Raw genomic sequence first — 136220 nt, 5'->3', positions numbered from 1 at the left:
TCAATGTCCATCTTTTACCATTTTCCTCAAAAGATGAATGCTTTCCATGTCGTTTCAACCATTTTCTCAAGGGCCTCTCCAGATATGCTGAGCTAGGGTCACCCGTAAGGGAGCAGAACTGTTGTGGTGTTGGCTGAGGATGATGGTGACAGTAGCCCAAGACATCTGGAAGGTGCCGGGCTTCGGGGGGAAAAGCTGCAGCAACGTCTGCTTAGAAGTCACCTTTGTGTAGTATTTCAATGGGATGTAACTCACGTTGGTGGGTACGGAATTACGGAAGTTCTAGGAACAGAGTGCCACTTTTTTCTAGAGCTCAAGTTGGTCAAGTTGAGCTCTTGGTTTATTTCAGTTTGATCAATGGGCCCAGGAAAGGCCATGCTTGCATTTATCTTTGCGGGGGCTGCCTACAAACCTACTTAATTTTTGGCAAAGGCTGGACTTAAGAACCTTTCTTTCTTCTTTTTGGGAAAGCTTTCACAACCCCGCCCCCCTTCTCCCCATCCTTCTTGTGGCTTCTCTCCCCTGTCCCAACAGCTCTCCTGCATGGGCATATCTCTCAGCTTGTGGGTGTCTTGTTTGAGTTTTAGGATTTGGGTTGCCTTGCTTTCTCTTCCCCCCATCCCCCTCTTGGTGACGGGCTTCAGGAAGGATCAAAAATGCCTCCCTTCCATTCAGATTTGGAACCAACTCATGAAGCCCGTCTACAGCAGAGTTTCTCCACCTTGGCAACTTGAAGATATGTGAACTTCAACTCCCAGAATTCCGCAGCCAGCATGGCAGCCTTAAGATGTATGGACGCATCTCCCAGAATTCCCTAACCAGCATGGTGACCTTAAGATGTGTAGACTTCAACTCCCAGAATTCCCCAGCCTGCATGGCAACCTTAAAATACGTGGATTTCATCTCTTAGAATTCTGGGAGTTGAAGTCCACACATCTTAATATTGCCAAAGCTGAGAAACTCAGCTCCCCACAAACTCTGCCTGTTGGTGCGAATCATTCCAGCACTCAGGTACAATTCTTGGGTTTTTCCATTTCCTTCTAAGGGAGATTTGTTTGGTTTCTCTTCTGTTGGTTTCCATGGCTGTGGAGATCCTGTTTTGATGCTTTTCCAACTGTCCACCTGATATTTTTCCCCTTGGTGCTTCCCTACCAAAGCTTCTTCTGTGGATTTGGTTTTGAGAGCTTTGATTTGATGTCCACCACAGTGACATCCAGCCTATTTTTGTGTGCCTGCCTGCTTTTTCTTTCTTTAAACAATTTCTTTATGTATTTATGGCATCCTGGTTGTCTTTGTGTGTGTGTGTGTGTGTGTGTGTGTTTGGGTTTAATATTCTCGATTTCCCTGTTTCGTCCCTGTAGCAGATGTTGTTCAGTCTCATGGTGGCGTCTTGGTGGAAAACGCATCCCCGTCTGCTCCCGTTTCCACTCCCCAATTCAGGGCCTTCCGGAGAGCAAGTGAAGTGAGCACTGTCAGCCAGGTGTCGGGGATGGCAGACAGTTACACTGCTTCCAACATAGCCAACAGTAAGTGTGAGTCTACCCTGTGCTTCGTTCCCTCAACCTGTGAAGATCAGCTGATACCTCCTACTGCTTCTCGTTGCTCCTACCATGAAGTTCTCCAAGCCTGGAAATAAACCTTTTCAAGATGTTGCAGAAGAAGGGAAGGTCGGAGGAGTGGTTAGCACCCAAAATGAATGCCGTGTCCCTCACAATCAAAAAAGCCAACTCCTTACAGATCCAGAGTTTGTACTGCAGTGTTTCTCCAGTTTGGCAACTCTTAAGATGTGTGGACTTCAACTCTGGGAATTGAAGTCCACACATCTTAAGAGTTGCCGAGCTTGAGAAATATGGCTGTATTGCAATAAATCCAAAGTTAAAATGTCCATTTTTTGTTCCTAAGGTTCAGAGAACGTCATTCCAACTCATTGCCCCGTTGACCTTCAGAGTTTTTCAACTCTTACTTTCTTACCCTCCCATAATTCCTGAAACCCCAAAGAACAAGGGCGCAACCCTTGTTAGGAAGTCTTAACTGTCAAAAATTGCTCCCCTTTTCAACTTCCTCTCTTGGTTCATCAGCTCAAGATCACAAATTCCCAACTCCGAAGCCAAAGGAACGGTTGGCTTTTATCTCACCCAATATATGGTTAAACACATTCTACACCCCAGTGTATTATTAGAGGTCAAAAAAATCTGTGGTGCATTTTTTTTTGCATGGTTCCCTGTCTGTTTTAACAAACGTGTGTGTTTTATTTTTGTGTTGTCTTTCTCCGTCTCTCTCTTTCTCTTTGGAAATGTGATTCCTTTTAGAGAAAAAACACCATCTCAGCCACTCCAGAGGGTTTAGCCTTCTGGCTCTCCTAGCGCTCCCCCACAAACCCCACATCCAGTCCTTCCCCCAGAGGACTGGGCGGCACAAGCTCGAAAGATCCCCGAATCCTTTAGGACGAAGGTTTGAGAGCTCCCTCCACAGGGAAATGGAGACCGTTCATCTGATTCCAGAGCTTGACGTCCATGAAGGTATTCTGGAGAGCGAGGAGAACGGGATCGAAACGGAGCAATTGCTTATCTCTTCTTTCGCTGTCTCCAGAACCCAAAAATCATCTTCAAAAGGAGTTCTTTCTCAAATCTTGCTCTGTTTAACAAGCCACTCTTTTTACTCTCGCTCTGATTAACCGACATGCTACTAACAGCCCGTCACAAAGAGTCAAGCTCATTCAGATTCATCTTAACGTTCTACGCTGCACGTGTCCTCTGATTATCTTGTCCTCTTGAGCTGTTTCTTGGGAAGGAAAGGCTGGTTCTTGACTGCCCTACTTTTGGGGAATTCCTTAAATACTTCGTGAGCCTGAAAAAGCAGAAATCTTTTTGCAGAATTTGGCCTGGAAGCTCTCACTTTGCTTTCCCAACTGTCAGTTTAACATTGAGAATCTGGTCGAAATGTGGTCCCACTCCATATTTGAGTGGCTATGTGTATTATCATCTCAGATGTGGATTTTTCCTGGAATTAAGAGAAGGAATTGGATGAAGTTCAGCAAAGTCATTCCTTCTGAGATGGAGGCTACATAAATTTGATTTATAAATAAATCAAGCTAGTTTACTTTTCCGGACACAAAGTCTAGGAATTCTCCTTATGGGCTAGTCTTTGACACTTTCCATTGAAATTTCCAAGAATGAAGAACAGGTGGGGACTTTCTCATCCAGACCAGCCTCTTTTTGCCCTTTCTTTGAGGCCCAAATTTTGGCTACTCTTGTCGTAGATTCAGAAATAGGTTCCTCAAAGGGTGTTCTCAAAAAATCAAATCACAAGGCATGCCAATCTGGTGACTCTCCCAAGGTGGCAAGGCAGCTCCTCCTGGACCTTCCATGGTCCGAGAAGAGCCGTGGCCAAACACTTCGTAGGATTGACGTGGCCAGACCAGGAGAGTTTTCTCACCCTTTTCCTGGAGGGTCTGTGGTTTTGGGCATTGAGGCAGATGAAATGAAATGATGGGATACTTTGCAGAAACCTAACGGGATCTCTCTCTGCTCTCAGTTGCGGCGAAGTGGTGGGGAACCAAAAGGATCGACTATGCTCTCTACTGCCCGGATGCACTGACCGCCTTTCCGACAGTCGCCTTACCACACCTCTTTCACGCCAGTTACTGGGAATCCACAGACGTGGTCTCTTTTCTCCTCAGACAGGTGAGAGGGTCCTGCCAAGACCCTTATCATCCCTTTTTGACTGCCAGCTGACAGACCATTGCCCATGCTGGGCTTAGTGTGGAGCGTGGACCCCACTGGCCATTTGCAAACCAGAGTTTACGTCTTTGTGGGTCGTGCCAACGTGGCCTGTTCATCAGGCGTGGCGTGATGGCGAGGACAATCTCCGTTTTGCCTTGCAGGTGATGCGCCACGAGAACGGCAGCGTTCTTGAAGTGAATGGGAAAGAGGTCTCCGTCTTCACGCCTTCCAAACCCAGGGAGAAATGGCTCCGCAAACGGACTCACGTCAAGCTACGGGTGGGTTGCGTTCGTCACCCCCAGCTGCCAGTGCCCCAAACCGGGAAGGTGGGACAGAGAAGGATGAAACAGCCCCAAATTGCAACTTTGAAAGCAGGATGACGATGATAACGTTGATTCAGCTAGAAGGAATAATAGCAGTAATAGTTGGCTGATTGTGCGATGAAGAATAATAATAACAATAAGAAACAGTTTGAAAATGAAGACCACAATCAAGTGTATAAGAAAAAGGTTATAAGATGGAATTTAGCTGGCAACATGCAGTATCTGTTGTGAAATCCAATATTTGTCAGTGCAGTGAAGGGTGGGGGGCTGACAGCTACCTCGAGAGTTGAATTAAAAAGTAAATTTAAATCAATGCATCCACTCAGCCAGGCAGAAGAATGCTCCCTGCTTCAGTTAAATAAAGCTCTGTGCATAAAAATGATTAATGGCTGTCCAGACTCATTGATCACCCTACGTCAACTAAGCAACAAGACATGTCAAGAGTTATGTATGAGTGGAAGATGTTGAAAACACAAAATAAAAAATAAATGTTAAAATTGTGCTTCTGCCGTGTCCTTCAGTGTGGGAATTGATGCTCCCAAATCTGACATTTGCTCCTTCTGTTCTTTTGGCAGAATGTCACAGCCAATCACCGAATCAACGATGCCGTAGCCAATGAGGAAGGGCCCCAGGTGTTGAATGGGAGATTCATGTATGGCCCGTTGGACATGGTCACGCTCACAGGGGAGAAGGCGAGTTGCTGATCTGCTCCCACGAAGCTCGAAAAGGTGGCAGATGTAGAACCAAAGGGCACTTGGTCCTATAGGAACTCATGCCCCAACTGTAATTGCTCCTGTAGAATTCTAGAACGAAAGGATTGGTGTGGGTTGTAGAGGTCCTCCAGTCCAACCTCCTGGTAGGTCTACCTATCTTAAGATGCCAAGATTGAGAAACATTGATCCAGAGCTCTCAATCTCGATCATGGCTGTCGGGGGAATTCTGGGAGTTGAAGTCCACCTATCTTAGAGCTGCCAAAGTTGAAAACTATTCTAGAGCTCTTGATCAACCAGAATAGAAATTAGAGCTAAGTAGAGCCATATCAGCAAGATCAGTAAGCAGCCTTATGCCAGATATACCCAAAAGTAAAGTGAGGTGTGGACTTCAACTCCCAGAAATCACCAGCTGGGGAATTCTGGGAGTTGAAGTCTACCTATCTTAAAGCTGCCAAGGTAGAGAAACATTAATCTAGACCCCTTGATCATCCAAAATGGAAATTGGAGCTAAGTAGAGCCACATTAGAAAGATGGACGAGCAGCCTCACGCTGGATTAACCCAAAAGAAAGTGAAACGAGTTCTACTTCATGGGGGCACTTCATGTTTTCTCCCTCTTCTCAGTATAAACTCGTAATGAACGCAGTGGATTCACCCAAGAGAAAATAGTCTGTATGACAGTGGGATTCAAACTTGGAGGGTCCAGATTCCAGACTTCTACTTTGCGCTTCAGGTGGACATTCACATCATGACCCAGCCCCCCTCAGGAGAATGGGTTTACTTCGATACGGAGATCACCAACAGCAGTGGCCGGGTTTCTTACACGATTCCGGAGCAGAGGCGGCTGGGGATCGGAGTCTATCCTGTCAAAATGGTGGTGAGGTATGTTCTTGTGCAGGAACATTTGCTGTGGAATGGTAGAACAGTGGAACAGTAGGAACAATGGGCACAGCCTGAAAATCACAGAGGTGGCAACTGAAATTACGTGATTGTGGATTAGCTTGGTGGTGTCTTCCGCCTTAATGCAAGGTTGGGAGCGATTCCCCTTTGAAGGCAGGTGCATATGACAGCTTAAATAAGGAAAGAAAATAATCTATTCTGCAACGGTTGTAAGCATGAAGCCATGGTCCTAAGTCACGTTTTCCAGTGCCGTCGTAACTTCGAACGGTCACCAAATGAACTGTTGTAAGTTGAGAACTACCCGTATATGAAGTCAAGATTCCCTCTCCATTTCCTTCTCCTTAGGGGTGATCACACAAATGCCGATAGCTACATAACCGTTTTACCCCGGGGGACCGAATTTGTGGCCTTCAGCATCGATGGCTCCTTCGCAGCCAGCGTCTCCATCATGGGCAGCGACCCCAAAGTCAGGGCTGGAGCAGTTGATGTTGTACGGTACGGAGGGCTCAGCGGTGGGGAGAGTTGGTGCCAGGAAATTGTCCTGAAGAATGGGATTTCATGCTGTTGCTTTCATGTTGGAAGCTCCAAGGCACTTCCAGGTTGAACGGATTAGCCAGTGATATCACCATTTCCTGAGGGATGCCCAGTTGGGGCCTCCTTGCATGTCCCTATAGCGAGCCCACCGAAGTGGTACCTATTTATCTACTTCTGTTTGCATGCTTTCAAACTGCTAGGTGGGCAGGAGCTGGAGCGAATGACGGGAGCTCACTCCATCACACAACGGCAGGCGGGTCTCGAACGCTTGCTGGTTTTCAACTCATTGTTCTAACCACATGAGCCGCCGTGCTCCTTATGGGATACTATGAGTAGGAACACTTTTTTCCAGTTGAAAACAAGAGGCCCTTTTCTGTCTTTATGTTCTCGCTGTCTCTCTCCACTCATCCGTCTTCCTCGCTTTTCCCTCTTTAGGCACTGGCAAGAGCTAGGCTACCTCATTGTCTACGTCACAGGCCGGCCCGACATGCAAAAGCAGAGAGTGGTCGCCTGGTTAGCACAACACAACTTCCCCCACGGGATTGTCTCCTTCTGCGACGGTCTGGTTCATGATCCCTTGCGGCACAAGGCCAACTTCCTGAAGTCTCTAGTCACGGAGGTAAGCCGCATTCACAACAGGTTAAAGCAGTCGCGGTCAGCTGGGCTGAGTCCTGTGAAACACGCCTTTGAGAATCCAAGACCATCTAAAATGTCCAGTGCTTGGCACGGGAGGCCCTGATTAGCCTGGTCTGTGGGCATTTGTTTAGCGATGACTTCAGTATAGACCTGTATTTAGGGCTGTTCTGGTTGGAAGCTCAGCCCTTGGCAGGAAAAGCACAACGAAAAGGAGGTTGTGTTCCTGCTGATCCATGCCTGGTCCTCTCTGCAAGAACTTAATTAGCTATTGATTTGCATTGGAGGCGGGGAGGTGGGTGAGTTCACAGCCATCACGTTTCAACTTTGTAGGATGCTGAGAACATGAGAAGGAGGAGGCCACCAGATTTTTCTATTTTTCACTTCTTATACATCTAAACCACCTAACAATGAATGTTCCCAGCATGGGCAGACATTCCTTAGCCAGCAGTAGCACCTAGACTTATATACCGCTTCATGGCGTATTCACACCCTCTCTGAGCAGTTTACAGAGTCAACCTATTGTCCCCAAACAGTCTGGCTCCTCATTTCACCTACCTTGGAAGGATGGAAGGTTGAGTCAACCTTGAGCCAGTCAGGATCGAGCTGCTAGATGTCAGCAGAGTTAGCCTGCAAGATTGCATTCTAACCACTGTGACACCACGGCTCCTGACTCAACCATATGTCTCCCCCTCCTCGGCTCTTGGGCTGATTGCCTTTTCTCCTTATTCTAGTTGGACATGAAGATCCACGCGGCCTATGGATCTACCAAGGATGTCTCCGTCTACACCTCCATCAACCTGTCCCCTCCACAGATCTACATTGTCGGGCGGTCTACCAAAAAGTTACAGAACCAATGCCAAGTAAGATCCTTTTACTGTAACGGATCTAGCCCACTGTCCACTGTCCCTAAATCTCAGGGAAGCAGCTTGTAGAAGAAAGGGGTTTTTTGATCCTAAGCTAAGGGCAAATCCTCTCACAGACTAAGGAGTTTTTGATCTCTTTTGTCCCGTAGTTCATCACGGAAGGCTATGCGTCCCATCTGGCCCAGCTGGAGTACACCCATCGTTCCCGAACTGCCAAGAACACTACTCGAATGCCTCTCCGGAAGGGCAGCTTTGGACTTCCGGGCCAAACTGAATTCCTGCGCAAGAGGAACCATCTCTTGCGCACCATCTCCTCCCAGCCCACCACATCGGCTGGCCAGAGTGCCAGTTACCGTCCAGAACGGACACAAAGCCAGTCCGAAAGTGAGCGGGAAAGGGACCGAGAGCGCAGCCAACGGAGCATGAGTCTTGCCACAGGCTGCTGGGGCCGAAGCACGCTCCCGAGGCTGGAACCGGGCAACCTGGGTCAGAAGTAGAAGGCGTCCAAGGCGCGATGATGGCCAGCTGCACTTGCCCAGGTGGCAGAAGCAGGGGCCACGACAAGGCCAGCAACATGGGGCTCGTGGGCAAATATGGTGCTACTCATTGCCGGTGGGGCGGCAGTGACCTGGCCAGGAGCAACCGAGCGGTTTGGGTTTCCTTTCCCCCACAAAACATGCAGGCCTGGACAGTGGCAAGGAGTTGGATACGTGGAGCGCATCAGGACGGGCCGAGAACAGGAGCCACCACCTGCCACCGAGACTTCAAGCGGCCTCATCTTCAAGATCCACAGTTTTCCTGCTCTTATCCAGGGTTAGAGATTGTAAATATGTGCCTGTTCAGCTTCTTCTTAGCCATCCGTCAAAGACGAGAACACACTGTCAAGGAAAACCCACTGGTACATTGGGACCAGCAGCAGAAGAAGACAAGGTTGTGGGTAGGAAGACCATGCATTCACGTAGGCCGGTCCTGGGACCTAGACACGAGGAAGGGAACGCCGCTGACTGTCACTGCTTTACAACCGCAATGCCAGTTGATTGGTTCTGGAGTCTGGAAGGACTCGGGATTCACAAGCAGAAGCCAAAGCTCCAGGCCAAGTCAAATTGACAGCTTCCACTTGGTGGACGGTGGTGCCGGGTGTCATGTGCACACAACTGGATTGGTGATTTATCAAGGCTGGTTCTAATTAAAGGATATTTTTTTTAGGAAAAAAAAGTTTGGAAGCTGATGGATTGCACTAATTCAGGAAAAAAAATACAAGAGCATAGCAGGCACAAGATTCTGCCCCTTCAGATGGGTGGGAGTGCAATTTGGGCATGATCTTCATCCGGTACCTGCAGTACGATTCGAAGCACCTGGCACGTGCAATATTTGCTCAGCCTAAAACCGAAAATAAAAAGAAGCTACGTCCAAATTCTTCCCAGCCCTTGTCAGATTGTTGTTATTATTTATTCATTTCCCCCTGCCCTTAGACTGGAGTCGTCCTCGTTTTTCCAACATTATATTACTGGCTTTCGGTGGAGGTTGTAAACTCATTTAAAAAAAACAAAACCGTGGGTGTATTGCAACTGTACACCCCTTCGTTTTTAGGTTTTGCACTGAGAAACTTTTAGGAAGAAGGTCTGTTTCCCCCCCCCCTTCAAGCGATTCCTTCCGGATTTATTGCGCATGACATTAAATGTTGTTAAACCACGGCACAACTGTCTGCTCCTCCAGACACGCAACACGGCAGGCGGAATGAAGGGAGAGAATTCTCACCCATTTCACCCTTTCAATATTTCAGGGGATTTTTTTTAAAAAAAAAGTTCATTAGCCATTTCAGCCACCTTGTAGTTGTCAACTTGACAAGGGAAATTAGCAGAGGAAAAAGGTGCGTCTCCTGCCTGATGCTGAAAAAGAGCGGAAGTGGATTTTGATACAGGCAGTCCTCGACTTAGAACGCTCATTTAGTGACCATTACAACATCACGGAAAAGAGGGGACCTATGACTGCTTTTCACACTTACGACCGTTGCAAGCATCCCCATGGTCATGTGATGCAAAATTTGGCCACTTGGCAAGTGGTTCATATTTATGACGGGCGCAGGGTCATGTGGTCCCCTTTTGCAACCTTTTGGTGAGCAGTGTCAGTGGGGGAAGCCAGATTCACTTAACAACCGTGTTCCCAGCTTCACAACTGCAGTGATTCACTTAACAACTGCACCAAGAAAGGTCGCAAAAGGGGGCAAAACTCACTTAACAAAGGTCTCGCTTAGCAACGGAAATTTGGGACTCAGTCGTGGTCGTAAGTTAAGGACTACCTGTATTTCCTCTGGCTTTTCTACTCATTTAAAGGTAAAGGTTCCCCCGCACATGCGTGCTAGTCGTTTCCAACTCTAGGGGCCGGTGCTCATCTCCGTTTCAAAGCCGAAGAGCCAGCGCTTGTCCGAGGACGTCTCCGTGGTCATGTGGCCGGCATGACTAGACGCCAAAGGCGCACGGAACGCTGTTACCTTCCCACCGTAGCGGTCCCTATTTTTCTACTTGCATTTTTACGTGCTTTCGAACTGCTAGGTTGGCAGAAGCTGGGACGAGTAACAGGCGCTCACTCTGTTACGCGGCACTCGGGATTCGACCTGCCAAACTGCCGACCTTCTGATCGACAAGCTCAGCATCCTAACCCACTGAGCCACCGCATCTACTCATTTACCTGGCTTTAAAGATGTTTTAAAGCTTTTGACATCGGGGGTGGGGGAGATTTTGTCTCTGAGGAAGGGCCAGGCTGTTCACCCTCTTTGTGTCGCCACTCTTTGCAATCCAGATTTTCTAGCTGCTGCCAAGGGGCCTTTGAGCATATCCTAAAGCCTGATCTTCATCACTGGGAGATCAGCCTTGTCTTACTGGCCTGCAATGCTGCTAGTTTTTTATATTTACTCAAATATCTCCTCTTTCGCCTCCGGTCACTTGTATCACTCTTATCTTGCAGGCACGTCTTTGTCTATCTTTCCTTCCTTTCCCCCTAGACTGACGGGTGTCCAAACTTCTCAGACTTCTGCACTGTGAAAGCCGGCCTTTTTCCAACCCTCGGTGGTTTGCCTGGATATTTTTTAAAAATCAACGAACATTCACCCAATGCTCTTTTTTATATACCCCCCTTTAAAATTATGTGCACTTCTCCGGCATCTGTTTCTCTCCCCTTGAAAAATGCCGGAGTAAAATTCACTGTATGGAGTAAAATTCTCAAGTGGTTTAGGAAACCATATTGCATGATCCTAAGCCAACTGCGAAGGGGACTGGCAGGTTTTTATTACTATAGGGATTTCTCTCTCTCTCTCTCTCTCTGATTGAGCCTAGTTCTTAGGGACGGATGTTGAAAAACAGGAGTGGAAGAGGTGTCCCAACGGATTGCGTTTCTGCTGTCTCGTCTGATCGTTGTGTCTCCGTCTGTCGTGCAAAAGGGCACCACAAAAATTGCCGAGAGAACCAGAGTTTGGGACTTCCTCCCTTCCTTCTCTGCTCTACACAGTCCTTGAGCCAAGACACAACCCGACGTGTACATTGGCAAATTCCAAAGGGGGAAACACAAGTGTCTCGTGTCTCTGTGTGCATTTGCAAAATGTGTAAAGAAAAAGTCAGTGTAAGTCAGTGTTTTTGCAAGCTTGGCAATTTAAACGCGAGTGGACCTCAACATGCTGACCGGGAATTCTGGGAGTTGAGGTCTGCCCAGGTTGGCTGGGAAATTCTGGGCACTGAAAGTCCACAGGTCTTAAAGTGGCCAAGGTTGGACACCCCTGATCTTAAAGGAGGAGGGTATAACTCAGTTTTATTTTGCTCTTAGTCATCTGCCTGGAGCCGACCTGATCCAAAATGAGAGACCTGGCAATTCCCACCCGTCACCCCCTTAAGTCCCAGGATAGCAAAAAGGTAGATTCTAAAGGTAGCAGGCAAATGGGAATGTCTTGATGGAAAGAAAGCCTACTTCTTTTCAGTCGGGGCAGATTTTCAAACAGGGAAAAATTTCAGTTTGAAGAATCGCATCCTACAGTACAGAGAAGCTGAGGGATGTCAGTTAGGTTTCTGCCAGATTTAGCCGAAGTTGCTGCCTCTCCCTTCAATGACTTTGCCATCCCTGGGGTTGTTCCTATTAGCCCTCTACCTGTTCCAATGTCATTTTAAACCTGTCCAGATGGCACCAGAAAAGGAGAAATCTTAACTGGGAAGGATACAACTGGGATGGGGATAAAATTATCCCCAGTGGAAATGTGCAATTGGGATGTTTTGAGGGTCTAGCTTAGCCTGTTCCATCTTTTCTGTTTCGATCCTGCATTTCTTTGTGCGTGATACTGTCGGGCGCTTTGCTGTGGTCGTGCGTGACTCCCATCTTCTCCCCTGCCACCTGACTGTGCTTTGTATCCAGTTATTAGTTGTATGTGAACCTCTTAATTAAAAGAACTGGGAAGGTTTGCTCACCGTCTTCGTTTCTTTGCAAGGCACGCCGGGAACCGGATCAGAAACGCCCCAGGGCCAGTTTTAACCAGGGTCCCATTTCCCTTGACGGGCATCGCTGGGTTCAACTTTCCCAGGATTTATTTTTTTTTGCACATATAGTCTCCCTTTCCTTAGCCAATCAGAAATAATCAGGGTGGGTTTCAAACAAGGGAAGTCTCTTTTAAGCACCTGCTATGCCTCAAAGCTCAAATTAACTCACTGCAGTATCTGGGAAACTTGATAATGATGCAGAGATAAAAGGATAGTGTTTTGCAGCTTCTGCTATAAATCACTGAGGCAAAGCAGGAGAACAAACTGGTTTTAGTTATTTTATTATTCATGGGTAAAATAATTTTGCTGGTGATGGTGCAGGCCTTTCTTAATTTGGGAAACCACCCCTTCTTCCAGTGTATCACCAGGTGGTTTATCCATCCTTATCCAGAATTTAAACTGGCCTGAAAATTTGAGAAACACACCCACTTCTGAGCTGCATTCCTTCTCTAACTGAACAGAGGACAAAACCACAAAACCACTAAGGTCATTTAGAAGATTGGTTTTAATTAGTTAAATTAGCTACATCAGCATCCTGTTATAAGCATTTCCAGTTGGACAGATGACACAACATTGGTCGCTTCAACCATTTCAATTTTTCCTTCAGCTTGGTACTTGCAAGTTTTGAAAAGAAACAATGCATGCAAAGGATACAACCCAGCCAATATTAAATTTGCCTTTAGCAGTGCTTTGGAAACCAGCACGTTTTCAGTGCCTTTAGCTTTGCAGGACTGGGTGCTCTGCAGAATTTTAAACACACGCTTTACAATAATTTTTCTCTCCCACACTTCTGTATGATTTTCTTTTGGGCTGAACTCAGCCTAGGTGGCGTTTTTCCCCCAAGAATGGATTAATAATTAACTGGTTGTAATGGGAATGGGGTTTACATAAGCCAGCTCAGCAGCTGCTTGATTGCCAAAGGATGCTAAGAGGTTGGCCAGTGTGTGGTTCCACTGGCCTTGTGGGTCAGGGCAACCCAGGCCGTACTTGTAGGGCGATTAGCCCAGGCAGGAGGAATTAAGAAAGAGAGAAAGAAATCTCTTGCCCTCAAGGAAAGTTATGTACACATTGCACAAAGCGACTGCCCACGGACGAATGATTGACAAGGCTTTGAACACTCTCCAGCCAAAGGAGGAGGAGGAGGAGGATGGAAGGAAAAGGAGAATGAAAAGAAGAGAAGAAAGATGAAGAGAAGGAGAAAGAGAAGACGAGAAGGATGGAAGGAAGAAGGAAAGCAGGGAGGGGAAAGGAGGCGGAGCATAGGAAGAGGAGAAAGAGGATGGAAGGAGAAGGAGAGAAATTAAATTCAGCCAGTAGCAACCAATGCCAGAATTAAGCTAGCAGCCCAGGCAGAGAGCAGGTTTTGCCAGAATCTTCTGCTACAAGCTTCGGAAGCGACGACGCCGTTCTTTGCCTTTATCACTGGCAGGAGCTGAGGTCAAATCACGCATCGGGGCTGAGCAACTGGCAACCTTCCAGACATTCCCTGACGTCCAACCAACTGGGGAAGACCGGCTTTCTCCCGGCCCTGCCCACAGCAGGAATCCAGAATCGGCCCTCTGCAAACCCCCCAAACTGGCCTTCACCCTCCCCGACTGGCTGGGAAGCCACGGCACCCTTGAAAAAGCCGAGCTCCTCCTGGCTGGAAAGAGAGGAGCTGAGGCAGCTGGAGATCCGGGCCAGGAGGCCTCGTTCCAGACCCCCCCCCCCAGGGAGCTCTTGTGCCTCCTTGACCAAGGGGGTGGGTGGCGGACCTGAAGGAGAGCTGCAGGCCTGCGCACTGCCCTCCCTTCTCTGGCCGGATCAGGAGGCGAGGAGTCATCCTCCCTCCTGCTAATGAGCTGGTGCAGTGCCCCGGTCTCTGGACTGCATTGCTGGCAAGGCTGATAATTGTTCTAAGCGCCAACGGGAAGTTGTTTCTTTTGTCAGGTCGTCAGATACGGACGAGGAGATCGGCAGCCTCTTTAAGCTGCAAGGAATCGCTCAGGAGGGGACCTTTGGCACGGGAGGGGGGAGAGCAGTCAGGGACCCCCCCCCTCCACCCCAAACCACCAACAGCAGCCCTGAACTCATCCGTCTCTGCTGCTGCTTCCAACTCTCCCTTTCCCCCCCACACCCCTGAAACTAAGCTCCCCTAACCTCAAGAGGATGGGAAGCTGAGAAGAGCAGTTGAAGTGACTCCTGGGAAAATCAAGGGGGCCCCTGGAGCAGAAGGGGAGGGGGAGACACACACCCCCCACAAGGCTTGTGCGCCACGGCCTTAGAATAGATCCTGCCCTCTGGCACCCGGACATGCCTCGTTTGGGGCGAAACGTTTGCAAACAGCCAAGGAGACCATCTCTGCCGTTTCAGAAATCCGTCCTGCTACTGCTGCAGCATGCCCATCCTCATCTGAAACGAAAGACCATCTCCCCGGGTGGATTGCTGCAAAAGGAGACGGGATACAGGTTAGGGAGGGGGGGCTTGTCTTAGAAAAAGGCAAAGTCCTCTTTAGCTGCCCCCCCCATCCCAACCTGCCAGGATCCCCGAAGACGGAAAAATCCCGAAGGTGGATTGGTTGCCTTGAAGCTATTAGGTTTCCAGGGCTGATGAAAATAAAGGGGGGGGTTGGATTGACGTCTGTCAATCAGCAAGGTCTCACCCCATGCTTTAGGAAGTTCTGAGGGGAGATCGACAGTCGGGGTGTCAAAGGCAAGGGGATTTTCTTTGCTTTTCCTTGAAGACGTTTCGCTTCTCATCCAAGAAGCTTCCTCAGTTCTGACTGAAGCTTTTCTTCTTCCTTCCGCCAGAACTGAAGAAGCTTCTCGGCTGAGAAGTGAAAAGGGCTGTGAAATACGAACTTCTGAAGAAAAGCCACAGCCCGCTTTTAGTTATGAAGTCAAGGGCCCTCATCCTGTCCAAGCAGGCCAGCTGCATCCAAGCTTGTTGGGACAGCAGAAAGCCACTAACCTTGTTTATTTCTTTATGCCTTTCTTTCGTGACAATCTCCTCCAGGACCTCTCCATCACCTTTAATAAGCCTGCAAGAGAATCACCACTGAGCTCCCCAAGCAACAGATCTTATCCATAAAAATGTGGAAAGCAGCTGACCCTTAAAAAGAGGTCGAGTTAACTATTGCCGCGAGGGGTTTATTCGCTTAGCAACCGTGGGGGGGGGGAGAAAAAAAGTCGTAAAAATCAAGAACAACTTTGTGAACAAGTGCCTCTTTTGGCAGCAGAAATTCTGGTGGCAATTGTGGTCGTAAGTCAAGGACTCGCCTATATGCCCTTCTACTGTGGTTGAAAGCTTTCAGAAAAGCAGGAAGAAATCGATTCGTATTTAGCAAATGCTAAAGGCAACGCCCTCCTGTCAAGCAAATATTTGAGGATCCGGGTGCTGCGTTTGTAATACGGAAGACTGTTCTGGGTATTAATAATGGAGATGCCAACTTCACAGATCTGCATCTTTGAGAGATGGCTTGTGCCCAGACCCTAGCAGCAAAATCAAATCAGCAGCGGGCAACCTCTTGCAGAGACAGCAAACGAGGCAAAATGGGGGGGGGGGGGAGAAACACACCCCAATGTTAAAAAAAGTAAAATAATGGCATGCCATGCAAACCGCTTTCCGTTGGAAGTTGCAAATACGCCCAGGGAAAGAGGGGTTCTATGGATTTTGTGAAATTATTACAGGGAAGGAACCCCCCAATTCAACCCAGCCCCACGGCTCCCTACCTCATTCGGCCTGTTTCAGGGTCGAGGACCTTCCGTATAACGCTCTGCCGGGCATCCCATTCCTCTTTGGTCATTGGCTTCATGGCCTGGATGCGGAATTTCTGTTCGTCCGTCAGGGCTGAAAGAGAAAAATGGGGGAGGCTGACAAACTCTTCAATCGTTCCCGTAATGATCGACTCTAGGAGAGGCTCTGCCTTTTACCCCACTGGGAGAGAAAGGCCCTGGGGGTTTTTTTGGTCCTCACCGGGGGGGGGGGGGGATAAATAAATCCCCTATTCATCACGAACAAGCACTGTGAGAAAAGAGGAGGTGAGGAGAAAGCAACTGACATGGAAATTCTGAAATTCCAACTGTGGTCCTAAGTCAAGGGGAACTGTTTTATGTTATTATAGCCTCTCCATTGCTCCTCCAACCTGATCTTGGGAGAATTTTGTTTCCCCACACACACACACACACAAGGCTTGCTTTAGCTGAGTTTCTGTGCTATAAAGGCCAGCCTTACCAGGCCCAGAATCCGATCCAGCCTCCTTCTGCCATTGCTCCAGCGAAGGGCCGGGAGCCTCCTCCTTCTTACTTCCCTCCTCTTTCCCCCTCTCCCTTTTGGCTTTCTTCTTCTTCTTCTTCTTCTTTTTCTCTCTTCGTTTTTTCCGCTTCTTGTCTTTCCCTTTGGAAGCCTTTTTCTTCCTCGGCTTTTTCTTCTCGGATTTGGGCTTTCCGTTGTGGGACTCGTCCGAGGAGGCACTGGAAGAGGAGGCCGATCCAGAAGAGGAGGAGGAGGAAGAGGAGGAAGAGGAGGTCTCAGAGGAGGAGGAGGAGGAGCTGGCCTTCTTTGTCCTTTTCTTCTTCACTTTCTTCTTCTTTTTCACTGGAAGCCAGAATGGAACGGAAGATAAGCAGGGGCTCCAGAGGACAATCATCCCCAGCCTGGCTGGGAATTCGAGAGAGGCGGTCCCACCGCCTTCATTTATTATCCTGTCACAGCAGAACCGCACATGATCATCACCAAGGGGGAGAGGAATTGATCCTCTTGGCTGGTCCTACCCAGACCCAACCTGTCATGGAGACTGTGTCCGAACGGAGTGAGCTGGGTAACTAACTACTTACAATAGTTTGGGGCTTTTCTGCAACCCTAAAAATGAGGTAATCGCTATCAACCTGCTTTTTAAAACAGTGTTTCCCAACCTCAGCCCCTTTAAGATGGGTGGACTTCAATTCCCAGAATTCCCCCCTTTTAAGGCTGCCTTAAATGGGTGCCTGCGAACAGCGAGAACTGACATTCGGCCCATTGCATTTACCCCCACTCTACCCGAGAGACCGAGCTTCCTGTTTAAAATGTTAACATCTTCAAGTTACTAGTCCTGGTGGAACTCCCAGGAAGTTTTAAAGAAGGGAAAAGCCGGCTTGGCTTACCAAGCCAAAGCCAAGGAAGACAACCACCCCCTCTGAATGGCCAAGGCTGAGGAGAGGTCCCCATCCTTCCATCTTTCAACAATGTTCATTTGGAAGCCACAACTACGCATTTGTTAAACCACAGGTGTTTTTTTTCCCCTCACCATCTTTGGAAGAGGATAAACTCATTCTGAATTCCTGGGGTTCAGATTCTTTTTTGCTTGCTGGGGACCAACTCCTCCTGTCTCGGGAATCTTTGCTGTTCTTCCTCCTTTTCTTATCTTCCTCCTTGTCTCGCTGCCGGCTCCGGGAATCACTTCGACTCCTTCTGCGTTTTTTAGCTTGGCTGTGAGCCATCATGCTCTTGGTCTTGTTTCAGACAGATGAATTTTTTTTTAACATCCACAGCAGAATAACCCTCTCGGAATGCCTTATTTGTAAAAAAAAATACAATATATGAAATAAAAATAAAATATGAAACTTGTAAAATATATATATATATATAACAAACACCTACTCTGTTATTCATCTCCAACTAAAACTTGCCTCTATTTTTTGTTAAATGGAATTCTTATCTGTAGATCTTTAATCTTTTTTTTTAAAGCCATTTTTCAGTTTCACTTAATCACAGTATTAATTTGCATTTCTTTTTACAGGTGCTTTGTGGCCAGGCATTCCACAGGATAACTGTATTTTATCTTAATTGCATATAGTGTATATAAAGTATTTAGGTGGCACAACGGGCTTTTTTGCAAGTGTACGCTACAGATTACACGAGCAAAGCCCCTGTTATCGTTCTGGAAGGATAACACACATTATTTTTCCTTTAAACTGGTAAAGATTCAAAGGGAGAAGCAGACGGAAGGAAGGACATCAACTGAACGGACGCAGAAACAATAGAATCGATGTAATTTTTATTCCTTTAGGTTTTATTCCTTTGGAATGGTGACTTTATTCTTAAGAGAGATTGCTCCCTAATGTTCTTCCAGCTATCTGTACTCAAAATCTTTATAATGTATTTAATAATCTTCCTTTTCTACTCAATAAGGTGAGGGTCTTTCTGAGTCTTGAGTACTGGCCCTTTAAGAAAAGCCTCGCTTTCCTAGCTGTTGTTTAACCGTTTCTGGCCAATCCGCGGGCACCTCTGCCTTTATAATCCCGCCTCCGCCAACTCGCCGGAGCGGCCGCTTGGAGCGCATGCGCGCTAAGGACGAACCTGCTCCGTTTTTATGGATCCGAATTCGCCCCGTCGTCCTAGACTTACCGAGTCAGGTAAACGCCCCGCCGGTGGGGTGCAGGAGGCCCGGCACGGCGTGAGGCGCAGAGCCCTCGTTAAGGCGGCTTCTCCGCACCATCCGCGGATTCGGAAAGCGAACGCAGCCGCCCCCCCCCCTCGCCCCAACGGCGGCCGTTCTCTAAACTGTGACGGCGACTTCCGGTTGGTACATTCGTACATAAGTCCGGCGGGGAAATTGGAGGCTGCGCACTTTGGTTCCCACCTCGGTTAATGCATGTGAGCCGAAGAGTTTCTTGCCAGTTAAGAGATATTATTGATTAAACGTATTGATTGTATTGATTTCTATGCCGCGCATCTCCTCTTCGCACACGGTTTTGTGGGGTTTTAATTAAAACAAGGGATTTTTTTTACTTGTTCCCTTCCAAGATTCCTGAAGCTGTTGGCTTTCTTGTTACCGGATGTTATAAATAGGAGATTTTGCATTCCAGTTGGAGGCTGTTATAACTGAGAAGGAAAGGTAGTTATTTAAAAAAGGAAGCATTCAAAATAGTATTTTTAAGCTCCTGATTTAAAAAAGGGTATTTAGCTGTTATACTGGAGAGATACCAACTAAATAGGATTGATGGGGGAGGGGTGAATTTGAAGATGAAGAGACTCTAATAGAGGTTGGCGTATAAAAGCAGGGAACACCTCACCCACCCTCACACTGATGACGTTGCCTAGTTGGGCAATGAAACGTTGTAAGAAAACGAATCTCGGAGAGCACCAAGGACTTCACAGTCCTCCTCCTCCCACATTGCCTTCTAGCACTGATGATGTTGCCTAGTTGGGCAATGAAACGTCTGCAAGGAAATAGCCAAGCACTCAGGACTGCACAGAGACTATTAAAAGTCGGATTTTGAAAATTTATTAAAATCCAGACGCAGAGTCCTCCTCTTCCTCTGTGGTTTTCTTATGTTAGCGAGCACACGTCTGTGGTCCCAGGTGGGCTGTCCTCCAAAATCCTAGTGAACCCATCCCCAAATCCGTCTGCTTCAATGAGGTCAGGCTCTCTGTTGCACATGGGACAAAGCCGGTTGCGGACAGCCGATGATCGCATCCAGATAATCAGGTTCCTGCGTTCGCCAGAGTCAATGGGCAGTGCCCCGTGGAGCTGCCCTCCGCGATGGAACAATCCACAGAACAGCACGTGTTCAACCTCCAGGTAATTTGGCACAGGCTTGGCATCCTTGAAAAGAGCGGACAGATCAGGTTACGAGCTGCTTCAGCAGTTGTGGTCTTCAAATCAAGGCAGCTCTCAGAAAATATTCATTTGTGCTATATCTACATCTGCAATTTACTACTACAAGCTATGGAAGTTAGTGGTTAAGGCACCCAGCTAAAATCAGGAGATGGGGGAGTTCTAGTCCTCTCGTAGACATGAAAGCTGGCTGAATGACCTTGGGCCAGTTGCTAGGAGACAGTGAGTTCTAGTGCTGCCTTAGGCATGAAAGCTGGCTGGGTGATTTTGGGACAGCCACTCTCTCTCAACCCTACCCACCTCACAGGGTTGTTGTGGGGGAAGTAGGAGAAAGAAGGAGCATTAGATATGTTTGCTGCCTTGAGTTATTTCTAATAATAATAAAGGTGAGATAAATAAAATAACCAAAAGTTATAATCACTGTACACACAGGTGATCTACAGCTTTAATAACTCAAAGGATGGGTAAAAATAAGTTCCACCGCAGGGTAAAATCTGCTTGCATAAAGAAGGTCTACAGCAGAGTTGAGAAAAGTTTGGCTAACTTTTTATATAAAGCCACCCAGTCTCAAACCCATCATGTGGTAGTTAGTTGCCCATAATGATGTAAAAGATTACAGTCAACTGCATGAAGTTTTAAAAGTGGCACCTGTCTAAATTCTGCGAAGTAAAGGCTGCCTTCGCTGAAGTCTTTCCCCAGGCAGACGTTGAGAGTCACTTCTGCGTTGTCGTAATGAATGTGCAGGTCCAAATCTTCACGCAGTGCGTATTTCACAACAAAAGCTTTGTGGCTGTCCAAGAAGCTCCCTCCACAGTCCGGGTAAAGCAGTGCTGTCAGCGGTTGCAAATATTTCTCTCGCAGAGGTGTAAGAAATGTTTCGTCCAGTCCAAGTTCATTCAAAAGCACCTGCCATACATGTGAATGAAAAAGAGACAGAAAATAAAAGGGGGGGGGGGAAGATGACGAATATTCTAGCAGAAGATTTGGGTCAATTTCTTTCATGGGTTTTGTTTTTTCTAGTACGCCAAATATCAATGTAGCATCGATAACTGTTTTGTATTTAAGTGAGCCAGGATAGAATACAAATAACCCTGTTTTCTCTAATGTGAGAAAATGCATTTAACAAAACTTAATTCCCACATCATTCCACATTTTTGCCATCTATAGGATGTGAAGCTCACCCCATAGTTATTCATAGAATTGGGTCTTCCCTTAGGCAACTCGGACTGTTCAAAATGTTCGAGTTCCTCAACGAAAGCTTCGCAGAATTCCTTGGTGAATATTGGTAACCGGTAGATTCTCTTATCTGAAGTAGAGAAGAAAATAACCAGGGAAGAAATTCACTTTTTTACTGCCTATTAACGAGTAAGCATATTTTCCAGGTGATAAAATAAGTTAGTCTGGGGTTTTTATTTATTTATAGTAAAGCTTAGAAGTCTGTGGGCAGAAGGCCATAATTCAGGATTTTTAATTTATTTGCATATAACATAATGAATTTCCCCAGTTGAAAGGAACTTCCATCAGCATGGGTGAGAAAGATTCATCTGTGCATGAGAATTGGAACCTTGGCTCTGGGCCACAGGCCCAAAGAGGAGTAAGCTCAGCCTGCCAGAGGCATAGCCTGTTTGCAGCCCACTGATAAATGAACATCTATTATTACCTGATAAAGATTCTACATGGCGCAGGAGACCTTGGAGATCAGCATTTTGGGATTTGCAGTACTTGACGGTTTCTAAAAATTCTGGATTAAAAAATGATTCCTAGCATAGCAGATAGGGATAAGGAGGGAACAAGAAAAAGATAATTGAACAGAAAAACCCTAACTTCTGATTAACTTGCCTTTCGCTTTTATCAGATTTTGGGGGTTGCTGCCAATGCTCTTAACTCTAGGGACTGGGAGCAGGTTGCAAGGCTAGGTAAATTATCCCTCTACCTCAATTGCAGATAAAGGATTTGATATTATCAACCACGTCTACATTATGCAATTTCCTCTTTGTCAGAAACGGCTGTGAAGCCTCAGGTTAGTCTCACTTTCTTTCATAATTTGCATAACAGGAAAAGTCTCCTCCCCTTTCCTCCTGGTCCTCTGAGCATAAACAGATGTGCAAACACAAGGAAGCACATCCTTTACCTGTAAAATATATAGCTGTGGGTGCTTTGGTCTGTAATTCTGAGAGATGATTGCTTTTCTTTCTCTGGATTGATGATCCAATTCCTTTCTCCTCTGCACTTCTTTTTCAACCTGCAGTAATTCACAATCTGATTGTTTATAAACTGTTAATTAAGATACTTAAACAGATGCAAGGGAGGTTTCTGCCTTGGTTTTCTTGTTTACAGAAAAAGCGAGGGATCTCATAAAATTCAAAAAGTGCTGGACCAGAAACCCGGTATCTAGTACACATAATTTTAGTACACATAAATCTGTGGGCGATGGGTGACTTTTGATCAGTCTTTCGCACCACCCAACCCCCCCCCCCAGGAACCTTGTGCGGAAAATAAAGAGACAAGGAAGCATTTCGTACACTGCCTTGAACTGTACAAAAAGGGGCAGGCTACCACTTTAGAATCATAACCAGTGTGCAGTTGCATGCCATTGTGCCCACAGTAAAAGATGACAAAGGTTATCTTTCAAGCTAATATAGGGCAATAATACTATGGAATAATTCACAATTGTATGATTCCTCAAAATAATGTAATAAGACTGAAATTCCACAATGGTGTGATTCTTCCAGCTGATATATATATATGTGTGTGTCTATAGATACACACTTAAGCTAGTGTGATTCTATCAGCTAATATAGAGCAGTAATCACTCAATAGAAATTTGGGAGTCGATTGTAGTTGTAAGTCGAGGACTGTGTGTGTGTGTGTGTGTGTGTGTGTGTGTGTGTGATTTTTTTCTCTCTAATCAGGCTAGTGAGATTCTTCAGCTGAAAAAGGGCAAAATCAATGCAACAAAAGCCCGGAAGGGGCGACGGGTCTTCCTGCCCAGCCTCGCCCGACCAGACCTCTCGAAGGACGGCCGCGAAGTCCTCTTCGCTCCTGCAGCCGCGCTGCCTCAAGACCTGCGGAGGAAAGAACGGGGCTCAGCAGGGCGCGGACGATGGGGACTGTAGTCCAGCCCTCCCCCCCCCACCACTGCGGGCGAGGGTTCCGCCGCCGCCGCCGGGCTCACCGGCCCGTACTCCCTGCGCAGCTGCTCCGGGTCGCCCTGGTAGCGCAGGTGGAGGCCGTAGCGTTCCACGAAGAGGTTGTCGGTGAGGAAACAGGCGCAGGCCAAGAAGCGACCCCGGCCCGGGCCGCACGCGCCGCGCTCCATGTTGCCGGCCGGACCCGCCGGCGGACGGAACGCGGTTGCCCGGGCAACGGGTCCGTCGCTCAAAGCGTCCCGGCCGCCAGCCAGCGCCAGGGAGCGTCTGCAAATTACCCAGCGGCGCCTAAAGCGGAGGAAGCCGGGTCCGGAGCATCTCTTGCAGCTCTGGAGTCCGCAGATGAGCGGAACGGCCCGGAGGAAAGAAGGGGAGCCCCTTTGGGCCGGGGCTAAGCCAGTTTCGCGGCCCCAAGGGAGCAACCCATCGGTTGTTGTTGTTTTTTTGTTTTTTTTTTGCAAGTCAGCCTGGGAAAATCTGCAGCTTTATTGCTAGCAAGAAGGCGGTTGCCATTGCTTTTTTTCTTCTTCTTCCTAACAGGGCTCCTTTGCTCATAAGCAAGAAGGCTGGCTTTCTCAATAGGGTCTTTTGCATACTGATGTGGGGAGAAAGGACAACAGTGCAACTGAAATGCATTGGTCCAGTTGGGCAAGGGTCTTTTTTTGTCCAGGAATTGCAGGGGAATCCAACTCTACTCACCTTAAAGTTGCCAACTTTGAGAGACAAAAACATTGGTTTGCTTCAATCTGGGTTGAGGATTAAGCACCAGTTACCTGGGCTGACCCACCAACTGTGGCTTATAAGCCACTGGCAGTGACTACCTCCAAGATGCTAAGCCAAAAATCAGTTGCGACTTATGGGTGAATCCAGGTTGTAGTCTGCTAGCAGTTTTTCTTTTGTGCATCTCCCCCAAACAGTGAGATAAACAATGGCTGCTCAGCCAAGGGAGAAAAATCCATCTGAATCCTGGAATAGATGGGTGGAAGGGAAGATAATTTGGAGCATTTCAGAGTCGGGCAGAAGAGGGGGACGAGGGAGCAAATCCCCACTCTGCACATGGCCTTGAGTTGTGCAAAATAATACCGAGACCCTCCCCGTGAGTTCAGGGAAAGAGCAAAAAGCTTCCCTCTCTCTGAACTGAACTGGTTTTCCTCGGTGGGCTGAGCAGGCATATTTCTGGAGGCTGCAGGTATAACAGAGTAATAGAATTGGAAGGGACCTTGGAGGTCTTCTAGTCTAACCCACTGCTGAACTGCTTTGTTATAGCATTTCAGACAAATGGTTGTCCAATCTCTTCTTTAAAAACCTCCAGTATTGAAGTGCCAACAGCTTCTGAAGGCAAACTGTCCCATGGATTAAGTGTTCTAGCTGTCAGCTCTATGAACTGACACTTTTAATTCATACTCTTAACTGTTCTGTCATCTATGTCAAATGTCAACTCCCCCCCCACAACCTCCGTGCCCCAAAGTAGGTACCAGATGTACCCAGAGCATCCCATCCTGATGCAAACAGCAGGAAAGAGCCCTCCCCGGCAGCTTTGCAAAGCAAGGGGCACTTGCGCATCATCCCTTAAGCGAAAGCAAAACCAGCAGTGCACAGCTGCAGTTCCTGGATAAAAGGACGGCGCTTCCCAGCTGCAGCCCAGCGGTCTCCAGCTCCCCTGGCCTGCGAAGCCAGGCCCTTGCCCGGCTGGACTCTTCTTTGCAACATGGATTCTGCCTTGCAAGTGGCCGAGGAGGAGGAGGAGGAGGAGGAGGAGGAGGTAGTCGGCGAAGGCTCCTACAGCCCCACCAGCAAGTTTGAGGATATTTTCCGCCTCCTCTCCGAAGGCTGCTTCCCGGCCAGCTTCTGCTCCATCAAACGGAAGAATCTGAAACGCTACGCCCAGAAGTTCATTGTGGAAGGTGAAAAGGGGGGGGAGGAGAGGATGGGGGTTTTTTTTGGGGGGGGGGAGGGAGGCAAGTCTGCAGCTGCAGCAGCCCGAGGCTGGCAAGGAGGCATCGGGACATGGACAGGGTTGGGGGGGGGGGAGATTAGCTTGATTGGCAGCAGGGAAAGATGGGGGAGGGGGAGGGTGCAGAAAAAACCAAAGCTGCTTCTGCATCCCTTCCACCGAGAGATCTTGCAGGCTTTAGACTGATTGGAGATGCTTTGGGTTTTAATCCTAATTTAAGAAATTGGAAGGGTGGCATCACAGAGCAAGTAAGTCATTCCAAGCAAGGTGCTTTTTTTTGTTAAAGATGTTAGGTTCAGTACATTTAAAACTGAATCTCCTCCCATCCTCCTTTTACTTCCTCTTCTCCTCCTTCCATCTTCCTCTTCCTTCCCTTTCGCCTTTTCCTTCTTCTCCTTCCATCCTCCTCTTTTTTCTTTTCCTTCTTCCTCTTTTCCTTCACCTTCCATCCTCCTCCTCCTGCTCCTCCCCCCTTTTCTCCTTCCTCTTCTCCTCCTCCTTCCATCCTTCTCCTCCTCCTCCTCCTTCCCTCTTTCAATCCCATCATCCTTGGTCCTTTGGTCCTGCCAGTTGGATCAGCAGCATTTCAAGGACATCTTGTGGAAGGATTTAATGCACACACACCCCAAAAAAAACATTGAGAGGGGAGATTGACACGTGCAGAAATACAGGCGCACCTTGCATTAGAAATGGTAACCTACCATGGTGCCCATTTTTCCCAGCCTCTTTTTCCATCTCGTATTTTTTTCCTTGTTCCTTTTCTCTTGTGCAGGCGGTTGCCTCTATTATGTGGGCCCCAAAAAGGAAGAAAAGCGGGAAGTGGTGGTTGACCTCGAACGGCGAAGGCAGGTCTTCTTGGAAAGCCACTTCACGGAGCTGGGGAATCATCTGGGCCAGAAGAAGACGGTCCACCGGATTCAGAGCCGATACTATTGGCTGGGTATTGTCAAGGATGTGGTAGACTGGGTAAATGTTTGGGGGCGGGGAGGAATTGCTCGTTTTAGGCAGAGAAAATGATTGCTTGGAGCATTGGGATTCATTCCCAGAGATCCAAAGGAAGGGATTATTTGCAATGATAGAGGTAGTCCTTGATTTACGACCACAATCTTTGCAGCCACGGTTCTTAAGTGAATTTCTCTGGAGGTTAAGCAAATGACATGCTCATTAACCAAATCCAGCTTCCCCATTGACTTTGGGGTCAAAAGCTGGCTGGGAAGTTTGCAAGCGGCGGTCATGTGACCCTGGAGGTCGCAAATGGTGACCCCAAGACCCTGCAACTGTCATAAATACACGCCAGTTGGCAACCGCCCAAATTCTGGTCACACCATGGGGATGCTGCAGCGGTCCTTAAGCGCAAGGACTGGTTATATAAGTCACCTTTCCCAGGGCCCTTGTCATTTCAAACCGTCACTAAGCAAGTGGCTTCTTCGTCTTTTTTTTTTTGGTCTGCCCGTCTTCCTCCAGATCAAGCTGTGTGAAACCTGCCAGAACGCAGAGCATAGCAAGAGCCTCACCAAAAAAATCCAGCCGGTTAAAGTGGAACTGCCTTGGGAGGTTGTAGGGCTGGATGTTTATGGTACGTGCATAGCTTATTCCAATTTGTATGACTCTTTTTTTTCCTTCCTAGTGTTTTCCCACAAGTGCAGGATTTGGGGTTGTTTTTTTCCCCAGACGAAACAAGTGTGGATCCATTTAGTTGCAATAGAAATTGATCGACTGGCGTGTCACCTGAGCATGCCTCTGTGGGCTGACTGGCCCAAACTCGTCCTGCTGGCTGTAAAGCCTAAGGCGCGACTAGAACCATCTCCAGATGATTGACGCAAGGTCATCCAGGTGGCAATTGTGCCTAAGGCTTGACTAGAACTTACCATCTCCTAGTGCAGGGGTAAGCAACCTCGGCTCTTTTATGACTCATGGACTTCAACTCCAGGAATTCTGGGAGTTGAAGTCCATGAGTCATAAAAGAGCCGAGGTGCCTACCCCTGTCCTAGTGATTTCCCCAAGGCCATCCAGGTGCTTTCATGCCTAGGGTGGACTAGAACTCACCATTTCCTGTTAAATTGGCCCAAAAGTCACCCTACCTACTTTCATGCCCAGGGCAAAACTCACCCTCTCCTAATGATTGACCCCGACTGCTTTCATGCCTAAGACGAGACTAGAACTCACAGCCTCCTCCTTTCTAGACTTCTTTTAAACAAGTGCTAGCTTTTATTTGGCAACCCGATCAGCTTCTCCTCCTCCTCCTCCTCCTCCTCCATCTTGCTGCTGAGTCCCCTTTTCTCCAGCGTAACTACCTCGTTTTATCTTGCACACCTTCACCTAAATCTCAGTGAGGTCCCCTCAACGACTGACTCTCTTTGGCATGTTCTCCAGGCCCATTCCCGGAGTCCAGACAAGGCCACAGTCACATCCTTGCCGTGACGGATTATTATACGAAGTGGGTGGAGGCTCTCCCTTTGATGAAGAGAGATGCTTTTTCGGTGGCCAAAGGCTTGGCTTCCTTGTATTACAGGTGGGCCGACCTCTTCTGCTATTGTGGGATTTAAGGTGGTCGCTGCTATAGGGCCAACCCCTAAAACTAGGAATTTGTAGCTACAGCAAAAAGTGGATTGGAAGGCCACGTTGTCTTACCAGATGCCCTGCTCCACGCCTTTCGTGGACATGGCAATATAATCTCAGCCTACAAATCTACTTATGAGTATTCCTCGTGTGATTTCTTCAACAGGTTTGGGGCATCCAGGAATATCTTATGCAACCTGAGCTGGGGCTTCTGCGAAGAGGTGAGTCAGAATTTTCATCCCCTGGAGCAGTGTCTCCCAACTTCAGGAACTTTTTAAGATGTATGGACTTCAACGTCCAGAATTCCCCATTTTAAGTCACGCTGGCTGCAGTATTCTGGGAGCTGAAATCCACACATCTTAAGCTCGCCATGCTGGCTGGGGAATTCTGGGAGTTGAAGTCCACACATCTTAAAGTTGGGGAATTCTGGGCACTGAAGTCCACACGCTTAAAGTTTTGTGGTTGAGAAACATTGCCCTAGGGCAGGGGTAGGCAACCTTGGCTCTTTTATGACTTGTGGACGTCAACTCCCAGAATTCCTGAGCCAGTCATGCTGAGGGGAAAGGGAGAGGTTTCCATATCTGAGCCATGCTGGCTCAAGGAATTCTGGGAGTTGAAGTACACCAGTCATAAAAGAGCCAAGATTGCCTACCCCTGCCCTAGGGCCTAGAGGCTGGGCTCCTGTTACCGGCTAAGCAGCAGTATGTGCCTCCATGCTTCCTTTGGGAAACTTACCATCAAGCTATTGAAAGATCTATTTTTAATCGTGTTGGCTTCTACATATATTCTGCACAGTTGCTTGTTCTCCTCCGTGGGCAGGGCCTATGCAGTCCATGCAAAAAAAGGGAGAAAATTCCGTAGCTGTTTCTAACTTCAACTATTGGCACCTTTGGAGTCCGGAGGCCCAAAGTTTCATGCAGTTGTGCATTTTCAGGTGGTCAAACTCTTATTAGAGAGATGGAACATTACTCAAAGCCTCACCCCGGCCAGCTGCACGAACCTGGACTGGCGCACCAATGACCTGCTGAAGTCCTCCATTTACAACGTTGTGAACGAGAAGCCGGATGGGTGGGACGAGGCCCTGGAGCCGCTTCTGTTTGAGCTCCGCACGTCCGGCAGCCCCATGACCAAACACTCTCCTTTCTTCCTCCTCTACAACAGATACGCCTGCCTGTCCTCCGAGGTAAAGGAGAGCAAATTCAGGGGGTTGTGTGGCTTGAAAAGGGGCGCGTGTGTGCGTGTATGTGTTGAGCCACACCACATCATCACCAGCAAGGATCCTCCTTGATTTTTCCAAGGTGGCAAACGAACTTGGGGAGGTCAAAGCCAGCATCCTTCAGAAGGGATTGGCAAATGCAAATTCGGCCTTTGCGGTTGGTGACTTGGCAGTAGCCCCCCTCATCTGAAATGGTGGAGGGTTTCCTGCCTGTGTAACACCTCTGGGGATTCTCTTTTAACAGCTACCTTAAAAAAATGCTGTAAAATCGGCTCCGGTCATGTCATTGCCTCGACGTACGACTGTAAGAACTTAACGCCTATCAACCCGATCCCAATTACAGTCGTAAGTCGAGGACTGTCTTCCGCTGATAATATCCTTCTCTGTAGGAATATCGGAGGAAGTTCCGTGTGTTTTTAAGCATGAGGCCGTCTTCCCGACCTGGCAAGAGAAAACCTTTTTTTTCTCCTTTGCAGGTAATCGCCAACATGACGGCTACTTACAAAGGGGAGCCGAAAAGCCTCAAGAGAAAAGGGAAACCGCTGCCCTCTCTCACCTACAAAATGGAGGGCGGCCTTTTGGGGAGAAATGGGGAGCCCCCCCTGAAAAAATTGAAAAGGAGCCAGTTTGTCTCGTTCCAGATCGAGACGGTCTTGAGGCCGGAGCAGAGCTTATCAAGCGTGAAGAAAACAGGATGATGGATCAAGAGATTGTGCCTGCTGTAGGCATTCACTCCGGTCGTGTACATATCCATGCATAACGTAGTCCTGGACTTACAGCCATCCTGTTTAGTGACCGTTTGGAGTTACAACGGCACTGGGGGAAAAAGGGACTTATCCTTTTCCACGCTTTTGACTCATGCAGCATCCCCGCGGCCACCTGGTCAAAATTCAGACGTTTGGCAACTGACTCGTATTTATGACCGTGTCTCGGGTTTCTCTTGTGACCTTCTGACGAGCAAAGAAGCCAGGTTCACATAACAACTGTGGTCCTAACTTAACAACCGCAGTGATTCACATAACAATTGTGGCAAGAAAGGTCATAAAGCAGAGCAGTTTTGGTCGTAAGTCGAGGACCCCCTGTATCTAATAAGACCAACAGAGACATATAGATATATAAGAGATGGGAGCAATATGGTTTAATTGAAATTCTCCCCTTTGTGGAAGAGTCCTGCATAAAGGCTCTAAATTTTGCGGGTGGCATGGGGATTTTTTTTATTTATTTTAATTAACAAGTGTTGGGTGAGGTCAGAGTGATGGGTTTTGACCCAAGAAAGCACCCTTCAAAACCTCACATCCTTTGCAAGCACACCCTAGGACTTTGGGCCTGTCTCAAGACAGCAGTATTCCCTTCTGTAAAATGAGCTTGTGTATTTTCTCCATCAAACACACACACACACACACCACACACACAGGATGTCTGCTCAGCCCTGTGCAGGCGTTATTATGATTATCCAGTTTATTTGCTGTCCATCTCGTAGTTTGAAGCGACTCTGAGCAGCGAAGCCGTCAAAGTTGTGCAAAGGATTTCTTGAAAATGAAAGAAAGTATGTGAAAAAGTTTGTCTTAGGTTTCTTAATGGAAATTCTGAGAAGGCAGCAGGCCATTTGTGATTTGAGGTGTCTATTTTTTGCAAGCCCCGTGCACTGTATTAATGGAGGAAGGGTCACTGATAGCCACAAGCAATATCAGGGGTTAATTCCTTTCTCCAGCTAATCACAAAGATGGCTGCATCTTCGTTTTATCCTTAGGGGAATGTGGACGACAGGACTGCAATGCCAACACTGCTAGTCTGAACACAAAGTCTGGGCACTGGGGTGATGTGTGTATCTTCGCATTTGTGTGTGCAAAAGAGGCAGATCTACCAACACGCAGGCTGATGAGCAGTGGGGTTGGGTCCAAATTGCCTCTCTGAATGTGTAAATAATCATGTAATAAATTTAGACTGATGCACTGAAGCAGCTTGCTTGTCCAAGTGTCTGACCCAAGTTCTCTGCGTGATGTGTTCCCACATAAGTCAAAATAGCTCCGAGCAGCTGAAACGGCTTCGTAAAAATGGTTGTGAGTCCTGGCCTGCACAAATCCAGTTCCGTGCCCATACCTGAGGCCTTGAGTGTGTGTGTGTGTGTGTGTGTGTGTGTGTGAGTGTGTGAAGAGTCCCATCTCCTGGTGGGGGCTAACCGCCTGTGGTGGTGACATCCTCTTCAGCTGCTGTTTATTTGAAGTTTTGTATTTATGATGGCAATTTGCTTTGAATTTGTTTTACAATTGCTCTCCACTCAGAGTGCCTTGCTCATATGGTAGGCACACGGAAGGAAGGAAGGAAGGAAGGAAGGAAGGAAGGAAGGAAGGAAGGAATTTTCCCTCACTCCCTTCCTACCATCTATTGGCCCTCTGGATTTGGGCAGGGAGGCCAAAGGAGCCCCGCTTCCCACAGTCTATGAAACTCACTGCCACAAGATAAGTCAGCTGTGAGGATGCAAGGACCTCGCAGTGGCGCTGGAGGGCTGAAGAGGACAGCAGCTCACAAAGAGTAACTTCAGTAGTTTGGAAGGCAGCCCTTGGAGGCTGCCATGCAACACAGACACACCCCTGCACACCGCTGGCTTGGAAAACCGCCTTTTCCTGCACTTCTGCTCCCGGCCCCATCACGCATTATGGGTTTTGCAATCCATGCAAAGCCCTGGGAAGGGCCAGGCTGCACCCACCAGCCCTGCTTGTCTTCCTTCCCCTCCCGAGGAAGCGGATGCTTTTTGCTTTTTCCCCCGCGGGATGAGAGAGAGAGAGAGAGAGGGAGTTGCGTTATTTATTTATTCATTTTTGTTTCCTCCGCTTCTCCCTCTGGCAAAGGGAGGAGCACCTTCAGCATCTTTCTCCAGCTGCAAAGGCAGGCAGGTAGGCAGGCAGGCGTGGGCGGGGCCTCGCGAGGAGGCGGGATCCATCGGAGACCCCGCCCCTTCCGACCTTGTCCCGGGCGCCGCTCAGCCTCCGCCGGCAAAGGAGATTAGCGGGTCTTGCGCTCGTCTGCAGGTAAAGAGGGTCGGGTTGGGGGGGTTTGCATGCACACGTGCACCCGCAGACCCGTGCAGGCTGGCTTCCCTCCCTGGAAGGATGCAGAGAGGCAGCTGAGGCTTTCCACGCCTTTTTTTTAATTTAACCCAACCCTGCGGGAAGGTGAGTCTTTCTCCTCTCTGCAAAACACCTGTCCATTTAATTTAATTTCCCCCCCCTTTCTTCCATGCTCGGTTTGCCTGATGCAGACGCCAGGCGGGGCAAATCCTTGCTCGCAAAGGCAGACAAGCCTTTGGGAATCGCCCCGCATTTGAAGCCCCGGGGTTTGCAGAAAGAGAAATTCAGACCCTTAACTGGGATCTGCCCACCTTTTCTTGCTGGCTTGCTTGAGGTTGGCCAATCCTTTGCTGCCCCCAAGCTGTGGCTGCAGATACTGGTCCTGATGGGAGCTGCTGGACAGTCCCTGGCGTTGGCTGGGCCTACCTTGCAGGGATCTCCGGAGGATTTAAAGAAAAAGAAAACAAAAAAGATTTGGGAGGCATTAGAGGCACCCAGCAGCTCTCCCACCCATCTTGCCAGTCTCCAGAATTATCCTGAATTTTGCAAAGGAGACCTGTGGGTAAAAAATAATAATGATTTCTTTTCTATTCGGGTTAGCTTTTGATGTGGAAAGGATGCAACTCAAAGCCGAATGAGATGAAGGCAAGTCTTGACTAGAAGGGAGGTTGGGAATGGGGGCTTTTGAGAGATCCAAGGATTTGTGTTGTTTTTTTTTTGGTCCTGCCGTTTCACCAAAATGACTGAGTCACACCGGGAAATAAATTGAGATCTGAGTAACTTCCTTTGCAGCCTGTTTCGTCCTCATCTTTCATCCGCTGCAGCAGATTGATGAGGCTGAGCCAGTCAGCCTGGATGCTTTATCAGGAAATTAGGAAGCTTGCCTTCCCTGTTTTGATCAAACAAATCTCTCCCTTCCCATCAAAGTCAATCTCTCCCTTTCATTTAAGGGCAGATGCAACATCTCCACTGCGGAACTCTCCGACAACTGCCTGGCAAAGGAATAAAAACATTAAAATGTTTTATTTTTTGGCAAGGAGCGTATTTTTAGGTCAAAGCAAGGCAAGGTATGACATAAGGTCAATAAATTAGATTTTACTGTGCTAGCGGAAAGTTAATTTTTGCACTGCTTTTTCCTCCTCTTTAAATGACTTGGCAGATTCTGGCAAGGAGCTTTGGGGCTTATTATGCCATTAAGCACATTTAATTGGGTTGCAATGAAACTTCCCCAAATTATGTTTCGATGAGTTCCCTTTTTTGTCCCCCGTTCAGGATTTCAGAGCCTTTACACAGAATCTTTTCTTGGCCCTGAAGTTGTAAATGATGATCAAAGTTGAGCCAATGTTTCTGCAGACGATAAGGTAGGGGAAAAGGACAAAGGAAATATAAAAAGATAGGCCAGCAATTTTATAGAGTGTTTTTTTTTTAAAAAAAGAATTTATCTTTATCTTTTAGGCTCAATTTGGAATGTCTCCATTCTGGTTTGTTTGATATAAGTATAAAAATCTGAGCATCTCCAATGGTTTTTCCCTGATCGGGGAGTTTTTCACCCCGTTATCTGAATTAAATACAGGGTAAGATTTATAGGCCATTGCAGTTTTAAATGTGGACATTTTCAGATTGGCTTTTGATCTGGGAAGGATAAAACTAAAATCCAAACCAGATGAAGGCAAGTTTGAGAGGGGGGTTGAAAAATCCCTTATAAAACCTGGATGCTTTTAAATCCATTTATTTATAGCATCTGTTAAAGCAATGTGCGCTCTCTCTCTCTCTCTCTCTCTCTCTCTCTCTCTCTCTCTCTCTCTCTCTCTCTCTCTCTCTCTCTCTCTCTCTCTCTTTTCCAAAGCTTGTGTTTAACCTCAAAAGATTAAAACCAAAGAGGTTTTTTAATTGTCCTTCCTGTTCAATTCTTTCTGCTTCCTACCCCTTCCAGAAGGGCCCATCATCCTTAGCCGTGGCAGATAGGGTCTGGAGTCCTTTTTGAGAGTCCCAATCCTCCCAGCTTGATGTGATTCCATCCTTTGGATCATCTGGTACTTTTCCTGAAGGCTTCAGATTAAATAAATAGGAATATACACAGGTTCATTCAGGGATTTGGTTTTGATTTGAATGAAAGGTGAACAATTTTTTTAAAAAAAACAGCCCAGAAGGATCAACTTTCCCTGTTTCCATAGCAACAGCCAAGCGGCCTAGCAGTCCTTGGTTACAGGGACCACCCATCCTTTATTATTAAGGGCAGTCCGTTATTTCACAAAGCTGATTTATTTTTCCCCAAACCATATTTTTTGTTTTGGATTTTTCTTTGTCATGTGAAGTTATGAAGATAAATAATTAGCATTTTTTGGTCCTTATGCACAGACTTTTGGATTTGTCTGCATTTCTAGGTTTGTCCTTTATTTTTTTTCCCCAAGAAAATACAGTCATTGAATTGCTGGTCTTCCTTAAAAATCCTCATCTTTATTTATCGAAAGAGATGATGAGAGGTGAGGTCTGTCCCTGGATGCTTGTTTAAAATTGAAAGCAACCGAACAGTTGAGGAATATTCATTGTTTTAAACCATCAGCTTGTCGTAAGGCTAATTCAGTTGGTTGTTCCACTTACTGTTTTGTACGGCCATGTAGCCTAATTTGCAAAGTTAGTTTATTATGGTTGATTCCAGAAAATATCAATAACAAATAAAATCCTGTTTATATCCATAGACCAGCATAAGAGGGTGGGGTGCAGCCATGAAAAAGAAGAATAAAGGGGAGAGAGAGAGAGAGAGAGAGAGAACTCAAACATCTAAAAATGATGCTTAAAAGCTAGAAGGCATAAAAGATATATTAAAAAGGGAGAATTTAAAAGAAGTGGTAGGAAGATCAGGTGAGACTAGAGCAGGGGTAGGCAACCTTGGCTTTTTTATGACTCATGGACTTCAACTCCCAGGAATTCTGGGAGTTGAAGTCCATGAGTCATAAAAGAGCCGAGGTTGCCTACCCCTGGACTAGAGAAACAAAAGTTTCTGGAAGATTATACAGTTAGTCCTCTACTTACAACCAGAATTATGGTTGTACGTTGTGCTGATCATTAAGTGGGTCATCAGGTGATTGTGCCTGATTTTATACAGTGGTTGCTAAGCAAACATGGTGGCCATTCAGCAAATCCATTGCACCCAATGAGTGGTTCAACTGGTTTGGAAGTAGCTCTGGGGAAGTCTGCTGTAACTCTGAACGGTCGTAAGTCGGGGACTGCCTGTACCAAGTTACACGGTGAATTTGGTGAATTTGATCTAGATGAAGCCAGCCACGGTTCGGTGCCCAGCTATCTCTTCCTTTTTCCTTGGTTGTGCAAAGCAAGCCCAGCAACTGCAACTTAGCTAAATCACAGTTAAGAAGTCATGTGTGAATACGCTGTCCTGTTCTCTCTTCTCTTGTAGGAAAGACTGAGCAGTGATGTTGGCGTTAACCCTGGCCTAGGAGCTCCGTGTTTCTCCCTTCCCTTCTGTTTTATGATTCCTATCTCTCTACCTCATTCTGGAACCAGTTTAAAATGCGTGCTTGGACAGCTGTGGCCAGCACCCTCACCTTCATAGGGACGGATGTGACGTTGACCACCCTGTTGTACGAACACAACCGCCACAGCAGGACCATCCTTCAGGACCTCAAGCACTTCAACATCTTTGACTCCATGCTGGATATTTGGGGCTCTTGCCTGTATCGCAGTTGCCTGCTCTTGGGGGCCTCCATTGGGGTGGCCAAAAACACCAGTTATGGTCCCAAACGGTTGAAAGGCTCCCGGATCTTTATCATCTTGGTCTGTTTGGCGATTGGAATTTATGCCCTGGTCAAGTTGCTTCTTTATTCTGAAGTGAGAAAGACCATCAAGGATCCTTGGTTTTGGGGTTTGTTCACCTGGACCTACATCTCGCTGGTGGCCACTTTCTCCTTCTGGCAGCTGCTCTCCTCTGTGACCCCTGCCAGGGATACCTTGGGGATTAATTCAGAATCCAGGGCTGAAGCAGAAGACGTTGGAGACCCCAGTTCTCCTGGGGTTCGGGGAAAGAAAGAGGAGGCCTCAGCTGCCACCATTTGTAAACTCCTGTCCTACACCAAGCCAGATATTCACTTCCTTGTGGTGGCCTTTTTCTTCCTCTTACTGGCTGCTTTAGGTGAATAATTTCGTTATAAAAATAGAACAACTTGAACACTCCTAATTACCTTTGTGTTTGTGTTTGAAAGGCTAATGACCCTGTGGTTTTGTGACATTAGGGGTGGTGTAGCTGTTGGTTAAAATAAAGTTTACTGAATGTTTGATGGTTTTGTGGGAAAGATCAATATCAAACGGGAAGTTAATGTAACCTAGAATAATTGAAATTGGTTTATTCAAAGCGTGGACCCTTTGGTCATTCTTAATCTCTAGATGAGTTGAGTGGCCACTTCTCTTGTGATCTGCAACATCTGGTAGATCATAGCTTGTTCATCTCTACTTAGCACCATCAACTAATTCCCAACTTTTTCAAATCTTTTGGGACTTGGGAAAGAAAGTGCTCTGAAGTTGACCGCCAAATCCTTCTGCTTTTCACTTTTATTCTGATTTTTTTGCTTCTCAACAGGAGAGACCTTCCTTCCATACTACACTGGCCAGGCCATTGATGGGATAGTCATCCAGAAGTCCATGGACCAGTTTTCCAAGGCAGTGGTGATCATGGCGTTTCTAGCCATAGGAAGGTAGCTTCATTAGACCATTGGTGTGTTTACTGTCTTACAGTGTGAAGGTTGGAATGTATGGTTGTTGCGTGACGGATCTTGCAATGGTTCCGGGCTGTCATGTAGATTGTCTCTTACAGGGGAACCTCCAAGAAATTGCAAGTTCTGGAATTGGGGAAAGAACACAAGTTAAAATGAGTGGGATTGTGTGCAATAATCTTTTCTGCTCTTTCCATGGTGTGTGTGTGTGTGTGTGTGTGTGTGTGTGTGAGAGAGAGAGAGAGAGAGAGTGAGTGAGAGTGTGTGAGTGAATGAGTGAAACCTTGCAGGGAGGGAAGGGCATCGTGTGACTAGTCCAGGCTGGGAGAAGTTCTGAAATTCCTCAAACTGAATGCTCTCTTGGTTTTAAAATTACATTTGAGTGTAATGTTGGGAGCAAAATCTGAGTTGAATCTTACGAGTGTCTCTCTCAAGCATTTCTTTCTTGATAGCGTACAGGTAATCCTGGGCTTAGGGGGTGTTGCGTTGTTGGTCTCTTGTCAGTCCTATAACATCTCTTATCTGCAATCAGCTCATTTACCGCAGGTATCCGAGGCGGCCTCTTCACCCTGGTGTTTGCTAGATTGAATATTAGGCTCCGTAACAGACTGTTTCGATCGCTAGTGGTGCAGGAAATGAGTTTTTTTGACGAAAACCTGACTGGTGAGTTTCTCTACATTTTGGGTCAGGAGTGGGGATCCCCTGACCCTGCAAATGTTGGTCAAGTACAGTATCACTAATCAGGCTGTTGGGAATTGTAGTTCAGGGGAATCTGTAGGCTGGTAGATTGAACACCTTTAGTCTAGACCAGTGTTTCTTAATCTTGGCAACTTTGAGACATGTGGACTTCAACTCCCAGAATTCCCCAGAGCTTAAAAGTTTCCGAAGCTTGAGAAGATTGACTTCGTTGGAAAATCAGAGTGCTAATACTTCTTCAGTGCCATTTTCCATAGATCGTATTCTCTTGTGATGTTTTCTTTTCCGTCGATCCTTTGTCTTCTGTCCTCTTTCGCAGGTGACATCATTTCCCGACTGACATCCGACACAACCATTGTGAGCGATCTTGTCTCCCAGAACATCAACATCTTTTTGCGCAACCTGGTCAAAGCCACCGGGGTTATTGTTTTCATGTTTAGCCTCTCATGGCAGCTCTCCTTGGTGACCTTCATGGGCTTCCCTATAATCATGCTGATGTCAGATTTTTATGGGAAATACTATAAGGTTAGTTTTATGGAAGTCTTAGAATATTCCTTTAATCATTGGCAACGTTTGGGGGAAGAACTCTTAAACCATGTGTTGCTAGTTATGGTCTGGTCAATGATCACATATTGTTCAAATGCTTTCAGGCTAATGTTGAATTTTGGTCAGGCTCCCCAAACTATGAAAGATGCTCAGAGTTGCTTCTAAGCAGTTTCCGTTAATGTCCCTCACCTGCAGACAGAATCTTGCCAAACTAAAGGAACTACTTGCATAGCTAAAGATAGATTCTGAGAACTTCTAGGGAGGTGTCATCTTAACTCTCTTCCTCCCAATCAAACTCTAAACTTCGCTGTCTCTTGCTCCTCTGGAATGCAGCCCCTCCTTTCTCGGAATCCAGACAATTTTCCACCCCAGTTTTCTTCTCAAAGCCACATCTGGCCCTGGATACTGACTGAAACATACATGCACATAGCTGTATTTCTATTTGGCATCTGGAACGCCATGTGAGCTCCCAGATTTGAGGGCAGCTTGGAGTACTGTTGAAGTAGGACGTTTTTAGCGGTGACTCTTCTTCTTTCTATTTACCAAGTAGAAGCTCTCTAAAGACGTCCAGAACGCATTGGCCAAAGCGAACAACACCGCCGAAGAAACCATCTCCGCCATGAGGACAGTCCGAAGCTTTGCCAACGAGGAGGCCGAGGCTGACGTCTATTGGGAGAAATTGCAGCAAGTCTACAAGCTTAACAAAAAAGAGGCGATGGCTTACACCTACTACGTGTGGTCAAATGGAGTAGGTTGAAATGTGTCCTCTCTTCTATTCTCTCTTCAACAGAAATAACTTAAAGAGGGCTTTATTATTATTATTATTATTATTATTATTATTATTATTATTATTATTATTATTATTATTATTATTATTTTCTGTCCTTTCTTCAATTCTGATTTGGGCACACAGCAAGGGGAAGGGCTTCTCAGATGTATGCCAAAAGGTATGGTTCTCTTAGGCCAAGAGTAAATATGAGCACGTTTGTTATGCCAAGTATTTTTCCAGAGCTGAGTCCACGTCAGCAGCTGCCTAAAGTCTCACGTGTCCTTGCTAACTTAGTAAAGTGCCGATAGAAAAGAATATTTGGAAGTTCAGGGTTGAACTGTGGGGTCCTCGGTGTTCCCTGAGTTTGATGGTTTTGCACACTTCATGACCAAGCTAGGTGCTGCTGATAGGAAAGGGTTTTGTGTGTCTGAAGGAGTAGACCAGCCTTGCCCAATTTGGTTGTCCTCATGAGTTAAACCGGAGTTCAGCTCCAAAGTTCTTGGTGATAACACAGTTCAGCTGTTTTGTCTTTGATTCCAGCTCACCCTACTCATCGTTCAAGTGAGCATCTTATACTATGGAGGCCATCTGGTGATCACAGAGCAAATGACAAGTGGCAACTTGATATCCTTCATTATTTATGAATTCGTCTTAGGAGACTGCATGGAGGTCAGTGACGCTTTTTAAACCGTCTCTGTATTGTCTGCAAGGAGTCACCATTTGTGATCTCAGCTGAATGTCTTTCACTGTTTTCCCATATGTATGAGCTGGGTTTTTGTAAATATGAAGACTGTCCACGGTTGAAGTTGTCTTAAAATGTCTTTTACGGAAGCTTTCAACCAAATCTGTCCTTCGCAAACACCTTGGCCATTTTTTCTATTAAAAATTAGAGGTGTCTGTGGGCTTACCTTTTTTATGGGTTACCCGTCGGCAGCCTACAATTTAGATTTCTTCAAGGCAGAAATACAAAATGGCCCTTATCCAGAACTGCATTTTCTCAGACATATTTCTTTTCCAGCGCAGAACAATGTGCCTCTTACAACCCCAATGGCACAGTAAGATTTTTGTTGAAGTGAAAACACCTAGCATTTTTTTTCTTCCTCTCTTTTAGTCCATTGGTTCAGTTTACAGCGGCCTCATGCAGGGCGTGGGAGCCGCTGAAAAGGTATTTGAGTTCATAGACCGGCAGCCCACGATGTTAAATGACGGGACTTTGGCTCCTAGCCAACTGGAAGGAAAAGTGGAATTCAGGAATGTCACTTTTGCTTACCGCACTCGTCCTTCGTCCCAGGTTTTACAGGTAAATTTCCCGTATTTATATATTTTTGGTGTGATCCATATAGGCTGTTCAAGTTTCTCATTCTGGCACTTTGTGAATTTTAGCAGTAGGAAGCGGTGAATTTTAGCTGTAGGAGGACAGTGTAACAAAATGCTTTGAATGTTAACATATGCAGAAATCCCAGTTCTTACTACATGTTTGGTCCTCATGAAGGTCACACACAAACTTCAGGTGCTCTTTTCATTCTGTCATTGGGTATAGTTTGAATGGCTTTTGGCTCTTCAACACAACATGCTGCCTACGTGTCCCTTGGGGATTAGTGTGTTATGCGTCCTCTGTGCTTTATTTAATAAACTAAGCTTAAACCATAGCTGCAGAATGTAAAACAGGCCTGCCGCTTTAAGTAGAGAGCGGAGATTTTCATTTGTTGTTGTTGTTAGTTGCGAAGTCGTGTCCGACCCATCGCGACCCTATGGACAACGTTTCTCCAGGCCTTCCTGTCCTCTACCATCTTCTGGAGTCCATTTAAGCTCATGCCTCCTGCTTCAGTGACTCCATCCAGCCACCTCATTCTCTGTCGTCCCCTTCTTCTATTGCCCTCCATCTTTCCCAGCATGAGGCTCTTCTCCAGTGAGTCCTTCCTTCTCATTAGATGGCCAAAGTATTTGAGTTTTAGCTTCAGAATCTGGCCTTCTAAAGAGCAGTCAGGGTTGATCTCCTCTAGGACTGACCGGTTTGATCGCCTTGCAGTCCAAGGGACTCGCAGGAGTCTTCTCCAGCACCATACTTCAAAGGCCTCAATTCTTTGGCGCTCAGCCTTTCTTATGGTCCAGCTTTCACTGCCATACATTGCAACTGGGAAGACCATAGCCTTGACTATACGCACTTTTGTTGACAGGGTGATGTCTCTGCTTTTTAGTATGCTGTCTAGATTTGTCATGGCTTTCCTCCCCAGATTTTCATTAGTCCAGAATTTCTGCTTTCTTCAAGTGCAAAAAATTCCAGATCTAAAGAAGAAGGATGAAAAGAATAAGTGCTGAAACTTACTGCCTGTGGTTCTAAAACCAGAGTTTCCCCATATTATTTCTTTGGAGTTTTGGTGGGGCTAAAGAACACCTTTCCAAGTGATTTCAAGCTCTAGGCATACACCTGCCTTGGAAAGGTAACCCCAAAACATGCCAAGTCATGGATGAGATATGATGATGATCTGTTGGTCTTGTAGGATGTCTCCTTCACTCTCCATCCTGGGAAAGTAACCGCGCTGGTGGGCCCTTCAGGCAGCGGAAAGAGTTCCTGTGTCAACATCATGGAGAACTTCTACCCTCTTCAACAGGGCCAGGTTCTTCTGGATGGACAACCTATCAATCTGTATCAACACAAGTATCTTCACTCGGTGGTATGAATCGCCAATAGCTGGCGGCCTAGATTGGCTGGGTATGACAAGATTCGTTTCCAGGAAGGACACCTTAGCCCTTCAAGTTGTGGAGATAGGTTTGCAAGTAGTTGTGATAAAATCATCAAGGACGAATTAGGCTTCTAACTGTCTGAAGGACTCACTCACCCCCGTAGCTCACAGCTACCAAGTTCCATTGGTTAGATAAAACCCAACTGTCGTTTTCTTTCAACTGAAAAATGTGTAAAGTTTGAAGAGTTCATCTTGGATCCCCAAAATGGAGAGAATTGGTTCCTTGAGTGATGGCTCGACAAGCCAACCCACCCCATTGTAGCAGCAGTTGGTGGGAAAGGCAAGGGGAATAGATTCAAGAGAAGATAACTCCAGAGGAGTCCTAAGGGTGGTTATAATAGAAGTCTTTCTGATAGTCAGCCAATTTCTTCACCGGGTCTTCTCCATCTCTTTATCCCTCCCCCCCCCTCCCAAACTCTCATTTTCTCCCTAGATCTCTCTGGTGAGCCAAGAGCCGGTCTTGTTTGCCCGATCTATTGCGAAAAACATCTCTTACGGTTTGGACTCAGCCCCCTACGAATTAGTCATTCAAGCTGCCCAAAATGCCAATGCTCACACCTTTATTATGGAATTGCAAGACGGCTATCACACAGGTAGGGCTTGACACCACAAATCCGCCTTGCAGCAAATGAATCAACCCCGAAATCAGGGCCTTTAGCGCCCCCTTAAGAGGCAAATTATTATTTATTTATTTATTGTTGAAGTCAGGTTGACATTGGCTGACAGGATGGCTTATAAAGAAATCCAGCAGAGTCTACTATTCTGGGGTTTTGTGGGGGGGTTTTTTTGTCTTTGTTTCCTTCCTCCTGCAGAAGCTGGGGAGAAGGGCACCCAACTGTCCGGTGGTCAGAAGCAGAGAGTGGCGATCGCAAGAGCTTTAATCAGAAACCCGCCAATCCTGATTTTGGATGAAGCTACAAGTGCTTTAGATGCAGAGAGTGAACACGCGGTGAGGAAGATGGGTTTCCTGTTCAGACTTCCTGAGCCTTCAGCAGAATTTGTTGTTAGCTAAGATGTCAGAGAACGAGGTCTTTTGCGAACGAAAAGAGATTCTATCTCTTAAGTCAGCGTTTCTGAACCTTGGCAACTTTGAGGCAGGCGGATTTCAACTCCCAGAATTCCTCAGCCAGCCATGCCTTAGTTACCAAATGTTCAGAAATACTGCTCTAAATGTCACATTGCCGACTTCACAGAGAGAAATCAAAATAAAAACCAATATATGAGCCAAATATTAGATTTACCCAAGAGACACATTTTGGGGGGGGGTCTTCAAAAAACATTGAAAACAGGCTGGGTTTATACAATACAAGCCTCCTTCAAATTATCAGAATTAAACCCAACCAAATTTGAGCCTAACAGACGATCACAGCTCCTAACTTGATTAAACATGTTTTGAACATAGCTATATTATTAACAAGGACTTGTGGGGTTTTATTGAAACCTGCTCCGTTCTTGTTACTCCTGTTTTGTCGTTTGATTGCTCGGAAGCTCTCACGAGCAAATAGATGGAATATTTTCCTGTCTGATTTGGGGGGAGTGTTTTGGATGAAAAGTGAGGATGTCTTTTTTTCTTAAACCATAATCCATCTCTCTTCCTGGCAGATTCAGAAAGCTCTTTATGGACATGTGCAGAATCACACGGTGCTGGTCATCGCCCATAGACTGAGCACTGTGGAAAAGGCACACCACATCATTGTTCTCGACAAGGGCCGTGTGGTACAACAAGGGACGCATAAGCAGCTTATGGAAGAAGGCGGCCTTTATTACAAGCTAGTGCAAAGACAGATTCTTGGCCATGAAACAGGCACAGGGGACAGCTGTCCAGTGGATGGTGGCTTGGCTAACCTCCAGAAAGTTTCTCCCAAAACAGGATTGGCAGAAGAGAAAAAGAAGTGACACCACAATTGCTGAACTTGAAGATGCTCAACTGGACCGTCCGGCTGTCAACTGATCCCAGGAGTGAATGTAACAAGGGTTCCCATCAAACCCTAGATGGAAGAGTTGTCATCTTTCACAGGGCATCCCTAGTCTTCTTTATCTGATGGTGGCTAATTACCAATCCTAAGCAGTTGTCCAACCTGAATTATGCCCAGGAGGTAGCCTCCTGTAGATCAGAAAGAAAACCAGACACAGTTCTCTTAACGGGCTGTGTGTTCTTCCCACTGATATACCTTGCAAACTTTGCCCTTAACATATAAATGGGCATGGTTTTTAGGGGTGTGCACTGTATGGAAGAATAAAGACCTTTGATGAACCTCCATGTTGGCTCACCACTATGGGCCAAGATGGAAATAACATGCTTGGGATTGGCATTGAAGCCAACCGGTTGACTTTGGGGATCACTCTGGTGCCTACAGATTTCCTTTGCGCTTCCATGAAAGTTGAACTGGAACTCCAGGTCTAATGCACTTTCCATAGGGAGGTTGGCTCATCTGGAATTTAGAATGTCTTGATATCTACATTTTGTAGTCCAGGTCATCTCTGGTGAACTGTGGTACTCTACAAGCTGCATATGCATGAAGGTTTTCGTATAAAACCAACGCTGTTTCAGTTGGGTAGGGGTTATTTCTGATTGCTCTCAAGAGGTAGTAGTAGCAGCATGCCCGCTGGCATTGCAATAAAACCTCCAGCCCTGACAACAAAGAGAACAAGAGGATTGCACCTGTGGTCTGACAGTGCATACCTGAATGGCAATAAAGGTGGAGAGAGGGCCTTGGTTAGGAGAAATGGGCAGTTTTATTTGCACTTGGTGTTATTTACATTTTTATCGCCAGTACGCACAGTTGCACACAATCTGGGTTGGGCACCTGGATATCCCAACTAGCAAGTCAGCTCTGTTTGCAAACTATTTATTTCTCAAGAACAAAGGTTTTGTTTTCCTTCTTTTTTTGTTTTGTTTTAATGCCTAAAATCAGACACATCAATTTTAAAATATGCCCATTCTGCCAGGGAACATTTCCTGCCAAATTATATTTTAAGATATAGATTCTGCTAAAAATTCCAAATATTGAGGGTTATAGTTGTTTTGTTTAGTTAATTAGTTAATCATCAAGCATCAGTTCTCCACATTATTTTGATGGGTTTGTTGTGTTCCAAGTAACAAAGGAAAGCGGGGGGGGGGGGACCTCCCAAATCTAGCTGCGTAATTTGACCTATTTTGATCTGTGACTTTTCCAGCTGGATAAATATTAGAGTTCTCAGCCAAATATGTGCTTAAGAAAACAAAACACTGAATTGAAGTTGAACAATTACACGGCTAATTCGTTCTCTGCTTAGCCTTTCCAGTTGCACTCGGTTGTAAAATGACTCAAGCACTTTATCATATTTTAATTACTTTCTGATACTTCGATGAGCAGATTTTTGTTGTTAGCAATGTTTTCAAAAGAACATATGTTACAAGCACTTCACTAAATTAAACAACAAAAAAAGACTACCTCTGATATTCTACTTTTAGTGTCTGTGTCTTCAATAATCTGTCCCAAATAGCCTTTTATTGGTAGAGTCCCCCTCCAAGAGATAGCAAATGTTTCTTGATTAACAACAACAAAGAGTTAGCCCCTTTAATGTAATATTTGTTTATGCTCTGCTAGTGAAAAGAAATATAAGATAAAGGTAAAGGTTCCCCCGCACATGCATGCTAGTCGTTTCCAACTCTAGGGGCCGGTGCTACTCTCCGTTTCAAAGCCGAAGAGCCAGCGCTTGTCCGAGGACGTCTCCGTGGTCATGTGGCCGGCATGACTAGACGCCAAAGGCGCACGGAACGCTGTTACCTTCCCATCATAGTGGTCCCTATTTTTCTACTTGCATTTTTACGTGCTTTCAAACTGCTAGGTTGGCAGAAGCTGGGATGAGTAACAGGTGCTCACTCTGTTACTGATAAAGCCAGTTCTTCCTAACTGCTTTGCAAAGTAAAGTTAATCTATTGCTTCCATTACTCAAGGTAGCACGGTCCATAATAATGCAAGTTATGGGCAGAGATACCATAGGTCCCATGGATGAGCAGGACAAATGGCTGATTTTCTTACATTCTCTTTTGTTGTCTTGTGTTAGTTGCAAATCATTTCCTTGACCTTGCTGGCACCATCGTGAAATTTGTTTTATGCTGGTTTCTACAACCAGCCTTTTTGGTTGGTTTCTACAACCAACCTTTCACCCAACCTTTTTTGCCCCCTTACTCAAAGGTTTGGCATTTTATCTACATCTTTTATTTGCAGTTTTGATACATGTACGATTGCGCCAACAACAACACAGGTGGCCAGTGAAGTTTACTGAGTAAAACATACATGGATTTATGAGAATTTGAACCGGCAGGTTGAAGGCTTCTTAAGAGTGTAGGTAGTCCTTTATTTGCAACCAAAATTGGCACCAGAATTTCCATTGCTAAGCAAGGCAGTTGTTAAGGAGGGAGTCCTGTCTGATTTTAAGACCTTTTTGCCACAGTTGCTATGCGAGTGTTATCTCCCGTCATTAAGTGTGTCCAGCTTCCTCCCATTGATTTTGCTCATGTGTCACTTTGCAAGTGTCTGAATTTTGATCATATGACCTTGGGGATGCTACAAAGAGGACTGGTTGCATATCCCATTTTTCAGTGCCATTGTAACTTTGAACGGTTGCTAAACGAACAGTTGTGAGTCAAGGATTACTTGCAGGCTTGCAAATTAAATCCTGTGTGAACTTTCCAGTAGTAGCTGACTATTATCATACATTCAGAAGTGGGTGTGCATCCCGAAAGCACAATTACTAAATAAATCAGGTCAAATGTCTCCTCCTATTGCGGAATTATTCAAAGAGGCTGGGTGCCAACTCTTTGTTATTAACAAAATTAAATAATCATGACAAGTTTTAAATGAATCCTGGATGTATCTACCTAGGCACCTACACGCCTCACCTTGAGGATTTCATAGACCAAGGGAAGGATTTCATATTGGAAGCGAGAAGTCGGGGAGAACGATGCAATTAAATTGTATTAATAATTCAGCAGCTCCAAATCTGATAAGATAATTGGAACAAATTCCATTCAATACAAATGTGTGACTTTATTAAAATGGGGGTGGCCAGTCTCTGAACCTCAGATGCAAGATCCAAATGTTTTCTGCTCAGCCCAAGAGCAAATTCTACTAAAATAACAATCTTTTATCCTTGGGGTAGAGAGAATTTGGTCCAAGGAAGAATTGCAATCTCAAATCTTCTTCTCATGTAAGGAGGCTAGAAGATTTGTCAAATTATTCCTGAATTGTTTGACCACAATGCTAACTCTTAGGTTGTTTTCTTTTCCTCCTATATTTAGTTTGAACTAATTATAAAACATTAGGAAGAGGGAAAGGAATGGATTTTTCTTTGACCTGCAAAATGCCAAAGCTCAAAACAGGAAATCCGGTCTGGAAAAAAATGATCAGCTGAGCTATTGTTGACATATTTAGCTATCAAGGTTTCCCTGGCAATGGAGAAGGCACACCTTGAGTTGTGCAATGCCAGGTTATCATTTAAACCTTGCCCTTGAAGTTGTTTACAAATTTTTGCTTGAATAGAGCGAAGACCATACCTGTACTTAAAGATGCCCACCATTTCCCCACCATTGGGGCTGTGATTAAATTAGTTTTCTGATTGAAAACCATCCATTTTCCTGTGGGATTTTTTTTGTTGTTGGCAGAGGAAAAAGGAGAAAAAGGCATTAGACTTTCCTTCCAGCATCCTCCAAGAATAAAAATGTGCGTCTTTTTTTTCTTTTCAAATTTGGCCCCTTTTTCAAGTCTCGGGTTTTTTTTTACTCTAATTATATCATCTAATTATTACCTTACTTATTTAGCTGCCTAGAGTAGCCCCATGGCCAGATAGGCGGCAAATACATTTAATATTCCCCCCCCCAAGAAAACATGGTCATTCACGCTTCTGTGATTCTGGGTGGCTTAGAATAAAATAATAATTTTCTTAAATATTATTTATTTATTTATTTATTAGTTTGATTTATATACCGCCCTATTCCCTATTAAAACAGTGTTGTGAATCACTGTGTTTATCTATTTACATAATTACTTTAAATATGTTTTTATTATTTTTGTTTGTTTGTTTGTTTCCCTCCCTCCCCTTGAGCGGATCTATACTACAGCAACCAGCCAAGGGGGAGAGAGAGAGAGAGAGAGACTGGATAAGAAATCAGGGACAAACCAGCCTAAATAAATAAAATACATTCAAAGGTAACATTTTATTTTAATCGTGAAGTTCAAAACAGGCGGGGGGGGGGCGAAAGAGCTTCTTATTATCAGCGAGCCCTCGGCGCGTTTCCCGCCACTTTTGACTTTCGGGGAGGGGAGGGGGAGCGCGAGAGGCGCGATGACGTCTCTCTCCCCCCTCCCCCCTCCCTCCCTTCCCTACCTGCTGGCGAGAGGGAGGAGGGAGGGGCCGGGAAGAGCGGCAGCAGCCACTTCCGGTGGAGCGGCGGGAGGGGTGGGCACAGCCGCCGCTGCCAGCGCAGAGCTGCGGAGGGCGGCGAGCGGAGCGGACGCGTTTTTCTCCTCCTCCTCCTCCTCCTCCTCCTCCTCCTCCTCGCCCGACATGGCGGTGGACTCCAGGCGGTTGGAGGGCCTGAGCCTTCACCAGCTCAACGAGCTCCTGGAAGACGAGGAGCAGCTCCAGAACATGGCCCTGGAGATGGAGGAGGTAGGGCGGCCAGCCCCAGGGGGAGAAGGGTGGGGTGGGGGTCCCAAGGGGAAGGAAAGGGGGACCCCGAGAGGGAAAATTGGGGGGTGGGAGTTCCCAAAGGGGAGAATTGAGGAAAGGGGGACCCCGAGAGGGAAAATTGGGGGGTGGGAGTTCCCAAAGGGGAGAATTGAGGAAAGGGGGACCCCAAGAGGGAAAATTGGGGTGGGTGGGAGTTCCCAAAGGGGAGAGTTGGGGGTGGGGAGGGGGGTCTCAAGTTAGGAATTTGCGGGGGGGGCTCTGATGGAGGGGAAGCACAAGAGGGGCAACTTGGTTTCCTAGGAAACGGGAGTTTCAGCGTCTCTCTCTCTCTCTTTTGCTATGACTACTCTGGGCGTTAATCAAGTCACCCCATTGGCTTTTATGGGACCCCCCCCCCAGCCCTTGGGTGGCTTTTTACACCTGGCCAAAATGGGGCTCTGGAGATGCTCAGTCACCCAAGCCATAGTTAGTTGCATTTTGAAGCAACTTTGAGACTTTTAGCAGCTGTTTCCCTCCCCTATTGGGCAATATGGGCTGGGGGGAGATGCTGAGGTTTCCCTGTAGCCCCCCCCCAGGCCCCAAGGCTCCATAGCAAAAGGGGGGTCCAGACGGAGCTTTAGATCTGGAATCCTCGGGAAGCCCCTTTTTTCAGACTTAGCTGGCTTTGGAAAAGGGACCCCAGATTCCAGATTTGGGGGTTTACATTAACAGGGCTTTCCCCAGGCCAAACTTGCCTTCGAGGAGTTGGGGGGCGAGGGAGGGAGGAGGTCTATTTCTGTCTTGAGTTTGTCCAAAGAGGTCTTGGAGGCACAAAGTCTCACGTGCCGAGTGCCGATTTCTCTTGTTGGTGTTTGGTCTAAGAATAGCCTGGCTTGCATGGGAGGGCTGGCGTTCTGCTTCGTTCTGCTTCATACCAGCCGTGGCTGTTTCCCCTTTCAACAAGGAAGTGGTGTGCTTAAAAAGCCAGGGTCCTCTGCATTCTTGGTGGGACATGGGCTGCGGGCTGTTCTGGGGAGCCGTGGAGGAAGTTGCAGTAAAGATGTAGGAAAACACAAAAGTGGATAGATCAATGGGGGCCGTCTTGTCTTTGGCCGTGATAGTTTGCTGTAGTTTGTGGGGAAGAAACAATGATTTGCTTGTCGGTGAGGGTGTTCTCGGCGGAATCGCAGAGCTCGCTCTGAAATTAGGGTGAGGAAAGATGGAGTTGGCTTGACCATGATTGGAGTGTGGATTTGGGTGATTGTGCATCAATTCACAACCTTGTGGTTATTGTGGGAATAACGCAGCGCTGTGAGAATGGGAGAGCGAGGTTGAGAGAGGTGAGGAAAGTCCACAGCCTCCCACGTTGTTTTTTTTAGTTGTGTAAAAACAAAAGGACTTATTAAGCAAAAGATAAAAGCCTGACTTTTAGGTTCCCCAACAGTTTAGTGGGCTTGACGTATTGAGTTACTTCTGGTTTTACATTTAGGGTGTAATTTCTTGCCCTGCAGAGACGAGTAATTTCTGAAAAGAAGAAAATGGGATCTCCTTGTGCTTTTTGGCCTTGAAGGCACCCCTCGAACAGGACAGCCACCTGGTGGCTCAGTCACAGGGGAATAGCTTGAATTCATTGTTAATTTCATATTGCTTCCACAATAAATGTAGTTCGTATCCCCTCTATCCCGTTTCTGTGCTCTGGTTACTTGGCGGGGGAGAAACGTTTTTCGGTCAAATAGGGACCCAGCTTCTGATCTGTCCCTCAGGCTGTCTAACAATGACTAATCCTAATTGTATTCACCGAGGGGGAAAAAACTATTCTATGTTCCTTTTGCATCATTTGAACCTGGCTCCCGAGGTTTTCTCTAGGATCAGAACTTTTGTTCCGTGTTGCCTGCAGGGTGGACTGTGCATTCCAGGATAATTTTGAGTACTGCATTCCGCTCACTTCCTTAAGTTAAGGAGCTACCGGAGCATGAAAAGGAACGCCCGAAGTAGTAGTTCCTCCTTCAATTTGTTACAGATGAAGAAATTTCTGAATTTAGCAACCATATGCCTCGCTAATTAGTCCTACCCGCACTTGCAAACTTGTGACTTCACACCTTATCCTGTTATTGTTGCACTTATTTTTTGCCGCTTGAGGTTTGGGCTGCTATATCCTTGAATAATTGTGCATCTGGGAACTTTGTTCTAGCTGCCAGTCCGAAGAAAGCACGTCTGTGTCTTTTGCAAATCTGCCCTGCCTGCCTCTGTGGCCTTTTGTTGTCTGGAATTCATACACTGAAGGAGGATCTTTAGTTCCTTGTCACTCGGTGGTAACCAGCTAGTACAAAAACTAAAAAGCCGCCAAACAGCGCTAGGAACAGCTGAGCTTGGAGTCTGAAAAGGCATTTTGTAAACTCTAGAAATATTCCCGTGCAGTGGCTAAGGTTGTGAAAGACTTTCTGATACAATACTCTCCTTGTATTCAAGGCTGCGAGGAAGCATTGCAACAGAATGAAACTAATATCCGTTTGTGGTTTGTAATTCAAGTAAAAAATGCAACCTTGACTAACGTGCAGCCTCTTTTGCTCCCTTTACAGCCAGATGTCCTGATTTGATAAAACAATTCCTCTATTTTGCGGGTGATATATTTACGTGAAGGGACATCTGGCACTCCGATAATTTTTAAAAAAACAGCCGACACGGAATGTCAGTTTTATTGTATCGATGACTTTCTGACCAGTCCCCTTTCAAGGAGACCTGTCTAGTTCAGTGGTAGTAATAATAATAAAGTTGGAAGGGACTTTGGAAGTCATCTAGTCCAACCCCCTCCTCAGGCAGGAAACCCTATACCATTTCAGGCAAATGGCTGTCCAGTCTCTTCTTAAAAACCTCCAGTGTTGGAGCATTCACAGCTTCTGGAGGCAGGTTGTTCCGCTGGTTAATTGTTCTAACTGTCAGGAAGTTTCTCCTTAGTTCTAGGTTGCTTCTCTCTGGTTAGTTTCCATCCGTTGCTTCTTGTCCTGCCTTCAAGTGCTTTGGAGAATAGCTTGACTCCCTCTTCTTTGGGGCAGACCCTGGGATACTGGAACACTGCTATTATGTCACCCCTAGTCCTTCTCTTCATTAAACCAGACATACCCACTGCTGACTCATATTTAAGTGATTGTCCACTAGGACTCCGAGATCCCTCTCACAGTTACTACTATTCATAGTTACTACTATGGTTTTTCTTGCCTAAATGTAGAACCTTACTTTTTCCAGCATTGAATTTCATTTCGTTAGATAGCGCCCAGTGTTCAAGTCTGTCCAGATCCTCCTGTATCTTAAGCCTGTCTTCTGGAGTGTCGGCTATTCTTGCCAGCTTGGTGTCGTCTGCGAATTTAATGTAAAACAATCTGAGGATATAGAAAAGTATAATTAATTAAGGGGGAAATCAACTCTTCTTGGCTGTGATGTACTTTAAGTTATTTTGCTGTGTGAGCTGGCGTCTAGAGTTACATTTTCAATTTTAATAGTAGCTGTGTGGGAGACCCATGGGTTAAAGAGGTAGAAGTAATAACCTTGAGCATTTTACCTTTATTTCCCATTGTACGTCTCAGATCTTGACCACAGCAGGACCAGTGGTGTTTGTTTAGCGTAATGCAAAGCATACAAAACAGTATTTACCATTTGAGCAGGGCTGGAGTTAGTCCTAAAGCCTTGGTCATTAAAGTCTTGACTGCCATTGAGGTGCTTCTCTTCAATTGGCAGTGTTACTGCTTTCTTAAGTAATTGGCTTGTAATTAGACACAGAGTCTGGAATAAATTAATTATTGGGCTACCCTGTGTTAATTTTTCATGCTTTCGGCCACTTGCTTCAACATTTTTAAACTGTAGAATTGCAAAGGAGAGAATGTGCTTTCCCTTTAAAGTAATTCCCCCCCCCCTGCCTGAAGGAAGTAAAGAAACATTTCTTGCCTTGAAAACCCACTTGTAACATGCTTTTGCTCTCTGTTCTTGAAATAAGTTATTGCTTTTGAGTTTGTTTGTTTGTTTTTTGTGCCTAATAAACTTTTTTTATTCTTCCTCCCTCCCAATGCTTAGGAGGCTTTTTTTGCCATTCAAATTATGTAGAATGATCTATCGAAAGAAATCTTTCTCAACCAAATGTCTTGGAAGTGCATTTGGGCTGCCGTGCTACAACATTGCAGTATAAACTGTTATAGGACTCTCAAATATAGAGTATATACAGTATAAATATAGGACTCTCAAAAAGTATTGCACGAGATCAAGACAGGTGAGGTTTAAACAGTTCGGGACTATGCCAGCTGATAGGATTTCATAGACAGTCCCTGTGTTCCCACAAAGTGCTGTCCTTGAAGAGAAAGCAAACAATCTAATAGATAGGTAGAGATTTCTTGGCTCCATCACACTGTTTTCCAACCTCACAATGAATGTGGTCATGTCCTCTTCTGCCAACATGAAATTAGGTTTTAAGACTACTAATTAACTATGCCAGTAACTACAGACTGGTTTTCTGTTCTAGTGGTCAGTCAATTAAGAAAAGCCTGTTTTTTTTCTACAAATAGCTTACTCTGTCATCAGGGCATGAATATGTTTAAATGCACAAGGGGGGGGGAGAAGGGTTCTCTAAGAGACGATAGGAACAGCCATGTGACTGGGAACAAACGTGAATTTCGCTAAACGGAGGGGTCTTTAGAATACAGTGACACAAGTTTTTATGAAAAATATATATATATATCCTCTGTAGTAACGCAGATCTCTGAAAAGCCAGGTCAGATACGTACTACTTCCTGATCTGTGCTATAGTCATTATTAGTTTGCGAAAATATAAGAAACAGCCAGTGGGTTAAGGAAGGGGTCTCCAAACCCTGATCTGTGGATTGGCACCAATCCGTGTCCTGTCATAAACTGGTCCACACAAACAAGCGAAACCCCATCTGCGGGATGCAGGCAACACACAAAACCACACACACACAGCCTGTGGTCCACGGAAGACCCTCTCTCCATGGAACTGGTGGTCCCTGGCGCCCAAAAGATTGGGGGCCACTGAATTAATGCATTACATGAAGCTAAAGTGTAGAGTGGGGTGTCCAACCTTGGCAACTTTGAGGCTTGTGGATTTCAACTCCCAGAATTCCCCAGCCTTGGCTTGCTTGGCTTCTCAAAGCGAAGTGCTAACGTCATTGTACATTAGATAGTTTAAAACAACAACAACACACACACATTATAATAGATGTACCTGTGAGTGGGATTCTGTGCTATAGGAGCTAAATATAACATTTTCATTTATACGCCCCAAATAAGTAGGCTGATGATCTGGAAGACAGAAAGCAGATGCACAATGAGTCCTAAGAAGAGAATCGATAATTGAATGTAGAGAATGCGTTTACCTTCTTTCCCTTTGTTCTTCTCCAGTTTTAAGACCAGCGATTTATTCAGATTGTCTAGCAAGCCTGTTGGGAGTGAGAGTTAAAACCAGTCATTCCCAGGATTAACAAAAGAGGCTGCCTAAAATCAGTCCAGGATTGGCCCACTGCCCTCTTTCCCACAATGACCGACTAAGAGTTTCCACCAAATGGCCAAAATCTTTTCTCTGCGCCTATTTTGGATGGCTCCAAATGGCCTCACGTGACTCATCATCGTTATGTGGCTTTTAATATCTTGAGGGATGGTGCTGGCGTTGGCTATAAAATGGAAGAAAATGATTCATCGCAGCACTCGGTGTTCTGTCTCTCGGTCTGGAGGAGGGGGAAAGACGCCAATATATGGGGGGGAAACTCGGGGCAGCAGCTGTTCCACCAAGTTGTTATATTGGCTTTATAAAGGAGCTGGTTCTTATTTCCTTGCCTTCCCCTCTCGTTCCCACCGTTCATCTTAAATTGTAAACTCTTTGTTTTAAAAAAAAAGTTGTGCTGCCTTGAGAGAATGCACATCACGGTTTGGAAAAAAGCATCCAGCCTCTTCCATTTCTGCTCATGCTATCTTCTGAGCACAATAAAGGCGCCTTTATCGGATCTGTATGATCCAGGAAGCCAGAAGGGAACAGAGTCCCGCTGTTCACTCCTGCTGAATGACAGTTCTCCTCACACAATTTCCCCTTTTGATCTGCAGGGTCTCGTTATGAGCTCTCGCAGGAGACGGTGCCAAGCCAGCTAGTCCTGCTTCTCCAAAAGCTCCTCTCTTTGCTTTCTCTCTCCTCCATAAATTAAATTTATAAATCAGGGTGAGGGGCGGATGGGGGGGCGGGAGTGACAGCTTGATTTACATTCTGGCTGTGTTTCCAGTCTGCTTTGTTTCTTTGAGAGAGGCCCGCAATCCGGGACCGTGTTCCCCCTTTCCTCCCGCTAATTAATATGAATACCAGAAAAAAGTGGTTCACTGCTGTGCTTGCTCACCAGAGAGAAATGTAGAAATATCCCACCTCTGTAATTAGTTTTCTGCCTAACTGTCTGCCTCTCTTTTCTCTCGCAGGCCCAAAATCTTCAGCTAAGCAAAGATATGACTCTCGCCAGTAACCACAGCCTAGCAGAAGGAAATCTCTTATACCAGCCAAAACTAGATGCCCTGAAAGCCACATTAACCCAAAAGTATCAAGAGGTACAGGTTCTCTTCGAAGCGTATCAGATAAAGAAAACCAAGCTAGGTAATATTCCACGGGATTGAATCCAATCCCCTCTTCTTTTCCATAAGCAACATGGGGTAGCTGGAATGGGCTTCAAATTATGAGATAATATAGATCAGGCGAGGGACACGGTGGCTCAGTGGGTTAGGATGCTGAGCTTATCGATCGGAAGGTCGGCAGTTTGGTGGGTCGAATCCCGAGTGCCGCATAGCAGAGCGAGTGCCTGTTACTCGTCCCAGCTTCTGCCAACCTAGCAGTTCGAAAGCACGTAAAAAATGCAAGTAGAAAGATAGGGACCACTATGGTGGGAAGGTAACAGCGTTCCGTGTGCCTTTGGCGTCTAGTCATGCCGGCCACATGACCACGGAGATGTCCTCGGACAAGCGCTGGCTCTTCGGCTTTGAAACAGAGATGAGCACCGGCCCCTAGAGTTGGAAATGACTAGAACGCATGTGCGGGGGAACCTTTACCTTACCTTACAGATCAGGCATGTCAAACTCGCTGTGTGACGTGACGCCGCGCGACATATTGCAACTTTTTCCCCATGGCCGGCAATGGGGAGGGTGCGGTTTCGTCGTGATGCATCCGGCCCGCGGGGCGGCAGTTTGACATGCCTGATATAGATGCCTATCAAAGTATGGAGTTGATGCAGTCATTTAAGGATGTACACAGTAAATGAGCTGAGCAGCGGTTAATTAATCTAAAGATATTTAAACCTTTATCTACTCTTTTTATCTGAAGAGGAACCTAATCTTGGTCCCATGGTTGGCTCTGGCATCAAAATATAAAACATATTTTAATTTAGAACTAAGCTAACAGAAATTAGTAAAAAAAAACACAGCTTGTAGCCAGTTGGTGTTTGGTAGCCTGAATTGTTAGTACTTTGCACATAGACAAGTTAAATTTTTAAGCTGCTGGTTGTGAGAACAAATGTTTGGGGAAGTGAGGTGTTGATAAGAACAGATACATCCTGCACGCTGGTGGTTCCAGCCCCTGGAGATGGCCACTCCGTTTGGAAGGCTGCCATGTTTCCTTGCCCAGCCCTCCAAAGCTCTGTGGAGTATATTGTCTCGTAATAAAAACAGGGAGCAGAGCGGCAGATGTTTCCAAACAGCCTGTATTATTTCAGGACTCATCACAGGCGGTAAGGTAGCTCGGCCTTGCTTCCACCATGCTTCCCCCCCCCCCCCGTGCCAGCCCATAATCATTGCAAGTTCTGACCCGTTGCACTCAACCTTCGTGGCTGCTCTTCTGGGTTTTTGCTTTTCAAACGGTCCTGCTCTGTGGTAGCCGTATATTCATGAGCTCTGCTTTAATTCACGGCTGTCTCCAATGTCCCACCCCTTCTCCCTTCCTGGTTTGCAGACAGGCAATCCAATAATGCTTCGCTGGAGACCCTCCTCGCGCTTCTTCAGACTGAGGGAGCCAAAATTGAAGAAGACACTGAGGTAAATGGGGACCATCTGTTCTTGGGGCTTTTCTGGGTAAATTGTTCTTTCTCCTGAGGTTTTATTGCTGCCTCGCAAAGCAAATGGGGTTGCCATGAAATACTAGCCCGCTAGACTTGCCTGCTCGTGCCTTTCATCCCAGGAGGGCTTATGAGTAGTCCTCAGCTTACGGCAGTTCTTTAGTGACCATTCACAAAGTTACAACTGTGCTGAAAAAGCGACAACGGTTTTTCAAAGCCTGCGACCTTTGCACCGTCCCCATGGGGGTCAGAATTCAGACGCTCGGCAAACTGATTCATATTTATGACGGTTGCCGTATCCCGGGGTGGCGTGGTCTCCCCTTTGGCGGCCTTCCGACACGCAAAGTCAGTGGGGAAGCCAAGCCAGATCCACTTAACGGCCGTGCTGCTGTAAGAACTGCACCGATTCCATTTAACCAACGTGGCAAAGAAAAGCCGTAAGGTGGTGGGGCAAAACTCGCTTAACGAATTTCTCGTTCGGCAACAGAAATGGTTGGGCTCCACCGTGGTCGTAAGTCGAGGACCGCCTGCACGGTAAGACTCGTAGGTGGAGAAGCTGCTGTAGGTGAAGTCCTCTCTTCCGCGTTACCTTCCAGCCGCGAGAGGCAAAGTGCCATGAGAAGCGGGCTCTGCCTTTCCAGGCTGGGTCCCTTCCTCCCCTCCCTGCCTCACGGTTCGTTCCTTCTTTCCCACAGAACATGGCCGAGAAGTTTCTGGATGGCGAAGTTCCTCTGGACGCTTTCATCGATGAATATCAGAGCCAAAGGAAATTGGCTCACCTCCGGCGGGTCAAGATAGAAAAACTCCAAGAGGTGGTGCTGAAAGGACCCCGGCGGCCCCCGGTGCCCCCTCCCCCCGTGCTTCAGACTTCAGAGCCCAACCTGCCTCCTTCGGTTATGCCTCGCCGTAACCCTCCCCCTCCCCCTCCGGCGTCTGTGGTCCCGGCAGGACGTTTCCCAACTCCGTTTTTGGCACCCCTAGGCCACAGCCCGTATCCATACCCCCCACTTCCCCCGAGAACGGGGGCTCCGCCACCGCTGGGCCAAGGGCCGTCGCCGGCTTACTCGAATCCCTTTCTGCCGCTGTACCCGTCCACGCCGCCTCAGAGGCCCCCGCCTCGCCTTCCCCCCAACCCCGGTTTCATCATGGAATGAAAACGCCCTCGAGTCGTGACTCTCGTACGCTGGTGCTGACCTTTACCATCCTTAAAAGCTGGAAACCCAAGCGAAGTCGTGGGGAACCAACAGGGCTCCGCGCACAAAGGAAACCGTCGGCCTTCCTAGAAAGGCCTCAACCCAGTGTAGAATTGGTGAAATGCTTCCAGGGCAGAGTTGCCTTGTTCTTCCAAGGAGAATCCAGCCATTGTGGCGTGAAGGCCCACTTCCCAGGAGAGCTGAAGTTCTTTTTAGTCCTCGATTTGGAAAGAAAAAAAATTCCAGAAACGGAACCTCGTTCTAATCCCGGGACGGTAGCTTGTCGAGTATATGTTCTGCGAACAGACTCTCACCAAAATGGCGATACGGTGATTCGTGCTGTGGTGGCACACACACAAAAAAGACATTTAGGAGCTAGTGAGCTTGTGATTCTAGCAAATTTTCGTGTTAGCCTCAGTTGGGGGGGGGCAAGTTTGTTTCCCCACTAATGTAATCCAATCCATTTGAGCAACAGGCTGCCAATTTTCGGTGGACGAGGGTGGGAAAATCAGCTGTTTTGTACCTGTGGAAACCTCAGGATGTTAAAAAAAAAAAGCAAATGGGACTTTAGTTCCCTTCTCTTGGTGAGGGTAAGTCAGGAATATACAATCCCGTGCCACTGGAGCAAACATTTGTCCTTCTGCTTCTTGTACCTCTTTTCACCCTACATCCATTCACGGCTTCTTGCTTGTGGTGAGGGTTGTGTGTCTCTGACATATTTTCCTAACGGCTCTAGAATGTCTTGGCTTTTAATGGGTCTGTGAATCCAGAAATACTTATCGGTCCAAGCTTGACTTAAATGCCTGTCTCTATCTTAGCCAATTAGTTCCTCCAGCTTTATGTTCCCATTCCTTAATCCTAAACCAAAGTTATCCTATACTTGGAAACCTCACGTCTACTTCAGATTGGGGCAAAAAAGTCTCTTCCCCCCCCCCTCCCACCCTTCACCTTTCCTCTTCCTACAAATCGTTTGTATGCTTCAGAAACTGCTTTTCCCCCCAAAAAGAGGAATCTCTCAAGGTAAAGAGGTTATTGGCTTTTTTAAAAAGAAGAAAATCAGATGTATAACCTAGTGTGAAAAATTCACACGTTCAGTAAAACAGGTTGAAAAGTAGCGTTTCCTAGTTAACCGGAGCATCCATCTCCGAGCAGGTGTCTTAAAGCATCTCTCTGGCTGATCTGCAGCAGAGTTCTACTTGAGACCTGTTCTTAAATAGGTTAGTTTTTTTATATATATGTGTTTATGTCATCCAACACTTCTCTGAAATTGGTGCTGCCACAATCTTGTTTGCAAAGAAGAAAAAGGGGGGGCAGCTTCACACTGAAAGGTATTTGAAGAGGGTGATAACGGGGGTAGAGAGCGCCGTGAGAAACACGAGTGTGGAGTTGTGAGAACACTGTATCCATTATCAGGTTCTGCTGCCATGTTTGATTTTTCTGCTAATGCAGAAAGTCCTCTGATGTATCGTTCTGGAAGAACCCAGAGACCTTGATGCCTCCATTCCATTCCAGCTTTCCCCCCCCCCCCTTGTTTCGTTTCGTTCTGTCACTTCTTGGCAGTCTCTTAATTCCTGTCCGCTTCATGGTGACTGAAGCTAATTTACCATGCTATTACCCTGGTCGGTCACACCACATCCGTGGCTCTTCCGAGTACTTTTTCTAAGTGATTCCAGAATAGCTGTTTTAGAGCATAAGCTTAGGTTGGAAGGGTGAACAGAATTTGGGTTATACCCCTTTGTCATCCATCAAGCCATTCTACGCTTGTAAGGCCATCTGCAAAAAGCCATTTAGAGGACAGGCTTCCTTCCCTTGGGCTAGGAAGATCCTTCTAAGTTCAAAACATTTCAGATTTTTCTCTGCTAAGATTGGTAGCTCCAAGCCAGCCAGAGCCTGCTCTATGACTTAATTCACCCACGGAAGATGTGGGCAATGGTGGTGGTGGGGAAAAACAGACCACGAGGAAAGCATTTCTATTCCTTGAAAAGCACTCCCAGTATCCCTCGCTTTGTTTCTCCGCAACGTGAGCTGCGTGTGAGGCACGCAAAGCTTCTAATTCCAAAGCTAGCTAAACGGCTCCGGAAAGTGATTCACTCCGGAGAGCCTGCCCCTACACGTCTTACACAAAGTTGGTCCTAGCGGGGACAACCCTCAGAGGTGCTGGGGTGGCCAAAAGACGTCTAATGCTGGGGAAACCACTTGCACGATCTGCCGTCGGAGAGAATCGTAAGCCGGAGCTTCAAGAACCGTTTTCGGATGTGTCTCAACCGGTTGAGTGCGCTTGAGCAGATGAGTCATGTGCCTCTTGGGCTCCGGGTGACTTGCAAAACTCGCAAGAGTCCTGGCAGTTTAAGTCGCCAAGAATGAGTCTTGATGCCAATTGCATTCTTCTTACAGGGTGTCGCACAATCACGCTTTAAAAAAAACACCACAACGGAATCAAGAACAGGCCTTAAGGCATCATTTCTTGGCATTTCTTGGTTGTGACTTCCCACCTCTTTCATTTTTTTTATTAATTGAGAAAAAGTGTGACTCTCAAAAGTCTGTCTGTGATGCATCTTTTGTTCTTCCAGCATTGCAGATTAGCAACATTAATTGGGTGTTTCTCCGACGTTAGAAGAGCGGCTTTAGTTTTTAGGAAGAAATTTCTTGTTGGCCACCCTTGTGTAGCCGGTGCAGCAAAATACATTTACAGACAACTGGACAAGATCCTGGAGGCGTTCTCAGGTGCTTAAATGTCTCAAGGATCACACGTGCTCAATTCCAGTTCTCACACATCAGCAGCGAGAATATCTGAACTTCCCAAGAAAAGGGAGAATTACGCCCATGTATGAATTTTACAGATCCCTTTCTTGCTCTCTGAAGTGACTCTGATCATCTTCCTGTCATGTTCTCTTCCCCCTTCCCAAAATATGTGCTACTCATTTACTTTCCAAACAATATAATCTTTGTGCAGAGGGATTTTTTGGTAGAGGCTGCTAACAGCTGCGATGTGCCTAAATTTTGTACGGCGCGTTAAACGCTGGGTGAAAGGGCTAACCTGTGCCTTAGAACCACTGCGTGGAATTTTGTCAGGGAGAAATTCCTTTTCCAGTTCCTCTTTTTCATGGGAGGAAATGGATGATGGTATCCATTTGTCTCTGGTAGGAAAGGCAGATCTTTGGTGTGTGTGTGTATGTGTTTTTTATCAGAGACAGAAAAGTTTGGTCTGACGGTAGGAGTTTTTCAAGCTGACTGGGAGATCTAGAGGAAAGGCCATTTTAAATCTGGGTTGCAATCTTTTGGCCCCAGGGCTGTGCAAAACTAAACCAATAATTTTATAATTGGAGCTTGGGTGAGATTGAAGCTAGTGAAGGTCATTGAAAATTGCGGGTATTCCTGCTTACATTAATGTTAAAGGGCTGATTGAAAACTACTAGGAGAGGAATGGATCTTCAGCTCTTGCTTCGTGACAGGCGAGAAAAGCTGTTGGGCCAGAATCTGCGAGTTTTGGGAGAACAAAACGGGAACCCAAACCGCAGCTGCGATCCCCTGCTGACTAAAGTAGGGATGGTACAGATAGTTGCAAATAGGTTGCTACCTCTGTTTCTTGCTCCGTACGTTTACACCAGCAGCTAGCCACTTTTTGCAAGTAATCCAAGATGTGATGGACAGAAGCATCAAGCAGAATTTTCCCCAGCAACTGATTGTCGGTAGCAATAGGCCAGTATCAGTGAAGTTATAACCTTGCCCTGTGGTACTTCAGCCTTATCATTTCCAGGACCTGGCGATGACTTTAAGCTACCTTCAAAGAGTCAGCCACGCTGCTTCCGGAAAGCAGTTTCTGCTCACTTTTGATAGGAAGGTTTGCAAATAGTTTTGTTTACGCGAGTCACGTTTTTAAAACGGCCCTTTTTAAAAAAACAAAATAGCCAGCTGCATTTGAAGCATAAGAAGCCATGTTTCCCCTAACGGGATTATCCAAAAGGAAAATAGCTGCAATTTTATACTGTGGGTCTTAATTGCCCTTTTTTTCTACAAAAGTATGCAACTGGAGAAGGAGGTTTGTGGCAGTGTGGAATGTCGCGGTGATCTGGGCTGGCGTTAGCAGTGGCCTTTTATCTTGATTAGTATTTGCATTGTGGAAAAACGTGTGCAGATTTTGCTGGTTAGCCTTTATTCCAGCAGCTGATCTGCAGACCAGCTTATTTCCTGGCAGGTAAGCAAGACAGGCCTGTTCTCAAGTCTGAATTAGCCTATTTCTATCCTAGGAAAGGAGGTAAAGAGAAAGGTCATTTAAGGCAATTTGAAAATCCTACAGCAGGATATTTTTCCAGTGCTTAAATCAGTGGCTTAGCGTTTTATGCCGGAACAAGCAAGTTCTGAACCACAATGTGAAATCTAGAGCCTCCAAAATGTGCCTAAGATGCCGACAAAGTTCATCTTCCTTGCTTTTGAGACTTCTAAATGTATCACACCTGTTCAACTTTGTTGTACAACTTTTAAGATTGTGATCTCAAGACAAGCCTCTGAGCTGACAATTGTTCCCTTTTTCTTGTAGAATTGCTGTTTTATAGAAACAAATTTTGGGGTTGCAGTGATTACTCATTAAAAGAAAATCCTAAATTTTGTACAAACGGATGTTGCTGGCTTGTTGTTGTTTTTTTGAACCAGAAACCTGAATGTGTTTCTATTCTCAAAAGTCTTGCAGCATGCTGGCTTGTCTGCGGTCAAGATTTGAGTCCTCCAACTATCCCATCTGATTTTAACCAGCAGAGAATGATAACAAGCTTATTTAATTGCGCTGCTTTCGGGCTGGCCTGATTTTGTAAGAAAGTGGAGCAAAACAACGCTTCATTGGATTTCAAGGCTAGAAATTCAGATGGCCATTCTATACACTAACGAAACATCTTAGCAGGCCTACATCAAATAGCAAGCATCTGGTATTTTCTAACATTACACAATCAAGATGGTCAGTGGGTTAATAAAGAGGATCAATGGGTACAAAAAAATTAGATGTGAGAAAACAAAGAGAACTTCTTTCTATCCAAAACGTAGCCCCGAAAAACAGGTTCTTGCTTGGCCATCTGAACAGAAATGAAAAGAGCCAGAACTGCTTTATTTTCTAGCTATAAAATCCTCTGGTAACCGGTACAGCTGGAACAAAGAGAGAATGGCTATTTAGGTCCCGGGAGAAAACGTGCTTTGCTTTCTATGCTGGGAAGACAATCCTACCCCATCTGCAACCTCAGCCAGCCCAGTTGGCAATAAAGGGAGAATTTTTGTAGCTCAGGGTTGAAATGAGGAGTTCTTGATGGTCTGTGTGCCTGGTGGTTTTCTTGCAGACATTTCATGACCCAACTAGGTAACATCATCAGTGCTAAATGGGATTGGGCTTTGCTTGCAGTACTGATGATGCTTACCTAGTCTGCAAGAAAACAAACTCGAGAGAGCACCAAGGACCCCCTAGCCCAGGGGTCTTCAAACTTGGCCCTTTTATGACTTGTGGACTTCAACTCCCAGAATTCCTCAGCCAGCAAAGCTGGCTGAGGAATTCTGGGAGTTGAAGTCCACAAGTCATAAAAGGGCCAAGTTTGAAGACCCCTGCCCTAGCCAGTTGCTTAATAACACTCATCAGGGTGATCCCATTAGGAAGAGAGGACCCCAATTTAAACCTACACCCACGCCTTGGAAGCTTTTTCGAGCACTGTCAGCAGAGTAAATAAGAGGGAATTAATAAAACCTTCATGCCCAGACAATGAGAAACACCCCCACCCCCCAAAAAATGACACAATCCAGTTTCAGCTAAATCATTTTAATAAGCGAAAATGTTTTTAATTGTAAAGATTTGGTTAAGAACAGTTCCCATCTGAGTCTCTCTCTCCTTTGCAAAGAAGCCACCCCCCACCTCCTCTAAATTTCAGCTACTGAAATAAGTGGGGGCGTCTTTCTGTTTTGCATTGTATTCCTAAGCGAGAGTTTTAAGGCAGTGCTTCCAAACCTCTTTTCCTTCATTACCCCCCCCCCAAAAAAAAATGCTTATCAGAAAATCTTATGCCAATTCGTTCCCTTCCTTTAGCTCCGTTGTAACTTGGAACGGTTGCTGAACGATTGGTCGCTAACTCGAGGACTGCCTGTATTATAAAAAAATGATATGGACCGATATTGGTCATTTCAACAAATTGGTCGTTTCGTTGATTTTCACTGTGCCAGGATCACCTTGGGAGACTTTTAAGCAACCTTTCAAGTCAAGTTAAATCTCCCTGTTGTGATGGGGGATGTGTGTGTTTACCCAAAGAAAACATAACTACCTTTTACCTAATTTGGGGTAATTTTACCCAGGTTTGGGAAGCACTGGCTGAAGGCATTTGAAGACCACTGAAGGTTTGTTTGGGTTTTTTTCCTCCTCTGTATAAGTTCAATCTTTAAATATGTACTATAAAATCTCTAAAAGGGATTTCATTACCACCACCACCACCCCGGCATCTCCATCCCCCTCCCTTTTTATAATGCTTCAGATCTCAGCATAAAATACTACAAAGGACCATTAGACAACCGACGACAGTAGCCACAAATTCACATTTCTTTTAAAAACACCTCCGTAGAATAATAGACACACCGATATTTACTCGAAATTTCCCAAAGGATTCCTATTGCTTATAAATAATGATCAGCGAGCTCTTAATTCCCTTTCCGCAGTCGGAGGGGGGGTCTGCCTTCTTGTAGATGGCAGTGGGCAGAAGACACATTTCAGCATCGGCGCTGGGAGGCAAGGTAGATCCAGTTGGTATCTGTTTAAAACACAGACGTTTAAAGGGTTCGGAATGTCTCAACGCCGTACCAAGACTGAAGGGTGCTGACATCTTAGTCCTCCATCGAAAACCTACGATGTTTTAGGGCTACTGGCGAAAAACCAGCAGATCCAAGAATTGGAATTCCTCAAGGGTGGGCAGAATTAGAAGCTGGACCCCCAATTTTTCCTGGCCCTGTCTTCTACTCTGTTCAGCTGCTGGCTGGCTTGGCCTTAGAAGTTAACCACGTGGGCTTGGTAGATGCCATCCTGTGCCAACTGAAAAAAGAGAAGTAGCAAAAAAGAAAAGAAAAAAAAGAGGGTAATTGAGTTTGGAATGAACAGTTCTAAGTTGGGACTGTAAATCATATGCCCGGACCCCGAAGTTTCCGCATTTTTGGCGTGGTCGTTAAGTGAATCCATTTTACCTAATGGGTCCTTCTTTTTTTTTTTTTGGCTGGAAATAGAACATCGGAAACGGGCAAATGGATATAAACGTGTGCCAGTTGCTGAGCAGCCAAAATTTAATCACGTGACCACGTCTATTCAGCTGTCCTAACTGAAATTTGAGTCATAAGGTACCTTGGGCAGAAACTGTCATAACTCTGAACAATTGCTAAGTGACCCCGTCATAAGTTGAGGACTACCTACATTCTCTGGAATGAGTTTAGTAACATGCACAATTTTTTTTTTGCAAAAAGCTATCATTGGGTGGTGGTGGGGGGGGGGGAAATCAAATTCCAGGGAGAAAAGGCCCAGAATTATGGGTGGTCTGATATAGCCCCTCCCTTCTGCCCATGCTAAAGGTGAGGGTAGGGCCTCCTCCCTGTGCTCACCTCACAGTCCGACTTGCTCGAACCTGGTTTCTGTGCCACGGCAGGCCTCGGCAAGGATGCTGGCTTACGAGCGATCGTGGGCTTCTTTCCATCCACGTTCTCGGTGTAAAGACCAGCCAAGGCATAATGTTGCCGCCTTAGTTCCCCGAGACGCAGCCTCTCATTTTCCAGTGTCTTTTCCAATTCTAGAACCTTCACCTGCAAAAGATAGGATCTTCTCGGTCTGATATCCACCACTTCTTCTCCTAGGTGTCCATCCTTGGCCAACTTTAAGACCCGTGGACTTCAATGCCCAGAATTCTGGGCGTTGAAGTCCACAGGTCTTAAAGTTGCCAAAGTTGGACAACTCTGTCCTGGAGAGAACTCCATCCTTGTGCTACGGTTAACACAAGAATCTGCAGTTGGATTGTTCTCAGGCTTATGCTGGTGGAGGTCTTCTCGGACCACCACCTTTGCGGAGAGGTGCTACGTTCAGAAGTTCCCATCATCTCTACTTGGAGAACTCAACAACCTTGAGAAACTCAACATCCCCGCCTTAGCCAAACCGTCCTTGTAGGGGTGTGCTTCTCCAAAAATGAAATTAAATCCCAATACTTCTATTAAGAAATTCCACATTCGCACGATCCCTACCTGGGTCTCCATCTCCTCTTTCTTGAGTTTGATCAAGGACAACCCAGAGAAGTCCATGGTGTCTGGTTGAAAGAGCAAAAAAGATGTTCATTTCAGATGTGATCATGACCAAATCTCTCCAGATGTTCTGCAAGTCGTAGCAGAAACAGAAAAGCTTGCCCTATTCTGCAATTTTGGACATTCCACAATTCTTCACCCCCAACTAAATAAAACCACCATGTCTCCCTCCAACAATATCTCCTACAGAGGTTCCAGGCCATTTGCCCTATAAAATCATGGACCAAGCCTGCAGGAGTTTCTATTTCCTTCCTGAAAGTAAAGCTGTGATCCTCACAGATCCAGCCCTACAGAATTTTGTCTAACACACCCTAAATAAAATCACAATTTAAGTCTCAGTCCTCACCTAACCAAAATAGAGCCCAGAATTTCTTGCCCATTTCCTGCTTGGCAACCCCACCAAGTCTCACCTTTCTCTTCTACCTGCTCTTGACCGGACTTGGTAGACGCCATGACGTTAGCTGCCATCTCGTTGACCGTACGCGAGCATTCCTGGAGTTTGCTGAGGTTCCTGCTGTGCTTCTCCGCTTTCACCTGGCATCCAAAAGCAAACACCCCACCCAGAACCTCAATAATTTATTTGAAGGACTGTTTTCTCCTGGTTACATCCACCTCACCCACCAGAACAGGGAGGCAAGGAATGCTATGGATCCCCTCTCTAGTGGGACCATGTAGGGCCTTCTCAGTGGTGGCTCCTACCCTATGGAACACCATCCCTGCAGAGATAAGATTGCCCCCCCCCCCAATTTGACACTCTTTCGGGAGGTCCCGAAGACCTGGTTTTGCCAATGGGCCTGGGGACTCCAGAGTGGACTGGAGCTCATCAAGTGGCTTATTTGATTAACTGTTGCCACCAGGAACAGAGGGAGTTATAGCTTTTTATTGTTTTATATTAGGTTTTTTTTAATCTCTGTAAGCTGCTCAGTCACTGACAACGAGTTGGGCAGTCATATACATTTTCTTCATCACTCCCTTTTAATGCTTTGGGAGAAGAACGTGTGCTTCGGAGCCCTTCCAACAATAGAAACTTCACAACAAGCGAACCATCCAGAGGTTGCAGCTGTTTCTCTTTGAGGACCACCATTTTACCTTGGAGGCGGCTACGAGCTGAGCTGTGCTAGCTGCAATCTCGTGCGAACAGACAATCAGCTCCTCGTACTTGCCGGTGTGCAAGACGACTTTATCGGCAGATTCTCTGATGCGGGGAAAAAAGAAAAACGCATGATTTTTCCCCCAGCAGGTAAGCTGTGACAAGAGGAAACAAGCCAGTCAGGGAAAGAAAGCGGAGAAGCGATCCAGATAACCTACACCAGCTGAGTCGCTCCCCATCCCACGGCTTTGGATGCCGAGATCAGCCCTTCCGTCCAACAGGAGTTCTTGGCGTAAAATTCCTGGGGTGTTGCTGCCCCCTAGTGTTGAAGAGAAGAAATGTATTTTATGATTGCCTCCTACAGACTAGCCAAGAGCAAAAAAAAAATCCGGAGAAAAGGATCCATGGTGGGAATTTAAAAGACAGGGGTCTAAATAAGCTCTCATCTACCTCAAATTTACAATAGCTACAATAATGGATTTTCTAGGAAGAGGGAGGGACCCTGCTTGAAATGTCACAATCAAACAAAAAAGTGTGATGAAAAATGGGAGAGAGAGAGAGAGAGAGAGAGAGAGAGAGAGAGAGAGAGAGAGAGAGAGAGAGAGAGAGAGAGAGAGAAGTAACAGCAGCAAAAAATGGTCTCACCCTTCCACCTTCCACAATCTCCTTCTGCAAATAGGTGGAGGTCAACACAAGCTGCCGGATAGCCTGAAAGTAGACAAAAAAAACAGAAGAATTCCGTTGAATTCTGAGCAATTCCTATCGTGGCCCCATCAGCTTTCAATAAAAGCTACCCACGGGTCTGACCCATTTTTTGCCGTGTATCCCAAATGGAATTATTTTTAACGATTACGGTCACTCACCTTCATCAAATCTGTGCAGGAATTCAGGATTCTGTGGGGAACAAATTAAGAAAACACTGCTAGAACGATGAAGCCTACGCATTTGGAAGTCATTCTTTTTGTAAGCAAAGTCACAACTCAAAATCTGACCCCCACTGAAAGATGTTGAACACTCGCCACTAAAGCATCTGTGCATTCTCAAATGAAAACATTTTCAACTATGTTGAGGTTTCTCCAAAGCAGCATTTGTAAACTTTAGGGATTTGATGGCGTGTGGACTTTTAACTCCCAGAATGGAAGTCTACACATCTTGAAATTACAATGTTACGTACAAAGTCACCCATTCAAGCAAGAGATGGGAAGGGCGAGGCTTTCACCTCGAAATAATCGCGTTTTTGTAAGCAGATGAATGGATCGGTTGCCAACAGGCCTTCACGAGGTAGGGTTTGTGGGAATTTGAAATACAAGCTTATTATAAACATTTTAGAGAATGTATTAAGTATAGAAGCTAGGGTGCTTCTCTTTTAGCAAGAAAAAGGTTTGGGCCCATCTTCTCCAGAACTTTCCATCAAGGACTTTCCTGGCTCTGGTGACTTCAAATCTGTCTTAGCCTGAGACATTAAGACAGAATCTGGTGGTTTCAGATTCAGCGTGCAAACCTCCTGGAAAATTACACCCTGGGTTTTTAGTTATGTAAATTCATCCCTGCCAGCAGCTTACCTTTCGTTAACTTCTAGTTTCACTCCAGAGGTTTCTACCCTGGCTTGATTCATCATTTCCTGTAGAGAAACGGAAGACAGAAAGTGGGTTTGGCCAGCCAACAGATCCGAAGTGGATCATCTCCAGCAAAGGAGGATCAAGTTGGATCGCTGCAAGGTTGGGGGATGCTTCTTGGCACCACATAATTAGGTGCGGATGCCACTATCAGAATATGCAAACGATTGCGTTCCCACAACAAACACCAAAGTTAAACCATGTTAGAGCTTAACTTGCACAAACCAACATGTCCAATCCCTTTTAAACTCTTTAAATCAAGGAGTTATATATTTTTCTGAAAAACAAACAAACAGTATACCGGTCAAGTTAAACCCACCTCTATTCTTTTGACTGCATCTTCAACTGCTGCAGAAGTGGTGGCCATCTCTTTGTCAACCAAGTCACCCAGTTCTTCTTCCAGGATGTCCAAACTTTTAGGCCTCAGTTCCTAAACCCACCCACCCCAAAGAAGAAAAGAAAAGTTGATTGAGTCTTCTGAGGAGAACCCTGGTCTTAAGAAAGCTTTAAGAGTTTAGTCAATGGTGAAAAGCAAGCAACGAAGTCACTGGCGCCCAACGTTCCTCATGGAGAACTTCTCCTGGTGGGCTTCCATTCTCTCTTCACCTGTCCTAGCTGGAATAGCCTCTGCAGAGTTGTCCTCAGGTCTGCAGGATCTGCTTCTCGGAGAGACTGTTTATCTTTGAGTTTGTTCAGGTAGTCCAGGCTGTGTTGCCCACAGTCTCTGCAGGATTCTGTCAATTCTGGACCGGGGAAAAACCAAGATTTAGTTGGTTCCGACCCTGAGGCCATTTCAGGAAGCTTTAAAAACACAGATGTTTCCCTAGATAGGGAAGGCAGTCAACCTTTTGAAGGCAGTTGATTTATGGAGCAATACCATGATATCAAGAGAGGCTTATAATGTCTTGAACCACCTTTGGAAGACCCTAGGAGGGCTTGGCCCTTAATGCAAGGATCAAAAATCACATCAGACCAAAGATCTGAGGAACACAGCTAACATATCTTGTGGATTGGACCACTTCAAACACCACGGAGGTTGATGTTTCCAGTCTTCCATCTTATCAGGGGTGGGGGTGGGGTGAAGCCTTTCCCACGCCCTACTCACTGTCAGCGTGATCCGTCGGGGCAAGATGGGATGTGGCGCTGCCATTGACGATGGCGTCTGCCATGAGATGGGCAAACTGAGCCAACGCAGCAACCAGTCCGGAGGCATCTGAGAACAAGAACAGAGAGGAGTGGTGAGGAGGCAGATGACTCCCAAAGTGTGTTGCATTCAAGGAAGATGGAGACCAACTTTCTCTGGAGTTGGTTGTCCTCTTGTTGCCCTTTCCTTTATGGCCTCCTTAGCCGCTTTTAAGATGGGTGGACTTCCAACTCCCGGAATTCCCAGCCAGCACAGAATTCTGGGAGGTGAAGTCTACCCATCTTAAAGTGGCTGAGGTTGAGAAAACACAGCTTCAACCCAACCCAAACCAACAGTGCTTAAATCAAAAAGGTGCACAAATGAAAGCTGAACATAAAAGGGGCATTGGCCATGTTTTAAAAAAAACTGCTAGTTTTAGAGTGTTTGCTGTGGCACAAACAGCTACACAATCAAACTGGTTTTTTTTAAAGAAGACAGAATGAAAATCTATTTGGAGAGATAATTTCATTTGACTTGATGCCACTGAGAAGATGCTATTCCCAGCTTTGTCCCCATCCCACCCTCCCACCCCCCATGAGTGATCTAACCCAGCTTATCTTTAAGTTCCTGGTTCCTGAATTGGCAGGGATGTCTTTGTGCAAGAGACCATGGCTGATGGTCCTCACTTCAAACCTGGTCTGAAGCTTTAGCTACACATCCTCGCATGTTGTGTCTTGTCAACTGACTAGCTCCATAGTTTGAGGAACTAGGAAGAAGAAGTTTCCCCCCCCCCCCGCAAAAAAAGGAGGAAAACACGAGTTTGAGAACCAGCAACCTCTTTTTTCTCGCTTGTGATATCTGCAACGCTTCCAATCTCAAAGCTCGAGGTAAGGAAACCGGGGAACAAACTCAACACGTCTTACCTGCCACGTTGCTTAGATAATGCTGGTGTCCCTTCTCCAGGGCATTCACCGATTCCAGAGCTGCCTGGGTGCGGCTGACAAGATAATCTGCAAAGAAGAAATTAAGGACAAAGAACGTGGTTTTGGGAGGAGACGAAAACCTGCATGTCCCTGGATCTCTGACTCAAGGCAGCCTGAGGCTAGATTTGGAAGGAAAGGAAACATCTTATTCTCTCCATATATTTTTTTTAAAAAAAGGGTTTAAGTTCTTCCAGCAAGGATTCAGGACCCACCTGGAGAACTGGTGCACCGGATATGCAGGGGGTCGTCCAACTTGGTCACGGCATCCTGGATGATGCTCTCGGCTTCCTTGATTGTCCCTTGCAAGATTCGGAACTGGTCGTCCAAGAGCTTCTGCTGCAAGTTCTGTTCGTGACTTCTCTGTGGGATGGACCCAAGACAGGGATGAGCAAGTACGTTTACACATTACGTCAGACATGTCAAACACAAGGCCCGGGGGCCGGATCCGGCCCGCAAAGTGGTTTCATGCGGCCCACGAAGCCATCCTGGAAACAGTGAGGGAACGGCCCCCACTGCCTTGGCCCTGGCCCAGAGACCCTCCTTCTGCCAGAGACCCTCAGATCTGTCCCACTCTGCCCAGGCCCCATACAGTAGGCACCCTTGATGCGAATGATGTAGAGCTGGCCACGCCCACCCAGTAGGCCATATGCACTCTAGCCACGCCCACCCAGTAGGCCACACCCACCCAGGCCACACCCACCTGGCCCCCTGAGGGCAACCGCAATGCTGATGCGGCCCTCAATGAAATTGAGTTTGACACCCCTGCATTACGTGACCAAGTGTTTGGATACGAGATCAAGGAAAATCAGGAGGACGTGCCGGTCCCCTCCTTCCATCCTGGGCTGACTCCCGCTCCCTCTCGCCTTCCCCAATGATTGTGGGAGAGGGAATCCCAGCCCCAAGTTCAATGTTTCTCCTCCGTACTTTTTCGACCAACTTTTCCTGGAGCTCCTGCACTTCCTTCGTCCTCTTCTCGGCTTCCTGGCTCAACAGCAGTTCCTTCTCTTGAATCAGGCCCTTCGTTGAGATGAGCTCACATTCCTTCTCGCTGACCGATTTCCTCAGGGCCTCCTTCTCGGCTTGAAGGGCGTCCAACTGGCTGTTGAGGTCCGAGCCAACCTGCAGATCGCATGGGAAAGAGTTCGACACGCTGGTTCCTTGCTTGAAGAGTTCTCGCACCCCTCTCTTCACGTCGTTTACGTGGAGAAGGTCTTTCCTCTGTTCCATCCTGAGGGCAAACTAGGTAGGACCTCACAAATACAGATTTAAGATGAACTTTTACGGAAATGGGTCCTTGGTCTCTACAACAGGCTGGCCTTTCAACTCACTTCTATGCATTTCAAGATTTTAGTCTAGCTATTCCAGGCCACACGTGTGTTGAAGACAGCATCCGAAGCTAGAAAACTATAAACAAGCGGAGACGTGTAAAAAAAGGCATCTCAAAATTCAGACGGGGCTGCAGAAGACAGGACCCTCCTGTCCATACAATCTCCTCCTTAGGCCGAATACCTGCTTAGAATGGCTGAGCGACTGCCGAAGCTGAGTCAGTTCTTCTGCTTTGGAGTCCAGCTCTGTCTTCATCTGTTCCACCTGAAGCATCTGATCTTCTAACTGCATGAAACCCAAGAGACAGGACCTATGATGGGGTTTCCAAGGGGTGCCATCCTACCCCAGGGCCCAAATTATGTTCCAAAACCAGTTCTGCATTCAGACTTTAAAGAGAAGGAATTGCAGCCTTGTCCAAAGAAGAGGAAGAAGAAGGCGACTTTGACCCAAAGTGTCCCCATCCCGACAGTAACCTACCTTCATTTCTGACTCTCGCTTGACTTGCTCCATCTGGAAAGACAGTTGTTCTTTGACCCGGGCCACCTCTTCCTGGCTCTGTTGGGTGACGGTCAGCTGCTTGGCAGTATCTGCGTTCTGGGGGACGGGGGGGGGGGCAAAGATTCAGAGTTGAAGGAAGGATTGAGAAGAAAAAGGAATCTGGCCAAGCAAGAGACAAATCATGGTTTCCTCTTACCCTTGGTTTATAATATTGGGGAAAGGACCTCATAAGAGACAAATCATGGTTTCCTCTTGCTTTTACTTTATACTCTTGGAAGAAAACTCAATTTGGTCTTGACTGAAGTGAGGCAGACATTTAACTATGACCACAGAGGTGTCATAAAAACCGACGTGACAAGGAATTCCCCCCGCCCTCAACACGGGCACCATTACCTTTCTCAGAAGCTCCGCGTGAGTGTTGATCAACTCGTTGTGCTTCTCCTTCAGCTTGGCATAGCGGATTTCGGTGGTGCTGGCTTTCCCTGCCAAAGAGAAGAACACTGGCGCATTACTTTCGCCTATTAAACCATGATAAATTATTTGAAGGACTTCTCTGCCACCCAGGCTTCTCACTCAAGGCACAAATGACCAGGCTTAAGTTCTACTTTGGACCCATGATATGAAGTCCCAGCTCTATGGAGAAAGCTCTGATGTTGAGAAAGGGGGAAGAAAAGAGAAGAAGAGGATAAGCAACAGCAAGAAGGATGGACTCACTGCAGTGATTCACAGGGCTGAACCACTGAAAGTCTCGAAAGTTGTCGTGGAGAACATCTGCCTTGGTGGTGGTGTGATTCAGGGTCAGCCTGTGGGTTTGGCAGTTGGGTCGGACGATTCAGAGGAGGAGGAGGGGGGTGTTGAAGAGCTTGCTGAGAATAATATTGAGGCTCTACAGAGCCCTCAGCCAGGCCCCTCCCATCTGGTCACGACGCAGACCCAGCTGTGTGAGCCTGACAGCGTGGATGAAGATGACCCACAGCTGGCCCTGTTCAAGGACGCCCGACGCAGGAGGCAGTCAATCAGGAGTAATCAGAGGAAGGCAATGGGGCACCTCGGAAGGAGGCAGAGAGAAGCCACGCCCTGAACTGTTTAAAAGGGGAATGCGTGGGAGGGCTGGTTTGCTGAAGGCAACCGTTTGAATAGCTCCTGTTTCATGGTTCGTGTTTGCTCTCTTTGCTCTGTTTATGTTTTTATGTTAATAAATTTGGCAGGCTTAGTTCCAGCCTCTTGCCTTCTTGCAAAAGGGGTTGTCCCTGCCTTTTCTGCAGGGCCGGTAGCAGGCTGGTACAGAACAGGTGGCTGCTAACAACTGACAACCACTCGATGGACCACATAATCCAGCTGATCATTGCAACAAGCTAGCGGACATTCTCAAACTTGGGGACACCACTCACCAACCAGAACTGAGAACATTTGTGTGCTGGGACATTCTCTAGATTTATTGATTTACTCCTTGGCCATTCTGAGCAGAGCTAAATGATCAAACAAGGTCCCATCTGATGGGTGGGAGCACCCTACAGGTTTTGTAACGCTATGCCGGGACATGCAGCTGATTTTTGTGCAAAAGGATGGACGTTCTTAACGGCCGAGTGAAAGGCCATGTGTCTGTTGTATTATTACACAGGACTGTTTCGGATGCGGCAGCCAGCACCAATGGGGAAGGCAACCCCTTCCATCAACAGACTGCCAAGATTTCCTAAAATCATCAACTGTGTCACGGAGGACAAGAAACCCAGGATTATAAGATGTGTAACTTGAGAGGGAGCAGAATAAAGTGTTCCTTTTCCCCCCCTCCAAAAAAACCCCCCACAAATGTAAAGATGCAGAAAGCACAAAAAGTCAAGTCTGCAAAAGGAATATCCGTTGAGGGGAAAACATTTCTTTTTCTGCTGAATTCAGCTGGGGAAGCTGGATTTAACTTAAGAGCAAAACACACAACATGCCTGCTAGATCATACACACCCACCCACCCTCCCTCCCTCTCTCTCTCTCTCTCTCTCTCCCCCCGGCACCCCCACCTACTTTCTGCTTCCAAGTAGAGTCCTCGGTTCTTATCGCCTTCAAATTTTGCTTTCTGCAGCTTCTCCAGTTCATCCCGGAGCTGTTCGTTATCCACCAAGGCTTTCTGCTTCTGCTTCCTCTGGTCCTCCACCTCGGCATCCAGACTGTTCACCTGAGCCTTCAGCTGGGTGATGTACCTTTGAGCCTGGAGAGAGAAAACAGGTCGCTGTAAAGAAGCCAGAAACACCAAAGTCACATTCCTCCTTCCTCCCGCGTTCCTTCGATCAACAGCTCCAAAGGACCATCTTTTCAAGAAATACTTCCACAAATCAGTGGACCTTCCTAGCGACCACCGAGAAGTGCGGTGGTCCTTGACTTACGATCACGGTGGAGCCCAGACTGACCTCCAGTTTAATCTTCTCCAGTTCTGTCTGAAGCAGTTCGATTTCTTTCTTCAGATTTTCGATTTGCAGATCTCTGAAGATTAAAAGAACGACACGTTGCATTAGCGGTAGGCAAAACGGATCTGATGCTTTGGGTTTTTCAAGTCGGTCTCTATTTTCCCATCTGACTGCCGGGTACCCTGCTTAGATTTCCAGTGTTTTCCCACTAAAGATTCTTTGGTATATTTATAAATCCTGCAGTTCCATTCAGACAGACTCCCTCCTGTCTCCAAATGGGACCTTTTGACTGTCAAAGGCCATTATCAGGTGTCATAACACCTTAGAAGATGGTTAAAGTCTTCTACCTTTCTCCTGGGTTTCTTCTGTAACTAACCCTCCAAAGCCACACTTTTTAAAAATTATTTTTACTTCGGGAATCCCAAGCACTAGATAGCTCAAGGGTTGCTTTTTTATTATTATTAACTAAAAGGTGACCTAGGTTTTGCTGGTAAAATACCTGTCATCTTTTAGTCCGTTGGGCGGCCCGAAAGTCTGCTCAAATATATCTGACACACGCTACAAAAAGAAAAGAAAAAAATTCTGGGAGTTAAAGCACCACCCAACTTAAAAGATGCTCAATTCAAGAAACTGTCCTCGATAAAGAAAAAAAGAAAAAAAAACAAGGCACCAAATTTGACGAATTGCAAATGTGCAGATTTCTGTTAAAAAAAAAATTACAGAGAGCTCTAGCTGCTGTGAGCAAGCAGGTAGCCGTGCTATTTTGCCCATGCTCAGAAGCCTGTTATGCCTTCCAAAGCTGAGGAAAAGGAAAAACCATGGGGCTGAGCCCCAGCTGGAAGGGGAGAGTTTGCATCAGTCACCCACTTCCGAATGGTCCGACTGAGCACCTGCATCTCACCTGCTGCTCTACAGATGGAGCTGAGCTGATCTCAATCAGGTTTTCCGCCTCCTCGTCTTCGGGGGCTTCTTCTGGAATTACCACCACCGGCTTGACGTGTTCAGCCAGGGCAGATGCCCTCAGGAAATTTGGGGGGTTCTGCGGGAAGAAGGATACCCAAATTCATTGGCAACCTCAAGCTGCAATGAACCAAGGACATGCATTGACTTTTGCAGCTACTAAGATTGTTGGACGAGCAGGTACAAAAACATCCAGGGAAATATTTGAAGCCAGGGAAATGGGTCCCTCGTCAGTTAACGGGTGTGCTGATTTACCACCAGCTTATCAAGTACTTAGGAGGTGAGGGATTGGCAACACCAGGAAAGGCCATCAATATCCCAATCTACACCTAAAAAGCTGCAGACAACAGGCATCACATAAATCCCACACACAGAGAATAGCCCAAAGCGCGCGCGTGTGCGCACGCACACACAGACACACACACACACACTACTAGAGAGAAGTTCCCTGAAGATGGGCTCCAGCATGAGTCTGAAAGCTCAGAAGACAAAATATCAGGTCCTGGTGACCGACCCAGATTGGATCCTGCAGCATTGTCCTGAGACATGTAAGTTCGCCTTCATTCGGAAAGAGATCAAATCCATCCGAATATCCTTCCCCATGGATCCATCCATCAATGTATCAGGATTGGCTCCCCTTTCAGACAACCCTGTGGGAAGAAAACTGGCAGGCTTCCTCCCACACACACACACCCTTGCTCGGGCTTTCTTTCACACATGCATGCCTGCAGGCAGGGATACAGTCATATTTGGCCCTCTTTCTAGCAGGAAAAATAGAAAAATAAAACCTCCGGCAGCCGTGGAATCTGGATGAGACGCTTGAAGTACAGCATGTCCGATGCTCTTTTGAAAAAGTTCTTGAGGCTACAAGGAGAAAACATCAGGAGGGTCAAAGGGGGGGCGAGATATTCCCAAGAAATCCACCATGCTTACTACTTGACGCAGTTCAGTATTTTATTTACAAGCCTCTGTTCTTCCTAAAGGAACAGAGCAGGAAAAAAATTGGAAAAGTAAGGAATTCTAGCCAAGTCAAGTTGATACTGTCCTTACTGTGCTGTTCTTTAGAGAGGTTAGCCTAACCCACAAATCTATCCCGATTGTAACCAACATTCATCATCTCTCCTCGGATCCCATCTATAAGCTGATTTAATGCACAGTGCAGCGTTTCATAAAACCAGCCAAGTTCCTAGGCCTCATGATCTCAGGAATCTGGACTGGTAAACAGTTCCTGGCTATTCTTCGTGTTGCTGTGCGTGTTTCCTTTAAAAAACAACAACAACAGTGTATATTATACAACGGGCTGTCCTTTTAAGACAGGTTTCTTAAGGAACCCAATTCACACAATGTTCTTGTGGTATATTTCTGTTTGTTTGTTTGTTTTTTCAAAAAAAACAAAAACAAAAACCAGAACGACCATGAGACGATTCGATTAAACACTAGGGAATACCTAACACAGCACTTGGGAGGTTTCGGAGTTCACAACCCGTAGCCACAAATTGCACGGAGGGCTTTTTCTGTTACCTGCGAAACTGTTCGTGGAACCTGTCTCGATGGCCTTGCAACGTATCGGCTGGCAAACCTGAGCAAAAAAGACAGGAATGGAGCCTCAGAAGCTTCCCAGGGCCGTTTTTTTAATCAGAGATGGGGGGGGGGAAGCAAACAACTCTTCCAAATAATAGGAAATCCAGGCCGGTTTTAAAACCTGGGGTTTCGGGATCCGCAACGTGCTCAAAGGATGCAGAAAACCAACGCTCTCTGTCTTTTAGCTGCATTTCAGGAGGCGTCAATTAGAGATGGGGGTGGGTATCTGAGCAAATCCCCTCCAGCTTAAGTAAATCCTTTGAAAGGATGCATCAGTTTAAATCCTCCTCTGCTCCCATGGAAGAGCTGCAAGCAGTTGCCTCAGGAGCAGGAAAGTCGCCTAAGGGGTCTCTGGCTGCCACTGCCTGGGTTGTGTTTCAAAGGGCGCCTGTGTTGTGATTGCACACTCAATGCAAATCTGGCCAAGCAACCTTTTTCTTTGCAAAGTTTCCTGCCTCCCAGGCGCCCTTCCCACCCACCCAGCCAGTCAGCCAGGAACTGCTGCTCGCTCTGCAAGGATCCTGGGAGATGCCAGATACACAGAGGAGAAGCTTGAACCCCCTATTCGAGTTTCTTCTCCAACTTATCGTAATTTCTCCTCTTGCACCGAGCAAAACCGGCCGACTTTTGCTGAATGTATGGCGAACGAACCGGACACCTCTTGGAAATGTTAAATCTTTGGAAGACTCAAAAGCCCAGCGGCCAGATGTTTTCTGGAGTTAATTCAGATCAATTTCCACGTGACCAGACGCTGAGCGGGGAGAGGCAGAGAAGCAGGATAGGAGCAGAAAAGATTGTCGGAACGTGTCCCGAACCGTTGCAGATCTTTGTGCTTAATTTTGGCTAAGATAACTTGGAGAGTTTATTCTGTTGTTTGTCACCCTTAGCAACTTTCGGATGGGTGGACTTCAACTCCCAGAATTCCCCAGCCAGCATCTGAAAGTTGCTAAGCTTGACAAACAATGTTCTATTCTCTGTAGCTAGAGAGACAAAATCTTCTGCTTCTCCTGCCTACGTCGGAATCCAGGACTTTTTGGTCCCAGATGGGTGCTGGATGCGACAGAGGTTCTCCCTTACAGCCAGTGCCAGAACTGGGGTGCTCTGAAGATCCACTTACACGAATGGAGGTTGAACATCAGCTTCACGGTGTAATGGTACAGGTGGCTGCAATCTTGGATCACCTGGATCAGGGGAGCCAACCGGCACTGAACAGCCGACATCTGGGAGATGGCCATAGAGGTGTTGAGCTGCCTGAAGACTATAAGCAGAGGAAGAGACAGAACTCACCTACCGTCGCTCCTCAGCGACTTTACGACTTCAACTCCCAGAATCCCCTAGCAAGTATGGATACGAAAGCAAACAACCAAAGGACACCCGTTTGCACCTTAAGCACCAATCATACCTAACAGAATAACAGAAAAGTTGGAAGGGACCTTGGAAGTCTTCTACTCCAAACCCCTGCTGAAGCAGGAAAGCCTTAGGGTTAGGGTTAGGGTTAGGTCCCCATGAACTCGGAGAGCAAAATGGACATCGCCAACAAACTCGGAGGGCTTGGGTATGGTTAGGAGGGCACTGACTTTTCTAGCCTGCCCTATCTATGTTTCCTGGTAAAATACATGGGAAAATCCCATTGGAGGAAAATTCCACTTAGGGTTAGGGTTAGGGCTTCATGAACTCATACAGCAAAATGGACATCGCCAACAAACTTGGGAGTGTTTGGGTATGGTTAGGAGGGCACTCACCTTTCTAGGCTGCCCTATCTATGTTTCCTGGTAAAATGCATGGGAAAATCCCATGGGCGGAATAGTCCCCTATGCCATTTCAGACAAATGTTTGTCCAATCAAACTTGTTGAGGGAAGGTACAATTATGATCAATGCTGGAAGCTCATGAATTTTATCTATTTATTCCTTTATTAGATTTTTTTTATCCTGTCTTTATTTGTTTTTATCAATAACTCAAACATCTATAATACTGCCTCCTCCTCCTATTTTCCCTACAATAACAATCCTGTGAGCTGGGTTGGGCTAAGAGAGGGTCACTGGTCCAAGGTCACTGCCATTTGCAACCGACACATTTAGTCTACTTGCTCCCACTCCTCCTAAATCATTTAAAATAAACACATTTCCATTCCCAGAGGTAAAATTTCCCGTCACCAACTGGAAAGTACGCAATGCAGCAGCCAAGAGTTTGCAGACGGATTTGTGGATCCAGCTGTTAGGCTCCCACCTCTGCACGTTTAAAATTCTGGGTTCCAGAAACGTTAATAGAAGAGCGAGCGTCTGACCAATTCAAGCATTGACCGATTTCCCTATTGCTAAGAAGCCCTCTTTGCTTACTTAGGCTGCAAGGCGGTTGGCTTAAGCGAGATGTCGCCCAGGTTATAACAGGTTTGCCATTAACTTGGAGCCTGCATTTCCATGCCCGCAGGGGGGCCAGACCAAGCTCACGTGACAGCCATAGAACTTGGCAAAGGAGCACCGATCAACGTCAAACATTGGCCTTATCTGATGCTCCGCACAAAGGCAGCTCACAAAGAGCAGGATGGATAGGAAGGGCTTGCCAAAGTCAACAACGCTTCCGTTTCACCCAAAGGACGTTGGCTTTGTGGGGCAGAAATACAAAATTCAGGGACGCTTACGGGATTTTTTTAAAAACACAATGCCTTCGTCCGATGCCCGCCCCCCCCCCACGATTTATATAGCAGCACCCTTGCCCAACATCTCTCTGTTTTGTTTCAGGGTTACATATTTTATTTGCTTAATAAAAGACTCCGAAGGGGGGCCACCCTTGCAAGGTGGTTACGGAAGAAGCTGATAAATTATTGCAACCGGGCTGCAAAACCACACCAGGGCCGCCTTAACGGAAGAGCCAACCAGCTTCGTTTTTGTACATTGTGCACTGAGTGTGACGGGGGGGGGGGGGGGGCAGATCCGAGCAGGGAGCCATTGTGAAAGAAAGTCCTCCCTGCCAACGTCTGGAGACAAAGCTTCTGTTCAACCCGTAAAAAGAAAAAGAAAACTTGGCAACGCCGCTCACATCTCTGCCTGGGTTTAAAAATGGCACCGAGAGGGGGGGGGTCAAAAAAAAAAAAGAAAAAAAGAAAATGAAAGGAGAGAGAGCATCGACGCTCAGGGCACTTTACCTGATTCTGCTAACTTGAGTTCGCAATCCATGTAGTCGAACATCTCAACGGTGAGCTGGAAGCTGTAGAGAATTTTTAAACCGAGAGCAGAGGAGCAGCAGTCAGTTTCTCCCCCCGTGCACAGGCCGTCCTTGAGTTACAACGGTTTGTTTAGTGGCCGTCCAAAGTTAACAACGGCACCGGGGAAAAAAGTGACTCAGGACTGTTTTTCACATGACCGCTGCAGCAATCCCTGGGGTCACATGATCGAAATCCGGACGCTTGGCAACTGGCTTGTAGCCATGACGGTTGTGGCGTTTCCCCCCACCCCCAGGGTCCCGGGATCCCCTTTTGTGACCTTCTGCCAAGGCTCGCTCAAGGACCGGCTTACTCAATCTTTACTCCAGAAAGCAAAAGATAAACCTGCCCCCCCCAAGGGTCCAAATTCAGTCCTGAGATGCTACCTTGGCATCAGGGAGCAAAAAGAGCTTTTGGGCTTTCAGGAAAAAAAAAACCCAAGATGAGAGACGCACTTACATGTTGTTCACATCTGTTCCAGCGGCCTTTTCCAGGACCTCGTCGGTGACTTCAAGGCTGGGAGGGAATTGTGGATGCTACAACGGGAAATGGAGCGAGAATTAAGCAGTTGTCATCCGGCAGAATCCTGCTTTTCTCAAGCCTTGTGGGCTTCCTTGGAAAAAGGACTGCCTCTAGGTAGTCCCCGGCTTACAACCGTTCGCTTATTGACCGTTCAAAATTAACAACGGCGCTGAAATAAGTGGCGTGCCCGTTTTTCACATTTCATCCCTGTGATCAAAATTCGGATGCTCGGAAACTGGCATGTACCACGACAGTTGCAGCGCGCCGGGGTCACGTGATCCCCTTTTGCGACCTCCTGACAAGCAAAGTCCAGGGGGGAATCTGGATCCACTTAACAACCACGTTAGTAACTGAACAACTGCAGTGATTCCCTTAACAAGCGTGGTGAGAAAGCTTGTAAAATGGGGCGAAACTTGCTTAACAGCCGTCTTACTTAGCAATGGAAATTTTGGGCGCAGTTGTGGTCACAAAGAGAGGACTGGCTGTTTAAGGGGGAGCCGTAGTTTCTAACTTGCCTTACCCCACCCTCCAAAACTCGGTCCAACTTTACTGCGAGAACAGGATGGATCGGAAGAGAGTTACCTTTGCGTGGAAGGAGATTTTGGTCAGCAAAAGCTTGGTGTAAATATTGACCAACTGGCCGTAACGATCGTGCAAATGGCCCTGGAAAAGGAAAACCACAAATGCCTCTGATTCCAAAAATATATCTGGAGAGGCGAAATCTATTTCCGCGCAGTTTTGCAACTCCTTGCCTGCCCTGAAGGAAGTCCTGGCTCAGTTCTCCTACCCCAGACTGAAGAGGATGCCGTGTTTCTCAACTTTGCAACCTCAAGCTCTGTGGACTTCAGCTCCCAGAATTCCCCCAGCCCCGCTTTATATTTGGGCAAAAGGTCTGAGCTTAGTCTTCTAAACCAATTTAAGGTCTGAAAGTTCTCAAAAGAGGCAGAAGGAGATCCAGAACTCACCCAAAGATCTCCCGTTTCTCGAATGTTACTTCGATATCGCTGACAGTCCTGGAGAACCTAAAAAAAAAAAAAATCAACGGGTGGTTGAAAAATGCATAGATCTGGACTTCTCACAAATGTAAACTATGCAGTTTGAGAATGAAAGGCAACGTCAGGTTGACCTAGGAACCCAAGATTTGGTTAGCTCCTAGCGTGCGAAATTCATTCTTGGATACCAATACTTAATGCACTGCTTACTGCTGACAACTTCAGCAATATCATTTGGTATAGGGTTTCTTGCCTGAGCAGGGGGTTGGACTAGATGACCTCCAAGGTCCCTTCCAACTTATTATTATTATTATTATTTGGAGGGTTGGACTAGAAGACCTCCAAGGTCCCTTCCAACTCTTGTTATTCTGTTGTTCATAGCTACAAGGGGGAAGACCAAGGAACTTACGTTGGGATGACCATCTCGGAGGACCTTGTGGAGAACATGGCAGAACTTCCAGCTCAGGATGGCACTGCTGGGCAGGGGGAGACCAATGGCATACGACCAGAAAGTAAATGCACCTTTCTCGTGATGGGTCCCTAGAATAATCCCTTTGCCACAAGTTAAGGTTCATATCAAATTTGGAACACGTGTTCCTCATTTTGCTAAGATCAACTGTCGGAAAGGATCAGAGAAAGATATACATATATCCAAATTTATTATATATATATATATATATATATATATATATATATATATATATATATGTATGTATGTATGTATGTATGTATGTATGTATGTATGTACGTACGTATGTATGTCTTGAGCCTTTTTGAGCACCTCGTTGACCCAAATATATATTGATAGAGAAAGAAGATGGATGGATGATAAGAAAAATGGGTAGATAGACAGAGATGGACAGAGAGAGAAAGATGATGGATGAATGGAGAGAGAGAGAGAGAAAGAAAAGAAAGAAAAAAGAGGAAGGAAGGAAGGAAGGAAAAGAAAGAGAAAGAAAGAAAGAAAGAAAGAAAGAAAGAAAGAAAGAAAGAAAGAAAGAAAGAAAGAAAGAAAGAAAAAAGCTAATTTGGTCTAGTAGTTAAGTTGCTGAATAAAACCTGACTTTGCTTTTATCTACCTTCTGACCTTGTTTGCATTTCCTGGTGTAAGTTGAAATTCTACACTGCTGGAGGCAGAAACCCTTTCCTCCCTGTGTTTGCTTGCTGGTTTTTATACTATTTTGCAAAAGTGGCCCCAGCTGCTCCCTCCCAACCTCGCCCAGGGACATCAGGCGAGATGCTCAAAGGATACTCCGAGCGTGCTTCTCCTTCACAGGGACTTCCAACGTGTTGATGGCTTTGCTGATGCTTATCGCCTGCCAAGGAAAACAGAGGCAACGGGGTGAAATGAAGCCGGGATTCCTCACAGCATTTTCTTTAAATTTGCTTTTATTTCTTTAGCGGCCACCCGCCTTTATTGTCCTCACAAGTAATTCAGACATATCCCACACGCCTTCCTCTTACTTTGATCCGTCGTAACATTGAATTTATCAACCGGCTGTAAGTTGAGGACTGCCTATGCGGGTAGTCCTATACTTACAACAGTTCATTTAGTGACCGATTGAAGTTACAGCGGCACCGGGAAAAAGTGACTTAGGACTGTTTTTCACACTTACGACCATTGAAGTATCCCCGTGGTCATGTGATTTAGATTCGGGTACTTATGACAGTCACAATGTCCCCGGGGTCACGTGATCCCCTTTTGCGACCTTCTGACAAGCCGAATCAATGGGGGAAGCCAGATTCACTTAACGAGTGCGGCGAGAAAGGTCGTAAAACGGGGCAAAACTCGCTTAACGAAGGAGTCACTTATCAACGGGAATTTTGGGCTCAACTTTCATCGTAAGTCGAGGACTACCTGTCCCATGTCTCCAAAAGGACGGGACTGGATTCCCGCTGAGTCCTGCAGGCATTCACACATTCAATGCAACCTGCATCTTTTAATCCGGCCGCCCTGGAGCTCGGCTAGGACGGCAGGCGGCTTCCGCTGACTGGTAAGGCCGCCGGAGCCCTGACCTCTTTTAGCACAGAGCTCCATTGTCGAGGCGTTCATTGAGATTCCACAAGTGCTCGGCTTGCAGCTGAACCAAGCAAGTTCAGTGGTGGGGGGGGGAGTCATTTTTTAATGACGCTTTGAACCTGCAAAGCTTTTCTAGGATAACAGCAAAAAAACCCCAATCTGCAAATCTGCAATTTATTTCCAGCACCCCTTGCTAGATCTGGGTCTCCTCACCCCAAAGGGAACCCTTGGCTCTACGCAACACACAACGCCCGAGGAAGGAACGCTTCCAGCTTATGCGGTGGTGTCTTCTCGGGTGATTTTTTTCCTCCAGTAGAGACTTCCGATTTACAACTCAGAGAGGTTTTTCCCTCTCCCCTCCCTTCCTGCCTCTTTGTATGCCCGAATGTGGAAACCATTGTACCTTAAAAGGGAGCACAAAAAGCTCTAAACAAACATTTCCACATACAGGAAATGTATCACTTCTCCAGTTTCACCCCGAAGAAAACAGACAAATAGCTGTCTTTGCATGCTCAAGAAACCTGGAAAATGTTGGATTCCCACCTGCACGGAGACCTCTCTCTTGGCAAGAATCTGACTCCCAGCATAGAATACGGGTGGGGTGGGGAGCAATAGCTACCAGGACCCCAATTCTCCAGATACCCAGGTTCAGAGAAAAATCCAAGGATAGTCCTAGATGCACCATCATTCGCGGAGCAATTGTTTGAAGCTACAGTGACAATGAAAAAAAAACGGATTTCCTTGCACTCGTGACTTGCGGTCCAGGAAAGTCATGGATCCAGCAGGTCAGCCTGGCCCAGACTGAGCAAAAAAAAAAGAACAAAGATAAGGAGAAAACTTTGGATCTGCTGGTAGCATCTCATCGCTTAAAAAGGACTCTGAAGAGGAAGAGAACATCCTGCTCAACGGGATAAATTTAGCGCCTTGTGTTTGCTTCCCTTTTCCCTTTGGCCTGGGATGCTAAATTCTTAATTAGAATTTCTTGCTGAGCTCAGGGAAGAAAAGGTTTTGCTTGCAAGGCTGCCAGTTCGTCAGATGCAAAGGAGAGAAACAGGAGACACCTGACCCTCATTCTTAAGAGTAGGTCACATTTCATGGCAGGCACTTTGTGGGTTTGTGTGCGTTGGGAAATTGCAGGTTTCTTCTCCTGGAGTTCTCGGAATGTCAACCGAGTGTGTGTGTGTGTGGGGGGGGGGGAAATCCAGGAATAACGAGAGAGCGCCTCCTAATTCTGATGTGCAGAGTGATGCGCACCAGATGTTCCAGCCAGTTGTGTATTTTCGAAGGCAGCTGTTCTGGCCTGACGTAAAGCAAGGCAGGTGAAAGAAGGCAACTGACCCAAGCCCAGGGTGAGGGTAGGTAGCAAGTGGGTGGGTGACACACCCTGGTTAGCAACCACCAACATTCTTTGCATTCCATCACTTGAACATGGAAGCCGGTAATTGTGCAAAGCAGGGAAGAAGGCTTTGAGCAGAGCTGGGGAGTTGGAAAAAAATTCTCACCCAGCTTCTCTAGAAAAACCCCAGCTGAAATGGCATAGGGTCACCTGCCTGAGCAGGGGGTTGGACTAGAAGACCTCCTGGGTCCCTTCCAACTCGTTTATTCTGTTACTTTGTCAGGCCTCAAACTAGGATGGTGTTCAAGTGGTGCTCCAGATGTTTTGGGACCGCACCCAAGGCACCTATTCTTATTATTATTATTGTGGATCGGGTGTGTAGACTTCAGCCATGGCTAGTTTCTATTTTGGCACACTGTGCGTGTTAAAATCAGGTCAGTTCAGTGACGAGCTTAAGTATCTTGTACGTAGTGAGGGAAAGCCACTGGTAAAGGTTTAAGCAGGTGACCGAGATAGCAGAGAATAGGTCAATATGAATTTGCTCTGGCAGCGTGCCAGTAGCTTAGCACAGTGTTCCCTGCAGATGTAACTTTGGAAAGTTCCTACATGGAAGAAGCTCTCCTACAGCAGTCCAGATCTGTTGTCCTTCCATCTCCATCAGCCCCAAACGGTGGGAAAAGATGGAGGCATATTTTGAAGGACCTAGAGGATCATCATTCACCGCCCTGAGTCCTTCGGGAGAAGGGCGGTATATAAATCAAATAAATATAGAATAAATATAAACATCATCATGGAGTAGATTCTCTAGACGCACAAACTCTTTGCATCCGACAAATTAATAACTTCTCTGGAGAAAGATTTGTCCCACAATCACCCCTAAAGTCCATGAAACGGGACCACCTCCTTCTCAAACTGGCCAAGTCCCAGGTCCAAGAGAAGAGAATATTTGTAGCTCAAGGCTGAGCCGTGGGGTACTTGATGCTCTCTGTGCTTGGTTGCTTTTCTTGCAGATGTTTTGTTACCCAACTAGGCAACGTCATCAGAAGGGTGTGGGATTTGTGGAGTGGAGGAGGAACTGTGGGGTGCTCTCTGAGCTGGGTGGTTTTCTTGCGGACGTTTCATGACCCAACCAGGTAACCTCATCAGTGCTAAAAAGGACTGGCGCTCGCTTTCTGTTTATATACTACTAGCTTGCCCTGTTAGTATCGGTATGAGTGTGGTTTTCTTGATAGTTCCTTGATTAGGCTGTTGTTTACTTGTCTACACTGGCAGTTCCTTGACTGGAGTATAGTTTTACTGATTGATTGCTGGTCTAGTGTCACTTTGGGGCCATCCTGGTTCCAAATCTGAGCAACTTCTACCAACTAGGCTTTTCACACCAGCTTCCCACAGGTCAACTCTCTCCCACCACCCATCTTCTTCCCGGTGTCCAGAGGCAGGAAGGAGAACAAAGGAAGTGACTCAGGATTTGTTTGGAACGGCTGAGATGAAGTCACCAAGCTAGAGAGACCTTCAAAATCTTTCTTAGAAGCTAAGCTTGTATTTCTAGTTTCCACACCAGAGGCTTCCCAGTTGTGAAAATCTTTATTTCCGTCACGGTGATCTCATTTCCTCTTTGACACCTGATTCTTAGCCACAGAAGAGCGAAAGAAGGAACGTGATCCCAAGGGTTTGGTGTCAGCTTGGTGTGGCCTGTCATTTGACCTTCGGGTGAGCAAAATCGCCCTCAAAACATCTCGGGAAGGTTGCAATCCAATTTAGACGTCTCTGACAACTACTGGCAGCCCTTTCGTGACACCCCAAGATGGGCAGAGCTGGAATGTAAGGATGCCATTCCTGGGTGTGCTTGTCCGTCTTCCCACACAGAGCCAGATGGGTGTAGCCAAGAAGGTTGAACATCCTCTGCTGCTGCTGCTGCTCACATTTGAGCAATTAAAGATGACTCAACCTACAATTACAGACAATGATGTCCGATGAACAACGCTTATCTCAGTTTCCATTTCAAAATAGTCAAAGGATGCCCAGATGGGAAGTGAACAAACCAGCACATTTGGCAGGCACTGGAGAGAAGTATGGAGGAGGGGGGGGTGTATATCCACGTAGGGAGCCCCATTATGTCAGAGAATAATGACCAGAATTACTTCAGCCCACACAGGATGGAAGTGGAGATGCGCTTTCAGTGGTTAAGCTATGAAAAATGATGAGTGTCTCCTCAATTATGGACCTTCTCTTCATCCATGGACCTCTGCCGACGCTGGAGGACATCTACAGTTGGGAGCAGACCCATCTACCAGAGATGGTCCTGGCCACCATTCCAATGTCCGTCATGCAAAGCTTCCATATTCTTCCACATCAATCTTATTTTTAGTCCTTCTGCTTCTCTTCTTTCAACGGTTTGTCGTCTTCTGCCTCCAGAGAAGAAATCACATGAGGTCCTTCTAGGCCATTTCATGTGCTGCAGATGGGCTTTTGAGTCCTGGCTGGCCCTCAAGGCTGTGAGCAGAGTGCTGTTGAAGGAGGAAGGTTGCATCACACCTTATCCAGGGAAGTCCCAGGCAGGGCTAAGAAGGACTCAAAAAAAATCTTTCCTAACTAAAGATAATACCAGCAATCTCGCATCAGGCGGGCAATATTTAAAGTTAATCATTAGCCACAGAAGCACTTTTTGCAACACACCTGGGGGGAGCCCAACCAGGTTTCTCCTCACTGGTGATCAGAAAAAAGGATCCTTTGCTTGGCCACGTGTAGATCTCCAGCAGCTCGGCTAGGGTCCAAAGAATCTGGTCTTCCGCTTCATCTGGATTTTGCCAACCTCCTTTTGGGCTTATCTTAGCTTTGGATCCCACAGAGGATTGGCAAATGGCCATCGTAAACACTCAATGTGACGGGAACTTCTAAAAAAGCAGCCCTTCTTCCAAATGAACCCCATATTTGCACTCCCTGAGGCTGTGAGAGTGGGATAGAATTTCTTCAGCTCGCTGCTCCTCCAGCTGGAGGCTCTGCATAGACTAAAGGCTGCTAAATCCATGATGGATGAATGCACGTACACAGATAGTCCTCACCTTGACCCCCTCGCAATGGGGGTCAAAATTTCCATGGCTAAGCAAGGTGTTTTTAATTGAGTTGCTCCTAATTTCAGAACCTTTACTTCCCACAGCTGTTAAACGAAGCTCTGCAGTTGTTAAGAGAATCGCACGGTCCTTAAGCAAGCCCCTCTTCCTCCATCAGTTTCGCTTGTCAAAATTGGGAAGGCTGCAAATGGCAATCACGTGACCCCCCCCCCCTGGATGCTGCAACCGTCATAAACACGGACCAGCTGCCAAACGTCCGAATGTTGATCGCCTGACACTGGAGATGCTACGACGGTCGTTAAGTGAGAAAAACAGTCCTAAGTCTCTCTCTCTCTCTCCAGTGCTGTGAGTCCACCTGTATTTATCTCTCGTCAGTCCCAGGACTTTTTTGTAAGTCACGTTTTTCAGTGACTTCAAACGGTCGCTAAACAAATGGTTGTATGTACGTAAGTACGGATACAGACACATCCACACCTCTTCTTGGACCTGAAGCAAATTGGCACACAGGTTTGTGAGCACCAAGATCTTTAGAAAGCCACAAAAATTGACCGAAGATCAGCCGTCTCAGATTGCTTGGTTGACCTGGTGAGAGCCTTCATAGCTTTCGCTCGACTTTAACCAGTGGTTATAAAACTTCCCTACCTTTGCACAACCAAACGAGAGAAAACAACAACTTCAAAGAATTAAAACTCTCTCTGTTTGTGTGTGTGTTTGTGTGTGTGTGTGTGTGTGTATGTTTTCTCTGTGTGTGTTTGTTTGTTATTCCAAACAAGGCTATGTATTTTAACAAACAGCCTGTCTGATCAAACATCCAATGGATTTTGGGTTTGTTTGTTTTTTACAACTCCAAGCCTTGGCATATGCCAAACCGGATTTGCTAGAATAACTAGGAACAAAAACAAAATTTTGGTTTGCTGAAAGTTAGTCTGAAGAAATGTAAGGTTTTGAGAAAGAGGGTGAGAATGAAACCAGAAAGGAAGTTGCTTAATCATTCCCTTCAAGATGGATTTTAAAAATGGATGTTTGGATATTTGTGTTTAGACACATACAAAGTCAAGGCGGCGTCAGTTCTTAGTAGCACAAAGGTGTGTGGCCGTGAAACAGGATCGGGCGAACTTCCTGGTTCTTACAAAGGGCCTCTTTAGACATTAAATATTATGTTTTGAATCAAGGGAACTTTCAGTTTTAAAAAACCCTCACAGTTTAAGCAGTCTCTTCTGCCCTAATGTGCTTTTGGGATATTTTGGCTAATGGAGAGAATTCTGCACATGGCAAAGAATTATTTTACTTGATTCAACATGATTTCTTAACTCCTTCATTGAGAAAAATCAAGACAGCTCTAGCTAAAAACTCCAGAAAAATAATCCAGACTCCATGTTGAACAGGAAAAGAAAAAATAAATCCAATCTTGAGATTTCCAATAAACCAATCCTAAATAAAAAGGAAAATATTTAATAGTGGCAGAAATGTTTTGTAGTCTCTGCTCGCTTCAACAGCTCTATGGGCAGCAAGCTACGAAAAATGGGTTCCTGATAATCTAAGGGGCAACAAGTTCCTATTAATTTTTTTTAAAAAAACTAGTTGAAAAAATATGACATCATAAATCATTGCATCCATTACGAACATGCTAAATTTTTGCTTCCCCAAATACATAGTTATGTTATCTTGTTAGTGTTTTTCTCAACCTTGGCAGCTTGAAGATGGGTGGACTTCAACTCCCAGAATTCCTTAAGCTAGGGAATTCTGGGAGTTGAAGTCCACCCATATTCAGGTTGCCAAGGTTGAGAAAAACAATGCTACAGAAGGAGAGAATAAAGCAAGTATCAAGAGAATCAACAAACACAGATCTTGCTGTGGCCAGAACTTGTCAACAGCCACAGCATCCACTCTTAAGCACCCCCCAAAAATGTAAATAAGCTTGGAAAGATCAACATGAACCGTCTCAGGCTCCTCCAGAGCAAAGTGTCACCCCAACAATAAATATCAAAAATATTCAGGAAGAAAAGTAGAATCAGCAGGGTTGAACGACCAGACTCGCCGAAACAAAGACATTGTCTTTGAAGCTATGAAATGTATTCCTCCACTCCCACCGGTCAGCGAGGGAGGCACATATTTTGCGTGCATTGGAGCAAGATGCACATATATGGAGAGCACCCTCGGATTTAACAGCAAGGCACTTTTTTTGCACCACTGAAATTCCGAATCAAGAAGATTTCCCCCTCCCTTCCCAACATATCAAACGATTTGTGGATTTTAATTCATCATGAGTCAGGGGCACATTCAGGCGGCTGGGCAGAATCGCCAAGACATTTTGAAAGAAAAATATTCAGAAAGAACAAATTAGCAGCAGAAACTGTGCCTTTCTGAACACGGGCCTCCAGTTGTGTTCACACCCAGCTTGCGAACTTGCAGCTGGCCAGTCAGCGGTGCTTCCCTTTTATTTTTTCCCCCCTCAAATTGGGGGGACAGAGAGATCAATTCTGCCTCCCCCCCCGTCCAAATTGCAGGGGGGGGCCCATGCAAACCAGCCTCTCCCCCCCCACAAGGGCGCAACAATTCCTTGAATGACAAGGAGGCAACTGCCGAGAAGTTTTACAGCCGTGTAAAAATTAAGGCCGTATAATTAACCAGAAATAAACAAAGGCATCATCACGGTATTCCTAATAATAATTAACTTATAATTTATGGGAGGCTGGGAGCCTGGACAGGCTTAACATTCTTTCTTGCTCCTGCATCCCTTTTTCAGGGTTGACCCTCCCCACCCCCAAAGATCCCTTTGCAACCCCCCCACCCCAACGGTGCTGCATTCACTTGGGGAGGGGGGAAAGCGGCTTTATCAAATTGATGCTAATTTCCTTCCTCCCCCCCCACCCCGTGCTTTGCCTTCCTTCCGGGCTCTCTCTCCAGCTAGGCAAGGAGCCCCAGCCTGACTGTGGAGAAAGGGGTGGGTGGGTTTCCTTTGAAGCAAGGAAGCCCCCTCCCCGTACAACCTGCAAAAGACGCGGGCGGGGGTGGGGGGGTGTAGCAGGGAAGAAATCGGATGCATTCTGGAGGGGGGGGATGCTCTAGGCCAGTGTTTCCCAACCTTAGGAACTTGAAGATGCGTGGACTTCAACTCCCAGAATTCCCCAGCCAGCTATGCTGCATCCCTTTTTCAGGGTTGACCCTCCCCACCCCCAAAGATCCCTTTGCAACCCCCCCATCCCAACGGTGCTGCATTCACTTGGGGAGGGGGGAAAGCTATGCTGGCTGGGGAATTCTGGGAGTTGAAGTCCACGCATCTTCAAGTTCCTAAGGTTTTGCTGGCTGGGGAATTCTGGGAGTTGAAGTCCACGCATCTTCAAGTTCCTAAGGTTTTGCTGGCTGGGGAATTCTGGGAGTTGAAGTCCACGCATCTTCAAGTTCCTAAGCTTTTGCTGGCTGGGGAATTCTGGGAGTTGAAGTCCACGCATCTTCAAGTTCCTAAGGTTGGGAAATGCTGCACGGGGGAGGCTCTTGCAAGGGGGATGTGGCGCAGGGGGGGGGGTCGCAGATGCATCCGGCAGCCCCCCCCTTTTGCGGGGGAGGGTCCGCTGATCAGACTGCGGGGCTCTCCCTTCCTCCCCCACGAAGACCGCGCGCACCCCCTTCGCAACCTGACAGCCCCCCTCCCCAGGAAGCAGGGGAACCCCCCCCCCCTCGGCGCTCCCCCCCATCCCCATCCCCATCCCTGCCTGGTTCTTGTCGAACTGCTCCCGCTCGGCCTCCAGGCTGTGCCCGCCGCGGCGGCTGAGCACGCGGGCCGGGACGTTCTTGATGGTGTTCATGGCCGGCGATGCCCTCCAGCCCGCCCGGCCGCCTCGCCCGCCAGACGCCGCGCCTGCCAGGCAGACCCGTGGGGGGGCGTGGCGCCGGACCGGCCACGCCCCCCCGCTCCCGGCGGCGCCCACTCGCCAGCCGCTCGGCAGCCGCGCCCCCGCCAGGGCGGCCAATCCGCCGCCGCGCTCCCCGCCCGGGCCACGCCCCCCGCGGGACTCAGCTGGGAAGAAGCAGCGGGCGGGGCGGCGGCGTTTATTGATTGATTGATTGATTGATTGATGGGATTTATATCCCGCCCTATCTCCCGAAGGACTCAGGGCGGCTAACAACAAAACATGTAATAAGTACAGAATTCAACATAAAAATGAAATTGAAATCATCTGTGCAATAAATTAAAATTAAAAACTAAAAAATAAATTAAAAATTGTAAATATAAATTAATTAAAATGCCTGTCAGTCCAGGTCAGCCAGGTGGAACAGGAGTGTTTTGAGGCCGCGGCGAAAGGACCGGAGATTTTGGGCCATCCGAAGCTCAGGGGGGAGCTGGTTCCATAGGACTGGTGCTCCCACAGAGAAGGCCCTGCCCCTGGGGGTCGCCAGCCGACATTGTCTAGCCGGCACCCTGAAGAGGCCTTCTCTGTGTGAGCGTACTGGGCGATGGGAAGTCGTCCCCGGCAGCAGATGGTCCTGCAAGTATCCCAGGCCTAAGCCATGTAGGGCTTTAAAGGTAAGTACCAGCACCTTAAGTACGAGCGGTCCTCGGGCTACGACCTACGCAGCGGGGCCCGGCCTTTCTGTGGCTGAGCGAGACGGTCGTTAAGGGAGCTTCGCCCCGCTTTACGACTGTCCTTGCCGCAGTTGCTAAGCGAATCGCTGCAGCTGTTAAGTTGGGAAGGGAATCCGACTCACACACACACACACACACCCCGCCCCGGACTTTGCAGGTCAGAAGGTCGCCCAAGGGGATTGATCCCCTGACCACCGGGAGGCTGCAACCGTCGTAAATAGGGACCGCTCGCCAAGTGTCCCAGTTCTGATCCCGTGACCCCGGGGATGCGGCAGTGGCTGTAAGTGTGGAAAAGGGTCGTCATCATCATTCACTTTTTTTCCGGTGATTTGGATGCGGAAGCTTCTTCATTTTTCCCCCAGGGGAAAAAAGTGGGGAAAGTCTGAAACCACAACCTGGTGGTCTTGGAACCCCGGAGAAACCTTTCCCATCAGGCTGAGCCCCAGCTCTGGGTTGGCCAGAAAGAGGGGGTGCCTGTGGGTGGGCTCCCCTTTGGAGCCGTGCTTCTCAAACTGGGGCCCTTTAAGATGAGCAGACTTCAACTCCCAGAATTCCCCCCGCTGAGCCGGCCACCATTTTGACGTTTCTGAATAATAGCTGGTGCAAATACCAGTCTTAGACTCCAGCAATAAACAGGCCTGCCTAAGGGAGACCTCCGTTCCCCAGTAAAAGACACCGAATAAAAACAAACACTTTCATTTCACATCATAAATACGAAAACACAGCCAGCCCCCCCACAAATACATTTCCAGTTGTATAAAAAAATATGCATAACAGCGAACTCCCTCTGAGCAGGCTAGCAATTAATCCGCGCAGAACATTTCTAGAAATAGTTTATTCACTTCAGCATAATTTTAATTTATACACACACACACACACACACACATTTGAGGGAACAGACTGCTAGCATCAAGTCACAGGTTGCGAGGATTTTTTTTTTTCCCCCAGACTGAGTGGCGGGTGACAGTCCGGGCACGATATTCCGCCTTCATGAAGACCGTTTTCTTTCCTGTTGTAGACAAAACACAAGACAGCTGGTCTTAAAAAGAAAAATAAATCAACTTTGGTTGAAGCAAAAATAAACCGAGGCACGTTCCCAATTAGTTTCGGGTTTTTGCTGTTTTTATGCCTTTGGAAAAACACTGCCCCTCGTAGCCTTGGGGATATTTTTTTAAACTATGTTTACTTCATAAGCTGTGCTGCCTTGCTGAAAAATGACTTTGTATCAGGGCTGGAAAGTTTTTTTTTTAAGTTTTCCATTCCTGTGCAAACAGCTGACATTCCTGCAACCGCCAATTACTGTACATTTTCTCCTTAGGCGGCTAAAAAAAATCAGGGCCGGCAGGGTTTGCAAGCCGTGAGGTTCGCTGGAGTGTCCGAGCGCTACGTGGATTTAAGACCAGGCTGCAAAAGAGGCACCTTTTCACATTCTCAGACCCCAGTGCCTGGGTGGCATTGCGGTGCCTGTGTCACGTGACCTTGGGACAAAGCAATAGCCATAAATATGAGACGATTGCCAAGCGTCTGGATTTTTATCACGTGACCATGAGGATGCCGCAACGGTCGTGTGGAAAATGGCCATAAGTCCCTTTTTTTTAGTGCTGTTCTAACTTTAAACGGTCACTAAGCAAACTCTTGTAAGTTCGGGACGACTTGTATTTTGTTCCACCAACATTTGCAAATTGTTGGGCCGAGGCACCAGAAGTTTTGAGGTTCCAGAAATTCCCAGCCAACTTTCTACCGTTTCCCCAAGATCTCAGCTGTCTAACAGGAGCCGAAAGAGGAAGAACTCACTTGAGAAGCAAAAGGAGAACGTTTCATTCTGGTCTGTTCCTCAACAGGCACCTTCTGTTCACAAATGGACTTGGGATCGTCCCCTTCCTGTCGAGAACAACCAAAAGCAACATAAAAACCAGGCAAGGCGTCAATTGGTCTGCGATGGCCGCCATCTTTCTGCTTTTGACCTCACCCTACAGACCCCTAGTTGGAAAGGCATAACCCTACCGTATGGAGGCTGCTGGCCGGGCTGGCGCTGAGCAGGTGGCGGTGCTCAAGGTGGGTGACCATCTGCCGGGTTTCGGCCCACATCTGCTGCAGCTGGTCATCGGGTGAGCGGGAATCCTAGAAGAAGCCCAACAAAATGGGTTAGGAACCATCTAGGAAAAACTCAGCCCATGTAAAAAGGTTAAGCGGTCAGCGACAAGGCAAGCCACCAGAAAATAAACTACGAAATAAACTAAGAACAAGCCACATTCCCTTCCCGCACTGATGATGTTCCCTGGTTGGGTAAAGAAACGTCTGCAAGAAAACAGCCAAGTTCAAGGAGCACTAAGGACCCCACAGTCCTTTTGCTCTTCCTCTTTCTCCTCCTCCTTCTCCCCCATCTCCTCCCCCCACTCCACAAACCCCACCCTCTTCCAGCACTGATGGTGTTACATAGTTGGGTCATGGAAAGTCTGCAGAAAAATTACCAAGCTCAGAGAGTCCCAAAGACCCCTTGCTATGTGGGTGGGATCAACAGCCAGAATATTTGAGGCTTGTGGCTGTGTTTCGACAGCAGAGGCTCAGCCAATCTCAGTGTATACATGGTTGTACTTTGACAATAAAGGTTCATTCATTCATTCATTCATTCATTCATTCACTTACACGATGGGTGGGAAGCTGGCAGCAGCCCAAGGGGCCAGGAAGGTCTGAAGGGTACTCAAGAGCTGAAGGCATCTCAGCAGGCTTCGTCTCCTTTGACCTCAGGGTCGATGTGAAACATGGTGCACCCCAATCACAACCGTTCAGGGTCTCGTCATGGTCACTGTTAAAGCAAGAGCAAAAATCTCATGGTTGTTAAGTTGTTTCCGAAGAAAATGAGATATACGCTAGGCTGGGCTGGTGAGCGTCCTCTGGGCACCTGGGCCGTGCTTAGGCCATACAAAGTGCAGATGGTCAGAATCTGTTTAAGGCAGGGGTGTCCAACCTTGGAAACCTGTGGGCCTGTGGACTTCAACTCCCAGAATTTCCCAGCCAGCCTAGAATAGAATTCTGGGAGTCAAAGTCCACAGGACTTCAAGTTGCCAAAGTTGGATATCCCTGGTTGAAGGTACGGCTAGGCTTAATACCTCTAAGAATATTTTTGAAAAACAACCTGGATGTGCTCAGATTATAATTATGGGTAGGCCTCGACTTACGATCACAAAAGGGAACAGACTCTGCAGCTTTTCTTCCTTTCTCCTTTGGATAAAGGCCGTTCATTTTACAGGCTTCAAAAGGAGGGGGAGTGGCAGTTTGGCGCCTTGCAAGCAAAACCCCGAGACAATTTACAAATTCCGCAGCAAGACCAGCAGGCCAGAGCCACATTCCGTGTTGGGGCACGTGGCCTTGAAAGCGGCTGGGAGCTGATCAATGCTGGTCAGACCAGCTTTAAGCCTAACTGTGATCTGTGTGTTTCTCCAAAGAGGGCCGTTAGGTACCCTCCCTGCATTCACAACCTAACGAACAACGCCCGACTTATGACCACCCGTTTAACAATCGTTCAAAGTTATGACTCGGTCCTCGCGTTTACAACCAATGCAGCATCCCCACCAGCTGCAACAAAAGTTGTAAAATTTAGCACGGCTCACTTAACGAATGCCTCACTTAGCAACGGAAATTCTGGTCAGGACTACCTGTACACATATTAAACCCACAAAATAGAAGTGGACACCAAAGACCCTGAGGCTTAGCTGAAATACAGAACCTTTTCAACTCAGGAGCATCCTGAGGGCTCAGGGATGACTCCCTGCCCCATAAGCCACTGCCATCATTCTCCGCCGGCTTGAGCATCTCGGTCCACTCTTGGTTTGAGAGGCCCTGGTAGAGGCTGGCTTTACGGCCGGCACCGCAGGCCGATTCGCAGGCATGGTTCCCCGGGTAGGGAGGCACACAGGCTCTTTGCCGAGGGGGGATTCCGGCCGTGTCTGGGGAAGCATCTTTGCAATCCCCACTGGAATTGTCAAAGAATCTGGGCGCCAGGCAGCTTGAGAAGTTGGCTTCGAACCAGTGTTTGTGTCTCGGTAAAGCGGTCGCCGTGCTCAGCTCCGACGTACAAACCGTTTCCCTGGATCTGGAGTTTCGGGGAACGTCCAGCTGGGCAGCCAAGCGGTCCTCCATCTCCTCAGCACACCTGGGACTGCTCGGCGTCGCCTCTTCCCGACGGAGGCATCTGGGATGGCGAAACAGCCCTTCGTGAATGCGCTCCATCTGCTGCTCTTGCTGCCTGTTCTGGGCTCGGCAGGAGTGGCCGGCCTTTTTCAAAGGACAGTCGGGAAAGTGGACGAAATGCGTGGGGATCTTCCGGCTGACTTCGCCGCAGAGGGAGTCTCGCTCGTCGCTGATCTCAAGGTCCGACAAAACCATCCCTGGGCTGAAAAGAAGAACCTCGCGTTAGCCCGGTTGGCCTTAAGGCATAACTTTATGTACTACAGGCAGTCCTTGACTTACGATCACAATTGAGCCCAAAATTCCTGCCGCTAAGTGAAGCAATTCTCTCCTTCCCCCCCCCCCGGTCAGCAAAGTTGTGTACCTCCCATCTTGCGATTCCGTCCTGCGTTTCTCTTTGCTTTCTTCGGAACTTTCCAGGTGGAAATGCAGGAACTGGAGGTCCCGTTGCTGCTTCAGGTAGATCTGGCAACAGAGGACAAAACAAGCCCTGGAAAAGTGGGGATTTTAATTTCGGGGACATTTGGCCTAGAGATTTCCAAGGATGAAAAAGGAATTTTCAAAGAATTCTGTTTACACCCTAACCTGTCTCAAATTGTTCAGTTCCGTGTCCGTCCGAAGCTGCTTTGATTTGGCGGAAAGAAGCAGCTGATCTTTTCGGCTCGCCCTCTCAGCTGTGGGAAAGGAAGGGGTGGAAGAGCTGGTTGTTTTCCAGAATCCCAAAGAGAAACAATAAATATCTCATACTTATCAATCGCCGGAAAGACATTACAGATAGTCCCTGACTTACGACCACAATTGGCAGGGGGCAGAATTTCCATCGCTAAGCATAGCATCGTTAAGTGAGTCGTGTCTGATTTTTCAACATCTTTTGCCACGGTTGTTAAGTGAATCACTGAATTTTTAGGTGAATTGTGCAGCCGTTAAGCAAATCCAGCTTCTCCCACTGACTTTGCTTGTTGGAAGCCAGCTGGGAAGTTGCAAATGGTGACCACGGGATCCTGCAACAGTCCTAAATACATGCCAGTTGCCAAGCGCCCGAAATTTGATCACATGACCACGGGAACGCTGCAACGGTCCAAAGTGTGAGGACCAGTCCTAAATCACTTTTTTTCTCTATAACTTCAAATGGTCACTAAACAAGTGGTTATAAGTCAAGTACTAACTACATCTCAAAGGGGTGCAAAGAAAAAAAAAGACTTTCTCCCACTTTAAAACAGCCGAATTTTACTTGAGTAGTTTTGATTCATATGCTTACCAAACAAGTGATTTTTTTTAAAAAAAAAATCAATTCATCAGGGGCCATTTAGAATTCAAGACTCAGTAACCCTTCAGACTTACTCACCAGTAAGCATTAATTCATGACTTAAACAAACATTTTCTTGCTTCAGCTGTATAATTTCTTCCCGTTGTGCGCTGTTTTCTTTGGTTTTTTCACTGAGATCCCCTTTAAAGAAAAAAAAAAAGAAACAGCAAACTCCTGAATTTTCTTAAAACAATCACTTGCAATTCTGTTCGGACAACATTTCCTCCACTCCATGGCTGGCTGGGGAATTCTGGGAGTTGAAGTCCACAAGTCTTAAAGTTGCCCAGGCTGGACACCCCTGCCTTAAATCTAATTTACCTTTCAGTCTGTTTGCTTCTAACATCATTTCCTTCAGCCTGAGCTTAAAATTCTGTTTCTCCTCGTTGAAACTCCTTTCTTCCATCTTGGAGGCGCACAGAGCACTTTCTAACTTTTTAAATTTGCTGGTAAACTCAGTGATCTGACTGGTTGCTTCCAGGATATCATTATCCTACCGAAACCAAGAAATAAACCAGGTTGTGCATGAGTTTGCTGAAAAGCAAGGAGCGTCTTTGCAAAAGCTGTTCATTGGTGAAGAGCTTAAAAGAGCTTCGTTCCTTAACTGGGGAATTCTATGGGTTGAAGTCCACCCATCTTCAAGATGCCGAGGTTGAGAAACGCTGTTAGAAAGGATCAAATGGATCTGTTTGCGGCCTTTTTACCTCCCAATGATGGGCAAAAAATTGCAGGAACATTTCACGGGCCCAAATAAAATACCTTGAGTCTTAAAAGTGTCAGAAGCTCTTCCTCCCTTGCTTGAAGCTGACCCACTTGGTTTGAGAGGTCCATCACGGAGCCAACCAAGGTTTGGTTTTTGTCCTAAGAAAGAGAAAAAAGAGAAAAAGAACAGGATGGAGATCAACTTGTAGGTGGGGATCTTCTCTGAACTGACCTATCCCATCTGAGGACCCAGATTGTTGGGGGCAATTAAGCTGACTTTGTAATAATGCCGCTTGGGGGGGGGTGTGAAAGCCCTAATAAGCAGGCATATACATAGAATGAAGGCTACTGCTAAGCTTGTAAGCCGCCCTGAGTCTTCGGAGAAGGGCGGGATATAAATGGAATTAAAATTAAAAAAAATAAAAATAAAATATCAATACAGTGAAGTCACTCTGAGCTTTGCAGATGTCTTTATCTCTGATTTGCAGGACCTCAAAGAGACCGGGCAGCCCATTGACTTCCCAAAAGATTTAAATGGCCCCCACTTTGCTGGTGCTTCCAAAGGGCCTGAAAACGTGCCTTTTTTGCCCAGGCTTATGATGATGCAAGCTCCCTTCTCTATTTTTTTCTTTATTTCCAACCGGGTTTATTTTCTCTGCCTCTTTATTCTTCTTTGTTTCACGTTGTATTCTGGATTTAACCATTTGCAAGCCGCCCAGAACATCACTCGGCATGTAAATTTAAATAATAGGAAATTCATAATGATAATAGCGGCCTACCTCGAGGGTCTGACATTGAAGAGATGTGCGGGAGGCCTTTTGACACACTTCCTGCAACTTCTGCTGAGTGTTTTCGAGGGTCGAACTACAGTCATTCTGCAGCTTTAATCTCTGTGTCAGGATTGTTATCATTTCATTTCTCTTGTGTAGCTCATCTGGAGGGGAAGTTCAAGTCTTGTTAACAGCGGTTAACCCACATTTCATTCATCCTCCATCTCTCTGTTTTGAAATTACCATTCGAAACTCTGCTGCATGCAAATTATTTATTATTTATCCAATTAATTTGCCACCCGTGCTGCGGTTCAGGCAAGACTGAGCGGCTTTAAATTAAGCCAGTCAGGAGCATCCTATTCAATTTAAAATAAATGCTGAGAAAAAAATATTTAAACATCGGGGGGAAAATAAAAGAGAGCGAGGACACAGTTCTCCAAAAGAACACCCACATCCTGGTCTCACTGACCACTTTCAGATTGTTCTATCTGCCATATTTCCTTGTCCTTCAAACTGGAGAGTTCACGATGTGAACAGTTTGTTAGGGAATCTCAACACAACTTTGCTAGGTTTTCACAAACAGAAGGAAGGAAAAATACAACGGCTCTACTACATACATATAGCCCTGTGTTGGAACAGCATCCGGTCACTGATTTAACACAGTACTGGGAAGCTCTACTATCGTTAGAGAATCTCTTGAAAGGATTCTATACATAAGATAACATTCCAGGATTTCCATGGTGCCAGAGGAACCTCAACAGAGCTGCAGGCCAACAATTCTAGGACAAGACAGGTCAACTGTTGAAATTCCTGAGTCATAAAAGAGCCAAGGTTGCCTACCCCTGGCCTAGGCTTTGTGAGACTCACTTTCCAACCTGCTGTTTCGTTCTTCCAGAGTCAGTATTTTCTGACGATTGTCCTCCCAAGCCAAAAACTGCCTCTGATGCACAGCCACCATGTTGTTCAGCTCCTTATCGCGATCTTTCAGCTCTGCAAGTAGCAGCTGGAGTTCCTTCCTCAGTTTCTGAACGATGTCGCTCTCTGATTCGGAGGCGAGGGTCTAACAAGGCAGAAAAAGAGACTCAGGGGAGGAGTACAGTATTATGATAAATTACATCGGATACCCCCCTACCCAGTTCTCTAGGCTGATCCTGTAACGCTAATGTCATTTTCATATTTCACATCTTCCTACCTGCAAGGGACTGGAAAGGCCCAGTGAAGAATTCATCAGGTTTCCAAGATCAGAACAGGGTCAAATAAGCCAACTTCATTTCAGGTGTAGCACAGGTGCAAAGCAGAGAAACTCTGTTATCCGGGGTTGTTTAATAGATAGAAATTTTAATTTAGGGTTGATTATAATAGTAACTCTAATACAAAATAATCTGGAAGAAAATAGAGTAAGGCGAAAAGAGGTTTTAAAAAAAGGAGGAAATTCACCGTATAATACAACACACATCCAGACCTATTCACCCATCTCTGTACACCAGGCGTCTTCAAACCTGGCCCTTTTATGACTTGTGGACTTCAACTCCCAGAATTCCTCAGCCAGTGTGCCTGGCTGAGGAATTCTGGGAGTTGAAGTCCACAAGTCATAAAAGGGCCAAGTTTGAAGACCCCTGCTGTACACAAACCCCTATAGTTCTTGTATCGTACACAGTGACACACACCCATATCCACAGATACTGAACTCACATCAATACAGAGAAACCCGCTGCCACGTGAAAAGTACACAACCCTACATTACTTACAGGGCTACCCAGATGCGAACACACACACACACACACACACACACACACACACACACAGACACTGAACCCACATCTGCACACGCAAAGATCCACCAGCCCGTGTAAACAACCTCCCCTCCCCCCATCCCAGGTTCTTAGTGCCATACACACTAAACCAGGGGTCTTCAAACTTGGCCCTTTTATGACTTGTGGACTTCAACTCCCAGAATTCTGGGAGTTGAAGTCCACAAGTCATAAAAGGGCCAAGTTTGAAGACCCCTGCACTAAACCCTGACACACACACGCGCATAGCCCCAGGCGGGTGATCCCGTGTCTACACGAGAAACGCGTTCCGGGATACCAACACCGTTCCGGGACCCCTGCCGGCCGAGCTCCTCCCCATGGCTGCTCCTTCGCCTCCTTCGGGCGAGGCCAACCTGCCCGGCGCTCACCTGTCCGGAAGCAGCGCCAGGGCCGCGGGGGCGGACCGGAGGGAAGACCTCGGAGCCTCAGGTCCGCGCCGGTTCCAGTCTTCGGGAGTTCCCAGCGCGACGGGCGGTTGGAGGCCCCGGCAAGAGTGTTTCTCCTTCGCGCGATTCTCGGCCGCCCCATCGCGGCTGCCTTTCTCCCCCTTCCCCGCCGCTCTCTCCTCCCTTCCTGGGTCTGGAAAAATAGGAGGTTCGAGAGATTTCTTTGCAAGACTGAATCGCCACAAATAAAAATCCGCTTTCCGGACCTGGCTTTCCACAGTCGCACTAGGTGCTTGTGAAGTCAGCTCTTTTTTTTTTTCCTTTTTGCTTGTGAAATAAACCTTTTTTTTTTTTTTTGCTCCGAGGGGACCTCAGTTTCATCCGTTTGCTCGTGGGATCTTTTCACGCGTGCGTGGGGGTTTGGCTCAGAGATGGAAAATCTGCGAGCTTTTATTTATTTATTTATTTAGATTTATATACCGCCCTTTCCCGAAGGACTCAGGGCGGTTTACAGGGCATTTAAAAAACAGTCAATACAAACGTTAAAATAAATTAAAAGAGATTAAATAGAACCCTGAGAAAATTAAAACCCAGTTAAAATTAAAATTAAAAATATTCTCAGCCTGGGCCAGAGAGCTCGAAGAGCCAGGTCTTCAGGTCCCGGCAGAATGGAGGTTGGGGCCAGTCCTAAGCTCCGCAGGCAGCTGGTTCCACTGGGCAGGCGCACCCAGAATCTTAAGAGGCAGGGTTCTTTGTGCAAAGAAAAGCAAAGTCATTTTTTTTTTAATTTCAAGACCAGACTGTGTGGCACATTCCTAGGGGCTACTACATTCATATATTAGGCCAGGCCTCGCTTTCGAGGAAGCTGCCAACTTGGGTTGAAATCCTGAGTTAAGAAAATGAAGGAGACACACACAGCAAAGAACAGTTAACAACTTTATTAGATTAAATCTCTATTTCCAGCCGAAGCATGATACTCTCACTTTCCCCAAGTTTAAACTTTGGCAAAAAAAAATGTATCACAGACAAAAAAATAAAAAGCAGCAGACAACAGTAAAAAATGCCACCAAGGAAACATGCCTCTTCAACTGACAGGCAAGTCCCACTTGGATTATATTGGCTTAGAACCGGGCCTTTGTCCAAAAAAGGCAGAAACTTGTGTTGTGGGTTTTCCAAAGCAATCTCACTTCTTTACTTCTCCTAGATCTTCAATACTGTCATCATCCACCTGCAGCACAGAAGTTCAAACGTATTATCACACCAGAAAGGATCATATGGAAATGAATTGAATATCTTGAATTTCAAAGATTATTTGGGGGTGGGAAGAAGATAAATTCCTTTAATTCCAAGTTTTACCTAAGTAAGAGTCAATCAGTCAACAGATTATATCCCCATGCCCAATTAGTGATTTTTAGCTAGTTTAACAAAACTAGTTGAAGACGTGGCATACAGGAAAATATGTATGGGAGGGAAGAAAAACAAACCTAGTACCCAAGTTTTTTCCCCTTTTCCCTCCCCACACCTCTAGTCTCATAAGCACATCTCTCAAAATATAAGCCTGAGGGTTTCTAAGCCATTCCCACCGATCTTTTAATGAGATACACTTTAGAGAATTCACAAAAAAAATCTATTGATATGGTTGCTAGAATTCAACAATAGCTTAATGGGATGTAATTGATCCATTTCAGCAAAGAGTCAACTGTCATAGCAACTTAACATAACACCATGTCAGTTTCTAATTCCCCGCCAGGATGTCATGGAATTTCAACTTTACAGCTCCACTGCAAAGTCTTAAATGCAACGGAAAATCCACTCCGGCAACTTGAATGAAAAAGCTCTTTTTAACAGTCACTCCGATGAGTTGTGGTGTCTTACCTCGGGCCATTTTTCCTGAATCACTTCGATGATATCATCTGTGAAATCTCCCTGAATAATTATTTCATCTTCTCCGGTGACGGAGGCACCACAGGAAAACTTTTGAGCAAAAAACCTTTGTGCCTCCTTGAGATCTATTTCTGTTTGGAGAAGAGAAAAAGAAATAAAAGACAAGACACGCTGCTGCTGCTGCTCGGTTACCAGTATCTAAAGCCAGGGTTTTTCAAAATGGGCAATGTTAAGACAGATGGACTTCAACTCCCAGAATTCCTCAGCCACCTACATTATGCTGGCTTGGGAATTCTGGGAGTTGAAGTCCACCGACCTTAACATTGCCACTTTTGACAAACTGTGTTTGAAACCACCAATGTCTTTATTTTTTATTTTAATTCCATTTATATCCCGCCCTTCTCCGAAGACTCAGGGCGGCTTACAAGCTTAGCAGTAGCACTTTACACAGTGACAAGATTGGCAGCCAACCCAGAATCCCGCCTAGTCAGATGTGAAACAACCGAGTCAGATTATTTTTTATTTATTTTTATTTATTTTAATTCCATTTATATCCCGCCCTTCTCCGAAGACTCAGGGCGGCTTACAAGCTTAGCAGTAGCCTTCATTCTATGTATATGCCTGCTTATTAGGGCTTTCACACACACACCCAAGCGGCATTATTACATTATTATTATGGAAGAAAAAATTCTCTATCCTGACCTTAAGCCCAAAATTGTAGGCCCACCTTCAAAGGGGGCTCTCGCATCATTTAGAATATAGATTCCCAGCTTCAAAAAACTGGTCCCAGCCCACTCTCCTTGGTAGCTCGCAAGCTGCTCCAGAGATAAATTGGTCTTTAATACTTGGCTGATCTCCACTGAGCCCAGAGACCTCTGTAAAAACGTGGTTTTGTTTCACTCACCAAAAGTCGCAAGGCCGCATACTCGCGTGACGTATTTTTTCTTCGCTCGGGGGATTTTTGCTATCGTCACTTTCTGAGGCACGGTTTTCTTCTTCTGTTTTATCTGACCCCTTCCACCTGGCGGGCACACAGAAAGGAAAGGGAATAAATAGCTTTTCAAAATCTAGCTTGCAGGATGCAAAAAAAAGAGGCCAGCTGTCTTTCTGACTCTCTCACCGTCTACAAAGTCACCTCTCAAACTACCTTGAGCAGGGGGTTGGACTAGAAGACCTCCAGGGTCCCTTCCAACCCTATAATTCTATGTTCTCACCGCCCCAGCAACAGCTGAGCTCGCCCTGCCCAGCCTGGGGTGCTCCAGAGGTGTCTGGAGTTCTAATCCTGGACGACACCAAAAGAAAAACTGCAGTGTGCATTTATAAGGTCTTAAGGGAAAAAAAGCTGAATCATTGCCTCTCTTTTGTTTTTTCTTTTCTTCCTCTTCACCGATTGTTCCTTGTCCTTCTCCGATGCCAGAGTCTTGTTTAGGGCAGTTTTCTGGAATTCAAATATACCCAGTTATTAGGGATGTCGGAGTCTTGCAAACAAATAAAGAGAGCGGTTATAGATTTCTTTATGGGGCTTTTTTTACGAGGCTCCCTTCCTTACGATGATCCTACTGAGAGTTATTTCCATTTAGCAAATTAAGCCGCCCTATTGGTATTATTTTCTCACAAAATGCAACTTTGGAGTCCTCTCTGCCACCCAGAAAATCCCACTGGATTTGATGCAATGGTTTGCCAGACAAACGAGGATAGGGTTAGGAAAGGAATTTCATGCTCAAAAGGTAACAGAGAGTATTTACCTACAGTAATCTTCGCGAATTCATTTGGGAAATTCTTCTCTAGCCACTGCCTGCATTTTCCCATGTCAGGCATGTATTCACAATACTGGAGGGGGGGAAAAAACAAACAGAGTAAAGCTATTTCTTTAGAACGGCAAAATCTATATAGCATTAACACAAATCTTTAGGACTTGCATGTAAGAGCAGAGAAAAAAAATCATTTTGGACAAATGCATGTCATAGATCATCTTTCCACACAGGGAAAGGAGAGTCTACTTGGATGATCCTTTTCTATAATAAAAGCTGTTTTAGCCATCTTCAATGAGATCAGTGCAACTGTGAATAGGCTGAGCTGGCATAATTCTAACCAACGCAGTTTTCCAATTAAATCTTTATACAAGATAATTTTTTTAAAAAGCTTTCATTGACTGCACAAACCAAGCAAAAGCAAAAACGAATGCTACTCACCTCCGTTGGCAAGGAACAGACTGGGGAAGAAAACAGGAAGAGTTTAAAGCGATGATAATGTTCTTTTGTATAATCCAGCTTAAAAAAAATCTATTTAAGATAAGGTATCTCAAAATGCATTTGTACCACAATACACAGCAGCCCCAGCCAGCATGGCCAATGAAAAGAGATGCTGGAAGCTGTGATCTGATAATATCAGAAAAACCACAAGCCTTCCATCCCATGTTTAAGACTGGTCTTTCTAATTAGTGTTTTCTTAGTTACAGAACGCCATTTTGTAAAATAGGCTAACTTGTAACGTATTAATTCCTATCTTTTTTGTGAATGCCCATTTTCATTTTTAAAATTGCACGGAAGGCACCTGCCAACTGTATGACAGTGTTTCTCAACCTCAGCCACTTTAAAGTTATGTGGACTTCAACTCCCAGAATTCCCCAGCTAGCTACATTTGCTGAAGTTGAGAAACACTGTTCTAGATAAAGCACTTTCTACTGTCCAAACCTGGATAATCTGCAAGTAGCCTGAACTAGGATAAGTGGAAAGAAAACCCACCGGTAGCTTATGAAGAAGCTGTCTTTTTGACACCTACCTCCACAGTAGAGCACGCGAAGGGGATAGTCCGTATCTGGTCTGGCATTATATCTTTGGTCTCCTTGGCAGTCAGGGGCCACAGGCTCCGCTGTCTCCATCGTCGTCTCCCCAGTCCAGAAACCAGTTTAAACGCCAAACCTAGAAACAGACAGGCAACTGACCTCCAGCGATCATAAAAGGCAGAAAACTTAAAAGTGGCCTACGAATGAGGGCTTGTGAAACTAGTTGCCCATCTACGTGTTCCGAAATCGTTTGTTTGCCAGGTTACTCTACTGAGGGTCTACTTCTGCATATGACTTTCCTCCAAGGGAAGAGTCAGAGAGAATTGGGGCCACCTTCTCCAGCCTGAGGACCTCCACAGAGTGGAACTTCAGCAACCATAATAGCCAGCCTCTTCCTGGCTGCTGGCAAGAGAGCCTGCATTCTTCTGAAATCCCAACTTCTGCAAGGTGAGGGATTATCGCAGGTGTGTGACTTTATTTGGGGGGGGGGGGCGGGGGAAGAATCTGTGCAAATCGGGGGAAAAAATATTAGCAAGCAAATGCTGGTGTCAGAGGAAGTCTGATTGTGAAGTACAACCGGGCTTGCTTCATCCTTGGATGGGAGACCCACCCCCCCCAAAGGAAGCCCAAAGCAGTTGCACCCCAATCTAGAAGGTGGGGTCTGCAACACTGCCAAGGAGGAGCCTGGATGCCAAATTGGAGAGGGGGTGGGGGCGAGAGCTGGGAAAGATGCCCAGCAACACCACCCAACCCCCCCCCCACGCCAAAGGGTGGCCCAGCCAGACCCCCCGAGGGAGCCCCCGCAAAGGTTCAATGGTGAAAAACCCCCCAGAAAGAGGACTCGGGACCCCCTGGGTGGTTGGGGGGCGTCACGAGATGCCCGAGCCAAGAGCGACGGGATGCCCATCCCGGGCTGGGGAAAGGCGGGGAACCCCGGATCTCCCCCGGGCGCCCCCTTACCCGCACGCCCCCTCCAGGCGGGCGGCTTCGCCGGACGTCCAGCAGCGGGCAGGCAGGCAGGTGGGAAATCTCGCGAGAGCGCCGCAGGTCTTGGCGGACTAGAGGGAAAACCTCTGCTGCCCTTCCTCGGCTTTTCCTCCTCTTCCTCCCTGGGAGTCGCTGTGCTCGCGGAAGCGAGCCGCAAACCATAGAGCGGCGGGAAGGAAGGGCCGAGGAGGCGGCTACGGGTCGTTCTTTGGATCAAGCGCCTTCACATTCGTTGTGGTCTTTTTTTTTTTTTCTTCTCTTTGCCCTCGCTCCGGGGGCGGCTTTCTTGGCCCCGCGGGTGGCCATGCCTCGCTACGCCCAGCTGGTGATGGGGCCTGCGGGAAGCGGGAAGGTGAGTCGGGGGGCTTTGGCTTGGGGGCTACGAGGTCTCTTGTGCGGGGGGGGGCAACGTTTTTCAAGCTTGGCCACTTGAAGACGGATGGACAAGGGTGGATCTGGAGACAGTGGAACGATCAGCCACTAGACGGGTGGGTGGACTTCAATACCCAGAATTCCCTAGCCAGCATGTTGAAGTCCACCCGTCCATCTAGTGGCTGGTAGTTGCACTGTCTCCAGATCCAGCGTTTCCCAACCTTAGGAACTTGAAGATGCGTGGACTTCAACTCCCAGAATTCCCCAGCCAGCATAGCTGGCTGGGGAATTCTGGGAGTTGAAGTCCACGCATCTTCAAGTTCCTAAGGTTGGGAAACGCTGTCCAAATCCATCCTTTTTCCCCCTTGTGCCTTGACTTCCCTCCTTTGCGGGCGGAGTTCCAGGTGAGTAGCCAACCTGAGATCGTGGGGAGCTGTTGCGGCCCCCGCCAACCGATCCTCTCCTCTCCTCTCCCAGAGCACCTATTGCTCCATCATGGTCCAGCACTGCGAAGCCCTCAACCGGTCCGTGCAGGTGGTGAACCTCGATCCAGCAGCCGAACACTTCGACTACGATGTCATGGCAGGTAAAGGGGTCTCTCTTTTAAGACTGGGGGTTGCCTGGGACCTCCAAAGGACTTGTTGGGTTGAGAAAGAAGCAGCTCATTTGAGAATTTATCCGTTTGGGATTCTTTTGACTCCAAGCATCTTTCCCTGAGATGAGCCGGGCATGGTGACAAATCTTGGTCTTGGTCTGGCAAATACAGGCTGGGTCCCTCCTCCTCCTCCTCCTCCTCCTCCTCCTCCTCCTCCTCCTCCTCCTCCTCCCCCCCACCCCCTTTATTTTTCAGATATCCGAGAGTTGATTGAAGTGGACGATGTCATGGAAGATCATTCCCTCCGTTTCGGCCCCAACGGCGGCTTAGTTTTTTGCATGGAATATTTTGCAAACAATTTTGATTGGCTGGAAGAATGCCTTGGTCACGTGGAGGATGATTACATCCTGTTCGATTGTCCAGGTAAGCTGAGGAAAGGGGTAGGATACCGTTCCTGGACCCTTGGATGAAGGATGAGGATGATTGGCACTTTTTTGTTTGACTTTAGATTAAAAATGGGCTTTAATTGCCCGCCTTTCAGGGGAGATGGACAGCACAAACATTTAATAAGTAAATGAATAAAATTTTGAAGCTGTGGAAATTCAGGGGCTGTAATCTTTCTGGCACTTTGGGGCTTTGAAGGTGTGGAAGAAATCCGTAAACTTTAGATAATAAAGCAGAGAGGGAAGATATATCGCATTTTATGATAGTCAAAGAGTATCTCTTTTTGGTTCCTCCAGCACAGACAAATGGTCATTTTGGGATTGTTCTTGTTGATGTCTGATTCTTTCTAATTTTAAATATCTTCTCTGCAGTGACCTTGAGGTTTTCTTCTGTGGAATTGGGAGATGGCTACTTGAAACGAATAAACCTATTTGTTTTTAGGTCAGATTGAACTCTACACTCACTTGCCTGTGATGAAACAATTTGCAGAGAAGCTGCAACAGTGGGAATTTCACGTCTGTGGTGTTTTCCTGGTCGATTCTCAATTCATGGTGGAATCTTTTAAGGTATCTTCCTGATTCAGAGGTATTGAAAATTGAAATCTCCTGCTGTGGACGACCAGAGAGATATTATTATTGATTTTGTCCTGTGCGGTGGCAGAATTTTGGTTTATCAATTGCTTCCGTTTGCAGTGACCCTTTTGTGGGCGTTCAATAGATCACATTTTGAGGAATGCGGTAATCACATTTCTTTTTCTGTCCTGTCTCCTTCTGATGATAGTTTATTTCCGGTGCGATGGCAGCTCTTAGTGCCATGATTTCCTTAGAGATTCCCCAGGTTAATGTCATGTCCAAGATGGATTTGTTGAGCAAGAAAGCAAAAAACGAGATTGAAAAGTAAGTGTGAGCGAGGAAGGGCTCCCGCTTTGCCTGGGAATTTGGGGGGGGGGGGCGTTTTGACCCTGGGGAGGTTGGCTTCAGTCCTGAGTCTAATTTGATCTTCTAGATTTCACTTCTTGCCAGGGGTCAAAGAAATTGTGCAATTTTTTAAAAAAGCACTGAAGAGGCAAAGGGAAAAAAACTAGCATTGATGCTTTTGGCGGTTTAATGAATCTAGTCAATTTCTTCCAGATATCTGGATCCGGACATGTACTCTTCCCTGGATGATTCGACAGACCTGCTCAAAAGCAGGCGGTTTAAGAAATTAACCAAAGCTATCTGTGGCTTGGTAGGTGGTGGGTATATATTTCCACGCATGGCTCCCTGACCTAAAGTAACCGTGGCCTTATTTGCGGAAAATGGGGAAGTTAGTTCCCAAATCCTGAATAAGAGAAGAAGGATGAAGTTAACAATAACTGATCCGGTTTCTTCTCTCCAAACCGACTGTGTGGTGTGTTCCGTTTAGATCGATGATTACAGCATGGTTCGCTTCCTGCCGCTTGATCGCTCCGACGAGGAGAGCATCAGCATCGTTCTGCAGCATATCGATTTTGCCATTCAGTACGGGGAAGACCTGGAATTTAAGGAGCCAAAGGTGAAGGTGCCAAGCCCTTTTGGCAAAAGCCGGCGTCATTTTCCCTAAGGATCCAGTGCCAATTCCAAGCCATCTTAATTCAGTCTGAACTAATAAAACAGATGTGGGTTATTTTAGTACCCAGAAATTTGGTCTGGATTCCCGCCCCCCCTTCACTCCACCAGCTAAAAAGAAACAGTGTCAGGATTAGAACTCTCTCCCTGAAAGCTGGGAGGGACACAGCTTCTCAAAGTGTAAAGCAGGCAAAGAGGAAGTGGGCAACAGAGCTGTGAAAGCCCAGGGAATAAGACTGGACTGGGTCAGTATAGCTCAGCCCGTCCTACCTTGCAAGATTGTTGTGCAGGGAGAAAGAAAGGAAGTGGAGCTGTGCCTTTGCTCCTGCAAATCAGTAGAATGGGTGACTGTACGAAAAGTACTTACCTCTTCACTGGAAGTTTTCAAATAAGCTGTTGGAATCGATGTAGTGAATTCTGTAGTGTGTGTGGGGGGGTGGTCTTGAAGGCCTTTTAGGTTCCTTCCAATTCTCTGATTCATTGTTTCTGTGTCTAACAAAGTAGCACATACACACACACACAAAACACACAGTGTTACACAGACAAAAAAATAGGATGAACCTTGAACCTCTTTCAGGTCTGAAGTAAGTAACCTTGCATGCAGGAGCTTTATTCTGGACTGATTTTTTTTCCTGCCCTGATGCAAAAAGTCTTGTAGAAACCTGGATTAGTTTATCTAGAAAGACAGCATATCTTGGTTTTACAAGGAACAGTTGCAGTGTAGTAAGCCCTGCGGTCTTTTTCTCTTGTTTTGGGCAGCTGTGTGGGCTTAAATCATTTCTGAAATGAAATGTTGTGTTTTGTACAGGAAAAAGAGGAAGAGAAATCTTCAGCTTTTGATGAATTCTTCCAGGATCGAGTGGATGAATGAAAGGTTTCGATTTCGTTCAAACGCACAGAAAAAGGTGTTGCGTTTCTCCACGCTGCATTTCAAAATTCACAAACTGTTGGAAGCAATCGAAGAACGGGGCTCTTTGCTCACAAGGGGGTTTAGCGTATAAAAATGGGTCGCGCCACAGAGTTTTATTTTTGGAAGATGTTATGTGTGCATTAGAAGAAATAAATTATTGTGTTTTGTTTTTCTTTCTCTTGGTGGTTTTCCGAGTGAACGGAAAAGAATCTTCAGGTTTGGCTTGACATTATTTATAGTACTGTGGTTCGTTTTACTTAGAAAAACAAAAGAAGGGCCAAAACTCAGACGGGCTTATTATTTTATTGCAATTGTGTGTGGTGTAATCTTTGGGACTTGGTCTTAAAACTATGCCAAAGGCAGTCCTATGCCAATGGCAGTTATATGCAGGCTGAAATTCAACAGGTGTAACTTTGACCTCCCATGTTCCATATTTAGAGACCACTGGAGATCAGAAAAGGGGATCCAAAAACCGTTTTCATCCTAGCAAAGGAAAAGGACACCCCCTCGGTTCCTGGCACTTGCTGCTTTTTTAAAAATTGTTTTTATTGTCATTTCTTCGGTTGTGTGTGAGCTACCCAAACTTGTTGAGAATTCAGGTGGCATATAATTTTAATAAATTAAAATAATCCCGTGCTGATACCTTTAATATTGTTAAACAATAACATCTGCCTCCCCGTAGTCCTTTTGTTCACTCGATAAGTGAACAAAAATGCCAAATCCAGCCTGAACATCTGGGTGACTGTGCAGACCGGTCATTGAAAATTGGTGACCTACAAGTTTCATAAATAATAATAATAATTAATATGGCCATCTATCTAAGGCAGGGAGGATGTGTTTCCATGGGGAATCTCCCAAAGTCCAAAAAAAAAAATCTGCCTGGTTAAATTTTTACAAAGGTTTCTACGCTCAAGTCTGCTCTCCAGCGCTTTAGCAGAGCCAGATGTGCTTGGGCTTCCTACAATGCGCCTGCGCCCGGCAAGGCATGCTGGGAGTTGAAGTCCGCCGAGCCCGGGCCAGCTGCGCTGTGTCCTCCGGCGCCCCCTGCCGGCGGCGCGCAGCTGGAAGAGGAAGGAAGCGAAGCCGCCTTCACACAGCGGCCGCTGCCCGGACTTCGCCTCGCCCGAAACCGCGCCCGGAGGAGCCGTCGCCGCCGAGATGCCGGTGAGGGGAAGGGGCAGCCGGCCCGAGAGCCGCCAGAAGGGGCTGCTGCCTGCAAGGCGAGCCGGGCGAGCGGGCAGCCAAGGCGGAGGCGTTGCGGGCTGGCTGGCTGGGGTTGGGGGCAGTGAAGGAAGCCGGAAGGGTGATGAGCACAAAAGTTAACACAAAGCTGCAGTGTGTCTTTTGGTGTGTGGTTGTGCATGGGTGGTGCTTGCCTGCTCAGCGGGCCTGAGGTGGGGAAGCAGGAAGTGCATTGCTGAACACGGGTGTCATTGGGATTGTGCACGTGGGGATGGGTCTTGCCTGCTCTCCCACCCACCACCCCACTACCCCTTTCAGCCCTGCGGGAAAAGAACCCCATCCTCTTTCGCTGCCCGCCCTGGGCGTTGGGGGTGGGTGGGTTGCCCCCCCCTTCCTCCATCTCATTCTCAAGAAACGGGTGGGGGTGGGCCCGGGGGCTGCCAGGGCAGAGGGGCCACCCCATAACTCCCAGTTGTAGAAGGGGGAATGTGGGGCATGATATTGGGGGCGCCGGGTTGGGGTTCCTGCCAGGAAAAGTCCATCTTCCAAGGTTAGAACAGCCAGTCTGGCTGTGGGGTGTGATGGAATGAAGGGTTCCCTGTTTCTCCCCCCCCCCAGGAGCAAAATGCTGGACTGGTTAAAATCCTGGTGGTTACTCCCTCCGGCCAGGCTGGAACTGGTGGGCCGTAGGTTGCAGACCCTCCATGATGTTTCTAGTTGCTTTCATGCCTTCAAAGCGGATCTGGTGGTGGCACCTTCTGAAGGAGAAAGCCACCCACGGTTTTGCCCAGGCGTGGTCCTCCTTCGCTGTCGATCAACCCCCACCCCTCTTTTCCCTCACAGGCCTATCACTCCACTTTGATGGACCCCGACATCAAACTCGTGGGGAACATGGCTCTGTTGCCGATCAGGAGTCAGTTCAAAGGACCTGCTCCTCGTGAAAGTAAGTCCACTTCCGGCGGATCTGCTCTGCGTTATCCTTGCCTCCCCACGTTTGGATTACTCAGTTGAGTAACTTTTAATATGGGTGGACTTCAACTCCCAGGATACCCCAGCCAACTATCCTATTGATTGAAAAACCCTTGAGAGAATATTTGGAGATACTTTGGAATTTTAGAACCCACTGCTGTTGGTTAGTGCCGTTATTATAACACTAGATATTGTCATTGTGCTGTTGTTAATCCTCTGGGGGTTTTGTGCAGCACAGAAGTGTTAGTAATCAATTAAATGAACGTATTACGCTGCAACAGCTTCCTTGTAAGGAGGCGGTTTTGGGTGTTTTTTTAGGAAATTTCCTTTTTTTTCATGATGACTCAAAAGACATTGTGTTTCCCTTTGTTTTTTAACCAGCGAAAGATATGGACGTAATTGATGAAGCCATATACTACTTCAAAGCCAATGTGTTCTTTAAAAATTATGAAATCAAGGTAAGGGGAAGTGGGCTTAGAAATGATCCCTCAGGTCTCTCAGTGACAGATTAAAGAGAAAAAGAAAATCGATTTTTGAGAGGGAAAAAAGCCGGTTTGATACTCCATCTTCAATTCTTTCTTTCTTGCAGAATGAGGCTGACAGAACCTTGATCTACATAACTCTCTATATTTCGGAGTGCTTGAAAAAGTTACAGAAGGTAAGGGGGGGGCTGGGTTTTCTGTGGTCCTTTAAAATAAAAAGGAGTGCCTTTTTTTAAGTAAACAAAAAAAAACCCCTCAGAAATCCAAATAAATAAAATGTAATACAAACTGTAAGATGACTGTGACATTCTTCTTTTCTAAAACAGACCCTGCCGGTAAAATAAAAATAAAAGCGTATTTCAGAGAGAAACTGACTGAAATTGGTTTTTATTTTTATTTTTATTTTTTTTTTAAATTTTCAGTGCAATTCCAAAGGCCAGGGGGAAAAAGAAATGTATACTTTGGGGATCACCAATTTCCCAATGCCTGGAGAACCGGGATTCCCACTGAACGCTCTTTACGCCAGACCCAGCAACAAGCAGGAAGAAGGTAAGCAGGCTGGGGGGAAAAAAGGGAAAATTGCAAGCTATTGTACCCAATCTCATTCGTAAACATGGCTAGCTAGATATAAGAACACCTGAGTTTTGTGCAGCTCACCTCTATGTGTAGCGTCGGAATAATATGCAACTCAGCCAGGGATTCCTGGAACTGCTTTCTCCATGCCACTGAAAATTAAGGTTTTGTTGGACATTTTTCCATTCCTACTGGCAAAGGAATGCTGGGTTTATTTTATTCAATTGGAATAAATTTACCATTTATTTACCATTTATTCATCAATAAATGGAAATTAGGACTGCCTCCGACCTCCGCTCATTCTGCCGGGACCTGAAAACTTGGCTCTTTGAGCTGTCGGGCCTAGACTGAGGGGTTTTAATTGGGTCTTAATGTTTTAACTTTTTAAACTTTGGGCTTTAAATTTAATTAATTGTTTTAAATTTTTTTAACTTTTGTATGGTATGATTTTAATTGCCCTGTAAACCGCCCTGAGTCCTACGGGAATAGAGCGGTATATAAGTCAAAATAATAAAATAATAATAATAATAATTTACCAAGTACCTATGTCAGGGCTCAGTTTCCTGCATTTGAGCCACAATTTAAACATCCATTCAAAAGTCTATCAAAAGTAGGGACACTCATTTGTCTGAAATGGTATAAGGTTTCCTGCCTGAGCAGGGGGTTGGACTAGATGACCTCCAAGGTCCCTTCCAACTTATGATGATGATGATGATGATGATGGCTGGTTGGTTTAAGTCCGTTCATTAGGAAGGGTCTTATCTTGCTTTAAAATGGGCTCACATAAGAGAAAAATGCAGATCTTTTGCAAAAAAAAAAGTTTCTAGAAAAGCTGGTGTTTCGGGAGAAAGGGGAGAATCTTAAGCTTTGATTCTTTAACTTGCGAATGCTGTAACCGGATCCGTTTCCAGCTGAGCGTGTTCTTTTCCCCTTTCAGAGGTTATGCGAGGGTATTTGCAGCAACTGAGGCAAGAAACCGGCTTGAGGCTTTGCGAAAAGGTCTTTGATCCCCAGAGTGACAAACCCAGCAAGGTGAGAGGCTCTTCCCGTTTATGCTGAAAGAAAAGAACAGAAAAACAGTTGAAATATTGGGTATATTTTAAGACTGTGTCAATCTAAGATTGCTCATTTGGAGTTTAGCCACTTAAAGTGAGTCTCGGGTCTTGAAAATGGGTTTAAGTGACTGTTGTGGTTTCTGGTGACAACTGCCTTTCTGTTACTATTGTTTCTCTCTCTCTCCTAGTGGTGGACCTGTTTTGTGAAAAGGCAATTCATGAACAAAAGCTTATCAGGACCAGGACAGTGAGGAGAGTGGCTAGATCTTTGCTTATAAGCACTCTGTTCCCAGGGACAGTCCGATAATATTGCTGTTTTCTACTGAAAGAGAAAAGGCGTTTCTGGATGCAAGGCCGCTGATGGGAGGAAGGATGGAGCTAAGAAAAAATCATGTGCAATTTTTGTCAAGCTTGATAATAATAATAAAAAACAAAAGTTCTGTCTATATTTCCTCTGTCCAGCTTGAATTCAGAAGAGCTTAGCTATTATTCGCAGTGGCTGAGAATTACAGTAGGGAAGGAGACGTCCAGAGGGCATTGGCTAGGGAAGACTGTTAGGAACTTTTAATGGATTTGCAGGGTACATCTGCTCCGAAGTTCAAGTCCTGTGCAAGCAGTGTAGGGCAAGAAAGAAGCAGGCCCACAATTGCATAGCACAAAGCCATTCTTTGCAAGAAAACATGCACAAAAGAGAGCACAGATTCACCCTGTGTGAGTTGGGGTCCATATATATATAAATCTATTAACGTTGCTATAAGGAGCAAAATGTTCTAGCTCTCTCTCATCCTTATTTATTTTCAAATAAAAACATCTTGCCAAGGATCTGGTACGACCCAGCGCTGCCTAGCTATAAGTATAGATGGGGAAGGGCTTTGCACTATAGTGCTGGGGGCGCCCGGTTGGCGAAGGAAGTGGGTTCTCTTCCGCGCATGCTCAGAAGATACCGTTCTCCCGTTTCCTATTTTCTAGGCTGGTTTAGAGCAAGCTGTCTAGCTCAGTGCCTGTTGTAAACCCTTCCCAAATTATAGAAACGATAAAGACTGTACACGGATATATATATATATATATATATATATATATATATATATATATATATATATATATATATATATATATATATACGTTCTAGAAGAGGAGAGAAAATCCGCGGAGCGGTGGCGCCTTTCTCTCTGTGAAAAAAGCGGCTGTTCTTTTATTTTATTTTTCTGACAGGCGTGAGTTAGACAGCCCCAGCGAGGGGGGCGCGGCGGCCGGCGTCATGGCCGCTTTCGGCGCGAGGACCCCGCGAAGAGGCGCCATTTTAGAGTCTTTTCGCCGCCGCCGCCGCCGCTGCTTCGCTTCTCCGTCGCCATGAGCGTTGTGGACCATGTGCGGGAGATGGCGGCCGCCGGGCTCCACTCCAATGTGCGGCTGCTCAGCGGCCTCTTACTCACCATGAGCGGCAATAACCCGTGAGTGAGGCGGGGCCCCGGCAACGAAGGAGGGCAAGCGGGGAAAGGAGGCCATGCAGCGATCGGCAGGAGAAAGCAGCCCTGCCGCCCACAACCTCCTCTTCGCTAGGGCTGCGGATGATGGGCGTGGAGGTTCCATAGCAGTGCTCCTCAGCCTTGGCAGCTTGAAGATGGGGAAGAACTACAACTCCCAGAATTCCTGGCTGGGGATTCTGAGAGTTGTAGTTCCCCCATCTGCAAACGGCCAAGGTTGAAAAGCACTGCTCTAGACTCAATGGGAGGCTGGCTCAGAAGGATGGGATAGGGAATCTAGACATGGAGGGTACCAAATCTGGCCAGAAGGCGGGTGTTGGGGCTGGGGATGATGGGAGTTGTAGCGTGGGATCCCAGCTGATGGAAGTGGGGTGGGGGAAACCTAACCATGCCAATATTTGCGGTAGGGTTTGCCTCCCAGAGGCTGGTCCTGCTGCATTTTCTCTCTGAGTTTGGCCTACCTTGCAGGGTGGATGTGCAGGGGAAGGCTGACTCTGACTCCAGGTCCCACTGGTCTCTCTTGCAGTATTTAATATTTATTTGTTATGTATAGGTAGGGGTGTGGATCTATACACATGTGTATATAGCATGGTTTAGGTGTGTGTCATGTATATATTCCACTTTGAGAGCGGCAACAGTAAAAAAAATGACAATAAAGCTTATCTTATCTCATCAGGGAGCTGTTCTCCCCCTCGCAGAAGTACCAGCTGCTGGTTCACCACGCCGACTCCCTCTTCCACGATAAGGAGTACCGCAACGCCGTCAGCAAGTACACCATGGCTCTGCAGCAGAAGAAGGCCTTGAGCAAGACCTCCAAAGTCCGGCCCTCCCCTGGCAGCGCAGCCTCCACTCCCCAGAGCCAGGTGGGTACATGGCCTGGTTCTAACCATGATTATTTAGGAGGTTGACCCCCCCTTCCTGCACTTACAATAAGAGCTGGAAGGCACCTTGGAGGTCTTCTAATTCAACCCCCTACTCAAGCAAGAGACCCTATACCAGGGGTAGGCAACCGTGGCTCTTTTATGACTCGTGGACTTCAACTCCCAGATAGCTGGCTCAGGAATTCTGGGAGTTGAAGTCCACGAGGCATAAAAGAGCCAAGGTTGCCTGCCCCTGCCCTAAAGCATTCTGGACAAACGGCTGTCCAGTCTCTTCTTGAAGACCTCCAGTGATGAACTCACAACCTCTGGAGATTCCACTGGTTAATTCTTCTCACTGTCGAGAAGTTTCTTCTTAGTTCGAGGTTGGATCTTTGCTTGATTAGTTTCCATCCATTACTCCGCTACCCCTGAGTTCCCTGGCGGAATGTTGTCTTTCTCCTCTTAATGATGGCACTTCGGACAGTCAACATGGCAGCTTGAAAATAGTGAAAATAAAGTATCATTAAACCTGACAGGAATTGCTCATAACGGGGCTGAGGGCTGGAGCAGGAATGTGGTCCCTAAGAATCGAGAGGTGGTATCTAACCAACCAAGAGCAGATACCCCAGTCCAGAAAAGGGACGTTCCCCAATTCTGGACATCATTCCTCTTGCATAATGTCAGCTTCTCGGGAGGCGCTGCCTTTAAACAGAGGGCAAATCTTGATGCCGCAGGAGCCACAAAACCATTAAACAGTAAACGCCCCCCCCCTGCTTTATTTTCTAGTGTCTGCCTTCTGAAATCGAAGTGAAATACAAAATGGCCGAATGCTACACCATGTTAAAGCAAGACAAAGACGCCATTGCCGTCCTGGATGGCATCCCTTCCAGGCAGAGGACGCCCAAGGTAAGTTCCTCTCCATGGGCTTCGCTTTGCTGCCGAGCCTAAGGCGCCGTCGCAAGGGCTGGGCCTTGTGTGGCGGTGGTTGAAGGCCTGTTGGTTGACTGCTGCAGTTGCTCTCACCTGTCTGTTGCAGATCAACATGATGCTGGCCAGCCTGTACAAGAAGACGGGCCAAGAACGTTCCTCGGTGACCAGTTACAAGGAGGTCATGAGGCAGTGCCCGCTGGCTCTCGATGCCATTCTAGGTAGCTCCCCCCGTTGCTTGTCGCTGTTGGCAAGGAGTAAAGTTGGCTAGTTTGACATCAAGGTCTGGCTGAGTGTCAAAATGTTCAGGGGAAGGATGCTGGAAGGCTTCTGAGTGAGCATGATGTACTTGCACCTTATCTCTTTGGAGACAAGGAAATAAAGTGCAGGAATGGTAGAAACTACTTTGGTAGTTTTACCAAAGTTCAGTTTTACCAAAACTGAATTATTTTGGTTGGAAAGTCCATGGTCTGTTCCTGCCATGCTGGGCTTCAGCTCCCGTTAAACTCCCAAACCTGGTCTGGTTGCGCTCAGCCTGCTTTTGTCAGCCTGGAAATTATAATAAGACTGTCCTCATCTAGGCTTGTTGTCGCTCTCGGTGAAGGGCGCAGAAGTGGCTTCCTTGACCATGAACGTGATTCAGAGCATCCCGAATCTGGATTGGCTTTCGGTGTGGATCAAAGCGTACGCATTTGTGCACACGGGCGACAACACCAGAGCAATCAACACAATCTGGTGAGCATTCCCACGGAGAGGCGCCGTTGCCGGTGGTTTAATCTGATTGGCTCGGAGAAGTTCTGGGAGCCCAAATGCCAAATGCCAACTGTAAAATCTAGAATGCATTTTACCCTTTTCCGGATTACAGAATTTCCCTGCGTTCGTTATAGACGCGTACTCCAGAGTAGTGTTTTACAACAAATTCCGATTTTTCCTTTTTTGTTTTTCCCTGAAAGCTCACTGGAGAAAAAGTCACTTCTGAGAGACAATGTGGATATATTGGGCAGTTTAGCAGACCTCTACTTCAGAGCCGGGGACAACAAGAACGCCATACTAAAATTTGAACAGGCCCAAATGTTGGATCCCTATTTAATAAAAGGTTAGTGTCCAGAAAATAGGGACAACTATTTGAATCCTTCATTCAATTTGCAATTTCAGGCATTAGAAATCAGCCACCCTTGAACCGCTGAGTCTTGCTTCCCAGGAAACATTGCTGCTATAATGAAAGAAAAACACTAGATTTATAGTGACAGCGAAGATGGAAGAAGAATTAGAGCAATTTCATACTGCTCGCGAGTTCACTAAAATTAGGCAAATGGTTAAGTCTCAGTTGTTAATTGGTCAAAAAAAATGTGCGGTTGGAACATCGATAACATTAGCAAGGGGAATTCTTTGCGCTGCTACTGCACAAAACATCAAAGGCTTTTTACATTTTGTGTTGGGCAGGAATATTCAGGGATAATAGGATTAAAATACGAATTGTTGACGTTTTCCATTTAAAAAACTAATTTAACAATCACAGAGAATTCCAGTTTTATGGTTTTGCAAAATTTGCGTACCAGTGAAGGGGCTCTCCAAACCCTTTGCCAGATATATGATTGGAAAAAAGAGAGAGAGATAATCTTAAGCCATGTTCGTTGTGAGGGTTAGGGTTAGGATGGATTTGGATCCTGGGATCTCCAGATTAAATAGGGTTTTTTTTAGTAGTTTTCTTGTTCTTCTGAAGTTTATTTTTCTTTCATTTGTGTTTCTTAGGAATGGACGTCTATGGTTACTTACTGGCCCGGGAGGGTCGCCTGGAGGATGTGGAAAACCTCGGATGCCGCCTCTTCAACATCTCTGACCAGCATGCAGAGCCCTGGGTAGTCTCAGGGTAACAGCCGCCGTCCCCCTCCTTCCCTCAAAGTGTTCGGAATCCATCCGAGCGCCGTTTGAGGGCCTTCCTCTTCCTTCTCCTTCCCGCAGCTGCCACAGCTTCTACAGCAAGCGCTACTCTCGAGCTTTGTACCTGGGGGCCAAAGCCATCCAGCTGAACAGCAACAGCGTCCAGGCCCTGCTGTTGAAAGGGGCCGCCCTACGGAACATGGGCAGAGTGCAAGAGGCCATCATCCACTTCCGCGAAGCAATCCGGCTCGCCCCGTGCCGGCTGGACTGCTACGAAGGTGAGTGATAGCGCGGGATGAATATTTCGAGGGCCTGAACATCCCCAGCGGCTGGGAACTGAGGTTTCCTTTGGGGGCACCTCTGATCTTCTGGGCAGAGATTGGGGGGGCACTTCTGAAGGTTTCTGGAGATTCTCAAATCATCCAGGTCACGGTTGTCCCAAAGGCAACAGGACTTTCTTGGGTTTGGGTTATTTTTCCCCTTGGAAACGTTTCGCTTCTCATCCAAGGAACTTCTTCAAGAACTGGAGAAGCTTCTCGGATGAGGAGCAAAACATTTTCAAGGAAAGAAACCAAGGAAGTCCAGTTGCCTTTTGGAAACACCTTTGAGACCCCCTCTGGAGCGTTGAGCTTTCTGCTCCTCGTGCTGCACTTGGCCTTAGCTTTGTTTCTGAGCTGAAGAAGCCGCCTCCTCTCTCTGCTGGTTCTCCCCTCGGCCTCTTTTTGCCCTTCAGGCCTCATCGAATGCTATCTGGCCTCCAACGGCCTCCGCGAGGCCACCGTGATGGCCAACAACGTCTACAAGACCCTGGGAGCCAACGCTCAGACGCTGACGCTGCTGGCCACCGTTTGTCTGGAGGACCCCGTGGCCCAAGAGAAGGCCAAGACCTTGCTGGACAAGGCCCTGATGCAACGCCCGGATTACATCAAAGCCGTGGTCAAAAAGGCCGAGCTGCTCAGTGAGTGGGCTTCCCCCTCTCGGACGCGGGACGGGTGAAATCCAGCCCCTTTAGAGGTCTCTGGAAGGGAGCAGATTTGCAGAAGCAGGAATTTGCATTGAGGTTTTCTTGGTTGGTTGGTTGGTTAATTTACATACTTATATCATGCCTTTATTATATTTATAAATAATTCAAGGCAGCAAGCACATACAAAATAACTCTTCCCTCCTCCCGTTTTCCCCACAACAATAATCCTGTGAGGTAGGTTGGTCTGGGAAAGAGCGACTGGCCCAAAGTCACCTAGCCAGCTTTCGTGGCTAAGTCAGAACTAGAACTCACTGTCTCCTGGTGATTGGCCCAAAGTCACCCAACTGGCTTTCATGGCACAATCAGGACTTGAACTCGCCGTCTTCTTTGCTTTCCAGTCTGGTGCTTTAACCCCCAGACCAAATTGGCGCTTACAAATGACCACTTTCCCGTTCCGTTCCCAACAGGCCGAGAACAGAAGTACGATGACGGGATCGCTCTGCTCCGCAACGCCTTGGCCAACCAGAGCGACTGCATCCTGCATCGGATGTTGGGGGATTTCCTGGTGGCAGTCAATGAATATCAGGAAGCCATGGACCAGTACAGCATCGCCTTAAGGTAACCTTTCCAAACCCTGGCGGTTCCTGCCTCGTTCTCCCCCTCCTCTGCTCTCCCTTAGGCTGTTCGGTGTGTCTCTTTCTCACGGCCAGCCCTGCAGAAAGGCCTCAGCCTCTTAAAGACGGTTTCTGGTGCCTCCCGTATTCCCAGTTAAAGTACAGCACTCTTTGACTTACGGTCACCGTTTGAAAAAGCTCACGCTTGGAAGCCTGCTTGTCATAAATTCCTTTGGGGGTTCAGTTTGGCCCCCTTTTTTCCCCACCTTTTAAAAGCCCAGGTTCTCTTTTCAGATAGACTGTTTCACTTGGATTAATAATAATAATCGCAGCTGGGGGTTTTTTTTCCCCCAACTTGAACTTAAAAAGCTTCCATTTTTAATAGGGTAGAAAATTGAAACCCTCAACGGTTTCTGCGTTTGAGCCTCCCGGCACATTTCCTTTCCCCACCCAAAAAACCCCCGTCAAGGATGCCTTGAGAAGAGGGCAGGCCAGTCGAGTGGTTCTCAAGGCCGTGATCTTTCTGTCTCCCCTCCCACACCCCCCACCCCAGTCTGGATCCCAACGATCAGAAGTCGCTGGAAGGCATGCAGAAGATGGAGAAAGAAGAAAGCCCCACCGACGCCACCCAGGAGGAGGATGTGGATGACATGGAGGGCAGCGGAGAGGAAGGCGACCTCGAAGGCAGTGACAGCGAGGCGGCCCTCTGGGTCGATCAGGAACAGTGGTTCCGTGGGCAGTGAGGCCACCGTGGGCGCACGAGGCGGCGCTTAACGTACAGGGGTGAGGTTGGTGCCCTCCTCCTTCCTTGGCACGGACAGGATTGAGGACCAGAAGCATTTAAAGAGAAGGACGTTCTGTTTCTACATCCTGCTTGTCAAGGCTATTTATTGACTGCAAAGGCCGAGCGACACTTGTGTTTTGGGGCTCCTGTTGTAATTTTGAATCCTCTGTAAAATTAGACCTTTCAAAGAAACCCTCAGCCTTTTCCCCCCGAACATGCCTTGCAAATCGTCGCTAAAGTAATTACGCTTTTTCCCCAGCGGCGTGTGAGGTGGGCTGCTTTCCTTTCCTTTTGTGGAAGAGGCCTTTATTCTGAGCCTTTAAGAGGCCTAGACGCCTCCAGGAACTGGCAGGGGGTTGGGGTTTTTTCCCCCTGAGTTTTGAGTGCAGTGTTTAGTGTGCTGCTTCAGGATACTTACTGGCAGGCAGCTGTCAAAAGTATATCTGGATAGTAATCCAGCTGTGGATATCAAATGTAGCAAGGTGGACCGTTGCCAAGCAGAGAACAGCCGAGCCAAAGCATTAGCAATTAGTCTCGATTAAGCTTCATCTCTTCTCTAGAAAAATGGTGGTTAAAAATGCTTTTTTCTCTGATTTTTCTGCTTCAAACTCAGATTTGGCTCCCGTTAAATGACTTCAGTTTGGCAACAGGTTATGCTGGGCCCGTCCCGTCGCTCTCTTGTGAATGGGGTTCAATGTTTTTGTAAACACTTGGGAGTTTCCTTTCTGCACCCTCTCAGAACTTTATTTTTTTTTTTGGTTATATGTTTGGAGGGGGTGGGGGTGCTTCTCGCACGTAGCATTGTTGTAATATTCCCATTTCTTGGGAATAAATGTGCACTGTTTTGTTAAAATAAACGTCATCCATTTTGGTAACTCAAACCTGTCGCGTTATTGGAATGCCCATAAGTGTTCATTATCCATTCTTTTTAGTGAATTTTTATTTACCTCTACAGGTTTATCTTATTCAGTACTTTAATGTTTTATCTCTTCCTGTTGAACACAAATAAGAATGAAAACAGCCTAAAAAGGTTGATGCCTCCAGAAGCTGGGAATGCTCCAACACTGGAAGGTTTTACGAAGAGACTGGACAGCCATTTGTCTGAAATGGGATAGGGTTTCCTTCCTGAGCAGGGGGTTGGACTAGATGACCTCCAAGGTCCCCTCTGACTTTATTATTATTATTATTATTAACAACCTGCCTCCAGAAGTTGTGGGTGCTCCAACACTGGAAGTTTTTATGAAGAGACTGGACAGCCATTTTTCTGAAATGGTGTAGGGTTTCCTGCCTGAGCAGGGGGCTGGACTAGAAGACCTCCAAGGTCCCTTCCAGCTCTATATTATTATTATTATTATCCCAAAGCAGTTGTTCACTGTATTTTCTCCCACTGTTAAGAAGGGAAAACATACAGAAAGGAGAAACTATTCTCCTTTTAGCTATTGTTTTGTGGCTAATTCGGGATTCGGGGGAAATGTCCCTTTGACCGGCTCCTCTGGTTCAAGCCTGTGCTCCAGCTCAAAATATGGAGTTGTGTTGTTTTGTGGAGGCTGTACTGATAGCAAGTGGGAGGTCTCGGGGCAGGACTTGGAGCTGGTAAAAGCAGGAAAGTCTCCCCTCTTATGGAGACCTTTCCTCAACCCCCGATCAAGAGTTCTAGGGACTTACTAGGATTCCTACAACTCAGGGCTTTTTCCCTAGGGACACTGAGAATACACCTTTAATTAAGGAATATACATAATAAGGAAACACCCATAAAACTGAGTCAAAGCAGCAGTCTGCCCTCCTGGGGCCAGCGTGTGCTGTAACATTTGGCAAAGCAGCCCTGGAGTGGCTTATTTTTATTTCTTCATTTCCTTCCTTTGATGAAAGCTCAAAGCAGCGGCAGGAGAGGCTGTCAGGAATATAAAAGATAATTCCAGGAGCTAAAATTCCATTTCTATTAGGACACCGAGGATGGCAAAACAGGGAATGCTGCCCTCCTGTGGCCAGAGAGAGAAACCAAAAATAATTTTATGAAAAGTGCAAAACTAATTTCATGGGAAGTTTATTTTGGTAGAACAGGACATTTCTGAGTACACCAAAACCCCAAATCCTTACAAAAGATGATCGCCGGTGACTTCAGCGAAGAGCAGAAGCACAAGTTGCCCAACAGGTCCAAGCTCCTCACTGCAGGATCTCAAATATAGTCAAGGAAGACTTGAATACTTTATTGTTTAGCACAAGCATCACATCTTCCAAGCATAACCCAGCTGCAACAGTTTGTACAATTCAAAACATAATACAGTCCTAAAAATAAAATACATAAAAACATCATCCAATATTTTAAGGTTAAAAAGTCACATTTTAATCATTGTAAAAGTTACAAAAGTAATGATACAATACCATGATGGGTTAAATAGTCCATTAACTTAAAATGACATTTTTGATAAAAAGGTGAGGGGTAAAAAAAACAACAGTTGTCAGTTGCTCCCAGAAGAAAGAAAACGCAACTTCAGGGTTCAGATACATGAATATCACAACAGATATCTCTTGGTGAAGAGATGGTGATAAGAACAGATACATAAAGGATACATAAAAACAAGCATAAGCATCACAACTATTTAACAACAGTAAATCAGGAGTAAAAATCAGCTTTATTACAAAAAATACACGTCAAACAGAATGTTACCAAGTCTGAATCCCATTCAGAGATATTTCAGATACAAAAAGATAAATGTGTGTGACAGAAGAAATCAAAATTATTGGGGTGATGGCCACATACAGTGTGTCATGATTATTTGCCAGTCAAAACATAACTTACATATTTTAAAAAACAGCCAGGGATAAAATTATTTACAGGCAGAAAAATAGAAATCTTTTATCAATCACTGGCCACACCTAGCATTAAAAAGGGCCATTGAGATGTTTTCTGGTTGGGGGAAAGCAGGGGAAGCGCCTCCTTCACCCCCTGCCCCTCGCCTCAGCCCCTCTACAGGCAGCTTTCCTCCTGCTGCCCTCCCCCAGCCAGTCACCACGACCAACAGGCCCTTGGCCCTCTGCCCTTCAGCCTGCCAACTCACCGGACGTCTTTGTCCCAGGCCTTTGGCTACATGGGATAAGTAGCCCCCAGCCAATCGGGTGGCCAGCAGGAGCCGTGCGTGCGATGGGTGATCTCAGGGCAATGGCTGCTCTGCAACCTTTGGGCCCTTGCAGCTCTGTCACCAGGACCGGAGGGAAGGGCAGTGGTGGCAGGAGTCACAGTTGCTGGGGCCACTGGGTGGGGGCGGTCAGGCAAGTGAGTGTTGGCGGAAAGCAGGGAGCTAGGGGCCTCAAGGGGGCTTCACAGAGACTGCTTGGCTTGCATCTCAAACGACAGAGGGGAGGAGGACCAAGGCCAGTGCAGGGAACGGTGGGCTGGGGGGCTTCTGCAATTGCGTTTAGCGTGGGAGGGTAGCACAGGCAAAGAGCAAGGCCAATGTACCTTTTGCCCACACTTCCCTCCCAAGACGCTCGCAGTACCATCAGCCCCCCAACCCTTGCCATTAGCCCACGCTTCCCTCCCAAGACGCTCGCAGTACCATCAGCCCCCCAACCCTTGCCATTAGCCCGCGCTTCCCTCCCAAGACGCTCGCAGTACCATCAGCCCCCCAACCCTTGCCATTAGCCCGCGCTTCCCTCCCAAGACAGTCGCAGTACCATCAGCCCCCCAACCCTTGCCATTAGCCCGCGCTTCCCTCCCAAGACGCTCGCAGTACCATCAGCCCCCCAACCCTTGCCATTAGCCCGCGCTTCCCTCCCAAGACGCTCGCAGTACCATCAGCCCCCCAACCCTTGCCATTAGCCCGCGCTTCCCTCCCAAGACGCTCGCAGTACCATCAGCCCCCCAACCCTTGCCATTAGCCCGCGCTTCCCTCCCAAGACGGTCGCAGTACCATCAGCCCCCCAGCCCTTGCCATTAGCCCGCAGTACCATCAGCACCCCCAACCCTTGCCATTAGCCCGCGCTTCCCTCCCAAGACGCTCGCAGTACCATCAGCCCCCCAACCCTTGCCATTAGCCCGCGCTTCCCTCCCAAGACGGTCGCAGTACCATCAGCCCCCCAACCCTTGCCATTAGCCCGCGCTTCCCTCCCAAGACGCTCGCAGTACCATCAGCCCCCCAACCCTTGCCATTAGCCCGCGCTTCCCTCCCAAGACGGTCGCAGTACCATCAGCCCCCCAGCCCTTGCCATTAGCCCGCAGTACCATCAGCACCCCCAACCCTTGCCATTAGCCCACGCTTCCCTCCCAAGACGCTCGCAGTACCATCAGCCCCCCAACCCTTGCCATTAGCCCGCGCTTCCCTCCCAAGACGCTCGCAGTACCATCAGCCCCCCAACTCTTGCCATTAGCCCGCGCTTCCCTCCCAAGACGGTCGCAGTACCATCAGCCCCCCAACCCTTGCCATTAGCCCGTGCTTCCCTCCCAAGACAGTCGCAGTACCATCAGCCCCCCAACCCTTGCCATTAGCCCGCGCTTCCCTCCCAAGACACTCGCAGTACCATCAGCCCCCCAACCCTTGCCATTAGCCCGCGCTTCCCTCCCAAGACGTTCGCAGTACCATCAGCCCCCCAGCCCTTGCCATTAGCCCGCGCTTCCCTCGCAAGACGCTCGCAGTACCATCAGCCCCCCAACCCTTGCCACTTGCCCGCACTTCCCTCCCACAATGTTCGCAAGTGCAGACACCCCCCCCCCAGCCCTTGCATTTGGCCTTGGTCCTCCTCCCCTCTGTCGTTTGAGATGCAAGCCAAGCAGTCTCTGTGAAGCCCCCTTGAGGCCCCTAGCTCCCTGCTTTCCGCCAACACTCACTTGCCTGACCGCCCCCACCCAGTGGCCGCAGCAATTGTGACTCCTGCCACCACTGCCCTTCCCTCCAGTCCTGGTGACAGAGCTGCAAGGGCCCAAAGGTTGCAGAGCAGCCGTTGCCCTGAGATCACCCATCGCATGCACGGCTCCTGCTGGCCACCCGATTGGCTGGGGGCTACTTATCCCGTGTAGCCAAAGGCCTGGGACAAAGATGTCTGGTGACTTGGCAGGCTGAAGGGCAGAGGGCTAAGGGCCCGTTGGTCGTGGTGACTGGCTGGGGGAGGGCAGCGGAGGAGGAAAGCTGCCTGTAGAGGGGCTGAGGCGAGGGGCAGGGGGTGAAGGAGGCGTGGCCAAGGGTCCCTGCCTAAGCATCCCATTCCGCTCCTGAGGGGAGGGTCTTTCAGTCTCTGTGTTACCGCTCTGGGACACTCACCCTGAATGAGAAGGCAGCCAGTCAGCTCCCAGGCTCATTCGGTCCCTGAGCAGATAGTCTGTGAGACTCACACTGGAAGACTCTCTGGGGCCGCCCTGGGAGACCTTTCGGTCCCTGAGTGAGCAGCCAGGGCGAATCACACGGGAGGAGACAAAAGCCAACGGCTGGAAGCCTCTCCCATTCCCTGAGGATGCCCAGCTGAGCCTTAAACTGGAGGAGAATTTGTGTTGCATGAGCACAGGTGAGTTGATGGAGTGCCAAGGGTCCATGCCTAAACGGGGGGGGGGGTGTCGCCTGCATGTGCTGGTGGAATCGGGAATAGTGCATCTCTTTTGACTCACTTGTTTCACAGACTGCACTGAGAACGATCATCACTGGCCATGTGTGAAATTTCATATTATCTACCAATGGCAACAGATAGCAGTAAAATGTGTAGTGTGATCTGTTAATGAAAGTCTACTAGAGTTTCACAGATTCTTCTAAAAGTCAGTTGTGATTGACCTGGTGAAGGAGCATTCTTGATGGAGATCATATTCATTCCTGTGATCCATTCCTTTCTCTTCCAAGAACGCTGCAGGCTGACGACCGAGTCTTCTCTCTTCTAAGGTGGTGTAGAATACACGCCTTTGAGATAAAAAAACCCTAACATTAGGTCAGATGCCATTGGGGTTTTACTCTTAAGAGTGCACAGTACACAGTGGTTACTATTACCTCAGACACAGGTGTTATACTTACTTATCTAGACATAAAGGACCACCTCCCTCCATATCCTAAAACTTTGAAGAATACGAGACTCGGCTAAACTTACCTCACAGCGGAGGCGGCAACATCACAGCCACAGGCTAACAGGGCGTCAGCTGGAGACATTTTCATGTTCTCTTCTTTCTTCCTCTGCTTTTGTTTCTTCCTCCGTTGTGTCCAGCAGGTCTTCTCTCCTTCGAGGAACATTTGGCAGCAGTTGTGCTGTTGTTCCTCCCCTCAATCTCAAACTCAAAAACTATAAAATATTCTATAGATCAACGGACACACCTAGCATTAAAAAGGGCCGTTGAGGTTTTCTTTCTGGTTCTAAGAACTATCGCCACGGCTTTACTTACACCAGGCAGAAAACTATAAAATCCATTACCAAGCACTGGCCACACACTGGTCATTTAAAAGGGCCAATGAGGCTTTATTTTTGGTTCTAAGAACCATCACGATGGCTAAATTTACACCAGCCAGAAAACTATAAAATCCATTACCAAGCACTGGCCATACTGGTCATTTAAAAGGGCCAATGAGGCTTTATTTTTGGTTCTAAGAACCATCGCCACAGCTAAAGAAATGCCAGGCTGAAAACTGTGAAATCTATAATCCATCAACAGCCACGTCTAGGATTAAAAAGGGCCATTGAGGTGGATTTTTTGGTTCTAATAACCATCGGCATGGCTAAATTTACAGCAGGCAACAATGCTCTAAGATCTATTATCTAAAGGTGGTTTTTTGGTTCTAAGAACCTTCGCCAGGGCTAAAGAAATGCCAGGCAAAAAACTATAAAATCTATAATCCATCAACAGCCATGCCTAGGATTAAAAATGGCCATTGAGGTGGGTTTTTTTGTTCTAAGAACCATCTCCAGGGCTAAATTTACACCAGGCTGAGAACTATAAAATCCATTATCAAGCACTGGCCACACTGGTCATTTAAAAGGGCCAATGAGGTTTTATTTTCGGTTCTAAGAACCATTGCCACAGCTTAATTTATGCCAGGCAGAAAACTATAAAATCCATTACCAAGCACTGGCCATACTGGTCATTTAAAAGGGCCAATGAGGCTTTATTTTTGGTTCTAAGAACCATCTCCACAGCTAAAGAAATGCCAGGCTGAAAACTGTGAAATCTATAATCCATCAACAGCCACGTCTAGGATTAAAAAGGGCCATTGAGGTGGATTTTTTGGTTCTAATAACCATCGGCATGGCTAAATTTACAGCAGGCAACAATGCTCTAAGATCTATTATCTAAAGGTCAGTTGTGATTGACTTGGTGAAGTAGCATTCTCGATAGAGATCATATTCATTCTTGCGTTCCATTCCTTCCTCTTCCATCAACGCTGCAGGCTGATGACTGAGTCTTCTGTCTTCTAAGGTGGTGTAGAGTAAATATTAAAAAGAAACCTAACGTTAGATGCCATTGGGGTTTTACTTTTAAGAATGCACAGGATGCAGTGCTTACTATTACATCAGTTGCAGGTGTTGCTTACCTAGGAAGGACCATCAAGTAGTGGAAGACCATCCACCTCCCTCCATATCCTAAAACTTTGAAGAATACGAGACTCGGCTAAACTTACCTCACAGCAGAGGCGGCAACATCACAGCCACAGGCTAACAGGGCGTCAGCTGGAGACATTTTCATGTTCTCTTCTTTCTTCCTCTGCTTTTGTTTCTTCCTCCGTTGTGTCCAGCAGGTCTTCTCTCCTTCGAGGAACATTTGGCAGCAGTTGTGCTGTTGTTCCTCCCCTCAATCTCAAACTCAAAAACTATAAAATATTCTATAGATCAACGGACACACCTAGCATTAAAAAGGGCCGTTGAGGTTTTCTTTCTGGTTCTAAGAACCATCGCCACGGCTTAACTTACACCAGGCAGAAAACTATGAAATCCATTACCAAGCACTGGCCACACACTGGTCATTTAAAAGGGCCAATGAGGCTTTATTTTTGGTTCTAAGAACCATCACGATGGCTAAATTTACACCAGGCAGAAAACTATAAAATCCATTACCAAGCACTGGCCATACTGGTCATTTAAAAGGGCCAATGAGGCTTTATTTTTGCTTCTAAGAACCATCGCCACAGCTAAAGAAATGCCAGGCTGAAAACTGTGAAACCTATAATCCATCAACAGCCACGTCTAGGATTAAAAAGGGCCATTGAGGTGGATTTTTTGGTTCTAATAACCATCGGCATGGCTAAATTTACAGCAGGCAACAATGCTCTAAGATCTATTATCTAAAGGTGGTTTTTTGGTTCTAAGAACCTTCGCCAGGGCTAAAGAAATGCCAGGCAAAAAACTATAAAATCTATAATCCATCAACACCCATGCCTAGGATTAAAAATGGCCATTGAGGTGGGATTTTTGGTTCTAAGAACCATCTCCAGGGCTAAATTTACACCAGGCTGAGAACTATAATATCCATTATCAAGCACTGGCCACACTGGTCATTTAAAAGGGCCAATGAGGTTTTATTTTCGGTTCTAAGAACAATTGCCACGGCTTAATTTATGCCAGGCAGAAAACTATAAAATCCATTACCAAGCACTGGCCATACTGGTCATTTAAAAGGGCCAATGAGGCTTTATTATTGGTTCTAAGAACCATCGCCACAGCTAAAGAAATGCCAGGCTGAAAACTGTGAAATCTATAATCCATCAACAGCCACGTCTAGGATTAAAAAGGGCCATTGAGGTGGGTTTTTTGGTTCTAATAACCATCGGCATGGCTAAATTTACAGCAGGCTAGAATGCTCTAAGATCTATTATCTAAAGGTCAGTTGTGATTGACTTGGTGAAGTAGCATTCTCGATGGAGATCATATTCATTCTTGCGTTCCATTCCTTCCTCTTCCATCAACGCTGAAGGCTGACGACTGAGTCTTCTGTCTTCTAAGGTGGTGTAGAGTAAAGATTAAAAAGAAACCTAACGTTAGATGCCATTGGGGTTTTACTTTAAAGAATGCACAGGATGCAGTGCTTACTATTACCTCAGATGCAGGTGTTGCTTACCTAGGAAGGACCATCAAGTAGTAGAAGACCATCCACCTCCCTCCATATCCTAAAACTTTGAAGAATACGAGACTCGGCTAAACTTACCTCACAGCGGAGGCGGCAACATCACAGCCACAGGCTAACAGGGCGTCAGCTGGAGACATTTTCATGTTCTCTTCTTTCTTCCTCTGCTTTTGTTTCTTCCTCCGTTGTGTCCAGCAGGTCTTCTCTCCTTCGAGGAACATTTGGCAGCAGTTGTGCTGTTGTTCCTCCCCTCAATCTCAAACTCAAAAACTATAAAATATTCTATAGATCAACGGACACACCTAGCATTAAAAAGGGCCGTTGAGGTTTTCTTTCTGGTTCTAAGAACCATCGCCACGGCTTAACTTACACCAGGCAGAAAACTATAAAATCCATTACCAAGCACTGGCCACACACTGGTCATTTAAAAGGGCCAATGAGGCTTTATTTTTGGTTCTAAGAACCATCACGATGGCTAAATTTACACCAGCCAGAAAACTATAAAATCCATTACCAAGCACTGGCCATACTGGTCATTTAAAAGGGCCAATGAGGCTTTATTTTTGGTTCTAAGAACCATCGCCACAGCTAAAGAAATGCCAGGCTGAAAACTGTGAAACCTATAATCCATCAACAGCCACGTCTAGGATTAAAAAGGGCCATTGAGGTGGATTTTTTGGTTCTAATAACCATCGGCATGGCTAAATTTACAGCAGGCAACAATGCTCTAAGATCTATTATCGAAAGGTGGTTTTTTGGTTCTAAGAACCTTCGCCAGGGCTAAAGAAATGCCAGGCAAAAAACTATAAAATCTATAATCCATCAACAGCCATGCCTAGGATTAAAAATGGCCATTGAGGTGGGTTTTTTGGTTCTAAGAACCATCTCCAGGGCTAAATTTACACCAGGCTGAGAACTATAAAATCCATTATCAAGCACTGGCCACACTAGTCATTTAAAAGGGCCAATGAGGTTTTATTTTTGGTTCTAAGAACCATCGCCACAGCTAAAGAAATGCCAGGCTGAAAACTGTGAAATCTATAATCCATCAACAGCCACGTCTAGGATTAAAAAGGGCCATTGAGGTGGGTTTTTTGGTTCTAATAACCATCGGCATGGCTAAATTTACAGCAGGCTAGAATGCTCTAAGATCTATTATCTAAAGGTCAGTTGTGATTGACTTGGTGAAGTAGCATTCTCGATGGAGATCATATTCATTCTTGCGTTCCATTCCTTCCTCTTCCATCAACGCTGCAGGCTGACGACTGAGTCTTCTGTCTTCTAAGGTGGTGTAGAGTAAAGATTAAAAAGAAACCTAACGTTAGATGCCATTGGGGTTTTACTTTTAAGAATGCACAAGATGCAGTGCTTACTATTACCTCAATTGCAGGTGTTGCTTACCTAGGAAGGACCATCAAGTAGTGGAAGACCATCCACCTCCCTCCATATCCTAAAACTTTGAAGAATACGAGACTCGGCTAAACTTACCTCACAGTGTAGGAGGCAACATCACAGCCACAGGCTAACAGGGCGTCAGCTGGAGACATTTTCATGTTCTCGTCTTTCTTTTGTTTGTTTCTTCCTCAGTCGTGCCCAGCAGGTCTTCTCTCCTTCGAGGAACATTTGGCAGCAGTTGTGCCGTTGTTCCTCCCCTCAATCTCAAACTCAAAAACTATAAAATATTCGATAGATCAACGGACACACCTAGCATTAAAAAGGGGCCGTTGAGGTTTTCTTTCTGGTTCTAAGAACCATCACCACAGCTAAAGAAATGCCAGGCAGAAAACTGTGAAATCTATAATCCATCAACAGCCACGCCTAGGATTAAAAAGGGCCATTGAGGTGGGTTTTTTGGTTCTAATAACCATCGGCATGGCTAAATTTACAGCAGGCTAGAATGCTCTAAGATCTATTATCTAAAGGTCAGTTGTGATTGACTTGGTGAAGTAGCATTCTCGATGGAGATCATATTCATTCTTGCGTTCCATTCCTTCCTCTTCCATCAACGCTGCAGGCTGACGACTGAGTCTTCTGTCTTCTAAGGTGGTGTAGAGTACATGCCTTTGAGATAAAATAAACCCCTAACATTACTTCAGATGCCATTGGAATTTTGCTCCTAAGAATGCACAGTACACACTGCTTACTATTACCGCTATTGCAGGTGTTGCTTACCTAGGAAGGACCATCAAGTAGTGGAAGACTATCCACCTCCCTCCATATCCTAAAACTTTGAAGAATACGAGACTCGGCTAAACTTACCTCACAGTGTAGGAGGCAACATCACAGCCACAGGCTAACAGGGCGTCAGCTGGAGACATTTTCATGTTCTCTTCTTTCTTCCTCTCCTTTTGTTTCTTCCTCCGTTGTGCCCAGCAAGTCTTGTCTCTTTCGAGGAACATTTGGCAGCAGGTGTGCCATTGTTCCTCCCCTCAATCTCAAACTCAAAAACTATAAAATATTCTATAGATCAACGGACACACCTAGCATTAAAAAGGGCCGTTGAGGTTTTCTTTCTGGTTCTAAGAACCATCGCCATAGCTAAATTTACACCAGGCAGAAAACTATAATATTCATTACCAAGCACTGGCCACACACTGGTCATTTAAAAGGGCCAATGAGGCTTTATTTTTGGTTCTATGAACCATCGCCAGGGCTAAATTTATGCCAGGCAGAAAACTATAAAATTTATAATCCATCAACAGCCACGCCTAGGATTAAAAAGGGCCATTGAGGTGGGTTTTTTGGTTCTAATAACCATCGGCATGGCTAAATTTACAGCAGGCTAGAATGCTCTAAGATCTATTATCTAAAGGTCAGTTGTGATTGACTTGGTGAAGTAGCATTCTCGATGGAGATCATATTCATTCTTGCGTTCCATTCCTTCCTCTTCCATCAACGCTGCAGGCTGACGACTGAGTCTTCTGTCTTCTAAGGTGGTGTAGAGTACATGCCTTTGAGATAAAATAAACCCCTAACATTACTTCAGATGCCATTGGAATTTTGCTCCTAAGAATGCACAGTACACACTGCTTACTATTACCGCAATTGCAGGTGTTGCTTACCTAGGAAGGACCATCAAGTAGTGGAAGACCATCCACCTCCCTCCATATCCTAAAACTTTGAAGAATACGAGACTCGGCTAAACTTACCTCACAGTGGAGGCGGCAACATTACAGCCACAGGCTAACAGGGCGTCAGCTGGAGACATTTTCACGTTCTCTTCTTTCTTCCTCTGCTTTTGTTTCTTCCTCCGTTGTGCCCAGCAAGTCTTGTCTCTTTCGAGGAACTTTTGGCAGCTGGTGTGCAATTCTTCCTCTGCTCAGTCTGCAAAGCTGGAAAACCCTAACCACAGCTAACATTAAAAAGGGCCGTTGAGGTTTTATTTCGGGTTGTAAAAACCATCGCCATGGCAAGAAAACAACACACACAAGGAACATTTGTTAGAAACGCATTTAAAACACTAACAAAATTTGATTGGTAAGAAGAGTTTATTCTGCAGAATATAGAAAAAGGAGTTTGCAAAATGCGGTGGATCTCTAAGACATACTTCAGCAAGAAATATCTAAAAACAGAGACCACCGCCAAGTGTTCACATCCATAGCATTATATGCATTCCTATCGCAAGGCCCCCCTCCCTTTCAGCCCATTTGCAAGGGCCTCAAAGGTTACATTCTAGTCCGAGGCGCCTAATTAGAATACCTCACCACCACCCCCTTTTGATCCTAGGAAATAACATTAGTCTGTGTCTCTCAGCAGATACAATGGTAATAAAAAATTATACAGATCAAGAGCAATAAACAAATAGTAAATGTAGGAAGCAATAGATTCCCCCCCCCTTCTCCTCCAGGAAACACAGGATAGAAACGGGTTTAAAGAATTATTTTATTTTTAAAGTTCTGTATTACTATCAAATTAAACGCATTGAAAACACTAACAAAATTGGATTGGTAAGAAAAGAGTTTATTCTGCAGAAAATA

At 46.6% G+C, this 136220-nt stretch overlaps 11 protein-coding genes across 16 annotated transcripts in view; 6 read left to right on the top strand and 5 right to left on the bottom strand.

Moving 5' to 3' along the window:
• The window catches only part of PITPNM2 (phosphatidylinositol transfer protein membrane associated 2), a 75597-nt gene extending 63475 nt beyond the window's left edge, over positions 1-12122 (top strand). For all 4 annotated transcript variants that reach the window (XM_083373488.1, XM_083373487.1, XM_083373486.1 and 1 more), the window contains 10 exons: positions 1362-1526; positions 2310-2519; positions 3535-3683; positions 3884-4000; positions 4621-4737; positions 5490-5638; positions 6002-6151; positions 6626-6809; positions 7558-7686; positions 7839-12122. In XM_083373488.1, the coding sequence (XP_083229614.1) occupies positions 1362-1526; positions 2310-2519; positions 3535-3683; positions 3884-4000; positions 4621-4737; positions 5490-5638; positions 6002-6151; positions 6626-6809; positions 7558-7686; positions 7839-8186 (1718 nt within the window). In that variant the 3' untranslated portion in view covers positions 8187-12122. The remainder of the gene's footprint in view (positions 1-1361; positions 1527-2309; positions 2520-3534; positions 3684-3883; positions 4001-4620; positions 4738-5489; positions 5639-6001; positions 6152-6625; positions 6810-7557; positions 7687-7838) is intronic.
• A 571-nt stretch (positions 12123-12693) lies between these two features.
• Positions 12694-18871, bottom strand: ARL6IP4 (ARF like GTPase 6 interacting protein 4). Of its 2 annotated transcripts, none has more exons than XM_083373839.1 (6): positions 18570-18871; positions 17470-17675; positions 16419-16781; positions 15917-16034; positions 15156-15225; positions 12694-14630 (listed from the first exon to the last, which is right to left on the bottom strand). In XM_083373839.1, exons 2-6 carry the CDS (start codon positions 17663-17665, stop codon positions 14571-14573), a joined length of 807 nt encoding a protein of 268 aa, XP_083229965.1. In that variant the 5' UTR covers positions 17666-17675; positions 18570-18871; the 3' UTR covers positions 12694-14570. The 2 variants fall into 2 exon arrangements, with proteins under 2 accessions (XP_083229965.1, XP_083229964.1); XM_083373838.1 differs by having other exon boundaries at positions 17470-17735; positions 18570-18869.
• A 568-nt stretch (positions 18872-19439) lies between these two features.
• OGFOD2 (2-oxoglutarate and iron dependent oxygenase domain containing 2) lies at positions 19440-23431 on the bottom strand. Its single transcript, XM_083373432.1, has 7 exons — positions 22958-23431; positions 22791-22847; positions 21914-22024; positions 21443-21542; positions 20964-21088; positions 20431-20688; positions 19440-19770 (listed from the first exon to the last, which is right to left on the bottom strand). Exons 1-7 carry the CDS (start codon positions 23099-23101, stop codon positions 19495-19497), a joined length of 1071 nt encoding a protein of 356 aa, XP_083229558.1. The 5' UTR covers positions 23102-23431; the 3' UTR covers positions 19440-19494.
• An 8246-nt stretch (positions 23432-31677) lies between these two features.
• Positions 31678-44632, top strand: ABCB9 (ATP binding cassette subfamily B member 9). Of its 2 annotated transcripts, XM_083373683.1 has the most exons (13): positions 31706-31833; positions 33001-33089; positions 35144-35875; positions 36320-36434; positions 36985-37115; positions 37468-37673; positions 38245-38442; positions 39004-39132; positions 39575-39763; positions 40965-41138; positions 41641-41800; positions 42020-42156; positions 42810-44632. In XM_083373683.1, the coding sequence occupies exons 3-13, from the start codon at positions 35257-35259 to the stop codon at positions 43101-43103; spliced, it is 2352 nt and encodes a 783-aa protein (XP_083229809.1). In that variant the 5' UTR covers positions 31706-31833; positions 33001-33089; positions 35144-35256; the 3' UTR covers positions 43104-44632. The 2 variants fall into 2 exon arrangements, with proteins under 2 accessions (XP_083229808.1, XP_083229809.1); XM_083373682.1 differs by lacking the exon at positions 33001-33089 and having other exon boundaries at positions 31678-31833.
• A 3014-nt stretch (positions 44633-47646) lies between these two features.
• VPS37B (VPS37B subunit of ESCRT-I) lies at positions 47647-61746 on the top strand. Its single transcript, XM_083373872.1, has 4 exons — positions 47647-47864; positions 54321-54492; positions 55837-55919; positions 56635-61746. Exons 1-4 carry the CDS (start codon positions 47760-47762, stop codon positions 57091-57093), a joined length of 819 nt encoding a protein of 272 aa, XP_083229998.1. The 5' UTR covers positions 47647-47759; the 3' UTR covers positions 57094-61746.
• Positions 61747-62902: 1156 nt separating this feature from the next.
• On the bottom strand, positions 62903-92000 carry HIP1R (huntingtin interacting protein 1 related). Its single transcript, XM_083373698.1, has 32 exons — positions 91852-92000; positions 82964-83027; positions 82121-82263; positions 81685-81741; positions 81302-81382; positions 80657-80733; positions 80141-80202; positions 78114-78254; positions 76937-76994; positions 76204-76279; positions 75357-75494; positions 74955-75013; positions 74459-74531; positions 74076-74259; positions 72451-72539; positions 72037-72153; positions 71743-71844; positions 71158-71352; positions 70446-70593; positions 70174-70260; positions 69233-69340; positions 68734-68870; positions 68447-68557; positions 68074-68132; positions 67375-67405; positions 67157-67219; positions 66730-66830; positions 66511-66616; positions 65832-65955; positions 65365-65426; positions 64735-64932; positions 62903-64177 (listed from the first exon to the last, which is right to left on the bottom strand). The coding sequence occupies exons 1-32, from the start codon at positions 91942-91944 to the stop codon at positions 64133-64135; spliced, it is 3189 nt and encodes a 1062-aa protein (XP_083229824.1). The 5' UTR covers positions 91945-92000; the 3' UTR covers positions 62903-64132.
• Positions 92001-93520: 1520 nt separating this feature from the next.
• Positions 93521-102745, bottom strand: CCDC62 (coiled-coil domain containing 62). The gene is made up of 15 exons (XM_083373679.1): positions 102598-102745; positions 101866-102330; positions 100879-101068; positions 100554-100746; positions 99696-99850; positions 98974-99075; positions 98536-98707; positions 98257-98358; positions 97497-97585; positions 97276-97376; positions 96451-97116; positions 95370-95529; positions 94728-94844; positions 94518-94604; positions 93521-93732 (listed from the first exon to the last, which is right to left on the bottom strand). Exons 3-15 carry the CDS (start codon positions 100912-100914, stop codon positions 93712-93714), a joined length of 2001 nt encoding a protein of 666 aa, XP_083229805.1. The 5' UTR covers positions 100915-101068; positions 101866-102330; positions 102598-102745; the 3' UTR covers positions 93521-93711.
• A 61-nt stretch (positions 102746-102806) lies between these two features.
• DENR (density regulated re-initiation and release factor) lies at positions 102807-107675 on the bottom strand. The gene is made up of 8 exons (XM_083373681.1): positions 107513-107675; positions 106549-106688; positions 105960-105979; positions 105513-105597; positions 105122-105205; positions 104672-104788; positions 103759-103898; positions 102807-103111 (listed from the first exon to the last, which is right to left on the bottom strand). Exons 2-8 carry the CDS (start codon positions 106646-106648, stop codon positions 103067-103069), a joined length of 591 nt encoding a protein of 196 aa, XP_083229807.1. The 5' UTR covers positions 106649-106688; positions 107513-107675; the 3' UTR covers positions 102807-103066.
• A 41-nt stretch (positions 107676-107716) lies between these two features.
• GPN3 (GPN-loop GTPase 3) lies at positions 107717-111615 on the top strand. The gene is made up of 8 exons (XM_083373680.1): positions 107717-107891; positions 108389-108497; positions 108762-108929; positions 109392-109516; positions 109731-109846; positions 110081-110177; positions 110355-110483; positions 111345-111615. Exons 1-8 carry the CDS (start codon positions 107844-107846, stop codon positions 111405-111407), a joined length of 855 nt encoding a protein of 284 aa, XP_083229806.1. The 5' UTR covers positions 107717-107843; the 3' UTR covers positions 111408-111615.
• An 871-nt stretch (positions 111616-112486) lies between these two features.
• On the top strand, positions 112487-116173 carry ARPC3 (actin related protein 2/3 complex subunit 3). Its single transcript, XM_083373934.1, has 7 exons — positions 112487-112610; positions 113472-113571; positions 113979-114055; positions 114187-114255; positions 114502-114628; positions 115590-115684; positions 115896-116173. Exons 1-7 carry the CDS (start codon positions 112605-112607, stop codon positions 115956-115958), a joined length of 537 nt encoding a protein of 178 aa, XP_083230060.1. The 5' UTR covers positions 112487-112604; the 3' UTR covers positions 115959-116173.
• An 823-nt stretch (positions 116174-116996) lies between these two features.
• ANAPC7 (anaphase promoting complex subunit 7) lies at positions 116997-124096 on the top strand. The gene is made up of 11 exons (XM_083373834.1): positions 116997-117158; positions 117868-118054; positions 118838-118957; positions 119088-119199; positions 119560-119713; positions 119932-120074; positions 120731-120848; positions 120941-121137; positions 121593-121817; positions 122291-122441; positions 122991-124096. Exons 1-11 carry the CDS (start codon positions 117058-117060, stop codon positions 123178-123180), a joined length of 1698 nt encoding a protein of 565 aa, XP_083229960.1. The 5' UTR covers positions 116997-117057; the 3' UTR covers positions 123181-124096.
• The last annotated feature ends 12124 nt before the right edge of the window (positions 124097-136220 follow it).

The sequence above is a fragment of the Vipera ursinii genome (genome assembly GCF_947247035.1).
Source record: "Vipera ursinii genome assembly, chromosome: 14".
NCBI lineage: Eukaryota > Metazoa > Chordata > Lepidosauria > Squamata > Viperidae > Vipera > Vipera ursinii.
Note: the sequence above shows the minus strand (reverse complement) of the source record. Positions and strands in the feature narration are given on the sequence as shown.

Excerpts from the sequence above, each read along its gene's own strand:
- ARL6IP4 (XM_083373839.1), bottom strand. The coding sequence starts at position 17,665 with ATGATGGCTCACAGCCAAGCTAAAAAACGCAGAAGGAGTCGAAGTGAT. Across the intron at positions 16,035-16,418 it reads TGGATCGGATTCTGGGCCTG|CCCTGACGGACGAACAGAAA; the intron begins GTAAGGCTGGCC and ends TTTCTCTTTCAG. Across the intron at positions 14,631-15,155 it reads GGCATAAAGAAATAAACAAG|CAATCCACCCGGGGAGATGG; the intron begins GTTAGTGGCTTT and ends CTCCTTTTGCAG.
- OGFOD2 (XM_083373432.1), bottom strand. The coding sequence starts at position 23,101 with ATGGAGCGCGGCGCGTGCGGCCCGGGCCGGGGTCGCTTCTTGGCCTGC. Across the intron at positions 22,025-22,790 it reads TCGCGGCCGTCCTTCGAGAG|GTTGAAAAAGAAGTGCAGAG; the intron begins GTCTGGTCGGGC and ends GAATTACTGCAG. Across the intron at positions 21,543-21,913 it reads CACAGCTATATATTTTACAG|GAATCATTTTTTAATCCAGA; the intron begins GTAAAGGATGTG and ends CTGCTATGCTAG.
- ABCB9 (XM_083373682.1), top strand. The coding sequence starts at position 35,257 with ATGCGTGCTTGGACAGCTGTGGCCAGCACCCTCACCTTCATAGGGACG. Across the intron at positions 39,764-40,964 it reads CTTCGTCCCAGGTTTTACAG|GATGTCTCCTTCACTCTCCA; the intron begins GTAAATTTCCCG and ends TTGGTCTTGTAG. Across the intron at positions 41,801-42,019 it reads GCAAGACGGCTATCACACAG|AAGCTGGGGAGAAGGGCACC; the intron begins GTAGGGCTTGAC and ends TTCCTCCTGCAG.
- VPS37B (XM_083373872.1), top strand. The coding sequence starts at position 47,760 with ATGGCGGTGGACTCCAGGCGGTTGGAGGGCCTGAGCCTTCACCAGCTC. Across the intron at positions 47,865-54,320 it reads TGGCCCTGGAGATGGAGGAG|GCCCAAAATCTTCAGCTAAG; the intron begins GTAGGGCGGCCA and ends TTTCTCTCGCAG. Across the intron at positions 55,920-56,634 it reads AAATTGAAGAAGACACTGAG|AACATGGCCGAGAAGTTTCT; the intron begins GTAAATGGGGAC and ends TCTTTCCCACAG.
- HIP1R (XM_083373698.1), bottom strand. The coding sequence starts at position 91,944 with ATGAACACCATCAAGAACGTCCCGGCCCGCGTGCTCAGCCGCCGCGGC. Across the intron at positions 74,260-74,458 it reads TGGAGAAGATTAAACTGGAG|GCTCAAAGGTACATCACCCA; the intron begins GTCAGTCTGGGC and ends TTCTCTCTCCAG. Across the intron at positions 71,353-71,742 it reads CGCTCAGCCATTCTAAGCAG|GTTGGCTCGGACCTCAACAG; the intron begins GTATTCGGCCTA and ends TGCGATCTGCAG.
- CCDC62 (XM_083373679.1), bottom strand. The coding sequence starts at position 100,914 with ATGAATTCTTCACTGGGCCTTTCCAGTCCCTTGCAG. Across the intron at positions 100,747-100,878 it reads GCCTTTCCAGTCCCTTGCAG|ACCCTCGCCTCCGAATCAGA; the intron begins GTAGGAAGATGT and ends CTGCCTTGTTAG. Across the intron at positions 93,733-94,517 it reads GTTCTCCTTTTGCTTCTCAA|GAAAGAAAACGGTCTTCATG; the intron begins GTGAGTTCTTCC and ends TGTCTACAACAG.
- DENR (XM_083373681.1), bottom strand. The coding sequence starts at position 106,648 with ATGGAGACAGCGGAGCCTGTGGCCCCTGACTGCCAAGGAGACCAAAGA. Across the intron at positions 105,980-106,548 it reads TCGCGTGCTCTACTGTGGAG|TCTGTTCCTTGCCAACGGAG; the intron begins GTAGGTGTCAAA and ends TTTCTTCCCCAG. Across the intron at positions 103,899-104,671 it reads ATGCGGCCTTGCGACTTTTG|AAATAGATCTCAAGGAGGCA; the intron begins GTGAGTGAAACA and ends TTCTCCAAACAG.
- GPN3 (XM_083373680.1), top strand. The coding sequence starts at position 107,844 with ATGCCTCGCTACGCCCAGCTGGTGATGGGGCCTGCGGGAAGCGGGAAG. Across the intron at positions 108,930-109,391 it reads CATCCTGTTCGATTGTCCAG|GTCAGATTGAACTCTACACT; the intron begins GTAAGCTGAGGA and ends ATTTGTTTTTAG. Across the intron at positions 109,847-110,080 it reads GCAAAAAACGAGATTGAAAA|ATATCTGGATCCGGACATGT; the intron begins GTAAGTGTGAGC and ends AATTTCTTCCAG.
- ARPC3 (XM_083373934.1), top strand. Across the intron at positions 113,572-113,978 it reads AGGACCTGCTCCTCGTGAAA|CGAAAGATATGGACGTAATT; the intron begins GTAAGTCCACTT and ends TTTTTTAACCAG. Across the intron at positions 114,629-115,589 it reads CAGCAACAAGCAGGAAGAAG|AGGTTATGCGAGGGTATTTG; the intron begins GTAAGCAGGCTG and ends TTCCCCTTTCAG.
- ANAPC7 (XM_083373834.1), top strand. The coding sequence starts at position 117,058 with ATGAGCGTTGTGGACCATGTGCGGGAGATGGCGGCCGCCGGGCTCCAC. Across the intron at positions 118,055-118,837 it reads CCTCCACTCCCCAGAGCCAG|TGTCTGCCTTCTGAAATCGA; the intron begins GTGGGTACATGG and ends TTTATTTTCTAG. Across the intron at positions 120,849-120,940 it reads GAGCCCTGGGTAGTCTCAGG|CTGCCACAGCTTCTACAGCA; the intron begins GTAACAGCCGCC and ends TCCTTCCCGCAG.